Raw genomic sequence first — 144,179 nt, 5'->3', positions numbered from 1 at the left:
CAATCTTGTGTTCCCCATACACTTTTCAAGACAATAGTGCTCTTCCAGTATTCGTAACATTCAACTGCGAGCCGGGAAACACAGGGATCTGAATAAATCAGTTTAGAGTTGTAGGAAGTTGGCTCTGTATGTACTATTTCAAAGTGAGAAATAGCATGCACAGAGTCCAAGGGTTCCCCTTAGAGGCAAGATAGTGGCAAAAAGAGATAATTCTAATGCTCTATTTTGTGGTAGTGTGGTCGAGCAGTAGGCTTATCAGAGGGTAGTGTTAAGCATTTGTTGTACATACAAAGGCAATAAATGAGGAACACACACTAAAAGACAATTCCAGGCCAATAGGTTTTTGTATAGAAAAATATATTTTCTTAATTTGTTTTAAGAACCACAGGTTCAAGATTTACAAACAATACTTCAAATGAAAGGTATTTCACTCAGGTATCTTAGGAACTTTGAACAACACAATATCATGTACAATTTTAGCAAAAATGGCAATAAGCTATTTTAAAACTAGACAGTGCAATTTTCAACAGCTCCTGGGGGAGGTAAATTTTGGTTAGTTTGCAGGTAAGTAAAACACCTACAGGGTTCAAAGTTGGGTCCAAGGTAGCCCACCGTTGGGGGTTCAGGGCAACCCCAAAGTTACCACACAGCAGCTCAGGGCCGGTCAGGTGCAGAGGTCAAAGTGGTGCCAAAAACGCATAGGCTTCAATGGAGAAGGGGGTGCCCCGGTTCCAGTCTGCCAGCAGGAAAGTACCTGCAACTTCAGAGGGCAGACTACCGGGGTTTTGTAGGGCACCGGGGGGGGACACAAGTCAGCACAAAAAGTACACCCTCAGCGGCACAGGGGCGTTGGGTGCAGTTTGCAAACAGGCGTTGGGTTTGCAATTGGTTTCAATGGGAGACCCAGGGGTCTCTTCAGCGAAGCAGGCAGGCAAGGGGGGGGGGGGCTCCTCGGGGTCACCACCACCTGAGCAAGGGAGAGGGCCACCTGGGGGTCGCTTCTGCACTGGAGGTCGGATCCTACAGGTCCTGGGGGCTGCAGGTGCAGTGTCTTTACCAGGCGTCGGGTTCTAGGAAGCTGGCAGTCGCGGTCAGGGGGAGCCCCTGGATTCCCTCTGCAGGCGTCGCTGGTGGGGCTCAGTGGGGTCAACTCTGGCTACTCACAGGGTCGCAGTCGCCGGGGAGTCCTGCCTGTAGTGTTGTTTCTCCGCAGGTCGAGCCGGGGGCGTCGGGTGCAGAGTGGAAAGTCTCACGCTTCCGGCGGGAAACGTGCAATCCTTTAAAAGTTGTTTCTTTGTTGCAAGTTTCAGTCTTTGTGGAACAGGGCCGCTGTCCTCTGGAGTTCTTGGTCCTTTTAGATGTAGGGTAGTCCTCTGAGGCTTCAGAGGTCGCTGGACCCTGGGGGATGGGTCGCTGTTGCAGTTTTTCTCGAAGTGGGGAGACAGGCCGGTAGGGCTGGGGCCAAAGCAGTTGGTGTCTCTGTCTTCTCTGCAGGGCTTCAGGTCAGCAGTCCTTCTTCATCTTCAGGTTGCAGGAATCTGTTTTCCTAGGTTCTGGGGGCCCCTAAATACTCAATTTAGGGGTGTGTTTAGGTCTGGGGGTTAGTAGCCAATGGCTACTAGCCCTGAGGGTGGCTACACCCTCTTTGTGCCTCCTCCCTGAGGGGAGGGGGGCACATCCCTAATCCTACTGGGGAATCCTCCATGGAGGATTTCTAAAAGTCAGAGTCACCTCAGCTCAGGACACCTTAGGGGTTGTCTTGACTGTCCAGTGACTCCTCCTTGTTTTTTTCATTATCTCCTCCGGCCTTGCCGCCAAAAGTGGGGCCGTGGCCGGAGGGGGCGGGCATATCCACTAGCTGGGATGCCCTGTGGCGCTGTAACAAAGGGGGTGAGCCTTTGAGGCTCACCGCCAGGTATTACAGTTCCTGCAGGGGGAGGTGAGAAGCACCTCCACCCAGTACAGGCTTTGTTACTAGCCACAGAGTGACAAAGGCACTCTCTCCATGTGGCCAGCAACATGTCTGGTGTGTGGCAGGCTGGCACAACTAGTCAGCCCACACTGGAAGTTGGGTATGTTTTCAGGGGGCATCTCTAAGATGCCCTCTGGGGTGTATTTCTCAATAAAATGTACACTGGCATCAGTGTGCATTTATTTTGCTGAGAAGTTTGATACCAAACTTCCCAGTTTTCAGTGTAGCCATTATGGTGCTGTGGAGTTCGTGTATGACAGACTCCCAGACCATATACTCTTATGGCTACCCTGCACTTACAATGTCTAAGGTTTTGCTTAGACACTGTAGGGGTACAGTGCTCATGCACCTATGCCCTCACCTATGGTATAGTGCACCCTGCCTTAGGGCTGTAAGGCCTGCTAGAGGGGTGACTTACCTATGCCATGGGCAGTGTGAGGTTGGCATGGCACCCTGAGGGGAGTGCCATGTCGACTTAGTCATTTTCTCCCCACCAACACACACAAGCTGGCAAGCACTGTGTCTATGCTGAGTGAGGGGTCCCCATGGTGGCATAAGACAGGCTGCAGCCCTTAGAGGCCTTCCCTGGCATCAGGGCCCTTGGTACCAGGGGTACCAGTTACAAGGGACTTACCTGGATGCCAGGGTGTGCCAATTGTGGAGACAAAGGTACAGGTTAGGGAAAGAACACTGGTGCTGGGGCCTGGTTAGCAGGCCTCAGCACTCTTTCAAATCATAACTTGGCATCAGCAAAGGCAAAAAGTCAGGGGGTAACCATGCCAAGGAGGCATTTCCTTACATGTGCCAGTTATCAAAATGTTCCTAATTTGTGCTGGAGGTATTTTAAAATAATACGACTCTGCTTTTTTTGTGTCGGCCCAGAAAAATATGTAAATTTATCACTATAGTATTTTGGGCTCCCCATCGGTGGAGTAGAACAGTGTTTCCACTGTGTGTAGTTTACTATTGGCCTGTATCTAGTGGCACGTGTAGGTAGTAATGTCCCCATATATATCATCAAATTCAAATACGGAATAGTCCTTCATTTCAGTTAGCATGAAATCAACTGTTTGGACATCCCAATCATCAGAGACAACATCAGGTGTAATTACATCTGTCATTGAAATTTTGAACATGTATGGTATTTGAATAATCTCTGTAGGCCTGTATATATCAAAGGGAACTTTTCCCCACACAATCCCATCAGAAATCGGTATTGCTGTAACATTTACAGGGGACAAGTCTCTTCGTACCTTATGTGAGGACTGATATGGAGTTAAAACTTTATCAACAGGCTCAACAGAGGAGCAATCAGGAATATAGTGACCACTTATGAGCAAAAAGAGAACAGTCACAAAACCAATCCATAAAAATAATGCTGAAAATGTCAGACAGAACCATAAATAGTTCCACGGGTATATCAAATAGTTCTTTTTAAGCCATTGATACAGCTTACTTCTTGTTGAAAAATTGTCAATCAGAGTAGTGGATGAGTCTGAAGAAAAGTCATCAATGTCAGTGAAATAGCCAGAGGCAGTCTCTGCAAACACGGGAGCCGGTGCATTATCTGTACGTTGGTCCACTTCATGTGGAGGCTCTTGGTAGACGGTGTCATTAGTCTGTGAGGTGTTTATGTAAAAAACAGCCAAATCTTGGACAGGAGTGGTCATCGAAGTGGTGACTGGAACTAGCAAAAGTTCATTTTCCGCCCTTCCCATGGTCGAGGAGGTGTCTGGAACAGCATTGGACATCGTTGCATGGTCTGTAGTAGTGTTGTTCATCCTACTATGTAGATGAATGTCCTGTTGGGTAGTGAGAGGGGATCGGGAACCACCCAAGGGACCTCTTGGTCTACTGCGAAGGATCAGCCACATGGTGTAATTTGATGTCATCAACGGAAATAAATCTGTTAGTTCGAGAACCAGACAGTGGTGGTAAGATGACAGTCCTGGTACCTTGAATTCCCAAGACTGGTACAGGTGCTCTGTACGATGGACCAAATTCCTTCTTCACTGCGATCTTCTCACAAACCAGATCCCCAACTTTAGGAATCCAGCCAGTCGAAGTTTTCGCTAAATCCCTTATTCCTAAAGTGGCAGCACTGGTAGATGATTTATCATCACAAAATTGCTGAAGCTCCTGTAAGACAGAGAGACATTCATTTATGTCAAATGCTGTTTCTGCTGTCACCATAGCAGAGGCATCAAGATTTGGGACATACATAGGTATCCCAAAGAGAACCTCATAAGGAGTGCTTCCCCCCAAGGACCTTCTTGGCAGATTATTCAGTGCTCTCTGGACCCCATATAGGTGACGTAACCAACTGCGGCCTGAACCTAATACTCGAGCTGTTAAGGACTGCTTTAGATGACGATTCCGCCTCGCCACGACTGAATTTCCCTCAGGATGGTATGGTGAGGAGTAATGGAGTTCAACACCCATCGTCCCCAGGGTGTCCCTGAATGCCTCAGAGGCAAATGCAGGGCCCTGGTCTGAATGGAATGCTGCAACCGCATATGTACCGATAAAGATCAGCAAATCTTTTATAACAGTCCGGGCGTCAGCCGACGGCTGTGACCATACCCACAGGAATCTAGAACAGGAATCCACAGCCACTAGAATGTATTTGTATGCACCATCAGGTTGTAAGGGACCACAATGGTGTAGGTAAACACACTGAAGTGGCTTGTCTGACACTAAGAGGGATGTCTGCGGAGGGCGTTTATTAGAGCCCTTAATTTGCTGGCTAATGTCACAGCAAAGGACATACTGCTTAGTTCGTCTGCATAGACCAGGCCACCAGTATCGTTACTGTAGAATTGTTATTGTGGCCTGTATACCAGCATGTGCAGAATCGCACCCTCATATGCGGCTGTAATCAGCTCTAATCTCTGGTCTTCATTAGGGATCACTCGATCTCCAACCCCAGGAATCCTTGTATAAGCAACATTCTGTGCACTGATATGGTGAGTATAGTTTGTAGGGTATCCTTTCGGAAGGGTCTTGCCGGCAGCCGAAGCTTTAACGGCAATCAATATTTCATTATCCAATCTCGTCCAAGAACGATTCACTGCAGCCACAGAAGCCGTAGCTACTGATGCTTTGGCCGCTTCATCAGCCAACGTATTACCTGCAACGTGTATTCCTACACGTTGGTGTCCTAATGTATGAACTACATGGACACATGGTACTTTATCCTTAAGATCAGCCACCCTTCCCCACAATACTTTGTGTTTAATGGTGTTCCCTTTAGAATCCCTAAGCCCGTTCAGTTTCCAGTGATGGAGATATTCATTGTATGACTGGACGCAGTAATATGAATCACAGACTATCAAAGTCTGGCTTCCTGCCTCAGTATGTTCGAGCGCTAGAAGAAGAGCTTTAAGCTCAGCCAACTGGCCCGTGCAGTCCCCTAAGGTCTGCGTGTAGGTATTGTTAGGGTGGAAAACTCCATCTTCCATCACTCCGCACACAGCAGCACAAGCTGCCGAATATTGATGTTTAGTACCTACAGCCGGTTGTGCTGATCCGTCAGTATAAATGATAGTATTATAACTGTCTATTGCCAAGATATTTAGAGGAGCGGGGTACTCCTGTTCATACTGGAGAAATTCTTGTGTCTGAAGTCTTGGATCGAATACATAATCGACATCAGTGGCGGTCAGAGACGTTGCCCATTGAATCCAACGTGGATGTAATGCCTTAGCGTTCGGAACGCTCGCTTTAGTGACAGCCTCTAAGGCCGGCACCGGGTAGAGAACAATAATGTGTTTCCCCTGGGCAAGCGGCCTCTCATTTATGACGGCCATCTGAACTGCTGTCAGAATCTTTTCTGTAGGTGCAAAACGTTTTTCAGCATTTGAGTATAAATGTGATTTATATGCTATCAGCACTGTGTCACCCTCATTAAAGGTGACATAAGTAAACCCAAGGGCACCAGCAATTATTCTGATGACCAAATTTGTTTTATTGTCATGTGTGTGTAAGTGTTTTGCTTCTAGCATGTCCCGTTGTCTCTAAGGATGTGTGTGTGCTCAATCGTCCATCGCCTGCTAGAAAAATTGGGCTGAATTAAGTCATAAAGTGGCTTAATGCGCTCTGCATAATCCGGAATGTATGTTCTGCCAAAATTGAAGAAACCCAGTAATGACTGTAATTTCTTAAGTGTGTTGGGAGGCTGTAGTTGAGCACACACTTTTCTAGAAAGTGCGGGGCCAGGCTTTTCCCTTCGTTTGATAGCTCATATCCCAGGAACAACACACTAAGGCTATTTTGCTTTTCTTAAAATTAAATTTATAACCAATGTCCGCAAATCCCAAAATTATCCGATCAACCCTTGCAAGATGAATGTCGAGGGTGTCGTCAGTGAGATAGATATCATCCACATAGGACAATGCATCGGAATCAATCTCGTTCAAAATTGATGTTACACGGGCTGAAAACAGGCCTGGGCTATTTTTATAGCCTTGAGGTAAACGACAAAAGCGTTTCTGAGAGCCAAATGAAAATGCACTTAGGTCCCTACTTTCATGTGCTAAATTCTGGCAGAAAAATCCATTAGATATATCCAATGTAGTTTTATATTTTTTACACACTATGGGCCTCATTCTGAGGCTGGCGGGCGGCGGTAACCGCCATATGGCCGCTCTGCGGTCGAAAGACCGCGGAGGCCATTCTGGCTTTCCCGCTGGGCTGGCGGGCGACCGCCAGAAGGCCGCCCGCCAGCCCAGCGGGAAACCCCTTCCCACGAGGAAGCCGGATCCGAATGGAGCCGGCGGAGTGGGAAGGTGCGACGGGTGCAGTTGCACCCGTCGCGAATTTCAGTGTCTGCTAAGCAGACATTGAAATTCTTTGTGGGGCCCTCTTACGGGGGCCCCACGACACCGCATACCGCCATCCTGTTCCTGGCGGGCGAACCGCCAGGAACAGGATGGCGGTATGGGGTGTCGGAATCCCCATGGCGGCGCAGCAAGCTGCGCCGCCATGGAGGATTCCTGAGGGCAGCGGAAAACCGGCGGGAGACCGCCGGTTTTCCTGTTCTGACCGTGGCCAAACCGCCGCGGTCAGAATGCCCTGCGGGGCACCGCCAGCCTGTTGGCAGTGCTCCCGCCGACCCCGGCCCCGGCGGTCCTTGACCGCCGGGGTCGGAATGACCCCCTATATTGTTTATTAGTGCCGTGCTGTGTGTTTTGTATAGCATATGTGCGTGTATGACTATTTAAGTGTCTGTAATCAACTACTATTCTATATGAATGATCAGGCTTTGAAATGGGGAATAATGGGTTATTCATCGCAGATTTACAGGGCTCTATTACTCCCTGATACTCAAGTTGTGACAGGATCTCTTTCACCGGAGCTTTTGCTTCATGCTTAACAGGGTATTGTGGCTGCGGTTGGAGAGTTGACCTGACGGGAATAACATGACAAGGAGACTCCTTGTCCCAACCTACATGATTGCGGTATAGCGCAGGTGCCTGCGCTAAAGCCCATTTAACAGCATAGGCTTTTTTTGCTGCTTCTGGAACAAGATCGGAGAAAGAAGGCAAAATTACATCTTCCCCATGCGGGAGCTTGCGGACGTGATCAGGTGGCCAGTCTCTCTCGGCCAATAGGATATCACTAGTAAGTTCATCCCAAAATATCACACTAATAGTGCGTTTCACGTCTCCCTCTATCTGAATCGTTAAATCATAAACCTTATCGGGGGGAAGAATGCGGCATCCGCTGTTTCAACTGCGATGTAATCGCTAGTTGCTGTCGCGTCCAGATGATCTTTCAGACTCTGGCGACATATCGTGACCTCTGCCGCGCTGTCTAACAGAGTCACTGCCCATGTCTTGTTCCTCAACAGCGTTCTCAATACTACTGGCATTTTTAACTGTCAGTGCTGCCACCTTCTTTTTAAACTGTGGCTTTTGCTGAGGAGTCTTTTCTTCTTTTTTAATGGTAGACTGTGGTGAGTCTTTTTTTTCTTTCACGTATTCCGGACGTCGATCTTGACGGCCCCCTCTCTCGCTACGTCTATCCGGTGCGTCCTGAAAGGAATGAGAGGGATGTGAATCAGTATATCTGTCTGGAGTTCTAATGTTCTCCCTATTTCTGAGATTATACCTCCTTTCGGAGTACTCCGGGTGTGGAGAATCAGCTCTCTTATTTCTCTTTTCTTTGAAATCTTTTTTTTTTTTTGTCCCAGCGCTTTTTAGAGCCCTCTTGTGCCTGCTTCGTACCCTCCTTATGGGAAGTACCTTGTAACTCCAATTTTTTAGGTTTGGCTCCTCAAACTATCCCGTCCTATACTAGTATAAGTATCGGAAATTATTTTCTGTAGCTGTCTCTCTTGTTCCAAATTTGGAGTTTCCCGGAGACGCTGGCATATTGCCAGTGCTACAGCTTTACCTTTAATATTACTCAGTATAATTGAGGAGACGGCGTCAAAGTTACGGATTAATTTCATCCCCAGATCCAGGGCTGGTGCAGCCCCATGCTCATTTTGTATTTGTTTTAACACTTCCGGTAAATTGGCAAGTGTCGGCGTACCATGTGTGGTAGTATTTATGGCAGCGAAGACTGTACCCCATGTGGCACAGTCATCCACCGAGGGAACCATCCCAAATGGCAAGCACATCGTGAGCAGTCTATGTTTTTCCTGTGGTCCCGTATGGGGAAACACAGCTTCCAGCTGATTAGTTTTCTGGGCTATCCAGAACAGTATTTTTTCCCGTTCCGTGGGCACTTTACCCATAATAGTATGCACTGTTTGTGGATTAATACCAGTAGCCAATTGATAACCACCAGCTACTGGCGGTGCTGGACGCGCTGGTGTTGTGTTCAATGTTCGCATTACGAACTGAACCAATCGTCTATATAATGCCACTAATTCATTATATAAAACTCGTAAATCTGCTATCGGCATATTCTGAATGCCAGGGTGAGGTGTATATGTGGCGAACATAGGCCGTGTAGGACCCTCATTACTTAATGGACCTAACCTCACTCTTCGTAGTACATGTGGTACGGCGCCTTCAAACCAGTTCTGATGCTCTTGATATGTGAGCGAAATTTCATGATACTGGTATGCTTCGTACCGTACAGGCACGTTCGCAACTTCATATGTGTGAAATTTGTGTGCTCTCTGGTCAACCTCAGGAAATGTGACCCAACAGTAAAACGTTTGTTTGGTGTGCTTCAATTGCTTCTATAATCAGAGTAACATCCCCGCCCTCGTCTGGAAGGCCATGCGCTAATAAATGTTGTGTAAGTGCATGTCTAGCATTTGCAGGAATATCTATGGTATTAGCCATAGTTGTTTAGGGAAACGGAACACCAGATGGGGGAAGTATTTTCCTTTTTATGAGTTCGAGCTCGAACAACCTACAGCTTAATTAGGTGTTACCTTTTCAGCCGAGGAGGATTCTCCCCAAGACCACGGACGTCTCCGTATAATGGTACTTAGGGTACCTGTTGTCTATGAGACAGTGATAGTCAGGGTATCCGTAAATTAGTGCCTAAACACCATCGTTGGTGGCGCCATGTCTTAGCTTGGACTCTTGCTCTGACCAAGACTGCTGGTTTAAGGATGACAGTACTTCTGTTTGTAGGCGACTGAGTCTTTCCTACAACAAGTCGCAACTGCTGTCCCAACCTTACCGGCTCACTAGCAGCACCTCACCAGAAACACTATAGTAAAAAGGTGATTTATGGCAGTCGTTTACGCATGGACTCAAAATAAGATATCTCAGGGAATGTCGTGGTTAAACGGAGATTACCCTTTTCTCACAGATATATTATGTCTCATACAAACAAAGGCAATAACACAGATGCAGTGAAGTTATAATAGTTTTTATTTAACATAACTGCAATTTGCGATAAGTTGCGTGAACTGCAATGATTAGGATAATTAATATAGCAAGTAACAGTATTGTGAAGAAGAGAGTCATTGTTATGAAGACCCCAACCATTTTGCAATACATGAAAGAGATATATAAGATGGAATATGCCCTAATACCCTAATGTGAATAGGTCTAACCTCCTACCTAAAGGAGAGCTGGGTTTGCTAAACCTAATCTGCCAAAGCCGTGTCCATGAGAGGAGCCCCCAACCCTCGTTACCTTGGAATGAGGTCTCTATCTCAGACTCCGCAGGGACACGAAGACTGGGTCAGCGTCAAGATGACTGCAGCATCGGTATCAGCGATGGTGGCGATGCCCTCTGATTGGAATCCCTCTGATTATCTGTCTAAAGTGTGATGTATTTATACAGATCTACAAGGTCCCCTGAAGTAAGTGTATTCCTAAACAATAGATAACAGGCATGCTTGGGACGGCAAGTAATATCAACAATCCCTCAAAAGTATAGAGAGGGAAAATCCCTAAGTGTGAACACCTACTGTTTGTTTGTCTTTGGTGCTTGATCTGGACGCCTTGGCGAGGTGACACTGATAATGAAACTCATAACAAGTGGCCTAACTATAAACAAGGCAGCCATCTTAGAAGAAATAAATAATTAAATGGGCTAAGACAGAGCAAGCTAAGTAGGTTAAAAGTCACTAGGTGACGGGGGCACGAGTCTACAAGCCAGCGGCTAAGCTAACTCCTGCTATCCCATTAAAACGAACTAGGATTCACTACAAGGGTGGCATTGACCTTGCTACCCTACCTGCTTGTCCTCTTAATATGGATAAGTACAGGCAGATGTTGGAGCTGAGTGTAGGATGCTGACCTGGCTTGTAGGAGTACTTATACCAGGTCCGGTTATCCCTTATTAGTGAAATGTAGTTAGTGTCTAGAAGCCAGGCTGTCTAGGGGCAGTGTGGATGAGCAGCCAAGGCCTAACTAGGAGACATGCAAAGCTCATGCAATACCACTGTAGTCACACACATGAAAGGAAATACTCAGTGTTACAAAAATAAAGGTACTTGATTTTGGAGACGCAATTGGATAACATACCTTAGAGACTATACTCCCTTAGGAGGTAAATAATATACACAGTATATACACTAGAATGCAGAAATAGCTGTAGAAAACAGTGCAAATAGTGAAAATCACAATAGTTAGAAATGGGCCCGGGGGAACACAAACCATATACGAAAATAGTGGAATGTGAAAGTTGGTTTCCCACCTAGGCAAGTGTAGTTTGTAGAGGGGCACTGTGAGTGTTAGAAAACACCAAAGTTAAGTAATAGAACCCACCCCATAGCCCAGGAAAGCAGGAGTAAATCACAGTAACTTTCCCAGAACACATGAGAAAGAATATTATGCACAGCACTACACAAAGGGATCCCACGCCGCCGGAAAACCTCACAGGAGGCTTTGCGTCGCAGGATAGAGTTGGGGGGGGGGGGGGGCTGGAGCTGCATGGTGCACGAAGAACTTTGTGAAAGGATGCCAACAAGCTCTGGCAACTGCAAAACACGCGGTGCACGGGGGTACTGTCTTGCGTGGTGAGGCAAGCTCTTACTTCCACCAAAGTTGGACAGTTGGACGTCTGGACCACTTCAGTCCAGCACCCATGTTGCTGGATCCATGCACATCTTCAGGAAAGGGGACCAAATCCACTGGTCGTCAAGGCAGAGGGGTGTCTGCTGAAGCAGGGAAGTGACTCCTTCACTTTCAGGGAGATTCCTTCGTTCTTCTGGTGCAGGCTGAAGACAGGCATGCCTCAGAGGATGCACAACCTGGAAACAGTTGCAGTTGCTGGCAGGAGCTGAAAATACAATGTTGCAGAAGTCACCTTTGCTTCTTTGTTGCAGTTTGTAGAGTTCCTGGAGGGTCCAGATGCAGTTCTGTTGGTAAGAAGGTGAAGTAAAGGATGCAGAGGATTCCTGCTGGAGTCTTGCAATCCGAATCGGAAGAACCACCCAAGAGAGAGACCCTAATTAGCCCTGAAAGGGGGACTGGTCAGCTACAGAGGTATGCACCTATCCGGGGAGGGCTCTGACGTCACCTGCTGGCATTGGCCACTCAGATGCTCCCAGAGTGCCCTGCCAACTTGGAATCCAAGATGGCAAAACCCAGGGACACTCTGAGCACCGCCCCTGGCGTAGTGATGGACAGGAGAGTGGTAACTCCTCTTTTCTTTGTCCAGTTTCATGCCAGAGCAGGGACTGGGAGTCCCTGAAATGGTGTAGACTGGATTATGCAAGGAGGGCACCATCTGTACCCTTCAAAGCATTTGCAGAGGCTCTGGGAGGCTACCCCTCCCATGCCTGTAGTACCTATTTCCAAAGGGAGAGGGTGCAACATCCCTTTCCCAAAGGAAATGCTTTGCTGTGCCTGCCTGAGCTCGAGCTGTTTGAGCAACAGGAGGGCAGCAACCTGTCTGTGAGGTGGCAGTAGCTGGGGCTGCCTGGAAAACCTCTGAAGGCTGTAATGGCAGTACTGGGGGTCCTCTAAGGAGCCCCCAGAGTGCATGGAATCGTACAACCAATGCTTGCAAAAGCCTTGGGGTATCATTCCAACATGTTTGATACCAAACATGGCCATATTCGGAGTTACCATTGTGAAGCTGTACATAGGTAGTGACCTATGTACAGTGCACGCATAAAATGGCATCCCGCACTCACGAAGTCCAGGATAATGGTCCTGGACGATGTGGGGGCACCTCTGCTAGTGCAGGGGTGCCCTCACACACAGGTACTCTGCACCTAGCCTTCAGGGTTGGAAAGCCTGACATATAGGTGACTTATAAGTGACCTAGTGCACTGTGAATGGCAGTGAAAGGGTGCATGCACCATTTCACACGGGCTGCAATGGCAGTCCTGTAGAAGCCTTTGCATGGGCTCCCTATGGGTGGCAAAAGAAATGCTGCAGCCTATAGGAATCCCCTGGAACTCCAATGCCCTGGGTACCTAGGTACCATATACTAGGGGCTTATAAGAGGGCACCAGTATGCCAATTATGAGTGGAATACTGTGTTAGCAGTATCCAACAACCAAATTTAAAGTGGAGAGAGCATAAGCACTGGGGTCCTGGTTAGCAGGATCCCAGTGACACAGTCAAACACACTGACAAACAGGCCAAAAATGGGGGTAACCATGCTAGAAAGAGGCTACTTTCTCACACTGAGGCCTACAGGGACACAGGTGCCAGTGTCACAATGGTGACTGAAAAACTGGTGTCACCTGAACAACACCTACTTGGTCACATGTACCTAGTGACTGATGCTCATAACACTCAGTGCCACCCCATGGCAGTTTTTGGCTTTAGCTGGGGGTGGGGGTTTCTGGCCCAAAGAAAGTTGTACTGTCGACTGATCTACCTGTAGAGTGTCTGTTAGGTAATGATTTGGAGACTTCAGCTTGGGCTGAAGTGGATTTAGGGGCTCGAGCAGTAGTGCTGGGCATCGCTGGGTATATCTTTGCTTTAACCAGAGAACAGGCTAAAAAGCAAAAGGGGCAAGGAGCACTGGATCCTGGAACAATGGCCCAGGAAGCTGCTAAAAAGAGTCAGGATAAAAAGTTGTCCCCTGCTCAGACATCCACAGGGGATTCCACTCCTGGGGGAGAGAACCCCACTTCTTCGGTGGAATCTACACCAGAGGAGCTTAAGGCTGACACAGCTGAGCTCCTAGGTGCAGGGGGACCCACCAAGGAAGAACTTAGTCTAGAGCAGCAGACCTGTCCTACTCTAGAAAGTCTGAGGCAGCAAGCTGCAGCTCAGGAAGCAGATGTCAGTGGGACCCATGGGGTCTACTGGGACAACAGCCTCCTTTATTCTGAGGCAAGGGACCACCTAACCTGGTGCCACCAGGAAGTTGGTGATCCCTAAGAAGTTTAGGGAATTCTAGTTAACTTTAGCCCATGACATTCGTCTTGCAGGCCATCTGGGGGAAAGCAAAACTTTAGACAGACTTGTCCCTCATTTTCACTAGCCCCACAAATCTGAAGACAAAGGAGTTTTGTCGCTCCTCTGCTACATGTCAAGCCAGAGGCAAGACAGGTGGCACTCCAAAGGCCCCCTTAATTCAACTAACAGTGGTTGGGGTACCCTTTGAGATAATAGGGGTGGATATTGTTGACCCCCTGGATCCTCCAACTGCATCAGGAAACAGGTGTATACTGGTGGTGGTGGACTATGCCACCAGGTACCCAGAGGCAATTCCTCTTATGACCACTGCAGCCTCTGCAGTGGCCAAAGCTCTCTTGGGAATCTTTTCCAGGTGGGTTTTCCTAAAGAGGTGGTATCAGACAGAGATGCAAACTTCATGTTCGCATACTTTAAAGGCATGTGGAAGGAGTGTGGTGTAACATACAAATTCACCACCCACAAACAAATGGATTAGTTGTGAGATTCAACAAACCCTCAAAGGCATGATCATGGGACTCTCAGAAAAACTCAGAAGAAGGTGGGATGTCCTATTACCTTACCTCCTCTTCTCCTACAGGGAGGTTCCTTAAATGGGAGTGGGCTACAGCCCATTTGAGCTTTTGTTTGGACATCCTGTTAGGGGTCCACTTGCCCTTGTGAAGGAAGGCTGGGAGCAACCTCTCAAGCCTCCCAAACAAGACACAGTGGATTATGTATTAGGCATAAGATCCAGAATGGCTGAATACATGAAGAGGGCATCTAAAACTCTTCAGGTCAGCCAGGAACTACAGAAGCTTTGGCGTGACTGGAAGGCTGTACTGACTGTTTACCAGCCAGGAGAGAAAGTGTGGGTCCTGGAGCCTGTGGCTCCTAGGGCACCCCAAGATAAGCGGAGTGCCCCACACACTATTGTGGAGAGAAAAGGTGAGGTAACCTACCTGGTTGACCTAGGTACTTCCAGAAGCCCATAGAGGGTGCTTCATGTGAATCACCTAAAGCCTTACAATTACAGGGCTCACATGACTCTACTCATGGCCACTGATGAAGTTCAGGAAAAAGAGTGACCCCTCTCCCTGTCCTCGTCTCCCACAACACAGTAGATGGTTCAGTAGAGGGAGTTATTCTTGCTGACTGCCTCTCTGACCAACAGAAAGATGATTGCAGAAATCTCCTGGGTCTGTTCTCTCAACTGTTCTGTTTGATCCATGGTCAAACCACGTGGTGTGAACACACCATCAACACAGGTGACAGCCTGCCTGTCAAAAGCAAAATATTCAGACAGCCTGATAATGTCAGGGAATGCATCAAAGCTGAAGTGCAAAAGGTGCTTGACCTAGGAGTTATTGAGCCTTCAGACAGCCCTTGGGCTAGTACTGTACTCTTAGTACCAAAACCCCACTATCAGAATGGCAAAAACAGAGATTAGGTTCTGTGTGGACAACAGAGGCCTCAATACAGTCACAAAGACTGATGCTCATCCAACAATAGGGCAGATGAGCTGATAAATACTCTGACTACTGCCAAGTATCTTAGCACCTTTGATTTGACTGCCGGATACTGGCAGATCCAGTTACCAGAGGATGCCCAACCTAAAACAGCATTCTCAACACCTAGTGGGCATTATCACTTCACAGTCATGCATATTGGTTTGAAGAATGCCCCTGCAACATTTCAAAGGTTGGTGAACAAAGTTCTCCAAGGCCTGGAAAGCTTTAGTGCAGCTTATCTTGATGACATAGTTGTCTTTAGCTCCACCTGGGAGGATCACCTGATCCACCTTGGAAATGTACTAGGAGCTCAGCAAAAGGCAGGTCTCATTATCAAGGCATCAAAATGCCAGATAAGGAAGGGTAAAGTGGTTTATCTGGGCCACCTGGTAGGTGCAGACCAGATCCAGCCACTCCAGGGCAATATCCAGACAATCTTGGACTGGGTTACACCTACTACTCAGACCCAAGTCAGAGCCTTCCTAGGCCTGACTGGGTACTATTGGAGGTTTATTAAGAACTATGGCTCCTTTGTAAGACCCTTAAATGACCTTACATCCAAAAGGATGCCCAAGAACGTTTTATCGACAGCTAGCTGCCAAAAAGCTTTTGATGGCCTGAAACAGGACATGTGCTCTGGTCCCATTTTAAGGAGCCTTGATTACTCCAAGGAGTTCATTGTACAAACAGATGCTTCTGAGGTACGGGTAGGGGCAGTATTCTCAACTAAATGATGAGGGCCAGGATCGACCTGTAGCCTTTATAAGCAGAAGGTTGACCCCCAGGGAAAAGCGTTGGTCAGCCATTGAGAGGGAGGCCTTTGCTGTGGTCTGGGCCTTAAAGCTGAAGCCATACTTATTTGGCACTCACTTCCTTGTTCAGACAGACCACAAGTCCCTCCTATGGCTTAAGCAAATGAAAGGCGAAAATCCCAGATTCCCGATGTGGTCCATTTCACTACAGGGAATGAACTGTACATTGGAACAAAGACCTTGGAGGAACCACTCCAATGCAGATGGACTCTGCAGATATGTCCACTTAGACAACGAAGACTCAACTGGGCAAGGTTAGTCTAATTGTCCTTTGTTTGGATGGGGGTTGTGTAGGAGAGTATGCTCTTTTGGGCATGGGTACCCACACTGTTTGCCTGCTATCTGTGTGCTTAGACTGTTTTCACAGGGATCCTGCTAACCAGGACCCCAGTGATTGTGATCTCCCTCCAAATTTTGTTACTTTGTACCTTTGGGTACTCCACAATTGGCATTCTAGTGTACCCTTACAAGTCCCTGGGAGCATCTGAATGGCCAGGCCAGGCAAGTGACGTCAGTGACCCCCTCTGATAAGTGGTCACCATGCAGAGTGACCAAACCCCTTCTAGGGCTATTTAGGGACTCCCTTGTGGGTGGGTCCCCAGATTTGGTGTGCAAGACTCCAGCAGGACTCCTCTGCATCGTCTACTCTGCCCCTGGCCACTACAACCGCAACTGGGCACTTCAGGAACCGACAAGACTGCAACTCCCAAGATGACCTCGCCTTACAACACTGTTTCCCCGGCTCCTTCCAGCAACTGCAACATTTCCACAGCTGTGCATCCCCTGGGGTCGGCAAGACTTCAGCTGTACCAAGAAGCAAGAAGGAAGCGCTCTTGGAGTCAATGAGTCACTCACCTACATCTGCAGGCAACTAAAGCAACAACGGCTGGCTGTGTAAATCTGTTCTCCTCTGGAACTGCATGGATCCTGCAACACAGGTGGTGGCCTGAGTGGTCCCCTTGATCCTCTCAGCCTTCTGTCCATGTTGGGAGACGGTGAGCCCATTCCTCTCCTCGCAGTACAGTACACCTGTGCACTGCGACTCTTCCAGCAACCAAGGCTTGTTTTCTCCTGCTCCAAGGGATCTTCAGGTTCCGAGTAACCCTTGCAAGGACAGTCTCTCCTCTGCTGCTCCAGCGACGTGGGACTCCTCTCCAGGAATGCTGATTGGGGCTCACTGCAACTTACTGTGCCTGCTGCCAGTGGGTTGCCTGTGGGGGCTGCGACTGCTTCTGCTGGCTCTTCCAACTGCTGAGGGATGGCCGGGACTCCCCTCCAAGGGTCGAGGCCCCTGGACCTTCCTGGTCCTCTTCAGCCTTGCAACTCTTCTTTTGCCACATCTTCCATTTGCCAAGGCTTGTTGGGGGTTCTCCTAACCACTGACCATCTGCGACCGACGTGGACATCATCTGCACTGCTTCATGGACTTCTCTGCAGCTACTGGGCTCCCCAGCAGATCTCCTTTCCCCATCAACTCAGATCTTCATCCACAGAAGGGTGGGTAGTGGCTCCTGCCCCGTCTGGACACTCCATCGTGGACTGGACTGTCCCCTTCTTTTGCAGGTTTTATTCTTCCAGGATCCACCTTTGGGTTCCTTGGTCCTGTTCTTGCACAATCCATTTTCTAAGTCCTCTTGTTAGTCCTTGGGAAGACCAGGTACTTACCTCTGGTCACTAGGCGGTCACTAAGGTAACTCACCTCTTGGGATCCCACGTTCTTCCCGCTTCCCTCTAAATACTCCATATCCTTGGGTGAGGGACTTCACTTTTCATTTCACTATTTTAGCATATGTTTTGGCCCTCCCTGGGGGCCCCAACTATTTTCCATAATTCTTGCTAATGCTTTTTGTTTCCTATGCTAATTCCTAATTGTTAAATATATAGGCCCTCATTTTAACCCTGGCGGTCTTTTGACTGCCAGGGTTAATGTGGTGGTATCACCGCCAACAGGCTGGCGGTGTATACCGCCACATTATGAGTGTGGGGGGTTCTCCGCAACCAATCTGCCACATCACCACTCATACCGCCATGGCGCCCTTGGTATCGGCGGTTTCCTGAGGAAACTGGGGATGCCATAATGAGGGCCACATTGTACTTACCTCCAGTTGGAGGACTGCACAAATAGTCTAGTTCAGTGTTACTGTGGGAGGCTGGCCCTCTGTGTAGTGTGCAAAACTGGGCACACTGTGCTGGGGGTCTATGGCAACCACACGTTGGTTTCCAGAAGTAAAAATTAGACCACCTAATGCTCCAATTTTTAAGCTAGCTGGTCGAGCAATTAGGCTAATCCAGGAGATTTGCTAAGTATTTGCTGTACTCACAAATCCAATCGTGCACCACACACACTCAATGAATAACAAGACCAGAATTTATAAAAATATTTCAGACATAAATTTTAAGACCCAGATCTATGAGATACGTTAAGTACTTTTTGAGGTATGACTTTTCAAAGTTTTAATAAAGTCTTTCTGTACGTAATTACGTACCATAGAAATCAATAGGCAGTCACCTTTAAAAATGCATTAAAAATCGTACACTTGAGTTACCAGTCTCTTCTTTTGCAGGGTGGCCAAAGTAGTCGTTGGGCACACTGTGCCAGCTGGAGAGTCTCTGACGGCTCACAGTTCTGGCGGGAGCAGCGTTGGAAAACCTCTTGACACAGGCACAGGGCCACCTGGAGGGGCCACTTGGAAAAAGAGCTGGTTTGCAGACTTAAAGATGGTGCTTTGGGGTTCCCTTGGGCTGTTGAGGTCACAAGGAGTTGGGGACCCAGGGCAACCAGCAGATCCCATGATGCAAGGTTCAGGGCAGCTGGGGGCAGGGCGATTTGAAGAACATGAATGATGTGCATAAAGGGACCCTTTGGAACTGGAGATAAGTCTTCTTCCGTGGGCCTTGCAGGATGTTGTGGGTGCTCTGGTGGGAGGTCCGGGGTGTCACTGAAGTCCCTCGACTGGGGCGTCCTCCTGGTCCAGTTGCAGCTTTGGGTGAGCTGTTTTTGGGGTTGTCAGACGTGCACTAACCAGTACCTGGGATGGCACAACTCAGCCACAGAAGGTGCTGTGCCACCTAAGTTGGCACACTTGCTGGTCTCATCTAGGCTGTCGTCGGTGTGTCGTCGGGTCTGGCTCAGACTTCCGGTTGCAGAGATATCGTCTGGTCGGTGAAGTGACCCTCATCGGTTTGCTGGTTCCTTGCAGGTTTCTTTGGTTTCTTGAGTGGTGCCTCCACTCAGGAGGGAGTTTTCGGGCTATTTGCAAAGCCTGGAGGTCCTCGGGGTCTTTTGAGGTCGGTCCAGTGGTGAGCTCCGATTGTCGGGACTCTAGTGTAGCAAACAGGGGTCTTGGAGCCTCTTTTGGTGCAGCAGGTCCTCTGTTCTCTTCCTGTCGGTTTCTTTGGTACTGTCTTCTTTTCTTCCAGATCAATGTAATCTCTTGGTGTAGTGGAGCCCACTAAATACTGAATTTAGTAGGTGTTTTAGGGGGGAACCTGGTAGTGTCCAATGGGACATTTACCTTTGGGTGGCTACACCCACTACAGTGACCACTTCCCTAAACTTTACTGGATATTTTTCTGCCATTCAACATGGAGGAAAATGAAATGGGGGGTTCCACTTCGCCTGCAAGCCCTTAGGGGTGGTGCATGCTCAGTGAGACCCCTCCTCATACCCTTTGCGTGGTTTCCCACCTTTGCTCCCGACAAAAGTGGGGGGCTGGTGAAAGGGGGAAGCCATCTGCTGCTCGCAGCAGACCTGGGGGCTCGAGTTTCAAGGGCAGTAGCTCTTTGAAGTTCACTGCCAGGAGAGTGCACATTCCTGAGGGAGTGGATGTTAGCTCCTCCACCCAGGAAGGGCATTGTTTTACAAACCAGAGAGCCATCGCTGTCCCCCAGGTTTATATATTGGCTGTCTGGAAGTGGCAGGCTGGATGGAACCAGTCAACAACTATGCAAGTTAGGTTAGCTTTTGCAGAGGGGCAACTCTAGGGTGACCCCTGGGTACTTTTGGGGTTAAATCCAATACTGATACCAGTTTGGATTTATCACCCTGAGCTGTTTGATACCAAACAACCTACGGTGCAGAGTGGCCATCATGTAGCTGGGGAACTCATGTTTGACCAGTGTCCAGTACATGCATGTAAATGGCTGCTCTGTTCACTCACTATGTCAAAAGTTTGGCAAGGACACAGTGGGGGGGGGGGCATATTGCTCATGCAACTAGGCTCTAACATATAGTATGGTGCACCGTGCCTTATGGATGTAAGGCATACCAGAGGGATAACTTACCCATATCATATGCAGTGCAGGGTGGACAAGGCACACAGGGAGTGTGCCATGTCCAGTTTGCCTTTTTAGGTTTGCCCCAGTATGCTTAACCTGCACTGGCAGTGCTGGGTGCAGGGCCCTAGAGGGTGGCACAATCAGTGCTGCTGCCCCCAGGGGCTTACTCGTACTATCTCATGCCCTGGGTACTGGGGAATTAAGGTCTCTCAGTGATATGTAAGAGTGTATACAATTGTGCCAAGCATCACAACAGATTTAGGGAAAGAGCTCTGGCCCAGGGAACCTGGTTAGCAGGGGCCCTGGCCACTACACCTTCTAGGACACATCAACATCAGGCAAAAAGTGGGGGCTAACTATGCAAAAAGAGGCCTCCTCTCACACTGCTCCCCAAATTAAAGAGGATGAAACTACCCTTTCCCTAATGAGTCTTCATCTTCTAAGTGGAAGAACGTGGAGAGGCCATCTGCATTGGCATGAGCAGTCCTAGGTCTGTGTTCCACTTTAAAGTCCATCCCCTGTAGGGAAATAGACTACCTAAGCAGTTTGGGGTTTTCAGCTTTTATTTGTTGTAGCCGTCTGAGAGGCCTGTGGTCAGTCTGAACAGTGAAGTGAGAGCCAAACAAGTATGGCCTCAACCTTTTCAGAGCTCAAACCACAGCAAAGACTTCCCTCTCTATGGCACTCCATTTTTCTTCCCTTGGGAGTAGCTTTTTGATCATAAAAGCAACTGACTGGTCCTATCCATCATCATTCCTTTGGGAGAGGACTGCTCCTATTCCCATCTCTGAAGCATCTGTCTGGACTATGAATTCCTTAGAGTAGTCTGATGCTTGTAGGACTGGAGCAGAGCACATAGCTTTCTTCAGAGTGTCAAAGGCCTCTTTACAACTCACTGTCGAGTTGACCTTTCGGGACAGCTTTTTGGAGGTGAGTTCTGTGAGGGGGGCAACTACTGTGCCATAATCCTTCACATACCTCTTGTAATATTCAGTTAAGCAAAGTAATGCCCTGACTTGTATCTGGGTTGTGGGAGCTTCACAAGCCAGAACAGTCTGAATCTTGGGTTGTACTTGGCATACACCAACCAGGTGGCCCAGGTACACAACTTTTCCCTGCCCTAAGGTAGAGAAGGTGATCCTGTCGGGTGGAACTATAGACAGCTATATCATCTAAGTAAGCTGCACTAAAATGTTCCAATCCAGCAAGGACTTGGTTCACCAACCTTTGGAAGGTGTCAGGTGCATTTTTGAGTCCAAAGGGCATAACAGTGAACTCATAATGCCCACTGGGAGAAGAAAATGCTGACCTCTCTTTTGCTCCTGGGGTCAGGCCAACCAATCTGCCAGTACCCTGATGTTAAATCAAAAGTACTCAGATACTTAGCTGCCCCTAGTCGGTCAATGAGCTCATCAGCGCTTGGGACTGGGTGTGCATCTGTTTGGTCACTGAGTTGAGGCCTCTGTAGTCCACACAAAACCTAATTTCTTTCTTGTCACCCTTGGAGTGAGGTTTGGGGACTAACACTACTGGGCTAGACCAGGGGTTCTCTGAGGTTTCAATGACACCCAAATCCAACATTTTCTTGACTTCAGCTTCTATGCTTTCTCTGACATGGTAAGAATGTCTGTAAATTTTGGTCTTGACAACCAGGCTGTCACCAGTGTCCACATCATGGGTACACCAGTTTGTCTCCCCAGGGGTCAGAGAAAAGAGCCCAGCATACTGGTTGAGGACTTTCCTGCAATCAGTCTGCTGTTGTCCTGAGAGGTTGTCTGACAAGACCACTCCATCTACAGAACCATCTTGGGTAATGCTGGAGAGATCATCAGGGAGAGGTTCACTCATCTTCCTGTCCCTCATCTGTAACCATGAGTATGGTCACATCAGCTCTGTCATAAAAGGGTTTTAGGCAGTTGACATATATGATTCTCTTGGGGTTCTTGCAACTGCCTAGGTCCACTAGATAAGTGACCTCCACTTTTTCTTCAAAAATGGGATAGGGCCCAGACCATTTGTCCTGGAGGGCCCTTGGAGCAATAGGCTCCAACACCCAAACTTTCTGCCCTGGTTGGAACTCCACCATAGCAGCTTGTACCGTGTGACTGTAGTGGTATTGCATGAGCTTTGCATGTCTCCTAGATAAGCCCTGGCTGCTCATCCACAGCTAAATCTAGAGAGCCTGGCTTCTAGGCACTGCCCACACTTCACTGAGAGAGGATACCTCGACCTGGTATAAGGTGTAAGTACCATAGGTGTCCACCACACACCAGACCAACTTCTTACACTCAGCCATTCTAGAATGTAGGCCAAGCACATAGTCCACAATATCCTTTTTGGGCTCTTTGAGAGGTCTCTCCCAGCCTTCCCTTACAAGACTTAGTGGTCCCCTAACAGAGGGCCCAAACAAAAGTTTAAAAGGAGAAAAACGTACTCCCTTTGTGGCACTTTCCTGTAGGCAAACAGCAGGCAAGGAAGTAGGACATCCCATCTCCTGAGTTTTTCAGGGAGCCCTTCAATCATGCCTTTTAGGATCTGGTTGAATCTTTCTACCAGCCCATTGGTTTGTGGATGGTATGGGATAGTGAGTTTATGTGTCACTCCACATTCCTGCCACGTGTTTTAAGTATGCAGACAATGTTTGACCCTCTGTCTGATACTACCTTCTTAGGGAACCTGTTAGACCTGACAGCCTTAGGGTGGTCACCCCTAACTTTTTGCCTGCCTCCCTCTACTTTTTGGACACAGTTTTTTGCTTGTTTTAGGACTCTGCTAAAGTGCATACACTCTCTCCCTTTAAACATGACATTGGTTCATACCCAATTGGATTATTTTATCTACTTGTAAATCCCTAAATAAAGTGCACTATATGTGCCCAGGGCCTGTAGATTAAATGCTACTAGTGTGCCTACAGCACTGATTGTGCCATCCACTTAAGTAGCCCTTTAACCATGTCTCAGGCCTGCCATTGCAAGGCCTGTGTGTACAGTTTCACTGCCAATTCAACTTGGCATTTAAAAGTACTTGCCAAGCCTAAAACTCCCCCTTTTCTCCATACAGGTCACCCCTAAGGTAGACCTTAGGTAACCCCTAAGGCAGAGTGCTGTGTAGACAAAAGACAGGACATGTACCTGTGTAGTTTACATGTCTTGGTGGTGGAAAACTCCTAAATTTGTTTTTCACTGCTGTGAGGCCTGCTCCTTTTATAGGCTAACATTAGGGCTGCCTTCATATACTGATTGCGTGGTAGCTGCTGATATAAAAGGAGTAGGAAGGTCATATTTAGTATGGCCAGAATTGTAATACAAAATCCTGCTGACTCGTGGAGTTGGATTTAATATTACTATTTTAGAAATGCCACTTTTAGAAAGTGTGGATTTCTCTGCCCTTAAATCCTTCTGTGCCTTACAATCCACGTCTGGCTAGGTTCAGTTGATAGCTCCCTTGTGAATTCACTCAGACAAACCCCAAACACAGGATGCTCAGCCTCACTTGCATACATCTGCATATTGAATAGGTCTTCCTGAGCTGGGAGGGTGGAGGGCCTGACACTTACATGTCAAAGGACAGTAGCCTGCCCTCACACAAAGGACTACCACACCCCCTACTGGGACCCTGGCAGACAGGATTGAACTGAAAGTGGACCTTGTGCACTTCTAAGCCACTCTTTGAAGTCTCCCCCACTTCAAAGGCACATTTGGGTATTTAAACAGGGTCTCTGCCCCTACCAACTCAGACATTTCCTGGAGAGGAGAAACTGAACCAGAACCTGCAACCTGCCAAGACGAACTGCCTGGCTGCTCAAAGGACTCAGCGGATGCTTTCTGAGAAGAACTGCTGCCTTGCTGTTGCCCTGCTGCCTTGCTGCCCTCTGGCTTTACTGAGAAGTGCTCTCCAAGGGCTTGGATAGAGCTTGCCTCCTGTTTCCTGAAGTCTCAGGACCAAAAAGACTTAATTCCGGCTATAAGAAATCCCTGTGCGGTGAAAAACGACGCACAGCCTGCATCGCAGTGAAAAAATCACCACACGCCGAACCGGAACAATGCAGCCTGACTTGGCAAGGAGAAGATAGACGCAGCACCAGCATAGCGACCGGAAATTCGACACACGGCCCACTAGATCAACGCACAGCCGAGCCGGAACAACGCAGCCCGACTTCCTGAGAGCAATCGACGCAGAGCCGGCCATGCAGTAGAATTTTCCACGCAAAGCCCACCATATCGACGCAGCCCCTGTGACTTCGTCCTGCTAGTGCCGGATTTCAACGCACCATCCCCAGGGCGTAAAAAAAAACCTCAACCCGAAGAGGACCCAAGTCCGAGCACCAGAAATCGACACAAAGCCTTCCCTACGTGAAAAACAAACAACGCATCGCTGTGTGTGGCCTGAGAAATCGATGCACACCTTCCTGTTTTCCATGCATCTCCTCCTCTGAGGTTCTCTGCAGAGATTTTGAATGCAAACCAGGTACTTTGTGCTTGCAAGAGACATTTTATTGCTTTTAAGAGACTTAAGACACTTTATATGTCATTTTTACAGTGATATCTCAACATATACTTATTGCATCTTAATCGTTTTGACCTTCATCTTATCAAATAAATATTATATATTTTTCTAAACACTGTGTGGTGTATTTTTGTGGTGTTCTACTGTGTTACTGCATGATTTATTGCACAAATACCTTACACATTGCCTTCTAAGTTAAGCCTGACTGCTCATTGCCAAGCTACCAGAGGTTGGGCACAGGATAATTTGGATTGTGTGCGACTTACCCTGACTAGAGTGAGGATCCTTGCTTGGACAGGGGGGTAACCTGACTGACAACCAAAGACCCCACTTCTAACACTGGTGATCAGCGTTGGGAATAGGACTTGTATTTGTGCAGTGACATACAATAGCTAACTGTTCACTACCTACCCACATTTAAAGGTCAACTTGATATTTTATCTTTTTCTGCAATTTCATTTTCTACCTGACATTTTTTAACTAAAATCCTCATTCAACATATCTCTCGCTGGGCCTCAAGCAAGAGATGAAGATTTTGACGTAGCCATCCAGGAGACATATACTGTCAAACAGCTGAAGGGAGTTTTGCAGGAATATGGGAGTACCTACCCAAAAGGCCTCCAGAAAGGAGGAATTCCAAAAGGCGCTGAGGGCCTGGGCAGAAGCCCATTCTGATGAGAATGTTGAACTGGAGGGTCCAGAGTATGCCCCTCAGAGGACTTTTTGCCATTAGTGGAGGATGTTACCACTGTGATTGTGCCCCCTGCCAAACCAGGGAGCAGTGTCTCTGATCATGGCCTGACTGCAGAGGAAAGGAGAGAGGAGATAGAATTCCACTTACAAATGGCAAGGTTAAAAATTGAAACTGAATAGGAGGAGAGGAGGGCAGAAAGAGAAGCCAAACAGGCTGAAGCTGAGAGAGAAGCCAAGCAAATTGAGGCTGAGAGAGCTGAAGCTGCAGCTGAGAGGGCCTTGGCTGAAAATAAATGTTTTCTGGTTCATGAACTGAGTCTCAAGGAGCAGGATATTAAGGCAAAACAGTCTGAGTCCAGCAGTGATGGTGGCAGCATACATAGAGGACCTGTTGGGGGAGAAAAAGGTTTGTATACCCAAAAGTGTGTGCCAAGTAATGGGTGGGAGATGACATTGATAAGTGGTTGGCTGCCTATGAAGTTGCACTAAGGGCTCATTGGATCCCTGAGGAGCAATGGGGGGCAGCCTTGTGGTTTTATGTACCAGTAGTGGGGATCAACACACTTCTTACACTAGATCCACAAGATCAAAATGTATATGCACCCATGAAAGCCGCGTCACTGGCCAAGTTTGGGCTGACGCCTGAAAAATACCGTCAGATGTTCAGGGACAGCACCAAACTTTCCACACAGACTTGGGTATACTGTTTTGATTTCTCCAGTAAGGCACTGAATGGATGGGTGTGGGGCAGCAAAGTAAATTATTACAGAGGATTATATGATTTGATTCTGAGAGAGCATATGCTCAGTATTTGTTTTACAGAATTGCGCCAGCACTTAGTAGATAGTAAGCTGACTGATCTAAGGAAGCTTGCTGAGGAGACAGACTTCTGGGTTACCACCAGAGTGTCCAGAAAGGTACCTGGGGACACACACTCACAAAGGTGGTCAGGGTTCCCAACAGAAGAAAGAGGGAGGAGAAAAACTTAAAGATAAAGAACTCTCAAAAGGCCCCTAAAACAATTCCCAAGGGGGGGTGGTAACCAGTCCCTGCCAAAATTTGTGAAGAAGCCAGGGTTCTTTGATAAAAAGTTAGGGAAGTTTATCCCCAAATGCTTAGAGTGCTACCAGCATGGACACTCTAAGGGTGACTCCCAGTATCCCAAGACGGAATAGCCCACCACTGGAGGGCAGACACCTTGGTTGGCTAGTGTAGCGCTCGGGGGGGACAGTCCCAGTTAGTTTTGGGGAGCAGATAGAGGTGTTCTGAGTATCCCTGGGAGATAAGGAAATGATGCCAAAAGCCCACATGCCTGCCAATACTTCCAAGTATAGGCAGTGGGTCACCATTGATGGGCAAAGGGTGGAGGCTCTGCGTGACACAGGAGCCAGTATGACTACTGTCAAGAGTCAGCTGGAGTCAGCAGAGCAGATAATCCCTAATACATTCCATCAGGTCATAGTCGCTGACTATCGCAAGAGTCGCCTACCAGTGGTGGCTCTGGTTCCCTTTGAGTGGGGGGGGTTGGGTTGGATCTCTGGTACTCTAAAAGTAGCTGCGAGTCCTGCCATGCCTGTAGATTGTCTGTTAGGTAATGACAGTGAGCATCTCCCCGACTTCCTCTCTGCCAAAGAAAGTGATGGGTCAGTGGAGGGGGTTGCTCTCCCTGACTCCAGAACAGAGAGGATACTGCTATGAGTTATTGGAGCAGCTCTCTTCCCTATTTTCCCTCAATCCTGGACTCACACACTTGTGTGTCCATGATATTGACACGGAGACAGTCCCCATGTAAAGAACAAAGGGGGTCATTCTGACCTTGGCGGTCTTTTCGCAAGACCGCCGAGTTACCGCCGCGGTGAAGACCGCGGCGGTATGCCGCTGTGCGCATTCTGACCGCAGGGAGCGTTCCGCCGGAAAACCGCCAGCAGCCACACTGGCGGTCGGCGGGAAAGTGGAGACTGGTCAACCTCCACCGCCACGCCAGCAGAACACCGCCCACAGAATTACGACCCACATTACTGTGTGGCGGTCTTCTGTTGGCGGTCACCTCCCCATGGCTCCTGTCACCTCCCGGAGGACCAACGCACAAGGCAAGTTGATCGTCCGTGAGGGGAGGGGGTGGGGGGGGGTGTTGTGTGATGTGTGCGTGCATGGGGGTGTGAGTGTGTAGAGGGGGTGTGTGAGTGCGTGCATGCGGGCGGGGAGTGCTGCTGTGCCTATGGGCAATGTGTGTAGTTCGGCGGGTGCGCATGTCGGCATGTATGTGTGCGGGTATGTGTCCCCGTTGTGTATGTGTGTGTGTAGGGGGTGTGTATATGTGCATGTTGGGGGTGTGTGCATGTCGGGGTGCGTGTATGTGCATGTCGGGGTGGGGAGGGGGTTCGTACCACCTCTGGGGGGTGGCAGGGGGGTGGGGGAGACCCCTATCAGTGCCAGGGAAGGAATTCCCTGGCCCCGATAGTGCCTACCGCCATGGTTCGCATGGCGGTTCCCGACCGCCAGAAACCGCGGCGGTAAGCAGGGTCATGATACCGTTGGCGGTCTTGGGTCGACCGCCGGACCGGAGTGCGCAGACTCCAGCCCGTCGGTCATGACCGCCGTGGCTGTCGGAGTGGGGAAGTGGCGGTCGGTCGCGGCGGTGACCGCCGCGGTCAGAATGCCATTTTTAATACCGCCGGTCTGTTCGCGGTCCGACCACCGCCTCTCCGCCGACCGCCAAGGTCAGAATGAGGGCCTAAATGTACAGGTTGTCAGACAAGGTGAAGGCCAGCATCAAGGAGGAAGTCGCCAAGATGCTGGTCCTATGGGTTATTGAGAAGTCTAGTAGTCCCTGGGCCAGCCCTGTGGTGCTGGTACCCAAGGCTGTTGTACCCGATGCCAAGCCAAAACTCCAGTTCTGCGTGTACTACCGGGTCTCAAGTCAGTCACACAGACTGACGCTCATCCCATCCCCCGAGCTGATGAGCTTGTAGACAGACTAGGCGGTGCCAAATTTCTCAGTACTTTTGATCTCACATCAAGGGTACTGGCAGATTGCCTTGGCTGAGGGGCCTAAAGAGAGATCTACATTTTCCACACCTCAGAGCCATTACCAATTCTGGGTGATGCCCTTTGGGTTCAAAAATGCCAAAATTACCTTCCAACGGTTGGTTAACGGGGTCCTAGCTGGCAAGGGTGCCTTCTGCGCAGCCTACCTAGACAACATAGCTGTCCATAGTTCCAGCTGGGAGGAACACCTGCTTCACCTCAAGGAGGTACTTCAGGCTCTGCAACAGGCAGGCCTGACCATCAAGGCCAGTAAGTGCCAGATTGGGCAGGGTTCCGTGTTGTACTTGGGACACCTAGTAGGTGGTGGCAAGGTGCAGCCACTCCAGCCCAAGATTGAACTATCAAGCCCTGGCAACCACCTAGAACACAGACAGAGGTGAGAGCCTTCTTTGGGCTCACCGGATACTACCGTAGATTTGTCAAGGGCTATGGATCCATTGTGTCACCCTTGACAGAACTTACTTCCAAAAAGCAACCTAAGTTGGTGAATTGGACAGGGGCTTGTCAGAAAGCCTTTGATTCCCTGAAGGAAGCCATGTGCACGGCCCCCATTCTCAAGGCCCCTGACTACTCCCAGGAATTTATTGTGCAGACAGACGTTTCAGAGCATGGCATAGCAGCTGTTCTAGCACCGCTAAATGAGGAGGGCCTAGACCAACCAGTAGTCTTTATTAGCAGAAGAGTATTACCACTGGAACAGATGTGGAATGCTATTGAGAGAGAAGCATTTGCTGTGGTCTAGGCACAGAAGAAGCTAAGACCATACATGTTTGGGACTCACTTCCGGGTTCAGGCAGACCACAAGCCCCTCCAATGGCTCATGCAGATAAGGGGCGAGAATCCTAAACTCTTGAGGTGGTCCATTTCCCTACAGGGGATGGACTTTACGGTGGAGCATCGCCCGGGGATTGACCACGCCAGCACTGATGGTCTCTCCAGAGACTTCCGCCTTAGCGATGAGAGCTCCCAGGAGGTTGGGTAGCTCTCCCCACTTTCAGCTTGGGGGGACATGTTAAACCTGACAGCCTTAGGGTGGTCACCCCTAACTCCTTGCCTGCTTCCCTCCCCTTCTTGGTCACTGTTTTTGTTGGTTTTAGGACAATGCACACTTTACCACCACTAACCAGTGCTAAAGTGCATATGCTCTCTCCCTTTGAACATGATGGCCTTGGATCATACACAATTGGATTATTTAATCTACCTGTAAAACCCTAATAAAGTACACTATATGTACCCAGGGCCAGTAGATTAAATGCTACTAGTGGGCCTGCAGCACTGACTGTGCAATCCACTTAAGCAGCCCCTTAACCATGTCTCAGGCCTGCCATTGCAAGGCCTGTGTGTGCAGTTTCACTGCCAATTTGACTTGGCATTTAAAAGTACTTGCCAAGCCTAAAACTCCCCTTTTTCTACATAGGTCACCCCTAAGGTAGGCCCTACGTCCCCAGGGCGTCCGAAAACCCCACAACCCGAAGAGAACCCAAGTCCGAGCACCAGAAATCGATGCAAAGCCTTCCCTGCGTGAAAAACAAACAACGCATTGCTGTGTGCGGCCTGAGAAATCGACGCACACCTCCCTGTTTTCCACACATCTCCTCCTCTGCGGTTCCCTGCGGAGATTTTGAACGCAAACCAGGTACTTTGTGCTTGCAAGAGACATTTTGTTGCTTTGAATAGACTAAAGACACTTTATATATCAATTTACAGTGATATCTCAACATATACTTATTGCATCTTAATCGTTTTGACCTGCGTCTTATCAAATAAATAGATATTTTTCTAAACACTGTGTGATGTATGTTTGTGGTGTTCTACTGTGTTACTGCATGATTTATTGCACAAATACCTTACACATTGCCTTCTAAGTTAAGCCTGACTGCTCAGTGCCAAGATAACAGATGGTGGGCACAGGATAATTCGGATTGTGTGCGACTTACCCTGACTAGAGTGAGGGTCCTTGCTTGGACATGGGGTAACCTGACTGACAACCAAAGACCCTACTTCTAACACTGGTGATAAGCGTTGAGGATAGGACTTGTATTTGTGAAGTGACATACAATAGCTAAGTGTTCACTACCTACCCACAGTTGAAGGTCAACTTGATTTTTTATCTTTTTCTGCAATTTCATTTTCTACCTGACATTGTTTTAACTAAAACCCTCATTCAACATATCTCTGGCTGGGCCTCAAGCAAGAGATGAAGATTTTGACCTAGCCATCCAGGAGACATATACTGTCAAACAGCTGAAGGCGTTCTGCAGGGATATGGGAGTACCTACCCAAAAGGCCTCCAGAGAGGAGGAATTCCAAAAGGCGCTGAGGCCTGGGCATAAGCCCATTCTGATGAGAATGTTGAAGAGGAGGGACCAGAGTATGGCCCCTCAGAGGATTTTTTGCCATTAGTGGAGGATGTTACCACTGTGATTGTGTCCCCTGCCAAACCAGGGAGCAGTGTCTCTGATCATGGCCTGACTGCATGGGAAAGGAGAGAGGAGATATCATTCCAATTACAAATGGCAAGGTTAAAATTGAAACTGAACAGTAGGAGAGAAGGGCAGAAAGAGAAGCCAAACAGGCTGAAGTTGAGAGAGCAGCCAAGCAAATTGAGGCTGAGAGAGCTGAGCTGCAGCTAAGAGGGCCTTGGCTGAAAATAAACGTTTTCTGGCTCATGAACTGAGTCTCAAGGAGCTGGATTTCAAGGCAAGACAGTCTGAGTCTAGCAGTGATGGTGGCACCATACATGCAGGGCCTTTTGGGGAGAAAAAGGTTTGTATACCCAAAAGTGTGGTGCCAAGTTATGTGGTGGGAGAAGACATTGATAAGTGGTTGGCTGCCCATGAAGTTGCACTAAGGGCTCATGGGATCTCTGAGGAGCAATGGGCGGGCGGCCTTGTGGTTTTATGTACCAGTAGTGAGGATCAACACACTTCTTACACTAAATCCACAAGATCAAAATGTATATGCACCCATGAAAGCCGTGTTACTGGCCAAGTTTGGGCTGACTCCTGAAAAATACCGTCAGAGGTTCAGGGACAGCACCAAACTTTCCACACAGACTTGGGTATACTGTTTTGATTTCTCCAGTAAGGCACTGAATGGATGGGTGCGGGGCAGCAAAGTAAATTATTACAGTGGATTATATGATTTGATTCTGAAAGAGCATATGCTTAGTATTTGTTTTACAGAATTGCACCAGCACTTAGTAGATAGTAAGCTGACTGATCTAAGGAAGCTTGCTGAGGAGACAGACTTCTGGGTTACCACCAGAGTGTCCAGAAAGGTACCTGGGTGGACACACTCACAAAGGTGGTCAGGGTTCCCAACAGAAGAAAGAGGGAGGAGAAAAACTTAAAGATAAGGAACTCTCAAAAGCCCCCCAAAACAATTCCCAAGGGGGGGGGGGGGTGGTAACCAGTCCCTGCCAAAATTTGTGAAGAAGCCAGGGTTCTTTGATAAAAAGTTAGGGAAGTTTATCCCCAAATGCTTAGAGTGCTACCAGCATGGACACTCTAAGGGTGACTCCCAGTGTCCCAAGACGGAATAGCCCACCACTGGAGGGCAGACACCTTGGTTGGCTAGTGTAGCGCTTGGGGGTGGAAGGGGGGACAGTCCCAGTTAGTTTTGGGGAGCAGATAGAGGTGTCCTGAGTATCCCTGGGAGATAAGGAAATTATGCCAAAAGCCCACATGCCTGCCAATACTTCCAAGTATAGGCAGTGGGTCACCATTGATGGGCAAAGGGTGGAGGCTCTGCGTGACACAGGAGCCAGTATGACTACTGTCAAGAGTCAGCTGGAGTCAGCAGAGCAGATAATCCCTAATACGTTCCATCAGGTCATAGTCGCTGACTATCGCAAGAGTCACCTACCAGTGGCTCTGGTTCCCTTTGAGTGGGGGGAGGGGTCGGGTTGGATCTCTGGTACTCTAAAAGTAGCTGAGAGTCCTGCCATGCCTGTAGATTCTCTGTTAGGCAATGACAGTGAGCATCTCCCCGACTTTCTCTCTGCCAAAGAAAGTGATGGGTCAGTGGAGGGGGTTGCTCTCCCTGACTCCAGAACAGAGAGGAGACTGCTATGAGTTATTAGAGCAGTTCTCTTCCCTATTTTCCCTCACTCCTGGACTCACACACTTGTGTGTCCATGATATTGACACGGAGACAGTCCCCATGTAAAGAACAAAATTTACAGGTTGTCAGACAAGGTGAAGGCCAGCATCAAGGATGAAGTCGCCACGATGCTGGCCCTAGGCGTTATTGAGAAGTCTAGTAGTCCCTGGGCCAGCCCTGTGGTGCTGGTACCCATGGCTGCTGCACCCGGTGCCAAGCCAGAACTCCGGTTCTGCGTGGACTACCGGGGTCTCAAGTCAGTCACACGGACTGATGCTCACCCCATCCCCGAGCTGATGAGCTTGTAGACAGACTAGGCGGTGCCAAATTTCTCAGTACTTTTGATCTCACATCAGGGTACTGGCAGATTGCCTTGGCTGAGGGGGCTAAAGAGAGATCTGCATTTTCCACACCTCAGAGCCATTACCAATTCTGGGTGATGCACTTTGGGTTAAAAAATGCACCCGTTACCTTCCAACGGTTGGTTAACGGGGTCCTAGCTGGCAAGGGTGCCTTCTGCGCAGCCTACCTAAACAACAAACCCATCCATAGTTCCAGCTGGGAGGAACACCTGCTTCACCTTAAGGAGGTGCTTCAGGCTCTGCAACAGGCAGGCCTGACCATCAAGGCCAGTAAGTGCCAGATTGGGCAGGGTTCCGTGTTGTACTTGGGACACCTAGTAGGTGGTGGCAAGGTGCAGCCACTCCAGGCCAAGATTGAACTATCAAGGCCTGGCAACCACCTAGAACACAGACAGAGGTGAGAGCCTTCTCTGGCCTCACCGGATACTACCATAGATTTGTCAAGGGCTATGGATCCATTGTGTCACCCTTGACAGAACTTACTTCCAAAAAGCAACCTAGGTTGGTGAATTGGACAGAGACTTGTCAGAAAGCCTTTGGCTCCCTGAAGGAAGCCATGTGCACGGCCCCCGTTCTCAAGGCCCCTGACTACTTCCCAGGAATTTATTGTGCAGACGGACGCTTCAGAGCATGGCATAGCGGCTGTTCTAGCACAGCTAAATGAGGAGAGCCTAGACCAACCAGTAGTCAGTAGTCTTTATTAGCAGAAGACTATTACCACGGGAACAGAGGTGGAATGCAATTGAGAGAAAAGCATTTGCTGTGGTCTAGGCACTGAAGAAGCTAAGACCATACCTGTTTGGGACTCACTTCCAGGTTCAGACAGACCACAAGCCCCTCCAATGGCTCATGCAGATGAGGGGCGAGAATCCTAAACTTTTGAGGTGGTCGATTTCCCTACAGGGGATGGACTTTACGGTAGAGCATCACCCGGGGATTGACCACGCCAGCGCTGATGGTCTCTCCAGATACTTCCGCCTTACTGATGAGAGCTCCCAGGAGGTTGGGTAGCTCTCCCCACTTTCAGCAGGGACACGTTAGACCTGACAGCCTTAGGGTGGTCACCCCTAACTGCTTGTCTGCTTTGTTCCACTTCTTGGTCACTGTTTTTGCTGGTTTTAGCACAATGCGCACTTTACCACTGCTAACCAGTGCTAAAGTGCATATGCTCTCTCCCTTTGAACATGATGACATTGGATCGTACCCAATTGGATTATTTAATCTACTTGTAAATCCCTAATAAAGTACACTATATGTACCCAGGGCCAGTAGATTAAATGCTACTAGTGGGCATGCAGCACTGACTGTGCAATCCACTTAAGTAGCACCTTGACCATGTCTCAGGCTTGTCATTGCAAGGCCTGTGTCTGCAGTTTCACTGCCAATTCGACTTGGCATTTAAAAGTACTTGCCAAGCCTAAAACTCCCCTTTTTCTATATAAGTCACCCCTAAGGTAGGCCCTAGGTGTCAACATCAGGGCAGTGCGAGCGTTGTTTAACCTTTTGCATTGCAGAGTTTAATCCTTAAGACTTATGTTCAGCATGCATATAAATACTGTTCACATGCAATGTACTGCTGCAGGCTTTCATACTGTGTCAGGGTGTGGTCCCCTCCCAGGGCCTTCTAGAAGCTTTCCCTGCAGCATGCCTGGGTGTGGTTGGTGGGCTCGGCTAAGACTCTATAAAAGGGAGCCAGCCCAGCTCCACGTGCTCACTATTCAGAGGTCCCGGTGCAGAGCAGCAGCAACTTCCTGAGCTCCTGTTCTGGAGGCCTACTTTGATCTTCCAGGCCTTTGCCCTTCATTTACATTGGTGATCCTTGATCAGGGCGGTAAGACGGAGGTCGGGCTGGGCCCCCGATCCCATTTTCGAAGGCATCAGAGTTCTTGGGCCTAATTTTCATGTTGAGAGATTTTACCTTGTGTGTGTGAATGTGCTCTGGGTTTTTCTGGCATTTACATGTTAATATTCAAATCGGCAAGACGCACAATTCGTTCCTCGTGCTTTAACCCTTGATATTCATTGTGCGCTACCATTTCTTGGCAGTTACATGGTGGCATTCGAATCTGCAAGACGCGCGATTCGTTCCTCGTGCTTTAACCCTTGATATTCATTGTGTGTTACCATTTCTTGGCAGTTACATGGTGACATTCGAATCAGCAAGACGTGCGATTCATTTCTTGTGTATAATTCATGTTATTCATTGTACGCTACCATTTCCTGACATTCATGTGTTGACATTCGAAACGGCAAGAGGCGTGATTCTTCTTCGGTGCCTAGATTCATGTTATTCCTTGTACGCTACCATTTCTTGTCATTCATAAGGTAGTGTTCGAATCGGCAAGTCGCGCAATTCCTTTTCTTGTGTTTAATTCATGATATTCAGTGTGCGCCACCATTCCTTGGCATTCACATGGTGGGCTTCGAATCGGCAAGACGCGCAATTAATTTCTTGTGTCTAATTCATGATATTCATTGTGTGTTACCATTTCATGACATTTATTGGCTGACATTCGAATCGGCAGAGCGTGCGATTCATTACTTGTGTTGAACTCATGCTATTCAGCAAGCTTTACCATTTCATGGCATTTACTTGGGGGTGCTCGAATCGGCAATACGCGCGATTCATATCTTGTTTAAAATCACAGTGTTCATTATGTGCTACCACTTCATGGCATTTACTTGGTGGCTTTTGAGTCGGCAAGACGCGCAATTTATTTCTCAAGTCTAACTTATGTTATTCATGGTGCACATTTGTGAGAAAGTAGCCTCTTTCTTGCCTTGTTACCCCCACTTTTGGCCTGTTTGTGAGTATATGTCAGGGTGTTTTCCCTGTCTCACTGGGATCCTGCTAGCCAGGGCCCACTGCTCATAGTGAAGACCCTATGTTGTCAGTATGTTTGTTATGTGTCACTGGGACCCTGCTAGCCAGGACCCCAGTGCTCATAAGTTTGTAGCCTATATATGTTCCCTGTGTGATGCCTAACTGTCTTACTGAGGCTCTGCTAACCAGAGCCCCAGTGGTTATGCTCTCTCTGCTTTCCAAATTTGTCACTAACAGGCTAGTGACTAAATTTACCAATTCACATTGGCATACTGGTACACCCATATAATTCCCTAGTATATGGTACTGAAGTACCCAGGGTATTGGGGTTCCAGGAGATCCCTATGGGCGGCAGCATTTCTTTTGCCACCCATAGGGAGCACTGACAATTCTTACACAGGCCTGCCAGTGCAGCTTGAGTGAAATAACGTCCACGTTATTTCACAGCCATTTACCACTGCACTTAAGTAACTTATAAGTCACCTATATGTCTAACCTTCACCTGGTGAAGGTTGGGTGCAAAGTTACTTAGTGTGTGGGCACCATGGCACTAGCCAAGGTGCCCCCACATCGTTCAGGGCAAATTCCCCGGACTTTGTGAGTGCGGGGACACCATTACACGTGTGCACTGTACATAGGTCACTACCTATGTACAGCTTCACAATGGTAACTCCAAACATGGCCATGCAACATGTCTAAGATCATGGAATTGTCTCCCCAATGCCCTTCTGGCATTGGGGGGACAATTCCATGATCCCCCGGGTCTCTAGCACAGAACCTGGGTACCGCCAAACTGCCTTTCCGGGGTCTCCACTGCTGCTGCTGCTGCCAACCCCTCAGACAGGTTTCTGCCCTCCTGGGGTCCAGGCAGCCCTGGCCCAGGAAGGCAGAACAAAGGATTTCCTCAGAGAGGCTGTAACACCCTCTCCCTTTGGAAATAGGTGTGAAGGCTGGGGAGGTGTAGCCTCCCCCAGCCTCTGGAAATGCTTTGATGGGCACAGATGGTGCCCATCTCTGCATAAGCCAGTCTACACCAGTTTAGGGATCCCCCAAGCGCTGCTCTGGCGCAAAACTGGACAAAGGAAAGGGGAGTGACCACTCCCCTGACCTGCACCTCCCAGGGTAGGTGCCCAGAGCTCCTCCAGTGTGTCCCAGACCTCAGCCATCTTGGAAACAGAGGTGTCTGTGGCACACTGGACTGCTCTGAGTGGCCAGGGCCAGCAGGTGACGTCAGAGGCTCCTTCTGATAGGCTCTTACCTCTCTTGGTAGCCAATCCTCCTTCCTAGGTAGCCAAACCACCTTTTCTGGCTATTTAGGGTCTCTGCTTTGGGGAATTCTTCAGATAACGAATGCAAGAGCTCACCAGAGTTCCTCTGCATCTCCCTCTTCACCTTCTGCCAAAGGATCAACGCAGACTGCTCAGGACGCCTGCAAAACCGCAACAAAGTAGCAAGACGACTACTAGCAACCTTGTATCGCTTCATCCTGCCGGCTTTCTCGACTGTTTCCAGGTGGTGCATGCTCTGGGGGTAGCCTGCCTCCTTTCTGCACCAGGAGCTCTGAAGAAATCTGTGGGTCGACGGAATCTTCCCCCTGCAACCGCAGGCAACAAAAGACTGCATCACCGGTCCTCTCGGTCCCCTCTCAGCACAAGTGTGGTCCCTGGAACTCAGGAATTCTGTCCAAGTGACTCCCACAGTCCAGTGACTCTTCAGTCCAAGTTTGGTGGAGGTAAGTCCTTGCCTCCCCACGCTAGACTGCATTGCTGGGTACCGCATGATTTGCAGCTGTGCACTCTTCCAGGATTTCCTTTGTGCACAGCCAAGCCTGGGTCCCCGACACTCTAACCTGCAGTGCACAACCTTCTGAGTTGTCATCCAGCGTCGTTGGACTCCCTTTTGTGACTTCGGGTGGACTCCGGTTCACTTTTCTTCTAAGTGCCTGTTCAGGTACTTCTGCAGGTGCTGCCTGCTTCTGTGAGGGCTCCCTACGTTGCTGGGTGCCCCCTCTGTCTCCTCATTCAAGTGGCAACATCCTGGTCCCTCTTGGGCCACAGCAGCATCCAAAAACCCTAACCGCGACCCTTGCAGCTAGCAAGGCTTGTTTGCGGTCTTTCTGCGTCGGAACACATCTGCAAGCTTCTTCATGACGTGGGACATCCATCCTCCAAAGGGGAAGTTCCTAGTCCTCTTCTTTCTTGCAGAACTCCAAGCTTCTTCCAACAGGTGGCAGCTTCCTTGCACCCTCAGCTGGCATTTCCTGGGCTCCTGCCCACTCTCGACACTGTTGCGACTCTTGGACTTGGTCCCCTTGTCTTACAGGTACTCAGGTCTGGAAATCCACTGTTGTTGCATTGCTGGTGTTTGTTCTTCCTGCAGAACCCCCCTATCACGACTTCTGTGCTCTCTGGGGGTAGTAGGTGCACTTTACACCTACCTTTCAGGGTCTTGGGGTGGGCTATTTTTCTAACCCTCACTGTTTTCTTACAGTCCCAGCGACCCTCTACAAGCTCACATAGGTTTGGAGTCCATTCGGGGTTCGCATTCCACTTTTGGAGTATATGGGTTGTGTGCTCCTATTGCAATCTATTGTAACTTTACACTGCTTGCATTACTTTTCTTGCTATTACCTGCATAATTTTGGTTTGTGTACATATATCTTGTGTATATAACGTATCCTCCTACTGAGGGTACTCACTGATATACTTTTGGCATATTGTCATAAAAAAAAAGTACCTTTATTTTTAGTACTTCTGTGTATTGTGTTTTCTTATGATATTGTGCATGACACCAGTGGTATAGTATGAGCTTTACATGTCATAGCTACCTTCTATCAGCCTAAGCTGCTAGAAACACATCTTCTACACTAATAAGGGATAACTGGACCTGGCACAAGGTGTAAGTACCTCTGGTACCCACTACAAGCCAGGCCAGCCTCCTACAACAATCATTCCATGGTATTTACAACCTTTTGTGAAAATCTGCAAAGTGCGCAATTCATGTTCCAGCAATTTTGAGAAAACAAAAATGCTAGATTTCTAGATGTGATGTTGTATGTACATAATAAGTTCCTAAAACACGATTCATATGATGGTTTAGAAATCATTCAGATTATTTCCTGATCCTCATGCAAAATATAATACTTGAACTTGAAAGTTGCATGTAACCTTTCTTGATTCCCTCACAGCTATCCAGTCATCTTGAAGCATAGTTATTTAAGTCTATGCTTAGGTTGTCCATGTTTTCAGAATGACAATGCCTAGAGTCATAGCCTAGTACTGATTAATATGATATAATCTTGATATTGTGTGTTTTAACCTTTTTGCTTCCTACAGGTCTCCTTCCCAGCTGTTCCCTTCCTAATTCCCTGTTCCCCACTTGGACTCTCTTAGACACTGTGACAATTCTAATCAGAGCATTGGAGCTGTCTTGTGGTGGAAGTGTTGGGAACGTGCACAGACCCAGAGGATCTGGTGACTCTGACACTAGGTAACCCCCTAGGGCAGGGTGCTGTGTAGTCAAAAGGCAGGACATGTACACCTGTGTAGTTTACATGCCTTGGTAGTGTAAAACTCCTAAATTCGTTTTGCACTGCTGTGAGACCTGCTCCTTTCATAGGCTAATATTAGGGCTGCCCTCATACACTGTTTGAGTGGTAGCTGCTGATCTGAAAGGAGTAGGAAGGTCATATTTAGTATGGCAAGAATGGTAATACAAAATCCAGCTGACTGGTGAAGTTGGATTTAATATTACTATTTTAGAAATGCCACTTTTAGAAAGTGAGCATTTCTCTGCATTAAAATCCTTCTGTGCCTTACAATCCACGTATGCCGAGGTTCAGTTGACAGCTCCCTTGTGCATTCACTCAAACCCCAAACACAGGATGCTCAGCCTCACTTGCATACATCTGCATATTGAATGGGTCTTCCTGGGCTGGGAGGGTGGAGGGCCTGACACCTACTTGTCAAAGGACAGTAGCATGCCCTCACACAAAGGACTGCCACACCCCCTACTGGGACCCTTTTGCAGACCGGATTGAACTGAAAGTGGACCTTGTGCACTTCTAAGCCACTCTTTGAAGTCTCCCCCACTTCAAAGGCACATTTGGGTATTTAAACAGGTCCTCTGCCCCTACCAACTTAGAAACTTCCTGGAGAAGAGAACCTGAACCCGAACCCGAATCTGCAACCTGCCAAGAAGAACTGCCTGGCTGCCCAAAGGACTCACCTGACTGCTTTCTGAGAAGGACTGCTGCCTTGCTGTTGCCCTGCTGCTCTCTGGCTCTCCTGAGAAGTTCTCTCCAAGGGCCTGGATAGAGCTTGCCTCCTGTTCCCTAAAGTCTCAGGACCAAAAAGACTTCATTCCTGCAAGAAGAAATCCCTGTGCAGCGACAATCGATGCAGACTGCAAAATTCACCGCACCTGAACGATGCAGCCCGACTTCACAAGAAGATAGACACAGCGACAGCATAGCGACTGGAAATCCGACGCACAGCCCACTGGATCGACGCACAGCTAAGCCGGAACGACGCAGCTCGACTTCCTGAGAGGAATCGGATCGACGCAGCGTGTGTATGACTTAACCTGACTAGAGTGAGGGTCCTCGCTTGGACAGGGGGTAACCTGACTGCCAACCAATGACCCCATTTCTAACAGAACCCAACCCTGGTAAAGATACCCAGGAGGGGTTTGGCAACTGCGGGTGCAGTGATGCCTTAAGGGGAATAGCCTCAGGATACCTAGTGGCATGACCCACTACCACTAAGATATATTTATGTCCTGATGCTGTTGGAGGGTCGAGGGGACAACAATGTCAACACCTACTCTTTCAAAGGGAACCCCAACCACAGGTAGTGGAATTAATGGGACCTGTAAGTGCCCACTTGCCTTGCCACTGGCTCGGCAAGAGGGACAGGACTGTCAAAAGTCCTTCACTTTTTGTGACATACCTGGCAAGTAGAAGTGGTTAACCAAACTACACCATGTCTTATTCTGGCCCAGATGCCCTACCAGGTGGATGGCATGGGCTAAAGTGAGAAGAAAGTCCCTGAACTTCTGTGGTACTAACACCCTCCTGGTTGCACCAGGCTTGAGGTCTCTGGCCTCAGTGAATAGGAGCCCCTCTGTAGGAAGTTGGCTCTGTATGCACTATTTCAAAGTAAGGAATAGTATGCACAGAGTCCAAGGGTTCCCCTTAGAGGTAAGATAGTGGTAAAAAGAGATAATTCTAACGCTCTATTTTGTGGTAGTGTTGTCGAGCAGTAGGCTTATCAGAGGGTAGTGTTAAGCATTTATTGTACACACACAGGCAATAAATGAGGAACACACACTCAGATACAATTCCAGGCCAATAGGTTTTTGTATAGAAAAATATAGGGGCATATTTATACTCTGTTTGCGCCAGATTTGCGTCGTTTTTTTAATGCAAATCCGACGCAAAGCTAACTCCATATTAATACTTTGGCGTTAGACCCGTCTAGCGCCAAAGATCTTGGAGTTTGCGTCGTTTTTTAGCGTGGACACCTACCTTGCGTTAATGATATGCAAGGTAGGCGTTCCCTTCTAAAAAATGACTCCAAGGCATGTGCGCCTTATTTAAACTCCCGTGCAAAAATGACGCACAGGAGTGGGCGGGCCTTAAAAAATGACGCCCAGCCGCTTTTGCGTCATTTTTTTAAAGCCTGGTCAGGGCAGGCGTTAAGGGACCTGTGGGCTCGGAAGGAGCCCAGAGGTGCCCTCCCATGCCCCCAGGGACACCCCCTGCCACCCTTGCCCACCCCAGGAGGACGCCCAAGGATGGAGGGACCCATCCCAGGGAACTTAAGGTAAGTTCAGGTAAGTATTTTTTTTGTTTTTTTGTGGCATGGGGGGGCCTGATTTGTGCCCCCCTACTTGCCACTATGCACAATGACCACGCCCAGGGGACATAAGTCCCCTGGGCATGGCCATTGGGCAAGGGGGCATGACTCCTGTCTGTGCTAAGACAGGAGTCATTTCAATGGGGGTTGGGAGTAAAAAAAAAATGGCGCAAATCGGGTTGAGGCCAAAATTTTGCCTCAGACCTGACTTGCCCCATTTTTTCATGCCCAAGCTCCATTTTCCCCTACGCCGGCGCTGCCTGGTGTGAGTCATTTTTTTTGACGCACACCAGTCAGCTGCGCCGGCTAACGTCATTCAATAAATAAGGCGCCCGCATGGCGCTTTGGAATGGCGTTAAAATTTTTGACGCACAACTGCGTTGGCGCAGTTGTGCATCATAAAGTATAAATATGGCCCATATTTTCTTAGTTTATTTTAAGAACCACAGGTTCAAGATTTACAAGTAATGCTTTAAATGAAAGGTACTTCACTTAGGAACTTTGAATTAGCAAAATAGGATATACAGTTTTCACATAAATGACATATAGCTATTTTAAAACTAGACAGTGCAATTTTCAACAGTTCCTGGGGGAGGTAGGTGTTTGTTAGTTTTTGCAGGTAAGTAAACCACCTAAGGGGTTCAAGTTTGGGTCCAAGGTAGCCCACTGTTGGGGGTTCAGAGCAACCCCAAAGTTACCACACCAGCAGCTCAGGGCCGGTCAGGTGCAGAGGTCAAAGTGGTGCCCAAAACGCATAGGCTTCAATGGAGAAGGGGGTGCCCCGGTTCCAGTCTGCCAGCAGGTAAGTACCCGCGCCTTCGGAGGGCAGACCAGGGGGGTTTTGTAGGGCACCGGGGCGGGGGGACACAAGTCCACACGAAAAGTACACCCTCAGCGGCACGGGGGCGGCCGGGTGCAGTGTGCAAACAAGCGTCGGGTTCGCAATAGGATTCAATGGGAGACCAAGGGGTCTCTTCAGCGATGCAGGAAAGGGGGGGGGAGGGCTCCTCTGGGTAGCCACCACCTGGGCAAGGGAGAGGGCCACCTGGGGGTCGCTCCTGCACTGGAGGTGGGATCCTTCAGGTCCCGGGGGCTGCGGGTGCAGAGTCTTTACCAGGCGTCGGGTCTTTGAAGCAGGCAGTCGCGGTCAGGGGGAGCCTCGGGATTCCCTCTGCAGGCGTCGCTGTGGAGGCACAGGGGGGTCAACTCTGGCTAATCACGGTCTCGTAGTTGCCAGGGAGTCCTTCCTGTGGTGTTTGTTCTCCACAAGTCGAGCCAGGGGCGTCAGGTGCAGAGTGCAAAGTCTCACGCTTCCGGCGGGAAACGTGTGTGTTTCAAAGTTGCTTCTTTGTTGCAAGGTTTCAGTCTATGGGGAACAGAGCCGCTGTCCTCGGGAGTTCTTGGTCCTTCTAGATGCAGGGTAGTCATCTGAGGCTTCAGAGGTTGCCGGACCCTGGGAACACGTCGCTGGAGCAGTGTCTTTAGAAGTGGGGAGACAGGCCGGTAGAGCTGGGGCCAAAGCAGTTGGTGTCTCCGTCTTCTCTGCAGGTTTTTCAGTTCAGCAGTCCTCTTATTAGGTTGCAGGAATCTAGTTTCCTAGGTTCTGGGGAGCCCCTAAATACTGACTTTAGGGGTGTGTTTAGGTCTGGGGGGTTAGTAGCCAATGGCTACTAGCCCTGAGGGTGGCTACACCCTCTTTGTGCCTCCACCCTGAGGGGAGGGGGGCACATCCCTAATCCTATTGGGGGAATCCTCCATCTGCAAGATGGAGGATTTCTAAAAGTCAGTCACCTCAGCTCAGGACACCTTAGGGGCTGTCCTGACTGGCCAGTGACGACTCCTTGTTTTTCTCATTATCTCCCCTGGACTGGCCGCCAAAAGTAAGGGCTGTGTCCAGGGGGCGGGCATCTCCACTAGCTGGAGTGCCCTGGGGCATTGTAACACGAAGCCTGAGCCTTTGAGGCTCAATGCTAGGTGTTACAGTTCCTGCAGGGGGGAGGTGTGAAGCACCTCCACCCAGAGCAGGCTTTTGTTTCTGTCCTCAGAGAGCACAAAGGCCCTCACCACATGGGGTCAGAAACTCGTCTCTCAGTAGCAGGCTGGCACAGACCAGTCAGTCCTGCACTGAAAAATTGGGTAAAATACAGGGGGCATCTCTAAGATGCCCTCTGTGTGCATTTTTTAATAAATCCAACACTGGCATCAGTGTGGGTTTATTATTCTGAGAAGTTTGATACCAAACTTCCCAGTATTCAGTGTAGCCATTATGGAGCTGTGGAGTTCGTTTTTGAGAGACTCCCAGACCATATACTCTTATGGCTACCCTGCACTTACAATGTCTAAGGTTTTGCTTAGACACAGTAGGGGCATAGTGCTCATGCACCTATGCCCTCACCTGTGGTATAGTGCACCCTGCCTTAGGGCTGTAAGGCCTGCTAGAGGGGTGACTTACCTATGCCATAGGCAGTGTGAGGTTGGCATGGCACCCTGAGGGGAGTGCCATGTCGACTTAGTCATTTTCTCCCCACCAGCACACACAAGCTGGCAAGCAGTGTGTCTGTGCTGAGTGAGGGGTCCCTAGGGTGACATAAGACATGCTGCAGCCCTTCAAAACCTTCCCTGGCATCAGAGCCCTTGGTACCAGGGGTACCAGTTACAAGGGACTTATCTGGGTGCCAGGGGTGTGCCAATTGTGGAGACAATGGTACATTTTAGGTGAAAGAACACTGGTGCTGGGGCCTGGTTAGCAGGGTCCCAGCACACTTCTCAGTCAAGTCAGCATCAGTATCAGGCAAAAAGTGGGGGGTAATTGCAACAGGGAGCCATTTCCTCACACCCTCCTCCCAGTAGACCGTGTGGATACCACTGACATTTCCTAGCTCCTCCTGAGCAGCTTGCTGTCTCAGGCCTTCAAGAGAGGGACACTCCATTTGTCCCTGGCACAGATCTTCCCTAGAGGGTCCCCCTGGGCCCAAGAGCTCTGGGTGGTAAGGACCAAGCTTTTCAGGCTCAGTTCAGTCTTAGGATCTGTTTTGAAGCTGGTCCCCCAGTCTTCTTGCCTTTTCTCTTTGGAGGCTGGTCCACTATTTCAGGATCCTTTTTCTCTCTGAAGCTTGCTCTGTGCCCTAGTCTTGACACAAGCCCATTCAGGGATCCCAAGCATTGCTCCATGGGGTCTTTAGCTCTACCTCAGCCCAGGGGGGATGCTCCAGGTCATTACCAAGTAGGCAATCTACAGGGATGGATGAGGATACAACATTTCTTTGTCCTACTACTCCTCCCCATTCAAAGTTTACCATAGCCATGGGGTGGAACTCGGTCTCATTGTCACCAATGCTGACAGGATAAGACCTCCCTACTAGGAACTGAGTTGAGGGAAGCAGGTGCTGAGACACCATGGTGATACTAGCCCCTGCATCCGTCAAGGCTTCTGTTTTTCCCCATTAATCACAGGGTGCTGCCTGTGTTTGTCATGTTACTTGGCCATGCAGCACAGGATAAATCTACCACACCCTCAGTGACTAATGTTGCCTCTGTGGCGACACAGACATGGTCAGGCCACACGTCTGACACCATCTGGATGTTAGCAACTGCATTTACTGCAGGTGGACTAGGGGCATTTTTTATGTTTTTACAGCCAGAGTCTCCAGTTTGGTGCCCTTTGGTTCTACAATCTTGGCACCAAGCCTTGCTGGGGTCAAAGTGTTTCCCCTTGTACCCACCTCTGGACTGCTAGTAGTCTCTGGGCCTACCCTCCTGTGCAGATTTTTGGTGGCCTTGAGAAGACTGTTTTTACCCTGGCTCTTTCTTTTGGGGTGGGGGGGGGGGGCTTTTTGGCCTCTTTCTTTTGGTCTCCCCCACCAGTGGTAGTTTTGGTCACCCTTGTTTTGACTCAATGGTCTGCCTTCCTCCCCAACTCTTGAGGGGAAGTGGATCTAGGTCTACCAGATGTTGATGTAGTCTGTCATTGGAACAATTACTCAACAGATGCTCCTTCACAAAGAAATTGTACAGCCCATCATAATATTGTACCTTGTTCCCAGCTAACTGATCACCCAGCATTTTTATTCAATATTCCACATAGTCAAACCTGGCTCTGAGATTTTCAAGAACTTTATCCTGTACTCTTCAGTTGTAAATCCAAAGCCTTTAATCAGGGTACACTTCATGAGGTCATAGGATTTAGAAGCTGTCTCATTCAATGTCAGGAGCCTATCTCTGCACTTTCCTGAGAATAACTCCCACATTCTTGTGCCCCAGTGTTTTTCAATTTCCCACCCAGTACAGGCTCTTTCAAAGGCAGAAAGCCATTTCACTATATCATCCCCTTCAGTGAACGGAGGGACAACTGAACACCCTGAGGGCAACAACTGGGGTTATAAGGGGCTGCCCGGACCAAAGCAGACACAAGAGACCAGGCAGCCAAGGAACAGAAGACAGGACCCAGGAGGACCGAAGACATCTCCCACCTACTGAGGACCGCTGCGAGGGGACCACTCACCTAAGCAACGCGACCCTACAACAACTGCGGCCCACCAACCCCGGCTTACAGGTCAGCAGAGCAGGTCCATCAGATCATCCCCGGACCACCTGACCGGCTCCAGAGACACACAGCGAAGCAGCAAGAAGCCGCGGACCAGCACGCTTGTTCTTGCGCTGCCACAGCCCCCCACCCACTCCCGCGTTCCACTGGGTCCTTGGAACAAACATGGGCACGCACATTGCGGTGACCGTCTTTGGACCCCACCCAGCGCTGATGACAAACCAAATATAAATAGTACAGCAAGACGCCCCCCCGCAAGAACTGGACCCAAGAACTAGACCAAACGTTTAAAAAAAAAAAAAAAGAAAGAAAAAAAAAAGGAGTGAAAAACCCAGCAGGGCATCACAAACTGGTTCCAAACACCAGCACAAGACAGCCAATAACAAGCCAGGAGAACGAGCAGCCAGGGACAGCCTGCAAGGCGACACAACCTGGCTGCAAGCACAACCACAGTCCTAACCGGGGACAGCCCTCTGGGCGACGCCACCCGAGTTGAGGACCAGGTGACGTCAGGGGACAGCCCAGTCAGGATGACACGACCCTGTGCGCTGCCTTTGGAACAAGGCAACATGGAGAACACAGAGGCCAACGTGGAGCTCGACAGAAGAAATCATCAAAGCAGCAAGAGAGGCAACAACCCGCAGTAAGGACTGGATCCTGAAACAAATAAGAGGTGCAGGATCGGATGAAAAGAAAACACGGGACGAGCGCGACGACATCAGAACAACCGGCCCGGCACAAGAAAACGAAGAACCACCTAACAAGGCAAAAAAGCGACAGAGAAAAACAAGCAGAGGCGCCAAAAAAGGGGACAAAAGAGGCAGGCGAGCTCACGGAAGCTGCAACCCCAGGACCAAGCAAGAAAGCGAAGACGACGAATGGTGAGCAAATCAGCATGATTGTCCAAGAATGTCTGAAATCTATAGCACTTCTATTGTTTCTAAAAGAGGGGGGGGGGGGGGGCAAAAGGGCCTGGGGACACAAGGCAGGGAGGACCCACCCCCCAGCGGGTCAAAGGGGAAAACGTCACAGGCAACTAGGGCAGAAGCAACACATGAGCGAAGCCTATCACCTGACAGCGGGGGGGAGGAGACAGCCCCCCACACGCACCGCAGTACGGCCAACCCAGTTATGGGACATAGAGCCAGTTAAGAACGCACACAGGCGGCACCACCCATCAGCAGGCGGGCAGGCCCAGAGTCTTACAAAAGAGGGATCCTGGGGAGACCATACATAGTGGCAAGGGCGCCGGGGCTAGCAAGTCTTATCCCACTAGCAGTAGAAGGCCTAGACTTAACCACAGTGGACAAAAAGGAAGAGGAGAGAATGCACCGCAGAGTGAGGAAGGAGAGGAATTTTGCCAACTGGCTGGATGCTTTTAGAATCATGGCCTGTATAATAGTTGAGAAATTCCCACATTGCGCAAAGGATCTGTGGTTCTATGAATCAAAGATTCACGAGGCACAGAGGCAATTCTCGGGGGAAGCATGGCTAGACTATAAGGGTTTTAGGTTAAAAATGCAAGCGCACCCGGACATGGAATGGGACGAAGAGGACGTAGCAGGGTATTTGCAAAAAATGATGGTAGCAAGAGAAGCCAGGAATTGGGCCCACTAAAGCGAGCAGCCCTTTCGGGGGGGGGGGGTCTCCAAAAAAGCAGGCACGATAAGGGAAAGCCCTACCAGAAGAGGCAGCAGTACACAGTGGAAAGGGCCCCTGACAGGGAGAACAGCTGCGGCAATATGCTACAAGTTTGAAAAGGACGAGTGCACGTGGGGGGCAGCCTGCAAATTCAGACATGTATGCTCGGCATGCGGGGGGCACCCTGCATCAGAGTGCAAAAGACAGGGAGGGGGCAGCCTCAAACGTGAAAAAGATCAGAAGAAATAGGAACGCCAACGCTGTAGCCTGGCTAGGGGAAGAGGTGGAATTGGCAGCATCCCCCATTAACACAGTCAGGTTAAGGCAGCTGGCAAACGAATACAGCAACCAACAAGATGCAAAACTAATATGTGAAGTATTTGAACAAGGTTTTAAAATACCATCCATGCTAGAATCACTACTCAAAACTAAAGAACCTACGCTCCGCAAGCGAGTACCCAGAGGTAGTAAAAGAAAAATGAAAAAAGAGATAGAGCTGGGGAGAGTAGAGGGCCCGCTTCCCACCCCTATCCCACAGGAACTGATAATATCTCCACTAGGAGTGGTCCCCAAAAAGGAGGCAGGGAAATTTAGGCTCATTCACCACCTGTCCTACCCAGAAGGCAAGTCAGTGAACGATGGCATCGACCCGGTACACTGCGCGGTAGGTTACGCATCAGTATACGATTCAGTGGATTTATTGCGCACAAAAGGGCGGGCGCACTAATGGCGAAAGCAGACATCGAGGCAGCTTTTAGGCTGTTACCGGTGCACCCTGAGAGATCACCTACTGGGTTTCAATTTCGAGGGTAAAACTTACTTTGACAAAGCACTGCCAATGGGATGCTCCGTTTCTTGTGCATACTTTGATAAATTCTGCACCTTCCTCGAATGGGCATTACACAAACAACCAAGGGGCGGCAGCCTGCACTACCTGGACGATTTCCTATTTATAGACAAGCCTAGCGGGCCGGAATGTCAAGAGCTACTAGACGCGTTTCAATCGCTATCTGCGTCACTAGGCGTGCCTCTGGCAGAGGACCAGAGGACAAAACCACAGGCCCAACCACTAAACTAGTGTACCTGGGAATAGAACTGTATTACAAAGCAGGCACATCCAGCATGCCACTAGACAAAGTCAAAGACCTACAGAACAACATCAAGGGGTTGCTGGGGAAGCAGAAGGCCACCCTCAGGGAACTACAGGAGTTAATAGGGAAATTGAATTTTGCTACAAGAGTGATTCCCGCAGGGAAGGTATTTTCCAGGCGGCTCACCCAGCTGACCAAGGGGTTGGAGAGAAACCACCACCACGTAAGGTTGACATCAGGGGTGAAAAAGGATCTACAAACATGGCAGACATTTTTAGCAGATTTCAATGGTACATTGATTTGGAGAGAAGGCTGGGTGTCAGCCAGGCACATTGAACTGTACACTGATGCAGGCAGCATAGGTTTCGGGGCACTATTGAAGGATAAGTGGTGCGCCATGAAGTGGCCTGAGTCATGGTCAACACGCGGCCTCACAAAGAACATCACACTATTAGAGTTATTCCCCATCACAGTGTCCCTGAATCTGGAGGGAACAACTGAAAAACATGAAGTTCACACTATGGTCTGACAACTAGGCTGTGGTTCACGCCATCAGAGGGGCATCTCAGTGCACAGTTGTTTTTAAACTATTGAGATACATGGTGTTTATGCAGCTGGAGAGCAACTTAGACATAAGAGCAAGACACGTGCAGGGTGCAGTGAACTCTAAAGCAGATGCCCTCTCTCGTTTCCAGATGCAGAAATTCAGGAGCTTGGCCCCGGAAGCAGAGAAGGAGATGACACCATTCCCCCCCCCCCCCCCCCCAACCTGTGGGGACTGGTAGAGGGGACCTAACCGTCCTGATTGCACACACCCTGGCGCCCAAAACATCTAGGCGTTATGCGACATACAGAGTGCTAGCAGTGACAGGTTTACAGTCCTTTCAAGACCACGAGGAGTCACAAAAACCAGTCGAGCGTTTCATACAATGGGCATTCACGCAAAAGAAAACTAAGTCCTGGGCGCAAGCACACCTGACAGAAATAGCTCACTTCAGCAAACTGGCAACAGGCAGGGATCCCTCGAACTCTCATTACATAAAAGCAGCAATGAAAGGGTGGCGCAGGTTGGAGGGCCCAGCGGTGGACCGAAGGCACCCAATAGAATTTAGCACCCTGAAGCAACTGGTGGGAGCACTCTGGGGCATATGCCGCGACAATTTCGAGCGCACCCTTTTCAAAGCAGCTTTCATTCTGGCGTTCTTTGGGGCCTTCAGAATAAGCAAACTTGTGGCCCCGGCAAAGACTGGGCACACAAATGCAGGAATACAGAGGCAGGACGTACGGATAGGCCCAGGAAACATGCTAATTATACTAAGAAAATCTAAAACTGACCAACTGGGAAAAGGGGCAAAAATAGAGCTGAAATATCTGGACGACCGCAAAGTGTGCCCAGTCTGCAACACACAGGAGCTCTTACAGCTCAGTCCCGAAACACAGGGGGCGCTCCTAAAACACGAGAATGGGGATTGCTTGAGTTTATTTCAATTCAAATCAGTACTCAGGAGGGCACTGACCAGGGTGGGGCTACACGCCAGCAAATTCGGTACCCACTCCTTCAGGATAGGGGCGGCAACAACGGCAGCACGCCACAGCATGCCAGAGCCAGGCATAAAAGCAATCGGGAGATGGAGCTCCAACGCCTACAAAGGCTACATTAGGAAGCAACATAGAGGAGACCTGCCCTAAACCCCCAACAGTCATGCCCTCATTGTCTTTTTCCACCCACAGGTGAACATAGAACAGTATGGGTAGTCGGACATTCTTTCATCCATAGAGCCCAGTCTTGGTGGGAATCGGTAGCCACCACAAACATGCAACACCCCCGGCCGGCACATAAAATGGTTCGGCTTCCCAGGCATAAGATGGGAGCATTTTATGGACAGACTCAAGGAGCTCTTGGCCTCTCAGCATCCCGACCCCGACGTGCTGGTAATTCACCTGGGGGGAAACGTGCTGGCACAGCTGGGCAGAAGAGTTCTGATGGAAAACATGAGGGCAAATCTCACATCAGCAGCTAGACGATTGGGCAAGGCTGCATTGATCTGGTCAGAATTCATTCACAGGCGGAATTGGAGGGGGGCCATATCAGCAGGTGCATTGGACAGGTCACAGAAAAAAATGAACGTAGCAGCCAAAAAAATTCTGCATCCAATACAGCTGGGAGAGCGTTAGACATGGGCTGATCAACCTGTAGAGGCCGGAATACTTTGCATCAGACGGGGTACACATGTTCCGCCAGGGGACAGAGGGTTTTTGGAGTAACCTGTGGGCCGCCTTACGGCTTGCCGGCTGCGAGTAACTGACCGGGGGAGCCGCCCTTGAGTGGTAACCCAAAGGGCGGCGTGGCGGAAAGGAAGGATAAAAAACTACAAAGGCCACACCCAACGCAGCGGGGTGGCAGGGCTACTTACCTTGGGATGCCTCACGGCGCGGTAAGGCAGTCAGGGGAGGTACTCTGAAACACGGCACTCGCAGCCCGGGTCCGCCAGAGAGCGGGACACAAGGATTAAAACAAGGTAGCGAGCTAAGCCTAAAGGGAAAAAGAGTACCCTCCTACTTAAAAAGGAATAACGGCAGAAGAACATAGGAGATTGATTGAAAACAAAGAGCAAACGGCATGTAACAAGATAATTATCGTCAAGTATAAAGTTGTTAAATGCAAAGCAATTATGACACAAATGTATCAAAGCTAAGCAAATTTATTGCCCTTAACAACAACACGTATTAATGATTTATGGCCCTCATAAAATAAGGGCGGACATGCTGTAAACAATCCCTCAATAAACTGGGGCGAAAAGTTTTTCCAACAATTTACAAAAAATGTTGTGTATTTTTGCAGGAATGGGCAGTCCGGAGGGGTTTGGGGCGAAGGTCCGCGACCACCGGGAGCTCGAGTAGGCCGGAGCAGAAACCACACCGCGGCCCCGAGCAAGAAACCGCACCGGGTTTGGCACGCAAGAGACAATGGGTCAAGGGGGCAGGAGTGCCCCCAGACAAGCAAACACCACCCCGCCCTTTCCGGCCGCATCATAAGTTAAACATTAAGCAGAAAGGAAGGGGGCAGCAACAGGGCAAAGGGCCCAATGGGGGGAATCACTTTTTTTTTTTTTTAAACTGGAAACACCCTGGGGGAAACAACTGGGGTTATAAGGAGCTGCCTGGACCAAAGCAGACACTAGAGACCGGGCAGCCAAGGAGCAGAAGACAGGACCCAGGAGGACCGAAGACATCTCCCACCTACTGAGGACCGCTGCGAGGGGACCGCTCACCGGAGCAATGAGACCCTACAACTACTGCGGCCCACCAACCCCGGCTTCCAGGTCAGCAGAGCAGGTCCTTCAAATCATCCCACCATACCACCTGACCAGCCCCAGAGAGACGCAGCAAGAAGCCGCAGACCGGCACGCTTGTTCTAGTGCTGCCACAGCCCCCCCCCCCCCCCACAAAGGACTCGCCTGCTCCGGGCCACGGCCAACATGCTTCACCCATGGCGCAGCAGGCTCCCCTCTGTACCCACTGCACAGCAGGCACTCGACTGTGCCCCTGCCAGCAAGAAACTGCGGACTGGCACGCCTTTTCACCTGCGGCCGCAAACCCCCTTCCCCCCCACAACTTCTAGGACAGATCAGGAAAAAAGGGGGTCTAAAAAGAGGCTTCCTCCCACAGTTACTATAATAAAGTACCTTTATTTTTGCAACTGGGTGGGGTTCCTTTCAGGTGCGATAAGCTACTGTGTGACTGCTGTGGTATTGCAAGTGCTTTACACTCCTAACAAGTCTTGGCTGCTCATCCACAGCTACCCCTGGCTTCCTAGACAGTATTTACTAACAAGTGAACGGTGACCCAATTTATTGGGGTGGCCACTAGGCAGTACATCCTGAAAACCCCACTCTGGTTTACTGGGGCTGATTACCTGTCCACTGGCACAAGTGAAAATCATTCATAGACCTGCTTGGCCTGAAGTCCCTTTGGTGACCTAGCCTCGTGTGTGGAGGGGGTAGCCATCCACAAGGAAGCACAGTCAATTTGACAGTATCAACAAGCGTGGGACAGAATACTACAGGATTTTCAAACTCCGGTGTCTAGAAAGTGTCCTCTTGGCATAGCTACACCTACTTTTTGCCTGCTATCAGTGTTTTGAATGGTATCCTGCTAACCAGGACCCGTGCCTACTCTCCCTCAAAATGGTTGTTTTGGGACATCACACAACCCACATTTGGCATACTGGTGCCCCCATATAAAGTCCCTATTATGCGATACCTAGGGTATGGGGCACCAGGGGTTCCCCATGGTCTGCAGCATATATACCACCCTTGGGAGCCCATGTAAAATCGTCTGCATGCATGCCATTGCAGCCTGCATGAAAAGGTGCATGCACTGTTGCACTTTAGGTCACTATAATTCACCCCTATGGTAGGTGTTCTAGCCGAGAGGGCAGGGTGCGAGGGCACCCCTGCATGAACGGATGTGCCCCTATGAACTCCAGCTCCATTTTCCTCAACTTCATTAAGTGCAGGGAAGCCATCTTTAGCCCTATACTGGACCCAGGACTCCAAACCTGGGCATGTTTGGTTCCAGTACTGGTTGTATGATTCCATGCACTCCGGGCCTTAGAGGACCCCCAGCTTTGCTCCTACTAGTTTGCAGGGTTTTCCTGGGCGGCTCATTCTGCTGCCATCCTACAGCCCCCTCGCTAAGAGACCAATCCCCCATCCTGGACTATTTAGGGTCTCTTGGGTGGGTCATCAGATTCAACATGCAAGATTCCAGCAGGACTCCTCTGCATCATTTTTGACCTGCCCACAGGAACAGCAACTTGATCCCCCAGGAACCAACAATCTGCATCCATAGTGATGACTACTTGCATCATTGTTTCTACGGTTCCTTCGAGCAACTACATTTCCCCAGCTGTGCATCCTAAGCTGTCAGCCTGCACAAGAAGGAAGAAGGAAACTCCCTTGGAGTGAAGGAGTCAGCTCCCTGCATCCATAGGCATCCACCAGCAGGTTGAAACTCCCATCTCTTGCAGCTACCAAGGCTTGTTGGCATCTCCAAGTTCCATGTATCCCCAGCTCTCTTCCCTCTAACAGTCTTCTGTGCGCTTCTCCAGCAATGTGGGACTCTTCTAGGTTTGCCTCACTGCAGCAACTGTGCTTGCTATCTGAGGGCCACCTGTGGGGGGCTGCCTCTTCCTGTGACTTGCCAAGAGTCACACAGGAATCACTTCCATGGGTTGAGTCCTCCTGGACCTGGCAGCTCCACATTTTTCTTTACCAAGGCTTGTTGGTTTTTCCACACTGACCAACTGCAATCCTCCTTCCAGCGGGGACATCACTTCAGGAACTCAGTAGCTGCACTGCTGACTTCGTTCACCATCAACCTGGTCCTGCACCCAGAGATGGTTGTGTAGCAGCTCCTGCCACAACTGGACAACGTGAACTGCACTTAGTCTTTATTCAGAATCCACCTTTGGTTTCTTGCAGTTTTAATATCCTGCTCTGAAATCCTTTTGGTGGGTTTGAGAAGAACCAGTTACCTCTTTCGCCTGGTCGCTTGGGGGAACCCTGGTACTTACCTTGTGGGTTTAGTTCCTCCAGCTCTCTACGAACTCCACTTCCTTGCTTTGGGGGGCAGCATTTCACATTCCACTTAGTACATAGTTTGGTCCCCCCAAAGCCTTCAGTATTGTCTATTGTTTTCTATTGCATTCTATGCAAATCCCTGACTGCTACTGTACACAGTAGTTATGTACCTCCAGGTGGAGTATTGCCTTGACAGTATTTTAGTATTTGTATTACCATAAAGTACCTTTGTGTAAATGTGTGGTTCTTTCATGTGTATGTGCTGTGACTAGTGGTATTGCCTAAGCTTTGCTGCTCTCCTAGATAAATCTTGGCTGCTCATCCACCGCTACCTCTAGAGCCATTCTTCCGCGACACAAACTAAGAACCCACCTCCAGACAAGGTTTCCAAAATGGAATCCCTCCAAGATATATAGCCAAATGTCAAGCATTAGTACTATCAATACCAGTGATTTAAATTTGTTCTAATTTAAAATTGTGTTAGTTACCATACATATTTTATGTAATAGCGATCATACTCCCACAAATGACTCGTACTAATAACTCACTAATAAAACTAAACGAGCATTAGCTGGACAATTCTACTTAAGTGTCGTCGTCCCCCCTCCCCCCCCCCCGGACTAATCTCACTAATTTTTAGAGCTGCACCAGTCTGCCTTCAGATCTGGTAGTCTTGTTTAGTCACACCAAAGTTATGCTGTCAATATTTCTTGTACAGAGAGGCATCTAATCTGTGACGGGGCATTTTGCGCGAATGGAGTCCAACAGGCTATTGGAACATGGGGATAGTGTGCCCACTTCAAAAGATATGTTCTATTATCAAGAGTTCCCGATTTTCAGGAGTGACAATATTCTGTGTAAAAAAAAAAAGTATATTTATCAAGTTTATGTGTGTGGGGGCAATTTGAGTAGAATTGTCCAGCTAGTGTTTTATAGTTTTATTACATGATGCAAGTAATTTGTAAGGAGTAGGCTTTTTAGGTCCTACTGTTTAATGGAATGACTGAAACAATTTTGAATATGAATAAATAAAATGAAAATGTCACTTACCCAGTGTACATCTGTTCGTGGCATCAGTCGCTGAAGATTCACATGTGAATAGCCCACCATCTGGTGTTGGGTCGGAGTGTTACAAGTTGTTTTTCTTCGAAGAAGTCTTTCGAGTCACGGGACCGAGGGACTCCTCCTCTTTGTCTCCATTGCACATGGGCGTCGACTCCATCTTCGATTGTTTTCCCCGCAGAGGGTGAGGTAGGAGTTGTTTGTTAGTAATAGTGCCCATGCAATGGAGTGAATAAGTATGTACCTATTTAAGATTTAATAGATTTACAAATGTACAAAGTTGAAGCCAACTTCAACGGCTACAGGCTCCCGGGGAGGTGGGTGGGCACATGTGAATCTTCAGCGACTGATGCGACGAACAGATGTACACTGGGTAAGTGACATTTTCAGTTCGATGGCATCTGTCGCTGTAGATACACATGTTGTGCATAGACTAGTAAGCAGTTATCTCCCCAAAAGCGGTGGCTCAGCCTGTAGGAGTGGAAGTAGTCTGAAATAAGGTTCTTAGTACGGCTTGACCTACTGTGGCTTGTTGTGCGGATAGCACGTCTACACAGTAGTGCTTGGTAAATGTGTGAGGCGTAGACCATGTGGCTGCCTTACATATTTCGTGCATTGGAATATTCCCTAGGAAGGCCATGGTAGCGCCTTTCTTTCTGGTTGAGTGTGCCCTTGGTGTAATGGGCAGTTGTCTTTTTGCTTTAAGGTAGCAGATTTGGATGCACTTAACTATCCATCTGGCTATACCCTGTTTCGATATTGGGTTTCCTACGTGAGGTTTTTGAAATGCAATAAACAGTTGTTTCGTTTTTCGGATGTTTTTAGTTCTGTCGATGTAGTACATTAGTGCTCTTTTGACGTCTAATGTATGTAGTGCCCTTTCAGCTATGGAATCTGGCTGTGGGAAGAACACTGGTAGCTCTACCGTTTGATTTAGGTGGAACGGTGAAAGGACCTTTGGCAAAAATTTAGGATTGGTCCTTAGGACTACTTTATTTTTGTGTAGTTGGATAAAAGGTTCTTGTATTGTAAACGCCTGAATTTCACTTACTCTTCTTAGAGATGTGATGGCGATTAGAAATGCAACTTTCCAGGTTAGGAATTGTATTTCGCAAGAATGCATAGGTTCAAAGGGTGGACCCATGAGTCTTGTTAAGACGATGTTGAGGTTCCATGAAGGAACGGGTGGTGTCCTTGGTGGTATAATTCTTTTGAGGCCTTCCATAAACGCTTTAATGACAGGTATCCTAAATAGTGAAGTTGAATGGGTGATCTGCAGGTATGCAGATATTGCTGCGAGGTGTTACCTCCCTCCGTTTCGCTCAGAACCCACTGAGATCATCTGCGGCGTACCCCAAGGCTCATCACTCAGCCCGACACTCTTCAATGTCTACATGAGCCCCCTCGCCAACATCGTACGCAAGCACGACATCATCATCACCTCCTACACCGACGACACCCAACTTATACTCTCCCTCACCAAGGACCCCGCCAGCGCCAAGACCAACCTACAAGAGGGTATGAAGGACGTCGCAGATTGGATGAGGCTCAGCCGCCTAAAGCTGAACTCTGAAAAAACGGAAGTCCTCATCCTCGGCAACACCCCGTCCGCCTGGGACGACTCCTGGTGGCCCACGGCCCTCGGCACCGCACCGACCCCCACAGGCCACGCCCGCAACCTCGGCCTCATCTTGGACCCTCTTCTCACCATGACCAAGCAAGTCAACGCCGTGTCCTCCGCCTGCTTCCTCACCCTCCGCATGATCTTCCGCTGGATCCCTGCCGACACCAGAAAAACCGTGACCCACGCCCTCGTCACGAGCCGCCTGGACTACGGCAACACCCTCTACGCCGGGACCACAACCAAACTCCAAAATCGCCTGCAACGCATTCAAAACGCCTCAGCCCGCCTCATCCTCGACATACCCCGCAGCAACCACATCTCCGCACACCTGAGACACCTGCATTGGCTCCCAGTCAGCAAAAGGATCACCTTCCGACTTCTCACCCACGCACACAAAGCCCTCCACGACAAGGGACCGGAATACCTCAGACGACTCAGCTTCTACGTCCCGCCTCCTCCGCTCCTCTGGCCTCGCACTCGCTGCTGTCCCTCGCATCCGCCGCTCCACGGCGGGTGGGAGATCTTTCTCCTTCCTGGCAGCCAAGACCTGGAACTCCCTCCCCACCAGCCTCAGGACCACTCCGCTTTCCGGAGACTCCTAAAGACCTGGCTGTTCGAGCAGCGATAACCCCCTTTTTCCCCTAGCGCCTTGAGACCCGCACGCTTTATAAATGTTAATGATTTGATTTGAAGAGAAGGCCAGGTTCGATTTTTGTAAGTGTAGTAAGTAACCCACTACATCCTTTGGAGATGCGTGTAATGGTTGAATTTGATTATGAGGGCAGTAGCAAACCAACCTTTTCCATTTGCTTGCATAGCAGTGTCTAGTGGATGGTCTTCTAGCTTGCTTTATGACTTCCATACATTCTTGAGTGAGGTTTAAGTGTCCGAATTCTAGGATTTCAGGAGCCAGATTGCTAGATTCAGCGATGCTGGGTCTGGATGCCTAATCTGCTGTTTGTGTTAACAAATCTGGCCTGTTGGGCAACTTGACGTGGGGTACTACTGATAGGTCTAGCAGTGTTGTGTACCATGGTTGCCTTGCCCATGTTGGTGCTATCAGTATGAGTTTGTTTTGACTCAATTGGTTTACTAGATATGGAAGGAGGGGGGAAGCGTACGCAAATATCCCTAACCAGTTCATCCATAGGGCATTGCCTTGAGACTGCCTGTGTGGGTATCTGGATGCGAAGTTTTGGCATTTTGCATTCTCCTTTGTTGCAAATAAGTCTATTTGAGGTGTTCCCCAACTTTTGAAGTAAATGTTTAGAATTTGGGGGTGAATTTCCCATTCGTGGACCTGTTGGTGATCGAGAGATTGTCTGCAAGTTGATTCTGGATACCCAGAATAAACTGGGCTATTAGGCAAATGTGGTTGTGAATTGCCCATTGCCATATTTGTTGTGCCAGAAGACACAGCTGTGTCGTGTGTCCCCCCCCGTTTTAGATAATACATTGTTATGTTGTACGTTTTGACAAGAATGTATTTGCGAGTTATGATTGGTTGAAATGCTTTTAATGCTTTGAAAACTGCTAGTTGTCCTTGTAGGCTGTGTTGAGGTGTGCTCCCCACCCTGTCATGGAAGCATCTGTTAGCACGTATTGTGGCACTGGGTCTTGGAAAGGCCGCCCTTTGTTTAAATTTACATTGTTCCACCATAGAAGCGAGAGGTATGTTAGGCAGTCTATTAACACCAGATCTAGAAGGCGACCCTGTGCTTGTGACCATTGTGATGCTAGGCACTGTTGTAAGGGCCTCATGTGTAGTCTTGCGTTCAGGACAATGGCTATGCATGCCTAGGAGTTGTAATATCATCTTCGCCTGTATTTTTTGTGTTGGATACATGCGTTGTATAATCTTTTTGAAATTCTGAACCCTTTGTGGACTTGGAGTGGCTATTCCCCTCGTTGTGTCTATTGTCGCTCCTAGGTATTGTTGTACTTTGCACGGCAGAATGTGATTTCGCATAGTTGATGGTGAAACAGAGTTTGTAGAGGGTTTGTATGACCTGATCTGTGTGGTGTGAGCACCTTGTCAGTGAGTCGGTCTTGATTAGCCAGTCGTCTAGATATGGGAATACGTGTATTTGCTGCCTTCTGATGTGTGCAGCCACTACTGCTAGGCATTTTGTGAAGACTCTTGGTGCAGTTGTTAAACCGAACGGCAATACTTTGAATTGGTAATGTATTCCTTTGAATACAAACCTTAGGTATTTTCTGTGCGACGGATGTATTGGTATGTGGAAATACGCGTCTGAGATCTAAGGTTGCCATGTAATCTTGTTGCTTTAGCAATGGTAGCACTTCCTGTAGCGTGACCATGTGAAAGTGTTCTGATTTGATGTATGTGTTTAGTGTTCTGAGGTCTAGGATTGGTCTCAGTGTTTTGTCCTTTGGTATTAGAAAGTACAGTGAGTAAACCCCTGTATTTGTTTGTGTATCTGGTACCAGTTCTATTGCGTTCTTTTGCAGTAATGCTTGAACTTCTATTTCTAGGAGGTCCGAATGTTGTTTTGATATATTCTGTGATTTTGGTGGTATGTTTGGAGGGATTTGTAGAAATTCTATGCAATAACCATGTTGGATAATTGCTAAGACCCAAGTGTCTGTTATTTTCTCCCACGCTTGGTAATACTGACTTATTCTTCCCCCCACTGGTGTTGTGTGGAGGGGATGAGTGACGTGCGAGTCACTGTTTGGTTGTAGGTGTTTTGGGGCTTTGAAATTTTCCCCTGCTTCTAGGGAATTGTCCTCCTCTGTATTGGCCCCGAAAGCCTCCCCTTTGGTACTGTCCCTGGTAGGTGGACGGTGTTGAATGTGAGGTACTGGCTTGTGTGGCTTGACACCGAAACCCCCCCTCTAAAGGTGGACTTGCGGAAGGTGTTGAAAGTGCCTCTGCGGGGAGTAGAGCGCGCCCATGGCTTTTGCAGTGTCAGTGTCCTTTTTTAGCTTCTCAATTGCCGTGTCCACTTCAGGTCCGAACAATTGTTGCTCATTGAATGGCATATTGAGCACCGCCTGCTGTAGCTCTGGTTTAAAACTAGATGTTCGTAGCCACGCGTGCCTTCGTATGGTTACTGCCGTGTTAATTGTTCTTGCCGCTGTGTCCGCAGCGTCCATAGAGGAGCGTATCTGGTTATTGGAGATGTTTTGGCCCTCCTCAACCACTTGTTTCGCCCTCTTGTAGTTCTGTGGGTAGATGCTCAATGAGGTGTTGCATCTCGTCCCAGTGGGCTCTGTCACATCGCGCTAGGAGTGCTTGAGAGTTAGCGATGCGCCACTGGTTTGCAGCCTGTACTGCGACCCTTTTACCGGCTGCATCGAACTTGCGGCTCTCCTTATCTGGGGGTGGTACATCGCCCGATGAGAGAGTTTGCTCTCTTGCGAGCTGCCCCTACCACAACCGAATCTGGTGGCAGTTGTGAGGTGATGAAAGCTGGGTCTGTGGGAGGTGGTTTATATTTCTTTTCCACCCTCTGTGTTATTGCCCTACTCTTGACAGGCTCTTTGAATATGTCCTTTGCGTGCCTTAGCATTCCTGGGAGCATAGGCAGGCTTTGGTAGGTGCTATGTGTGGAAGAGAGGGTGTTGAAGAGGAAGTCATCCTCGACAGGCTCCGAGTGTAGAGACACGTTGTGGCACTCTGCTGCTCTAGCCACCACTTGAGAATATGCTGTGCTGTCTTCAGGTGGTGAGGGCATTGTAGGATACGCCTCTGGACTGTTGTCAGACACTGGGGCGTCGTATAAGTCCCATGCATCTTGGTCCTGGTCACCTTGGCTTAAGGTGGTGTGAGCTGGTGAATGTGACTGAGTCTGCGCCGGTGAAATGTGAGCTACAGGTGGAGGAGAGGGTGGCGGAGTTACCGTCACCAGTTTTGTTTGTGGTTCTTGTTGGAATTCAAGTCTCCTCTTCCTCCTAATAGGGGGAAGGGTGCTTATTTTCCCTGTTCCACTCTGTATAAAAATCCTTTTTTGAGTGTGGTCCACCTCGGTGGATAGTAATTCCTCCTCGAATCTATGCTTTCGCATTTGAGAGGACAGTGATTGTTCCTCTGAATAGGAACTGGTAGTTGGCTCTGTTGCGGGTCGTTTTGGCACCAAAACTATGTCCACGCTCTTTTTCGGCTCCGAGGCGATTTCTTTTTTTCTGAGTCGAACCCTCTCGGCGTCGATCCTCCTCGGTGCCGCTGTCTCTGCGTCGAGCAGCTTCAGCTCCGCTATCTCGGCGATCTTTGCCGGCAGCACTCTCTCGGTCCCGAGATGGCTGGGTGCCTGTGTCTCAACCCGAATCGGACTATCTCAGCACTATTTCCGCCTTCTTCGGTGCCGATGGTCGGTCACCGATTTTATGGGTTGAGCAGTGGCGTCCCCTGGGCCTTGTCAGTTTTCTTATGTGCTATCTTCGACGTCTTACTCACTGTTTCGTGGTCGAATTCGTCAGAGTCCGATTCATGGATCGAGAAGGCTTCTTGTTCCTCGAAATCTCGGTGTCCTGTCGGCGTGGACGCCATCTGCAGTCTTCTGGCTCGGTGGTCATGGAGCGTTTTTCGGGACCGGAACGCACGACAGGCCTCACAAGTTTCTTCCCTGTGCTCGGGCGACAGGTACAGGTTACAGACTGAATGTTGGTCTGTATACGGGTATTTGTTGTGGCATTTGGGACAGAATCGGAACGGGGTCCGTTCCATCAGCGTCAATGTCACATGTGGTCGGGCCGACCAGGCCCCGATGGGGGATCGAAAACTACCCCGAAGGGCAACGGAGATGTTACCGTATCGATTCGGGGTCGATGATATCTAACCCGATCCCGAACGCAACCATACCAACGTAATTTTCCGATTTTAGAGCTAACTTTCCGTTCCGAAACCCGGAGCGAAAGGAACACGTCCGAACCCGATGGCGGAAAGAAAACAATCGAAGATGGAGTCGACGCCCATGCGCAATGGAGACAAAGGAACGGAGTCCCTCGGTCCCGTGACTCGAAAGACTTCTTCGAAGAAAAACAACTTGTAACACTCCGACCCAACACCAGATGGCAGGCTATGCACAACATGTGTATCTACAGCGACAGATGCCATCGAACACAATGTTATTGTTCTGGCATGGATACCACGGTTTAACGTGTGGTATTATATCTTGATGATTTCTATTTTGGGACCCTTGGGTCATCTTTAGTTCGATTGCTGTTCCTGCCTTTGATTTTTCAGAGCACCTTTTTGTTTGGTATTCTTAGACACCGACTACCTCAATAATAGGGTCATACCTTAAGACTGCTCCCGTGACTGATTTTACACCCTTCATCACAATATCAAGCCACCTTCCCACCCCCAAAAAAGTGTCATGTATGTATCGGTCATTATCCCATGTATGAGGAAAACTCTATAGCACGTTAGGAGAAAACCCCATAAAGCAGGTAACAAAAACCACACTAAACTAAGCTATCCAGGACTGTGCTTAAGCTGCCTTTTCCTTCCAGTGATCCGCCCCACCCAAAAACACAAAGCAGTGCCTCCCCTTATCTGACAGACTAATGTCCCTTATAGGCTAGTGCACAGTGGGACACTGGAGTGAGTACGTCGGAATGTGCATCAACATTTGTGGTTGATACTTTTCACACCCAGAAAAGGTCAAAAGTTGTTAATTTACTTATCAGAGCAAATATTGCTGCTTGCTATAAATGAGGACCATGAAATAATGTAGTTGACAAAACACTTTATTCATGCTTTTTTCAAGGCACAGACAACTAGAGTGCCGGTTGTGTCTGGTCTTCGAGCACCAGCTGTGTGGTACACAGTAGCCACACCTTAATGAAAGCACCACGTCTTACAATTAAGTACACTAAACATGCAGTGTGGCCCCCGAAATACAGGCGCTAGCATGTTGCAGCGGCGAGGGGGCGGACATACCACTAACGTGGCCACATGATACTCCTCCGCTCCACATGGTGGCAGGCTAAGCCTTCGAAGCTTAGAGATCACATCCTTCTCAATGGGCCATCCTCAGCCCAGGGGTCCAAGATACTTTAGAATAGGTAACAAATGAAACACTGCAGTGAAATAAAATGTCAGTTAAGCGCCCATCTTAGTTTTGGACAGACTAACGTGGATTGCTCTTCTGCAGACTTAACAATGGCTATCTCACTGTCCCACCTTCCTGGTGCCTGGGGAGCAAAAATAAACACATTATCGTCACATGAATAGTTTGGGGCTAAAACCACAAAACAGCCTCCCTGCACGAAACAGGACAGAAAAGCCTACTGCGCTCAGAATAGGGACTGGAGTGCAGCTGCGCAACGAGACCAAACAAGGTTAAGCAACAAGTGGCGTAGATATGCCAGCAGCACACCAGCAAGATGGCCACATGGTACAAGAGTGACTACACGTGCCTGAAATGTTACAAATCAAAATTTCACAACTATCGGTTGGTATAAGACTAGTACCACGCTCTAAAGCGCTACAAGACCTAACTGCATTGTAAGCGCCAATTACTCAGCAAGTCGACCCCGGTTACCAACTCTGCAAGAAGCGATCCAAATTCCAAACCTTTAAATTACACTGCAGACCATTACGCAGCGCCGCGTGACCAGACTTAAGCAGCACTGCTTCACAGGAGTGCAGGTCTCAGATGGTAGTGCATGTACACGCATCTCATGGTCGCGAGACTCGAATTACACGTTTGCCACATCACTGACCTTCAAATGGAGTAGTATGTTGAGAAACAGAGGGGATTCCTTATAAAACCTAAGCTTTATTCAGTTAACCAACCTAACGCAGCACACCCCGTCAGCTCCTCCAACTGCCAAGGAATCCACCCCCCCCATCAAACTCTGGGACCTCGGTGACAGAGGCTCCAGGCTCTCTATGCTGGAACACCAGTGTAGACCAGGTTCCAGGCTCCTAGACGTTCCCAGCACAACACAGTATAGTAGTAAGGAGTGGGTGCTTACCACAGACAGCCTCCAAAATGTTAAGGCACCATGGGGCAGGGCGTTAGCAGCGTCCAGAATAAGCTGCAAGGAAGGGAAACAGGGTTACGAGTAACTAACGGATCACACAAAACATTTACAGCAGACCACTGTAACATGCACAGCAGGAGTACTGGATGAACAGGCATCAGCAAAGCCATATGGCACTATCGTCAGAGCTCCTTTAGGAACTAGGAAGACCATCGTGAGATAAAACATCACCTGCCTAATTGTAATTCATCCCACTGCCACACAGGGTTAAGGGTTAATTAGGTTCTCCAATGGCATTTGCAAGGGACAGTACGGCTTATGAAGTCTTACCTTTAAGAGCAGCTAAATCCCATATGGTCCAGGATGGCTTCCTTCTTCGGTAAACACCTAGACCTGAAAACCATCAAGAATATTTAGTCTTCCACAACAGAGAATGACCGACGTACATTTGATATGCTTCGGCTACAAAGAACACCACAGCTTCAATGGAAACTCAATTGAGATCCATTGGTGTGAAATGACCTTTCGTTGTGAGCGTTCCCACAGCAGCAATTACTTCAGTTGCAGTGAACCATTTTAACTATGGTTTCTGGCGCCTACACCCTTCCCTATAGTTCCTCCCCCGCCCCCCAAAAAAATGCCAGCATCACATCAGGCAGTTTAGTGGCTACACCGAGGTTTCATTCACCCAAGCTATGAGGCACATCAGACACTAAAAACACAAGAAGCTTCTTGGCAGCATTCCCCAGTTTCGCTCTTGTAAGTAAACCCGGGCATTGGCTACCCAGTTATTCTACAGAATGGCACGGCTAATGAGCAATCAATAGCTCAAGCTATGGCAGAGTAGGATGTGCGGGCGTCAAAGCTTCCTTAGACCACATCAACATTCTTAGAGGGCAGACCTCAGCAGTCAGATCCATAGAGGTTGTCATCATTAGTATCTGGTTCGGGATAGACTCATCACTGGTCTGCTTGCAGTAGGGACAGATGAAAAGCAATGAGGAAATAATTCGTACCTGGCGTGAGCTGCAGATCAGCTCTGGACCACCGTGAACCGAGAGTACTGCAAGTAAAAGAAAATATAAAGCATAGCATCAGCTGGGCACTTCCACAGGAATGTCAGTTACTGAACTCTTGGATGCCTCTCACTCCAAATAAACGTTTTGCATAACTTAGATGAAACTGGAATTACACATAAGTTACACATAAATTGTGAGCAAGTTACTACAAATAGAGACTTCGGGTCATGGCTTAATAGGTTATCAAATGCACATTCATTATATTTTGGGTACTATACCCTAGTGCCTCGAGTAGGGTCTTCTACGGTCGAAGTTAAGTCTTACATTGTAGAATTGGGTTTTAGAGCCAGTCACACAAGGCTTCATACCATTGCCTCCCAATGCTGCCCCACAAAAAGCATGACCTCTTAGAAGCACTTTATAGCTGAAGCGGTGGCCGAGTACAAGGAGTTGGGGTGTCAAAACTTGGCCTACACCCCAGCCTACTCCTGAGCAAGGGGCACAGACCTCAGCAGTCAGATCCATAGAGGTTGTCGTCACTAGTCTCTGGTTCGGGATAGACTCATCACTGGTCTGCTTGCAGTAGGGACAGATGAAAAGCAATGAGGAAATAGTTCGTACCTGGTGTGAGCTACAGATCAGGACACCTCGGAGACATCATGGACCTGCACAGCTGTAGGAAAAAAAAGACCGCATAATCAGCTGGACTTGCACAAGAATGTCAGTCACATGTCATTGGATCTCAGACGTGGGCAAATCAAATGCATGCACAAGGAGGGATCTCATTCAGAATTATGCAAAAATCGCATTTATTGCTGTTAAAGCTAGATGATACTGAAATTACACAGAAGTTACAAGAGCAACTCCCGTTCCCCCGGGTTAATACCTCAGAGAATATGGAGGTTTTCTGTAGTCATGACTTCTCAAATACCCGTAATTGAGAATGAAAATGTCACTTACCCAGTGTACATCTGTTCGTGGCATCAGTCGCTGTAGATTCGCATGTTTTGCAATAGCTCGCCATCTGGTGTTGGGCCGGAGTGTTACAAGTTGTTTTTCTTCGAAAAAGTCTTTCGAGTCACGGGACCGAGTGACTCCTCCTTTTGTCTCCATCACGCATGGGCGTCGACTATCCTCGATTGTTTTTCCCCGCAGAGGGTGAGGTAGGAGTTGTATTGTAGTAATAGTGCCCATGCAATGGAGTGACTAAGTATGTACCTATATAAGGTTGAAATGATATATATACACAAATAGTTGAAGGTAACTTCCGAACTGCTACAGGCTCCCGGGGAGGCGGGTGGGCACATGCGAATCTACAGCGACTGATGCCACGAACAGATGTACACTGGGTAATTGACATTTTCAGTTTGATGGCATCTGTTGCTGTAGATACGCATGTTTTGCATAGACTAGTAAGCAGTTATCTCCCCAAAAGCGGTGGCTCAGCCTGTAGGAGTGGAAGTAGTCTGAAACAATGTTCTTAATACGGCTTGCCCTACTGTGGCTTGTTGTGCGGATAACATGTCTACACAGTAGTGCTTGGTGAATGTGTGAGGCGTAGACCATGTGGCTGCCTTACATATTTCTTGCATTGGGATGTTTCCTAGAAAGGCCATGGTAGCACCTTTCTTTCAGGTTGAGTGTGCCCTTGGTGTAATGGGCAGCTGTCGTTTAGCTTTAAGGTAGCAGATTTGGATGCATTTAACTATCCATCTGGCTATACCTTGTTTTGATATTAGGTTTCCTGCATGAGGTTTTTGGAATGCAATAAATAGTTGTTTAGTCTTTCTGATGTTTTTAGTTCTGTCAATGTAATACATTAATGCTCTTTTGACATCTAATGTATGTAGTGCCCTCTCAGCTACGGAATCTGGCTGTGGGAAGAACACTGGAAGTTCCACTGTTTGATTTAGATGGAACGGTGAAATAACCTTTGGTAAAAATTTAGGATTAGTCCTCAGGACGACCTTATTCTTGTGTAGTTGTATAAAAGGTTCTTGTATTGTAAACGCCTGAATCTCGCTTACTCTTCTTAGAGAGGTAATGGCGATGAGGAATGCAACCTTCCAGGTTAGGAACTGTATTTCGCAGGAGTGCATGGGTTCGAAAGGTGGACCCATAAGTCTAGTTAGGACAACATTTAGGTTCCATGAAGGAACAGGTGGTGTTCTTGGTGGAATAATTCTTTTAAGGCCCTCCATGAATGCTTTAATGACTGGTATCCTATAAAGGGAAGTTGAATAGGTAGTCTGCAGGTATGCAGATATTGCTGCAAGGTGTATTTTAATGGAAGAGAAAGCTAGGTTAGATTTTTGTAAGTGAAGCAAGTAACCCACTACATCTTTTGGAGTTGCATGTAATGGTTGGATTTGATTAATATGGCAGTAGCAAACAAACCTCTTCCATTTACTTGCATAGCAGTGCCTGGTGGATGGCCTTCTGGCTTGCTTTATGACTTCCATACACTCGTGTAAGTTGTAAGTGTCCGAATTCTAGGATTTCAGGAGCCAGATTGCTAGATTCAGCGATGCTGGATCTGGGTGCCTGATCTGTTGGTTGTGTTGAGTTAACAGATCCGGTCTGTTGGGCAGTTTGATGTGTGGTACTACTGATAGGTCTAGCAGCGTTGTGTACCAGGGTTGCCTTGCCCAAGTTGGTGCTATTAATATGAGTTTGAGTTTGATTTGACTGAGTTGGTTTACCAGATAAGGAAGGAGAGGGAGAGGAGGAAAAGCGTAGGCAAATATCCCTGACCAGTTCATCCATAGGGCATTGCCCTGGGACTGCCTGTGTGGGTATCTGGATGCGAAGTTTTGGCATTTTGCGTTCTCTTTTGTCGCAAACAAGTCTGAGGTGTTCCCCAGATCTTGAAGTAAGTGTTCAGAGTTTGGGGGTGAATTTCCCATTCGTGGACCTGTTGGTGATCGAGAGAGATTGTCTGCGCGTTGATTCTGAATCCCTGGGATAAACTGTGCTATTAGGCGAATTTGGTTGTGAATTGCCCAATGCCATATCTTTTGTGCCAACCGGCTCAACTGTGTTGAGTGTCCCCCCCCTTGCTTGTTTAGATAATACATTGTTGTCATGTTGTCTGTTTTGACGAGAATGTATTTGTGAACTATTATTGGTTGGAAAGCCTTTAGTGCTTGAAAAACTGCTAGCAGTTCTAGGTGATTTATATGCAGTTTTGTTTGATGTACGTTCCATGTATGCTGTGTTGATCGAGGTGTGCTCCCCACCCTGTCATGGAAGCATCTGTTATTACGTATTGTATTTGTTTAAATTTATATTGTCCCACCATAGAAGCGAGAGGTAAGTTTGGCGGTCTATTAACACCAGATCTAGAAGGTGACCCTGTGCTTGTGACCATTGTGATGCTAGGCACTGTTGTAAGGGCCTCATGTGCAGTCTTGCGTTTGGGACAATGGCTATGCATGAAGACATCATGCCTAGAAGTTGTAATATCTTTGCTTGTATCTTTTGTGTTGGATACATGCGTTGTATGATGTTGTTGAAGTTTTGAATTCTTTGTGGACTTGGAGTGGCTACTCCTTTTGTTGTGTTTATTATGGCTCCTAGGTACTGTTGTACTTTGCACGGCAGGATGTTGGATTTTGCGAAGTTGACGGTGAACCCCAGTTTGTAGAGGGTTTGTATGATTTGATTTGTGTGGTGTGAGCACTTTGATAACGAATGGGTCTTGATTAGCCAGTTGTCTAGATACGGGAATACATGTATTTGCTGCCTTCTGATGTGTGCAGCGACTACTGCTAGACATTTTGTAAAGACTCTTGGTGCTGTTAAACCGAAAGGCAATACTTTGAATTGGTAATGTATTCCTTTAAATACAAACCTAAAGGTATTTCCTGTGCGATGGATGTATTGGTATATGGAAATACGCGTCTTTGAGGTCTAAGGTTGTCATGTAGTCGTGTAGTTTGAGCAATGGTAGCACTTCTTGTAGTGTGACCATGTGAAAGTGGTCTGATTTGATGTATGTGTTTACTATCCTGAGGTCTAGGATTGGTCTTAGCGTTTTGTCCTTCTTTGGTATTAAGAAGTACAGTGAATAAACTCGTGTTTATTTGTGTGTTTGGTACCAATTCGATTGCATTCTTTTGCAATAGTGCTTGAACTTCTGTCTCCAGGAGCTCGGAATGATGTTGTGATAAATTGTGCTCTTGGTGGTATGTTAGTAGGGAATTGTAGAAATTCTATGCAATAACCATGTTGGATAATTGCTAGAACCCAAGTGTCTGTAGTGAATTCCTGCCATGCTTTGTAATAAGGACCTATTCTTCCCCCCCACTGGTGTTGTGTGGAGGGGATGAGTGACATGTGAGTCACTGCTTAGTTGCAGGGGTTTTGGGGCTTTGAAATTTTCCCCTATTCCTAGGGAATTGCCCTCCTCTGTATTGGCCCCGAAAGCCTCCCCTGTACTGTCCCTGGTAACTGGACGGTGTTGCCTGTGAGGTGCTGGCTTGTGGCCTGACCCCAAAACCCCCCTCTAAAGGGTGTCTTGCGGAAGGTGCCGTAGTTTCCTCTGCTCGGAGTAGTGCGCCCATTGCTTTAGCAGTGTCCGTGTCCTTTTTAAGTTTTTCTATCGCTGTGTCCACTTCTGGACCGAACAGTTCTTTTTCATTGAAAGGCATATTGAGAACTGCCTGCTGTATCTCTGGTTGAAACCCAGACGTTCGTAGCCATGCATGCCTTCTGATGGTCACGGATGTATTAATTGTCCTTGCAGCTGTGTCTGCTGCGTCCATGGAGGAGCGTATCTAGTTGTTTGAAATGTTTTGACCTTCCTCAACCACTTGCTTTGCCCTTTTTTTGTAGGTCTTTGGGTAGATGTTCAATGAGGTGTTGCATCTCATCCCAATGGGCTCTGTCATAGCGCGCAAGTAGTGCTTGAGAGTTGGCGATGCGCCACTGGTTTGCAGCTTGTGCTGCGACTCTTTCCAGCTGCATCGAACTTGCGGCTTTCTTTATCCAGGGGTGGTGCATCCCCAGATGTGTGGGAGTTGGCCTTTTTCCTAGCTGCTCCTACAACGACTGAATCTGGTGGCAGCTGTGCAGTGATGAAAACAGGGTCTGTAGGGAGCGCCTTATACTTTTTTTCCACTCTTGGTGTGATTGCCCTACTTTTGACCGGCTCCTTAAAAATTTATTTTGCGTGCCGGAGCATACCAGGGAGCATAGGCAGGCTTTGGTAGGAGATGTGGGTGGAGGAGAGGGTGTTGAATAAAAAGGTCATCCTCGACCTGTTCTGAGTGGAGGCTTACATTGTGAAATTGTGCTGCTCTAGCCACCACTTGAGAATACGCAGTGCTGTCTTCTGGTGGAGATGGCTTTGTAGGGTATGCCTCCGGGCTGTTATCTGACACTGGGGCGTCGTATAAGTCCCATGCGTCCTGATCCTTGTCACCCTGGCTCATGGTGGTGTGAGCTGGGGAATGTGATGGAGTTTGTGCTGGTGAGACGTGAATTACAGGTGGAGGAGAGGGTGGTGGAGTAACCTTTCACCACCTTCGTTTGTGCTTTTTGTTCAGTTTGGAACTCCAGTCTTCTCTTTCTTCTAATAGGGGGGGAAGGGTGCTTATTTTCCCTGTTCCCTCCTGTATGAAGATACGCTTTTGCGTATGGTCTACATCGGTAGATTGCAGCTCTTCCTCGAACCTATGCTTTCGCATTTGGGAGGTTAGTGAATGCTCCTCTGTATAAGAGCCTGAAACTGGGTCGGTTGCAGGTTGTTTTGGCGCCGAAACCCTGTCTGCATCTTTTTTCAGCTCAGAGCCGACTTCTTTTTTTCGGGGCCGAAACCTCTCGGCATCGATCTTAGTCGGTGCCGCTGTCTCGGCGTTGAGCCGTGTCTACACCGCTATCTCGGTGTCGATGCTTGTCTCCAGCACCTTCTCGGTCCCGAGAAGGCTGCGTACCGGTGTCTCGACCGGAGTCGGACTGTCTGGGCCTTTTTCGGTGCCGACGGTCGGTCACCGAATTTATGGGTCGAGCCATGGCCTGGTGGCAGTGGCGTCCCCTGGGCCTTGTCAATCTTCATGTGTTGTTTGACGTCTTACTCATGGTTTGTGGGTCATCGAATTCCTCGGAGTCCGATTCGTGGATCGAGAAGGTACCTTCCTCTTGTTCCTCGAACTCTCGGTGGGCTGTTGGCGCGGATGCCATTTGAAGTCTTCTGGCTCGACGGTCTCGGAGTGTTTTTCGGGACCGGAATGCACGACAGGCCTCGCAGGTGTCTTCACTGTGCTCAGGTGACAGGCACAGGTTACAGACCAAGTGTTGGTCTGTATAGGGGTACTTGTTGTGGCATTTGGGACAGAAACGGAACAGGGTCTGTTCCATCAGCGTTCTTCAGCACGCGGTCGGGCCGACCAGGCCCCGACGGGGGATCGAAAAACTACCCCGAAGGGCACCGGAGCTCTTCGATGCGGTGTTGAATCTAACTACGCCGATCCCGAACGCAACAATACAGACGAAAATCTTCAGAATTTAGCTATCTTTCCGTTCCGAAACTCGGAGTGACAGGAACACATCCGAACCCGATGGCGGAAAAAAAAAAAAACAATCGAGGATAGAGTCGACGCCCATGCGCAATGGACACAAAAGGAGGAGTCCCTCGGTCCCGTGACTCGAAAGGCTTCTTCGAAGAAAAACAACTTGTAACACTCCGGCCCAACACCAGATGGCGAGCTATTGCAAAACATGCGTATCTACAGCGACAGATGCCATCGAACAGATTATATCTTTTTGGTACAGTAACCTCATGTCTCGAGTAGGGTTTTAATCTACGGTCGATCATAAGTTTCAGTATTACATAATTTAGGACTGCAGGTTTAGAACGTGATGCTCCAAGTGGTTTGGGGAATTGGGTTATAGAGCCCGTCACAAGGCGTCAAACCATGGTCTTCCAACGACGCTCCACTAAAGGGACGACCAAGAAAGCATTCAATAGCTGGAGCGGTGGCCGAGTACAAGTTGTGGGTGTAAAGACTTGGTCGCTCAGGGGCACAGACCTCAGCAGTCAGATCCATAGAGGTTGTCATCACTACTAGTCTCTGGTTCGGGATAGACTCATCACTGGTCTGCTTGCTGTAGGGAACTAGATCAAAATAAATGAGGAAGTAGTTCGTACCTGGTGTGACCCGCATATCTGGGCACCTCCGGACCATCGCGGACCTGCACAGCTGCAAGAACAAAAACGCATTAGCCTAAGCTGCTTCCACAGTAATGTCAGTTACTCAGCACTTTCATGAGAATCAAACAATGTAGGTAAAAGCAGTATCATTGACATGGTTAGGTAAATAGCTCAAGACTAGATGGTGACGTACCTTACAGAGGACAACAGCGAAGATATCGAGACTCGGTCGGGTCAGCAGCAGCTCAGTTTTCCTATAAAGAGATTTTGAATGAGTGGCACAGTAAATGTATACAAGGGACAAACTGTATAGAGTGGAATGCAAATTGAAGCAGGGAAGAGCACTAAGTCAAGGTAGTTGTAGTTCGGTTACACCTATTCGAGGAGACTTCACAGTACAAACTCTGGAAGCACATTGCAAAAACTGAGATGAAGAAAGGTCTTCCAGCAAACAATGCTCAGTCTTGCTAGCCACAGACTTCATGCAAACCACTGGCCTTCCTTTACACCCAAGGTCACGGTAAAGCGACACTAGCTTTGATCAAGTAAAGCTGCTAAAAGAATCCAATACCGAATAGTGTCAAGATAAGGTGAAAGGTAACTAATTCGTACGTTTTTCAAGTTAACTCAATGAATATGTAGTTACAAGCAAACAGTTCAAGGTTAGGCCGCTTTCCTAAATTTGTTCAGGTGTTGCCATGCATGCCGAATGTCTGCAAAGTCCTAAAAGCCATAATGTAGATAGCTGGTGCACATGTGCCACGTCCGTCAGCGGGGTAAGACCAATTACTTATATTATATTCTAGATTTGATCTAATCAGACTAACAGGTTATCGTTCAACGAGCAAGATCCTTTATCACAATAGACGCTGGTCTACTGCTTTCCAGTAGGAAGTGTGGCACAAACGTTGGCTAGGCTGCTCTGGTGCAGTCGGAAAACAAAAGCGGGCCGATAAAGCTTTTACGATAAAGCCAACTCTTAGCCAAGAGTAAAACAACAAAGAATGATTTCACCATCTACAATACAGAGTGCAACACAATGCTCATCCACATTGATCTATCCCCGCCCCACTCCTCGTCTGAAGGAGTATTAAACTTAATACTAAAAAAACAATGCCAACTCCCCCCGATGCTAATGGGAGAAGCAAGGCGCACCAAAGTTCATGTAGAGTGCATGTCCAGGCACCTCATGGTCGCAAGACTTGAAAGTGACAATGTGCCACATCGTAGACCAGTGCAGGAGCCAGGCACGAGGACTACCAAGTAGTCAACTTATCAATATGACAGTGTTTGTTGGCTAATGCAGTTGCTTACAGCCCTGCAATCTAAAGTGGAGATGGCAAGTAACAGGCCACACGTATACTAAAGTGTAGAAGACTGACGCTTTATAAAAGGAAAGCGGGTAGATGTTACACCAGGCCTTCCATTTTCCAGGTTATGAGCTGACCGAAAGGAAAAAGCCTCCTAAATTGACACGACGGGCAAGCTCCACAGAAGCGCTGCTGCAGAGTAGCACCCGAAATAACTGGGTTTTCTATCAAGTGCCCCATCATGTCGACCTACCAAGAAGAACTGCCTGGCTGCCCAAAGGAGTCACCTGACTGCTTTCTGAGAAAGACTGCTGCCTTGCTGTTGCCCTGCTCTCTCATTTACGAAAAAGTAGGGGAGTACCCCATCACCCCAACCTGCTTAGGGTACTATCAAAGCATATCCACAAAATATATCAGGCAGGGACAAATCTATTCATTAATTAAACTAACCAGTAAACTCACTTCTGGTTAATAGGGTCAATTAATTTCCCAAATATATTTATTTACAGATAGCAGTGCATACCTCATCATAAGAACATATAAAAAAATCACATAACAAATCAATACCTATAACATAAATTACACTACACAATTAAACACAAACAATACATCAAAATGGAAAATGCCCAACGAAATGGTTCATAAAGGTCACTCTAGCTCAATTCTCATTGTGATCCTGCCTTATAAAGATGACCAAGGGGTTAGCACCCAGCTGAAAACACCTAACAATCTTTTAAGGTATTTATGTAGTGCTTTTGAATTATTTAAACTCTCAATTCATTAATTACACGCCCTTGATCCCGTAAGATAGTGTCGACGCGTTTCGGCCTCTGAACTTGTGGCCTCTCCAGGACAGTCGAAGGACACTGGCATCTCTTCCTCTAATCAACAAAGTCGCATATTAAATGCAACCATCAGGCCGAATTGTCTGACTGTTATTATTATCCTGACGTTTCTAGTTTAACTAGCCAATAATATCACCATGCAGTCAAATGTCCGAATCAATTGTCATCGGTTCGGTTGTTCCTTTCATCACACCGCATCCTGATCTAAAGCACTAGCTTGCTCGTAACTACTCGTGCGGTGCAGTAACTGGCTGTCCTGAGAAGTGCTCTCCAAGGGCCTGGATAGAGCTTGCCTCCTGTTCCCTTAAGTCTCAGGACCAAAAAGGTTTCATTCCTGCAAGATGAAATCCCTGTGCAGAAAAAAAAAAAAAGAAAAAAAAACACAAACCCGAAGGACTGCATCGTGGTGAAAAATTCACTGCACCCGAACAATGCAGCCCAACTTCACAAGATCAACAGCGCCAACGTAGTGACCGGAAATTTGACGCACAGCCCCACTGGATCAACGCACAGCAGAGCTGGAACGACAGCTCGACTTCCTGAGGAGAATTGACAGCGCCTGCCGTGCAGTAAAGTTTTCCACTTCAATGCAACGCCCATTGGGCGTTGAGGCAGCCCCTGTGACTTAGTCCTGCCAGCGCTGGATTTTAACACCATCCCCGGGGCGTCTGAAAACCCAGCAACCCGAAGAGGACCCAAGTCAGACTGCCGTAAATCGAAGCAAAGCCTTTCCTGTGTGAAAAACAAAACTCCTTGCGGGCGGGGGGGGGGGGGGGGGGAGAACTACACACCTCCCTGTTTTGCACACATCTCCTCTGGGGTTCCTTGCAGAGATTTTGAACGCAAACCAGGTACTTTGTGCTTTCAAGAGAAATTTTGTTGCTTTTAAGAGACTAAAGGCACTATATTGTAACCGTATTTATATAACGCTTACTACCCCATACGAGGTGTCAAAGCGATTTTCGGTGAGTAGCACGCTACTCTGGAACCCAACAAGAATTAGTGATCTCAACATATACTTATTGCATCTTAATTGTTTTGACCTGCATCTTGTCAGATAAATTGCATATTTTTCTTAACTGTGGTGTAATTGTGTTACTGCATGATTTATTGCACAAATACTTTACAACTTGCCTTCTAAGTTAAGCATGACTGCTCAGTGCCAAGCTACCAGAAAGTGGGCACAGGATAATTTGGATTGTGTATGACTTACCCTGACTAGAGTGAGGGTCCTTGCTTGGACAGGGGGTAACCTGACTGCCAACCAATGAGCCCATTTCTAACAGAATCCAACCCTGTTACAGATACCCAGGAGGGATTTGGCAACTGCAGGTGCAGTGATTGTCTTAAGGGGAATAGCCTCAGGATACCTAGTGGCATGACCCACTACCACTAAGATAAATTTAGGTCCTGATGCTGTTGGAGGGTCGAGGGGACAACAATGTCAACACCTACTCTTTCAAAGGGAACCCCAACCACAGGTAGTGGAATTAATGGGACCTGTAAGTGCCTACCTGCCTTGCCACTGGCTCAGCCAGAGGGACAGGACTGTCAAAAGTCCTTCACTTTGGGACATACCTGGCAAGTAGAAGTGGTTAACTAAACTACTCCATGTCTTGTTCTGGCCCAGATGCCCTGCTAGGGGGATGGCATGGGCCAAAGTGAGAAGGAAGTCCCTGACCTTCTGTGGTACTAACACCCGCCTGGTTGCACAAGGCTTAAGGTCTCTGGCCACAGTGAATGGGAGCCCCTCCTCCCAGTAGACCCTGTGGATACCACGGACCTTTCCTAGCTCCTCTTGAGCAGCTTGCTGTCTCAGGCCTTTAAGAGGGACACTCCCTTTGTCCCTGGCACAGATCATCCCTAGAGGGTCCCCCTGGGCCCAAGACCTGTGTGGTAAGGCCTAAGCTTTTCAGGCTCAGTTCGGTCTTGGGATCTGTTTTGAAGCTGGTCCCCCAGTCTTCTTGCATTCTCTTTGGAGGCTGGTCCACTATTTCAGGATCCTTTTTCTCTCTGAAGCTTGCTCTGTGCCCAAGTAGGCAATCGACAGGGATGGATGAGGATACAACCATTTCTTTCTGCCCTACTACTCCTCCCCATTCAAAGTTTACCGTAGCCATGGAGTGAAACTTGGTCTCATTGTCACCAATGCTGACCGGATAGGACCTCCCTACAAGGAACTGACTTGAGGGAAGCAGGGGCCGAGACACCATTCCTCAAGGCTTCTGTTTTTCCCCATTAATCACAGGGTGCTGCCTGTATTTGTTCATATTACTTGGCCAGGCAGCACAGGATAAATCTACCCCACCCTCAGTGACTAATGTTGCCTCTGTGGGGACATACATGGTCAGGCCACACCACTGACACCATCGGGATGTTAGCAACTGCATTTACTGCGGGTGGACTAGGGGCATTCTTTGTTTTTACAGCCAGAGTCTCCAGTTTGGTGCCCTTTGGTTCTACAATCTTGGCACCTTGCTGGGGTCAAAGTGTTTCCCCTTGTACCCACCTCTGGACTGCCAGTAGTCTCTGGGCCTACCCCCCTGTGCAGATTTTTGGTGGCCTTAAGACGGTTTTTACCCTGGCTCCCATCTTTCCCTTGGGGTGGGGAGGGCTTTTTGGCCCCTTTCTTTTGGTCTCCCCCACCAGTGGTAGTTTGTCACCCTTGTTTTGACTCTATGGTCTGCCTTCCTCCCCAACTCTTTCTAGGTCTACCAGATGATGTAGGCTGTCATTGGAACAATTACTCAACAGATGCTCTTTCACAAAGAAATTGTACAGCCCATCATAATATTGTACCTTGTTCCAGCTAACCAATCACCCAGCATTTTTACTAAATACTCCACAAAGTCAAACCAGGTCTGCTCTGGTATTTTTTTATCCTGTACTCTTCAGTTGTAAATCCAAAGCCCTGAATCAGGGTACCCTTCATGAGGTCATAGGATTTAGAATCTGCCTCATTGTGTCCGGAGCCCATCCCAGCACTTCCCTGAGAATAACTCCCACATTAGTGTGCCCCAGTGTTTTTCGATTTCCCCACCCAGTACAGGCTCTTTCAAAGGCAAAAAGCCATTTCATAATATCCCCTCCAGTGAAGGGAGGGACAACTCCTTTTGAGATTGATGTTGAAAGCTTCAACACTTGTAAGATGCCACTGGAGATGGGTGCCAAGCAAAACTCTTTTCTTTGGTTTTCTAGCTCTAAAAGCTAACTTGCTAAAGCCAGTCTCTTGGTCAGCCTGGCAATATCCAGAACTGTGTGGGTGCTCCAGAGCTGGTGTGAGAAGAGTAGCTACCATCATCCCCATTGTCCATAAGATCTTTATCCACCTCAGATGCATCATCAGCTAGGGATGATCTATCATACTGGGCCATCAGAAAAGTTGGTTTTGGGGCTTTTTCCAGTTTGATGTTTGTACAGTCTGCAGAGTTTCCTTAATTGTTCATAGCTATATGCCTAAGATTCCAGCTTGAGCTCCTGGTTTCTGGACTCTAAATCAGACATATCTTACTAAAGTTTGGACCTTCTTAAAATTTAGAATTCTCCTCGTCTGATAACCAACTAAAGAAAAAAAAAAAAAAAATTCTAAAGTTGTAGGGACTTATCAAGGACCCTATCCCTTACTTTTAGAAATTTGTAAAAAAAAATGGTAGTCAATTAGAAAAATCAAAAACAATTATCTAAAGAATTGAGTTTAAGTGTTCACACAATTGAAAGTGGTATCAGCAAAGTCTTTATCCCACTGCTGATCCACCAAATGTAGGAGGCTGGACGTATAGTGTGCAAAACCTAATGCTCCAATTTTTAAAGGTAACTGGTTGAGCAGTTAGGCTAATTCATGAGATTTGCTAAGACCAACGAACAACAAGACCAGAATTTATATTAAAAAACTTGGTTTTATGAACATTAAGACCAAGATCTTTAAGACAAGTTAAGTACTTTGAGATATGACTTTTCAGAGTTTTAATAAAGTTAGTCTGTGTGTAATTACGCATCATAGGAATCAATAGGCAGTCACCTTTAAAAATGCATTAAAAATTGTACAGTTGAGTTACTAATCTTTTGCAGGGTGGTCAAAGTAGTCAGTGGGCACAATATGCCAGCTGGAGAGCCTTGGACAGCTCCCAGTTCCAGTGTGAGCAGAGTTGGAAAACCTCTTGGCACAGGGCCACCTGGAGGGGCCAATTGGAAAAGGTGATGGTTTGCATATTTAAAAATGGTGCCTTGGGGTCCCCTTGGGCTGTTGAGGTTGCAAGGGGTTGGGGTACCCAAGACAACCAGCAGATCCTGCAATGCAAGGCCCAGGGCGGCTGGATGTGGGTCATTTGAAGTGGTGCCTTCACTCTGGAGGAAGTTCTCGGGCTATTTGTAAAGCCCGGAGGTCCTCTGGGTCTTTTCAGGTCGATCCAGTGGTCAGCTCCTCCGTAGCAGCGACTGGACTCTAGTGCAACAAGCAGGGGTCTTTGAGCCTCTTTTGGTGGACAAAGGTCCTTTGTCCCGTCAGGTTCTTTGGTGCTATCTTTTCTTGGTCTAGGAGAGCCCACTAAATACTGAATTTAGTGGGAGTTTTAGGGGAACCTGGTAGTGTCCAGTGGGACACTTACCCCTGGGTGGCTACACCCACTAGTGACTCCTTCCAGTGGGAAGTGTCACTTCCCTAAACCTCATTGGATATTTTCCTTCCATCCAACATGGAAGAAAATTAAATGGGGGAAGAAGGGTCCACTTTCCCTGCAAGCCCCTAGGAGTGGTGCATGCTCAGTGAGACCTCCTTTGTGTGGTTTCCTGAATTTGCTCCCATCAAAAGTGGGGGGGGCGACAAGGGGGAACCATCTGCTGCTGAGGGGCTAGAGTTTCAAAGGCAGTAGCCCTTTTAAGCTCCGACAGGGGTGTGCACATTCCTGAGGGAGGGGGTGTTAGCTCCTCCTCCCAGGAAGGGCATCATTTTACAAACCAGAGAGCCACGATTCTCCCCCAGGTGTGTATTGGCTGTCTGGAAGTGGCAGGCTGGAAGCAGTCAGCAACTATGCCATCTAGGCAGCAAGCCTTTGCAGGGGGCACCTCTAAGGTGACCCCCTGGGTACTATGGGGATAAATCTAATACTGGTAACAGTTTGGCTTTATCATCCTGAGCTGTTTGATAACAACCCAGGGTAGAGAGGCCATCATGTAACTGGGGAACTCCTGTTTGACCACTGACCAGTACATGCACTTACAATGGCTGGTCTGTTCACTCACTTTGTCCCAGGTTTGGCAAGAACACAGTGGTCTTCAAACTGGGGGGCAGGCCCCCCTAGGGGGGCCTCAAGTGATCACAGGGGGGCGCCAAACTCTGTCCAGAAGAAATATTAAAGATAACATGCCTTTGTTTTAAGCAGAAGCATGTTATTGCAGTTTTAAGATAATACCCAACTGCAATGTTTAAATAGGTATAGACATATTTAAACATTGCCATCTTTCTAAAATAATTGTGAAAAATTCTGAGGGGGCCAAAGATTTTTATTTTTCCAACTGGGGGGGCGCTGCATTAAGTTTGAAGACCACTGCAGTAAGGGTATATTGCTCATGCAACTATGCCCTCACATGGTGCACCCTGCCTTAGGGCTGTAAGCCCTACCAGAGGGGTGACTTACCAATATGTGCAGGGCAGACAAGGCACACAGGCGAGCATACCACGTCCAGTTTGCCTTTTTAGGTTTGCCTCAGTACACTCAGCCTGCACTGGCAGAGCTGGGTATAGGGCACTAGAGGGTGGCACAATCTGTGATTGTGCCTTCAGGGGCTTACTCATTCTATCCCATGCCCAGGATACTGGGGTACCCATTTACTAGGGTTTTACAGTGATACAAGTGTATCCAAGTGTGCCAACCACCACAGCAGATTTAGGGAAAGCTTTGACCCAGTGAACCCGGTTAGCAACGGCCCTGGGCACTACACCTTCTAGGACATATCAGGAAAAAAGGGGGGCTAACCATGCAAAAAGAGGCTTCCCCACAGTTACTATAATAAAGTACCTTTATTTTTGCAACTGTGGTTCCTTTCAGGTGATAAGCTACTGTGTGACTGCTGTGGAATTGCAAGTGCTTTACACTCCTAACAAGTCTTTGCTGCTCATCCACAGCTACCCCTAGAGCGCCCTGGCTTCCTAGACCGTATATTTACTAACAAGTGAACAGTGACCCAATTTACTGGGGTGGCCACTAGGCAGTACATCCTGAAAACCCCACTGGTTTACTGGGGCTGATCACCTGTCCACTGGAACAAGTGAAAATCATTCATAGACCTGCTGTTGGCCTGAAGTCCCTTTGGTGACCTAGCCTCGTGTGGAGGGGTAGCCATCCACAAGGAAGCAGTTGTAAGGAAATGCCTCCTTGGCATGGTTGCCCCCTGACTTTTTGCCTTTGCTGATGCTATGTTTACAATTGAAAGTGTGCTGAGGCCTGCTAACCAGGCCCCAGCACCAGTGTTCTTTCCCTAACCTGTACTTTTGTATCCACAATTGGCAGACCCTGGCATCCAGATAAATCCCTTGTAACTGGTACTTCTAGTACCAAGGGCCCTGATGCCAAGGAAGGTCTCTAAGGGCTGCAGCATGTCTTATGCCACCCTGGAGACCTCTCACTCAGCACAGACACCCTGCTTGCCAGCTTGTGTGTGCTAGTGAAGACAAAACAAGTAAGTCGACATGGCACTCCCCTCAGGGTGCCATGCCAGCCTCTCACTGTCTATGCAGTATAGGTAAGACACCCCTCTAGCAGGCCTTACAGCCCTAAGGCAGGGTGCACTATACCATAGGTGAGGGTACCAGTGCATGAGCATGGTACCCCTACAGTGTCTAAACAAAACCTTAGACATTGTAAGTGCAGGGTAGCCATAAGAGTATATGGTCTGGGAGTCTGTCAAACACGAACTCCACAGCACCATAATGGCTACACTGAAAACTGGGAAGTTGGGTATCAAACTTCTCAGCACAATAAATGCACACTGATGCCAGTGTACATTTTATTGTAAAATACACCACAGAGGGCACCTTAGAGGTGCCCCCTGAAACTTAACCGACTATCTGTGTAGGCTGACTAGTTTTAGCAGCCTGCCACAAACCGAGACATGTTGCTGGCCCCATGGGGAGAGTGCCTTTGTCACTCTGAGGCCAGTAACAAAGCCTGCACTGGGTGGAGATGCTAACACCTCCCCCAGGCAGGAATTGTCACACCTGGCGGTGAGCCTCAAAGGCTCACCTCCTTTGTGCCAACCCAGCAGGACACTCCAGCTAGTGGAGTTGCCCGCCCCCTCCGGCCAGGCCCCACTTTTGGCGGCAAGGCCGGAGAAAATAATGAGAAAAACAAGGAGGAGTCACTGGCCAGTCAGGACAGCCCCTAAGGTGTCCTGAGCTGAGGTGACTGACTTTTAGAAATCCTCCATCTTGCAGATGGAGGATTCCCCCAATAGGGTTAGGATTGTGACCCCCTCCCCTTGGGAGGAGGCACAAAGAGGGTGTACCCACCCTCAGGGCTAGTAGCCATTGGCTACTAACCCCCCAGACCTAAACACGCCCTTAAATTTAGTATTTAAGGGCTACCCTGAACCCTAGAAGATTAGATTCCTGCAACAAGAAGGACTGCCCAGCTGAAAACCCCTGCAGCGGAAGACCAGAAGACGACAACTGCCTTGGCTCCAGAAACTCACCGGCCTGTCTCCTGCCTTCCAAAGATCCTGCTCCAGCGACGCCTTCCGAAGGGACCAGCGACCTCGACATCCTCTGAGGACTGCCCCTGCTTCGAAAAGACAAGAAACTCCCGAGGACAGCGGACCTGCTCCAAGAAAAGCTGCAACTTTGTTTCCAGCAGCTTTAAAGAACCCTGCAAGCTCCCCGCAAGAAGCGTGAGACTTGCAACACTGCACCCGGCGACCCCGACTCGGCTGGTGGAGATCCGACGCCTCAGGAGGGACCCCAGGACTACTCTGATACTGTGAGTACCAAAACCTGTCCCCCCTGAGCCCCCACAGCGCCGCCTGCAGAGGGAATCCCGAGGCTTCCCCTGACCGCGACTCTTTGAACCTAAAGTCCCGACGCCTGGGAGAGACCCTGCACCCGCAGCCCCCAGGACCTGAAGGACCGGACTTTCACTGGAGAAGCGACCCCCAGGAGTCCCTCTCCCTCGCCCAAGTGGAGGTTTCCCCGAGGAATCCCCCCCTTGCCTGCCTGCAGCGCTGAAGAGATCCCGAGATCTCTCATAGACTAACATTGCGAACCCGACGCTTGTTTCTACACTGCACCCGGCCGCCCCCGCGCTGCTGAGGGTGAAATTTCTGTGTGGACTTGTGTCCCCCCCGGTGCCCTACAAAACCCCCCTGGTCTGTCCTCCGAAGACGCGGGTACTTACCTGCAAGCAGACTGGAACCGGGGCACCCCCTTCTCTCCATTCTAGCCTATGTGTTTTGGGCACCACTTTGAACTCTGCACCTGACCGGCCCTGAGCTGCTGGTGTGGTGACTTTGGGGTTGCTCCGAACCCCCAACGGTGGGCTACCTTGGACCAAGAACTGAACCCTGTAAGTGTCTTACTTACCTGGTAAAACTAACAAATACTTACCTCCCCTAGGAACTGTGAAAATTGCACTAAGTGTCCACTTTTAAAACAGCTATTTGTGAATAACTTGAAAAGTATACATGCAATTTTGATGATTTGAAGTTCCTAAAGTACTTACCTGCAATACCTTTCGAATGAGCTATTACATGTAGAATTTGAACCTGTGGTTCTTAAAATAAACTAAGAAAAGATATTTTTCTATATAAAAACCTATTGGCTGGATTTGTCTCTGAGTGTGTGTACCTCATTTATTGTCTATGTGTATGTACAACAAATGCTTAACACTACTCCTTGGATAAGCCTACTGCTCGACCACACTACCACAAAATAGAGCATTAGTATTATCTCTTTTTACCACTATTTTACCTCTAAGGGGAACCCTTGGACTCTGTGCATGCTATTCCTTACTTTGAAATAGCACATACAGAGCCAACTTCCTACATTGGTGGATCAGCGGTGGGGTACAAGACTTTGCATTTGCTGGACTACTCAGCCAATACCTGATCACACGACAAATTCCAAAATTGTCATTAGAAATTGATTTTTGCAATTTGAAAAGTTTTCTAAATTCTTAAAAGACCTACTAGGGCCTTGTGTTAGATCCTGTTTAGCATTTCTTTTAGAGTTTAAAAGTTTGTTAAAAGTTTGAATTAGATTCTAGAACCAGTTTTAGTTTCTTAAAAAGTATTCCAACTTTTAGAAGCATAATGTCTAGCACAGATGTGAATGTGGTGGAACTCGACACCACACCTTACCTCCATCTACAGATGAGAGAGCTAAGGTCACTCTGTAAACTAAAGAAAATAGCAATGGGCCCCAAACCTACCAAAATACAGCTCCAGGAGCTTTTGGCAGAGTTTGAAAAGGCCAACCCCTCTGAGGATGGCAACTCAGAGGATGAAGATAGTGACTTGGAGGGAAATTCCCCCCCTCCAGTCCTACTTAGGGAGAGCAGGGCTTCTCAAGCCCTGACTCCACAAATAATAGTCAGAGATGCTGGTTCCCTCACAGGAGGGACCAACAACTCTGAAATCACTGAGGATAACTCCAGTGAAGAGGACATCCAGTTAGCCAGGATGGCCAAAAGATTGGCTTTGGAAAGGCAGATCCTAGCCATAGAGAGGGAAAGACAAGAGATGGGCCTAGGACCCATCAATGGTGGCAGCAACATAAATAGGGTCAGAGATTCTCCTGACATGTTGAAAATCCCCAAAGGGATTGTAACTAAATATGAAGATGGTGATGACATCACCAAATGGTTCACAGCTTTTGAGAGGGCTTGTGTAACCAGAAAAGTGAACAGATCTCACTGGGGTGCTCTCCTTTGGGAAATGTTCACAGGAAAGTGTAGGGATAGACTCCTCACACTCTCTGGACAAGATGCAGAATCTTATGACCTCATGAAGGGTACCCTGATTGAGGGCTTTGGATTCTCCACTGAGGAGTACAGGATTAGGTTCAGGGGGGCTCAAAAATCCTCGAGCCAGACCTGGGTTGACTTTGTTGACTACTCAGTGAAAACACTAGATGGTTGGATTCAAGGCAGTGGTGTAAGTAATTATGATGGGCTGTACAATTTATTTGTGAAAGAACACCTGTTAAGTAATTGTTTCAATGATAAACTGCATCAGCATCTGGTAGACCTAGGACCAATTTCTCCCCAAGAATTGGGAAAGAAGGCGGACCATTGGGTCAAGACAAGGGTGTCCAAGACTTCAACAGGGGGTGACCAAAAGAAAGGGGTCACAAAGACTCCCCAGGGGAAGAGTGATGAGACAACCAAAACTAAAAATAGTAAAGAGTCTTCTACAGGCCCCCAAAAACCTGCACAGGAGGGTGGGCCCAGAGCCTCTTCACAAAACAATGGGTACAAGGGTAAAAACTTTGATCCCAAAAAGGCCTGGTGTCATAGCTGTAAACAGCATGGACACCAAACTGGAGACAAGGCCTGTCCCAAGAAAGGTTCCACTCCAAACTCCCATCCAGGTAACACTGGTATGGCTAGTCTCCAAGTGGGATCAACAGTGTGCCCAGAGCAAATCAGGGTCCACACTGAAGCTACTCTAGTTTCTGAGGGTGGGGTGGATTTAGCCACACTAGCTGTCTGGCCGCCTAACATGCAAAAATACAGACAGCAACTCTTAATTAATGGGACTAGAATAGAGGGCCTGAGGGATACAGGTGCCAGTGTCACCATGGTGACAGAGAAACTGGTTTCCCCTGGCCAATACCTGACTGGAAAAACTTACACAGTCACCAACGCTGACAATCAGAGAAAAGTACATCCCATGGCAATGGTTACTTTAGAATGGGGAGGGGTCAATGGCCTGAAACAGGTGGTGGTCTCCTCAAATATCCCAGTGGACTGTCTGCTTGGAAATGACCTGGAGTCCTCAGCATGGGCTGAGGTAGAACTAAAAACCCATGCAGCAATGCTGGGTATCCCTGAACTGGTGTGTGTGAAAACAAGAGCACAGTGCAAGGCACAGGGTGAACAAGTAGAGCTGGAGTCTGGAAGAATGGCCCAGCCTACCAAGAGGAAAGGAAAGTCAGTTGGGAAACCAACTGCAACACAGCAAAAGAAAGGGAACCTCTCTTCTCAGGAAGAAGTTCTGCCCTCTGAGGGAACTGAGCCTTTGGAGCTTGAACCTTATCAGGTTGAGCTCTTGGGCCCAGGGGGACCCTCAAGGGAGGAGCTGTGTAAGGGACAAGAAACCTGTCCCTCTCTTGAAGGCCTTAGGCAGCAAGCTGCTGAAGAGTCCAAAGGCAAGAAAAATGGAACACATAGGGTCTATTGGGAAGATGGGCTCCTGTACACTGAGGCCAGAGACCCCAAACCTGGTGCCACTAGGAGAGTGGTAGTGCCTCAGCTGTTCAGAGAGTTCATCCTAACATTGGCCCATGACATTCCCCTTGCTGGACATTTGGGACAAACCAAGACGTGGGAGAGGTTAGTCAACCACTTCTACTGGCCCAATATGTCCAACATGGTTAAGGAGTTTTGCCTCTCCTGCCCCACCTGTCAAGCCAGTGGTAAGACAGGTGGGCATCCAAAGGCCCCCCTCATTCCACTTCCAGTGGTGGGGGTGCCCTTTGAAAGAGTGGGTGTGGACATAGTTGGTCCACTGGAACCTCCCACAGCCTCAGGAAATATGTATATCCTGGTAGTAGTGGATCATGCTACCAGGTATCCTGAAGCTATTCCCCTTAGGTCGACTACTGCCCCTGCAGTAGCCAAGGCCCTCATTGGTATCTTTACCAGAGTGGGTTTCCCTAAGGAGGTGGTGTCTGACAGAGGTACCAACTTCATGTCAGCATACCTAAAGCACATGTGGAATGAGTGTGGAGTGACTTATAAATTCACTACACCATACCATCCACAAACTAATGGCTTGGTTGAGAGATTCAACAAGACATTAAAGGGCATGATCATGGGGCTCCCAGAAAAACTCAAAAGGAGATGGGATGTCCTCCTGCCATGTCTGCTTTTCGCTTACAGGGAGGTACCACAGAAGGGAGTAGGGTTCTCACCCTTTGAACTTCTGTTTGGTCATCCTGTAAGGGGACCACTTGCCCTTGTTAAAGAAGGCTGGGAGAGACCTCTCCATGAGCCTAAACAGGACATAGTGGACTATGTACTTGGCCTTCGCTCTAGAATGGCAGAGTACATGGAAAAGGCAACCAAAAACCTTGAGGCCAGCCAACAGCTCCAGGAGTTTTGGTATGACCAAAAGGCTGCACTGGTTGAGTTCCAACCAGGGCAGAAAGTCTGGGTTCTGGAGCCTGTGGCTCCCAGGGCACTCCAGGACAAATGGAGTGGCCCTTACCCAGTACTAGAGAGGAAGAGTCAGGTCACCTACTTGGTGGACCTGGGCACAAGCAGGAGCCCCAAGAGGGTGATCCATGTGAACCGCCTTAAGCTCTTCCATGACAGGGCTGATGTGAATCTGTTGATGGTAACAGATGAGGATCAGGAAGCAGAGAGTGAACCTCTCCCTGATCTTCTGTCATCAGACCCAAAAGATGGCACAGTAGATGGAGTGATCTACTCAGACACCCTCTCTGGCCAACAGCAAGCTGATTGTAGGAGAGTCCTACAACAGTTTCCTGAACTCTTCTCCTTAACCCCTGGTCAGACACACCTGTGTACCCATGATGTGGACACAGGAGACAGCATGCCTGTCAAAAACAAAATCTTTAGACAGTCTGACCATGTTAAGGAAAGCATCAAGGTGGAAGTCCACAAGATGCTGGAATTGGGAGTAATTGAGCGCTCTGACAGCCCCTGGGCTAGCCCAGTGGTCTTAGTCCCCAAGCCTCACACCAAAGATGGAAAGAAAGAGATGAGGTTTTGTGTGGACTACAGAGGGCTCAATTCTGTCACCAAGACAGATGCCCATCCAATTCCAAGAGCTGATGAGCTCATTGATAAATTAGGTGCTGCCAAATTTCTAAGTACCTTTGACTTGACAGCAGGGTACTGGCAAATAAAAATGGCACCTGGAGCAAAAGAAAAGACAACATTCTCCACACCTGATGGGCATTATCAGTTTACTGTTATGCCCTTTGGTTTAAAGAATGCCCCTGCCACCTTCCAAAGGTTGGTGAATCAAGTCCTTGCTGGCTTGGAGTCCTTTAGCACAGCTTATCTTGATGATATTGCTGTCTTTAGCTCCACCTGGCAGGATCACCTGGTCCACCTGAGGAAGGTTTTGCAGGCTCTGCAATCTGCAGGCCTCTCTATCAAGGCATCCAAATGCCAGATAGGGCAGGGAACTGTGGTTTACTTGGGACACCTTGTAGGTGGAGGCCAAGTCCAGCCACTCCAACCCAAGATCCAGACTATTCTGGACTGGGTAGCTCCAAAAACCCAGACTCAAGTCAGGGCATTCCTTGGCTTGACTGGGTACTACAGGAGGTTTGTGAAGGGATATGGATCCATTGTGACCGCCCTCACTGAACTCACCTCCAAGAAAATGCCCAAGAAAGTAAACTGGACTGTGGAATGCCAACAGGCCTTTGACACCCTGAAACAGGCAATGTGCTCAGCACCAGTTCTCAAAGCTCCAGATTATTCAAAGCAGTTCATTGTGCAGACTGATGCCTCTGAACATGGGATAGGGGCAGTTTTGTCCCAAACAAATGATGATGGCCTTGACCAGCCTGTTGCTTTCATTAGCAGGAGGTTACTCCCCAGGGAGCAGCGTTGGAGTGCCATTGAGAGGGAGGCCTTTGCTGTGGTTTGGTCCCTGAAGAAGCTGAGACCATACCTCTTTGGGACTCACTTCCTAGTTCAAACTGACCACAGACCTCTCAAATGGCTGATGCAAATGAAAGGTGAAAATCCTAAACTGTTGAGGTGGTCCATCTCCCTACAGGGAATGGACTTTATAGTGGAACACAGACCTGGGACTGCCCATGCCAATGCAGATGGCCTTTCCAGGTTCTTCCACTTAGAAAATGAAGACTCTCTTGGGAAAGGTTAGTCTCATCCTCTTTCGTTTGGGGGGGGGGGGTTGTGTAAGGAAATGCCTCCTTGGCATGGTTGCCCCCTGACTTTTTGCCTTTGCTGATGCTATGTTTACAATTGAAAGTGTGCTGAGGCCTGCTAACCAGGCCCCAGCACCAGTGTTCTTTCCCTAACCTGTACTTTTGTATCCACAATTGGCAGACCCTGGCATCCAGATAAATCCCTTGTAACTGGTACTTCTAGTACCAAGGGCCCTGATGCCAAGGAAGGTCTCTAAGGGCTGCAGCATGTCTTATGCCACCCTGGAGACCTCTCACTCAGCAGACACCCTGCTTGCCAGCTTGTGTGTGCTAGTGAAGACAAAACAAGTAAGTCGACATGGCACTCCCCTCAGGGTGCCATGCCAGCCTCTCACTGTCTATGCAGTATAGGTAAGACACCCCTCTAGCAGGCCTTACAGCCCTAAGGCAGGGTGCACTATACCATAGGTGAGGGTACCAGTGCATGAGCATGGTACCCCTACAGTGTCTAAACAAAACCTTAGACATTGTAAGTGCAGGGTAGCCATAAGAGTATATGGTCTGGGAGTCTGTCAAACACGAACTCCACAGCACCATAATGGCTACACTGAAAACTGGGAAGTTTGGTATCAAACTTCTCAGCACAATAAATGCACACTGATGCCAGTGTACATTTTATTGTAAAATACACCACAGAGGGCACCTTAGAGGTGCCCCCTGAAACTTAACCGACTATCTGTGTAGGCTGACTAGTTTTAGCAGCCTGCCACAAACCGAGACATGTTGCTGGCCCCATGGGGAGAGTGCCTTTGTCACTCTGAGGCCAGTAACAAAGCCTGCACTGGGTGGAGATGCTAACACCTCCCCCAGGCAGGAATTGTCACACCTGGCGGTGAGCCTCAAAGGCTCACCTCCTTTGTGCCAACCCAGCAGGACACTCCAGCTAGTGGAGTTGCCCGCCCCCTCCGGCCAGGCCCCACTTTTGGCGGCAAGGCCGGAGAAAATAATGAGAAAAACAAGGAGGAGTCACTGGCCAGTCAGGACAGCCCCTAAGGTGTCCTGAGCTGAGGTGACTCTGACTTTTAGAAATCCTCCATCTTGCAGATGGAGGATTCCCCCAATAGGGTTAGGATTGTGACCCCCTCCCCTTGGGAGGAGGCACAAAGAGGGTGTACCCACCCTCAGGGCTAGTAGCCATTGGCTACTAACCCCCCAGACCTAAACACGCCCTTAAATTTAGTATTTAAGGGCTACCCTGAACCCTAGAAGATTAGATTCCTGCAACAAGAAGAAGGACTGCCCAGCTGAAAACCCCTGCAGCGGAAGACCAGAAGACGACAACTGCCTTGGCTCCAGAAACTCACCGGCCTGTCTCCTGCCTTCCAAAGATCCTGCTCCAGCGACGCCTTCCGAAGGGACCAGCGACCTCGACATCCTCTGAGGACTGCCCCTGCTTCGAAAAGACAAGAAACTCCCGAGGACAGCGGACCTGCTCCAAGAAAAGCTGCAACTTTGTTTCCAGCAGCTTTAAAGAACCCTGCAAGCTCCCCGCAAGAAGCGTGAGACTTGCAACACTGCACCCGGCGACCCCGACTCGGCTGGTGGAGATCCGACGCCTCAGGAGGGACCCCAGGACTACTCTGATACTGTGAGTACCAAAACCTGTCCCCCCTGAGCCCCCACAGCGCCGCCTGCAGAGGGAATCCCGAGGCTTCCCCTGACCGCGACTCTTTGAACCTAAAGTCCCGACGCCTGGGAGAGACCCTGCACCCGCAGCCCCCAGGACCTGAAGGACCGGACTTTCACTGGAGAAGCGACCCCCAGGAGTCCCTCTCCCTCGCCCAAGTGGAGGTTTCCCCGAGGAATCCCCCCCTTGCCTGCCTGCAGCGCTGAAGAGATCCCGAGATCTCTCATAGACTAACATTGCGAACCCGACGCTTGTTTCTACACTGCACCCGGCCGCCCCCGCGCTGCTGAGGGTGAAATTTCTGTGTGGACTTGTGTCCCCCCCGGTGCCCTACAAAACCCCCCTGGTCTGTCCTCCGAAGACGCGGGTACTTACCTGCAAGCAGACCGGAACCGGGGCACCCCCTTCTCTCCATTCTAGCCTATGTGTTTTGGGCACCACTTTGAACTCTGCACCTGACCGGCCCTGAGCTGCTGGTGTGGTGACTTTGGGGTTGCTCCGAACCCCCAACGGTGGGCTACCTTGGACCAAGAACTGAACCCTGTAAGTGTCTTACTTACCTGGTAAAACTAACAAATACTTACCTCCCCTAGGAACTGTGAAAATTGCACTAAGTGTCCACTTTTAAAACAGCTATTTGTGAATAACTTGAAAAGTATACATGCAATTTTGATGATTTGAAGTTCCTAAAGTACTTACCTGCAATACCTTTCGAATGAGCTATTACATGTAGAATTTGAACCTGTGGTTCTTAAAATAAACTAAGAAAAGATATTTTTCTATATAAAAACCTATTGGCTGGATTTGTCTCTGAGTGTGTGTACCTCATTTATTGTCTATGTGTATGTACAACAAATGCTTAACACTACTCCTTGGATAAGCCTACTGCTCGACCACACTACCACAAAATAGAGCATTAGTATTATCTCTTTTTACCACTATTTTACCTCTAAGGGGAACCCTTGGACTCTGTGCATGCTATTCCTTACTTTGAAATAGCACATACAGAGCCAACTTCCTACAGCAGTCAATTTGACAAACAAGCATGGGACAGAATACTACAGGATTGTCCAACTCCGGTGTCCAGGAAAGTGCCCTCTTAGCATAGTTACCACTACTTTGCCTGCCATCAGTGTTTTGACTGAGATCCTGCTAACCAGAAAACCAGTAACTACTCTCCCTCAAAATGGTTGTTTTAGGACATCACACAACCCACATTTGGCATACTGGTGTCCCCATATAAAGTCCACATTATGGTACCCAGGGTATGGGGCACCAGGGGTTCCCCATGGTCTGCAGCATATTTTTATACCACCCTTGGGAGCCCAAGTAAAATGGGTCTGAATGCATGCCATTGCAGCCTGCATGAAAAAGGTGCATGCACCGTTGCACTTCAGGTCACTATAATTCACCCCTTTGGTAGGTGTTCTAGCCCAGGATGCGAGAGCACCCCTGCATGAACAGAGGTGCCCCTATGAACTCCAGCTCCACTTTCCTCGACTTTATTAAGTGCAGGGAAGCAATTTTTAGCCATGTACTGGACCCAGGACTCCGAACCTGGGCATGTTTGGTTCCAATATTGGTAGTATGATTCCATGCACTCCTGTGGCCTTAGGACCCCCAGCTGTGCTCCTACTAGTTTGCAGGGTTTTCCTGGGCGGCTCATTCTGCCGCCATCCTACAGCCCAGCCCCCTCGCTAAGAGACCAGTCCCCCTTCCTGGGCTATTTAGGGTGTGTCAGATTAAACATGCAAGATTCTAGCAGGACTCCGCTGCATTGTTTTTCACTTTCTGCCCACTGGAACACCAACTTGATCCTCCAGGAACCAACAATCTACATCCATAGTGATGACTGCTTGCATCGTTTCCACGGTTCCTTCCAGCAACTGCAACATTTCCCCAGCTGTGCATCCTGAGCTTTCAGCCTGCATGAGAAGCAAGAAGGAATCTCCCTTGGAGTGAAGGAGTCCGCTCCCTGCATCTGTAGGCAACAACCGGCAACTTGAAACTTTCAACTTGGGAGATAGTAAACTGCATCACTTCAGGCACTCTGCTGACTTCATTCACCATCAACCTGGTCCTGCATCCAGAGATGGGTGAATAGTGGCTCCTGCCACAACTGGACACTCCAACGTGAACTGTACTTAGTCTTTATTCAGAATTCACCTTTGGTTTCTTGCACTTTTAATATCCTGCTCTGAAATCCTTTGTGGGTTTGGGAAGAACCAGTTACTTTTTTCCTCTCCTGGTCGCTTGGGGAACCCTGGTATTTTGTGGGTTTACTAGTTCCTCCAGCTCCCTTTACGAAATCCACTTCCTTGGGTGGTGGGGCCAGCATTTTGGTGGCCACTTAGTATATGGTTTGGTTCCCCCAAGGCCTTCAGTGTTGTCTATAGTTTTCTATTGCATTCTATGCAAATTCCTCTGACTGCTACTGTACATATAGTGTTTATGTACCTCTAGTTGGGGGTATTGCCTAGACAGTATTTTAGTATTTGTATTACCATAAAGTGCCTTTGTTTAAAAGTGTGGTTCTTTCATGTGTAAGTGCTGTGACTAGTGGTATTGCATAAGCATTGCCGCTCTTAGCAGAAACTTGGCTGCTCATCCGCTACCTCTAGGGAGCCTGGCTCTAGACATTGTTCCCAAAATGGAATCCCTCCAAGATATGCATCCAAATATCAAGCATTAGTACTATTAATACCAGAGTGATTTCAATTTGTTCTTATTGAAAATTGTGTTACCATACATATTTTATCAAATAGCGATCATACTCCCACAAATGACTCGTACTAATCACTCACTAATAAAACTAAACGAGCATTAGCTGGATAATTCTACTTAAGTTGGCCCCCGGACTAATCTCACTAATGTTTAGAGCTGCACCAGTCTGCCTTCAAACCTGGTAGTCTTGTTCAGTCACACCAAAATTATGCTGTGAATATTTCTTGTACGGAGAGGCATCTAATCTGACGGGGAATTTTGCTCGAATTGAGTCGAACAGGCTATTGGAACATAGTGATAGTGTGCCCCGTGCCCCCTTCAAAGATATGTTCTATCATCAAGAGTTCCCGATGTTCAGGAGTGAGACAAGATTGTGTAAAAAAGAATGTATTTATCAAGTTTCTTTATGTGGGGGGGGGGGGGGGCCATTTGAGTAGAATTGTCCAGCTAGTGTTTTATAGTTTTATTAGTGAGTCTGATGTGAGTAATTTGTAAGGAGTAGGCTTTTTAGGTCCTACTGTTTAATGGAATGACAATTTTGAATATTAAATAAAAACAATGTTATTGTTCTGGTATGTATCACTGTTTGACGTGTGGTATTATATCTTTTGATTAATTCCATTTTGGGACCCTTGGTTCTCTTTAGTTCGATTGCTGCTCCTGTCCTGCCTTTGATTTTTCAGCACCCTTTTGTTTGGTATTCTTAGACACCGACTACCTCAATAATAGTAACAACTGCTTTTACACCCTTCACCACAATATCAGGCCACCTCCCTCCCCCAATTTAATTACTCAGCAAGTCGACCCCGGTTACCAACTCTGCAAGAAGCGATCCAAATTCCAAACCTTTAAATTACACTGCAGACCATTACGCTGCGCCGCGTGACCAGACTTAAGCAGCACTGCTTCACAGGAGTGCAGGTCTCAGATGGTAGTGCATGTACACGCATCTCATGGTCGCGAGACTCGAATTACACGTTTGCCACATCACTGACCTTCAAATGGAGTAGTATGTTGAGAAGCAGAGGGGATACCTTATAAAACCTAAGCTTTATTCGTCAGCTCCTCCAACCGCCATAGAATCCACCCCCACCCCCCCCCCATCAAACTCTGGGACCTCAGTGACATCGAGGCTCCAGATGCTGGAACACCAGTGTAGACCAGGTTCCAGGCTCCTAGACGTTCCCAGCACAACATATAGTAGTAAGGAGTGGGTGCTTACCACAGACAGCCTCCAAAAAGTTAAGGCACCATGGGGCAGGGCGTTAGCAGCGTCCAGAATAAGCTGCAAGGAAGGGAAACAGGGTTACGAGTAACCAACGGATCACACTAAAAACATTTACAGCAGACCACTGTAACATGCACAGCAGGAGTACTGGATGAACAGGCATCAGCAAAGCCATATGGCACTATCGTCAGAGCTCCTTTAGGAACTAGGAAGACCATCGTGAGATAAAACATCACCTGCCTAATTGTAATTCATCCCACTGCCACACAGGGTTAAGGGTTAATAATGTTCTCCAATGGCATTGCAAGGGAAAGTACGGCTTATGAAGTCTTACCTTTAAGAGCAGCTAAGTCCCATATGGTCCAGGACGGCTTCCTTCTTCGGTAAACACCTAGACCTGAAAATCATCAAGAATATTTAGTCTTCCACAACAGAGAATGACCGACGTACATTTGATATGCTTCGGCTACAAAGACCAACACCACAGCTTCAATGGAAACACTCAATTGAGATCCATTGGTGTGAAATGACCTTTCGTCGTGAGCGTTCCCACAGCAGCAATTACTTCAGTTGCAGAGAACCATTTTAACTATGGTTTTTGGCGCCTAAACCCTTCCCTATAGTTCCTCCCCCCGCCCCCCAAATAAATGCCAGCATCACATCGGGCAGTTTAGTGGCTACACCGAGGTTTTTCATTTACCCAAGCTGAGGCACATCAGACACTAAAAACACAAGAAGCTTCTTGGCAGCATTCCCCAGTTTCGCTCTTGTAAGTAAACCCGGGCATTGGCTACCCAGTTATTCTACAGAATGGCACGGCTAATGAGCAATCAATAGCGCAAGCTATGGCAGAGTAGGATGTGCGGGCGTCAAAGCTTCCTTAGACCGCAGCAACATTCTTAGAGGGCAGACCTCAGCAGTCAGATCCATAGAGGTTGTCATCATTAGTATCTGGTTCGGGATAGACTCATCACTGGTCTGCTTGCAGTAGGGACAGATGAAAAGCAATGAGGAAATAATTCGTACCTGGTGTGAGCTGCAGATCAGGACCCCTCGGAGACATCATGGACCTGCACAGCTGTAGGAACACAGACAGCATGATAAGCTGGACTTCCACAAGAAAGTCAGTCACATCTCATTGGTTCAGACATGGGCAAATCAAATGCATGCACAAGGAGGCATCTCACTATAACAGCAATAAATGCAATTTTTGCATAATAAAGGTAGTAGATGGAACTGAAATTACACAGAAGTTACAAGAGCAACTCCCGTTCCCCCGGGTTAATACCTCAGACCACAATATGGAGGTTTTCTATGGTCATGACTTCTCAAATACCCGTAATTGAGTAAGATAATATATATTTTGGGTACTGTAACCTCGTGTAGGGTTTTAATCTACGGTCGATCACAAGTTTCAGTATTACATAATGTACTACTGCAGGTTTAGAACGTGATGCACTCAGCTGATTAAAGTGAGCGAGTACAAGGAGTTGTGGGTGTCAAGACTTTGCCTACACCCCAGCCTACTCCTGAGCAAGGGACAGACCTCAGCAGTCAGATCCATAAAGGTTGTCGTCACTAGTCTCTGGTTCGGGATACTCATCACTGGTCTGCTTGCAGTACGGAAATCACTCAAAAGCAATGAGGAAATAGTTCGTACCTGGTGTGAGCGGCAGATCAGGGCACCTCCGAGCCACCGTGGGCTTGAAGTACTGAAAGTAAGAAAAAAGCATTATCAGCTGGACATTTGCACAGGAAGATCAGTTATGCAACGCTTTTATTAGGGAATCAGACACGGGCCAATCGAATGTATGCACAAAGAGGATTGTCACTCCAAATACCAGATTTTGGAAATTCTGCATAACGTAGATAAAACTGGAATTACATAAGTTAAGCGAGTAACCTCCCCACCCCAAGTTACTACAGAGCATGGCTAGATGTTATCAACTAAGTAAGATTATATTTTGGGTACTGTAGCCCAGTGTCTCGAGTAGGGTCTACATCTACGATCGAAGGTAGGTTTTATATCATAGTTTACATAATTTAGGACTACAGGTGATGTGACGTGATGCTCCAGGTGGTTTGGGGAATTGGGTTATAGAGCCCGTCACAAGGCGTCAAACCATTGTCTTCCAACGACGCTCCACTAAAGGGACGACCTCCAAGAAAGCATTCAATAGCTGGAGCGGTGGCTGAGTACAAGTTGTGGGTGTAAAGACTTTGCCTACTCCCCAGCCTCCTCCTGAGCAAGGGGCAGACCTCAGCAGTCAGATCCATAGAGGTTGTCATCACTACTAGTCTCTGGTTCGGGATAGACTCATCACTGGTCTGCTTGCTGTAAAGAACTAGATCAAAATAAATGAGGAAGTAGTTCGTACCTGGTGTGACCCGCATATCTGGGCACCTCCGGACCATCGCGGACCTGCACAGCTGCAAGAACAAAAACGCATTAGCCTAAGCTGCTTCCACAGTCAGCTGGTCACTTGCACAGTAATGTCTCAGTTATTCAGCACTTTCATGAGAATCAAACAATGTAGGTAAAAGCAGCATCATTGACATGGTTAGGTAAATAGCTCCAGACTAGATGGTGACGTACCTTAGAGGACAACGGCGAAGATATCGTGACTCGGTCGGGTCAGCAGCAGCTCAGTTTTCCTATAAAGAGATTTTGAATGAGTGGCACGGTAAATGTATACAAGGAACAAACTTTGTATAGAGTGGTATGCAAATTGAAGCAGGGAAGAGCACGAAGTCAAGGTAGTTGTAGTTCGGTTACACCTATTCGAGGAGACTTCACAGTACAAACTCTGGAAGCACATTGCAAAAACTGAGATGAAGAAAGGTCTTCCAGGAAACAATGCTCAGTCTTGCTAGCCACAGACTTCATGCAAACCACTGGCCTTCCTTTACACCCAAGGTCACGGTAAAGCGACACTAGCTTTGATCAAGTAATCTAGTAAAGCTGCTAAAAATCCAATACCGAATACTGTCAAGATAGGGTGAAAGGTAACTAATTCGTGCGTTTTTCAAGTTAACTCAATGAATATGTAGTTACAAGCAAACAGTTAAAGGTTAGGCCGCTTTCCTAAATTTGTTCAGGTGTTGCCATGCATGCCGAATGTCTGCAAAGTCCTAAAAGCCATAATGTAGATAGCTGGTGCACATGTGCCACGTCCGTCAGCGGGGTAAGACCAATTACTTATATTCTAGATTTGATCTAATCAGACTAACAGGTTATCGTTCAACGAGCAAGATCCTTTATCACAATAGACGCTTGTCTACTGCTTTCCAGTAGGAAGTGTGGCACAAACGTTGGCTAGGCTGCTTTGGTGCAGTCGGAAAACAAAAGCGGGCCGATAAAAAAGCTTTACGATAAAGCCAACTCTTAGCCAAGAGTAAAATAACTAAGTCAGGAGGTAGTGTGCATCTGGCTTTGTAAACTATTACAAAGAATGATTTCACCATCTGCAATACAGAGTGCAACACAATGCTCATCCACATTGATCTATCCCCCGCCCCACTCCTCGTCTGAAGGAGGGTAGCATGAAAGTAAACGAAATACTAAAAAACAATGCCAACTCCCCCACCGATGCTAATGGGAGAGGCAAGGCGCACCAAAGTTCATGTAGAGTGCATGTCCAGGCACCTCATGGTCGCAAGACTCGAAAGTGACAATGTGCCACTCGTAGACCAGTGCAGGAGCCAGGCACGAGGACTACCAAGTAGTCAACTTATCAATATGACAGTGTTTGTTGGCTAATGCAGTTGCTTACAGCCCTGCAATCTAAAGTGGAGATGGCAAGTAACCGGCCACACGTATACTAAAGTGTAGAAGACTGACGCTTTATAAAAGGAAAGCGGGTAGATGTTACACCAGGCCTTCCATTTTCCATGTTCATGAGCTGACCGAAAGAAAAAGCCTCCTAAATTGACACGACGGGCAAGCTCCACAGAATAGCGCTGCTGCAGAGTAGCACCCGAAATAACTGGGTTTTCTATCAAGTGCCCCATCATGTCGTAACCTACTCAACAGTAGGTCACTGAAGACCGTACCCTTATTTAGGACGAACATTTCAGTGGACGCATTATCCACAACTTGTAAAGAGCCGCCTATAAACAGGCATTGGTACCGAAAGCTACCAGGCCCAAATTGTGCTTTTTAAGCCCTTGAAAATGATTAGATCTTACGTCAAGATTCTGGAACGTTCAAGCAAAATAAAACACCCAGTTACTAGACTTACAGGCATCAGTCAAGCCATGCGGCTTTCTCGTCATAACCCGTGGAGAGCTCGGAAGACCATCGTGAGAATGAACATCATTTGCCTGACGACGCCCTGACCAGATAAGCATTCAACTTCCGAGCAGAGCAAGCACTAATATGTTGCACTAGGTGGCGGCTATGGAGCAAGTTACAGAAATATAGAATTATACCTCCAGCTGCTCTCTCCAGACAACGTCTTTATATCCATCTTGTTCCAGTGATAGACGCTGCTCCTAGTGAACCTGGGAGGATAAAACATGCACGTTAAAAAATAAAGCGAAAGCACACAAAGCGCATAAGTCTGGTCCAAGCAGCTATGACTAAAGCCAGCACAAGTAGGCACACACCACTTTTCTGTAAAGTATAATAGAGTCCCTCAGTCTCTGCGTGTCAAGTCGCAGAGATGCACTTGTATCAACATAGAATTTAGAGCCCAGTGCTGACATCATCGGGACAGACCACTGGCCAGTCTGCACTCATGGAACAGGAGTGCACTTTCCAAGCAGAAATAGGAGATTTATCACGTAAACACAAGCACGCGTTCACAGCCTGACGCATTAACCTATGGACAATAACCACCATGACCAGCACGCACTCTACAGCAAACAAGTAGATCATTGACAGTTTTTGTACTTAGTTACCACACAAAAAGGAAATAGTAAGTTGCGTACCAGAGAAAGGTCTTCACCGTGGGCTTGTACGATATTTAGCGCGCTGCAGCGTGGCTCCCAAACCTAAAAGCAAGAGAAATGTTAGGAACCACGGGATTCAGACACTCAGTATCCCATACCACAGTATACAACAGTGTCAGAACGCTTATGGCCAACGTGCAAAAAAGTGTAGCAGCACGAAATAGTGTTCGTATTTCGTACCCTGGCTCAGATTAAATAATGGGTGCGCTGCCTTGGTCCGCACCTCGAAAGGCACAGCTGGTGCAGACCAAGACTACCATAAGGAATGTGGTGCCGCGGGGAAGAGTATTCAGTTGGAGCAGCAGCTTCCAAGCTGCCTTGATCGACGGTGCACGCAGCAGCGATCTATGCAACAGCTTGCAAGGTGGGGAGGTCTGGCAGTTGGCAGGCCTAATGCCACATTTTGCTTTCTCCATGGGCCTGCCCTCCGTCAGCCCAATAAATTCTCTGCAGCATGAGCACATGGTGCCAGCCATACATACAGACTACGCGCAGTCCCTCAGTATCTCTGCATGTCAAGACAGAGAGGCACTTTATCAACACGGCATGTTTTAGAGCCCAGTGCTAACATCATGGGGACTGGCTGTTTTCAGCAGTAAAAGCTGAACCATACCAGAGCTTTCGGTGGTGCAAACAAAATTCCACCTACACCGCGTTCAAGTCTACAAAGACAATTCACATACAACACCAAAGGCTGGATTGTGGTGTATTCGGCAAAGGCCTAATCACCGTAGCGGGGTAATGAGCTGGGAACCAATCCATCAAGACCGCTTGATATTTACCCAGGATTTAGGCTTTGTAGTTTTTTTTTAACCTTCCTACAGAACTATCACTTTTAAACCTTTATGCACTGTTAATGTTCAATCCAGTCACTAGATGGTATTAATTTGTCTTTCCTTACGTTTTTTCTGTAGTTTATATAGCGCTAACTTGATTTGAACGTTAGTGGAACGATTCATATGAAAGCATTGGTTGCACAAAATAACATTCATTGTCTATATGTAGAGATTTAAGTGATTTGCCCGAAACAAAGGATGTTGAGCCCGCGCAGTCTCAAACCTGTTCGGCAGCTCTAGCCGTAACGTCACATCCTGGGTAGCGAGGCAGGCAGATGCCACATGAAAACTCGGCGTATTATGGGCTCGAGTTTCCAACAAGACACGAACTGAGTCAGAGACAGGCTTCTGGACAAGTTCAGTGGCTCACCCACCTCTACACAATGCAACTCTGGGGTCACTACCCACGTGAACACACCATTAAAGTGATAGACACCTCTGAACGCTAGAAATTATTAAGGAAAACCCGTTTTAAAGTATGCACATGGTATGATTAGCCGAAGATTACGGTTAAAGTTAGTAACACTGCAGCACACTCATTACAAAGGGTGTACAATAAGACTATCAAATGTTGGTGATTACACAGTAAAACTACTTTAACACCAAGTATAATTGTATGTAGCCACAACTAGCAGCTTTCGCAGCTATTCTCAATACTAAAGGTGCCCCCTCCTCCCAGCAAGTCGCCAAATTAAGGAGAGAGTTAAAAAAAAACGTGTCCCTCAAGGATACATTTTCAACGAGTCCACTAGCTAATTCCCGCCCCATCTAAGGAATCTTGTAGGCTTATGAAATAAACTCAAACATTCGTACACAACACGTCAGCATGCACACGTGCAGCGTCCTGCTAAGCTATTAGGTACGCTTAAGTGTCGTTGACTAGCCCCTACCCTTTAGCGCGGTTTCAAGATGCTAAAGATGGCGCCCACCTCCTACGGCCACGTGTTGCTCTGATTTGGTTTTATCACCGCTGATGAAGCCAGGAGGAAAGCGCTGTAAACTACGTCTATGTCTATGTTCTGCGCCCGTGACGGAACACGCTCGCTACACGATTGGACAAACGAGGGACTAAACTAGCCCGCTAAAAGCCTGCGGCGCGCCTGTCTTAACGGTAGATAAGACTAGAGGCAGGAAGAGTGCGAGCTAAAATGGTGGAGGAATTAAACCCCCGCCCCTTGCATATGTCCTACCGATTGTACCCTTTAATATTCCTTCTCACATACAAGTTTTTAACAAAAAAAAATAGTGGGTGCGGACATACGCTCCTGGCGGAGGTGAATAAGTCAAGACAGCAGGTCACTTTAGGGAAGTGGAAGTCATTAATAGCGACAACGATGGGTGAACGCTAGAGATCAACCCACTGCACAAGACTTACCAAACAGCCCGCCGATTAGCTACTAGAAGCGGACTCAAAGATATCGAGATGGGGGCACCACACCTGCAGACCACAAGTTCGACCCGAGCAGAGAAAAGGAGAAAACTGAAGGCACCGAATCGTCTTAAACTGGGGATCGAGACCCTGGATCACCTTCAGCTCACCTTGCCACAAGCGCGTGAACGGACAACGGTCCCGACACGCTATTATCTGCAGCTGCATTTCCCTCCGGATACTAAACACGAAAGAGACTCGAGTGCGTCTGCAGATTCCTTTTAAAGAAATCCGTGGCCCGAACACGCCCTCTCGTGACGCCATGTGTTATTAAGCAGAGGTGGGGTTTTCTGTAAACTACGGTGTCCTCTTTGGGACAGAATGCCCACCCTACTTTTTAGAGGCGCGATACTAGCTTATGAACATTCTCTTTTGCGTTTCTAGTTCTATGGTAGTATGTGTGACTTCCTGTTGCTCACCTCCCGCTGTTTGAGTGTCGGCGTCAGCTCAACATCATGCATTTTGGGCAAAAGAACTTAATCTTCATTTTCGTGCCTACAAAAAAAGCAAGCATTGGCAAAGCCAGTAGGACTCTCCTTTTGGATTTGATAATGCAGACCTATTGGCTTTATTGATGCTGTTCAGAAAAATAAACGAGCAAAAACAAAACACTAGTGCAAAATGAGGAAAGAAGACTTGGCAAATTAAAAGAAAAGAGTTAACTATCGAAAATAAATCTTTCCAATTTTGTTTGTTCTGCTGGGCACGTGTCTGCCAGTCACACATCTTCTGTTTGCAGGGCCCTAGAAGTTAAAAATAAGTACCACTGTCACATCAGGAGTGGTGGAAGTTGAATCAATCAGTGCTTGGTCCCTGCTCCACAGACTGGAACAGAAAGGATGTTAGGCCTGCAGTGACCAATTATGAGGCTGTAAAGAAGAGTGCCAGGCAAGCAAACAAATTGTAAACAATGGGTGGTCTCCAAGCCCCTTTTAGTTAACAGAGTCTCGCAAGCAAGACACGTGCTGGCTAACGCTCTTGCAGGCTCGACCCTAAAACAAAAAGGCAAATGCTGATCAGCATCGGCAACCCCCACCCCAAAAAAACACAATGATGTATATGCGCATGTGTACACTTATACACTATGATGCTACAGTGGGACATCGTCATGATATATATATGTCTACATGCAAACATTTTAGAAGATGACAGTGGGAAACTTAAAAAAAAAAAAACAATCAGGAGAATGTATTTTCCCATTGATGTCTATTGAGGCCTGAATTGGGTCTGTTGGCATTGATGGGACTTGCAAGTGTGCTTCTGCAGGATTGGATATCAATAATACAAATAATTGTTTTTCCTTACCTGTCAGGAGCACGGAGAAAGTTCTATGGAAAGCAGAGGGAGCTCGACAAACATGTTGTGCACTGGCCTGCAAAGTCACACAAAACCAGTACCTGTCGGCTGAAGCCCATTGAGGAATCAGGTTTTTGCTTGCAGGAATCAGGAGGTGAGAAACTAGCCTTGAAATGGGTAGTCTCCCACCTGAATCAGGAGGGTTGGCATGTATGATATGTGTGTATGCATGGTGCTGCATGTGCACCTACGCATCATTAGGCTGGGGCACTCTAGTGTCATAATGCATACGTGAGCTTACACTACTTGGTCCAGGATGGATCTTATACAGTAATTGCACTGATGATCCCTTTAAAGACCCTGGTTGGGTGCTGCCCATTAGGTGCAAAGGGATACTGTCTTGAGGAATTCTGGAAATTCCTCTTTGGGGAAAAAAAAACAGCACACATACTCTTTCTGAATTAAGCAACAGTGTATATTTCAGCAACCAGATACAAGTTCATGTCAAGTAATCCAATGGCCTACCCTTCAGTGGGATTAGCACCTCAGGCCATTAGTGCCTAGACACAAGTACTAGTAGATGTAGTAGCGCATAACAACCTCTAGGGTACAAAATATATTCAATTTACCACAGATGTTACAGCGATTTAATAATGAAGCAGGCTTTAGCCATCCCTTCACTTTCAAACTCATCCAGGCTTTCTGGCTCCCCATCCCCCAATGCGACTATTTATATCAGTTTGTATTTTTACAAGGAATGGCGGCCATCAGATTGGCAAAGAAACCACATAAAAACAAGGCAGTAGTACGTTCAAAATGTAGGTGCCTCTACAGATAGAAATGCATACAATTGTTACAATAAACTTTGCTACAATGACCAACTGGTCAATCCCCCTCGTTCCCCTCCCACTGAAACTCAGAGCCAGAAGACTTCAGGGCTGTATACCTGCCCCTTAGCATTAGGACCCCTATGTTCTCAAACCTGGAGAGAGGAAGTTTTAAACAAAATCATCTAAATGAGCTGCAGTGGCACACCAACAGATTGACAGGTAGGAACAGGCAGCTGAATTGTAAACACAACATATATACTAAAGTGCTCGGCTAGGGTATAACACATATATCACTTCAAACTGTATACGCATGTGTTCACATCTGACAGAAAATGGCAATAGCACCACACTGAAATCACATGAGGGACTCGGGGTCGGTGGGAGAGTTGATATATTATATGTAATATAATATGTACTTTGTGAATCTCTTTAGAAACATTTGAATTTAAATTGTTAAAATAAGGAGTGACAACAAAAGACTTGTAAAACAAAACCGGAATTTGGAATCAATTTAAATAAGGACAAAGTCCAAGTCATTTAATAACATGCACGGACAATATGGATGACCATGGGCCTCTTCACGGTAGGTGCATTGACTAAAAGGCATTTTCTCATGTCACATGTGGTAAATGCAACTTCTTACATCAGTTACAAAAACAGAATGTCCAAATGTTATAACACTTCATAGAATTTAAGAGTTTAACAGTTCAGAAAATAAAGTCACAATATGTAGTTTCTTTCTGTTGGATGACTAAATGACATTTTTTTTCAGTCAGTCAATACATTTTTGCCATTAGTCTGATGTAATAAACACAATGTACCTACCAGTAACAATGACAAAAAGGCAGGGGGAGTCAGAGAGGCAAGAAATAGTACTTCAATCACATCAGGAATACCAGGCGGGCACTGATTACCTTAAATATACTTGTGCCTGGTCCTTGCTCCACCGAAAGGGTCAGATGTGACGTTTGACCAGCCCTAACATATTAAGGAGGCTGAAAGAAGAGTGGCAATGGATCCAACAAATGGTAAGCAAGGGGTGGGCTCCAAGCCCTTGTAAACAATAGTGTCTTGAAAGCGACACACATGTGCTAGTACATGCTCTCTTAGCTCAACCCTAAAAATGAGTGTGTTGTGTAATGTAACTGGTGCCCAGGTAAATTGCTCTAATACCTTTGGTTCGAGTTTGCCTATATAAAATTGCAAAAAAAATAATACTCTTCCTTCTTTACTGCTTTATTGCTGAGGTTGGTTCAATAAGACCATAATTCGTACTTGAAATGTTATGCTTCTCTCTTGGTGTGACATTGACTCCTATGCAGAATATACCATTTTAAAATGCTCAGACTGTTATACGGTTCCTACTAAAATCATAGGACTGTGTATTAGGATGACAGAACTTCAGATTGTGCGGGAATAAGTCCATCCACACTGTCAGAAACTACCCTCCGAACCCCTGGCTAGCTCATAGAGCCTCACCTGAACCCCTGACCTGACCAGGTGGAAGATGATTATGGCAACCTAAACATGACACTCTGTTTCCCCAGGGAAGGCATGGAAACATATCTCACCCTTTCGTTGTATTACTCATGTAATTCAGGAAAGGTTATGGATAAATGGAGATGCAGAGTTAAATGATATTTTAGCAATTGTTAGAAAAGCTGAGTAGAGCAGTCGTAGTGCGAAAGCCATCAAAACAGAATCTAAAGAGTTTGGGGAGGATACCATTAATAAAATTAAACATAAGGAAACGAGTAAAGTTAAAAAGGAAAATGTGAAAGGTCAACAGACCTTTATGAGTGATGGTCAAAGGTGCTACCGCTGTGACATTAGTTCGCATTTTGCTTCCTTCAAATATTGTCCTGCGTTAAAGCAGAAGTGTGCAGCTTGTGGGGCCTTAGGACATTTTGCGAGAGTGTGTAAAAAAAAAAAGAGAGGCAGTAATGTAAAGTATGTAGAAGATACAAATGACAGTTCAAGCGAAGATGACAATAAAGTCAATAAGTTCATGCATTGTGGCAAACAAAAGGAAAAAACTTTTGTTTTCAATGTGCATGAAGGTTCATTTTGTAATAAGAAAAAAACTATGGGGGTCATTACGACCTTGGCGGTCTTTTTGCAAGACCGCAGAGGGACCGCCGTGCGGAAGACCGCCTGTGCAGGCGGTTTGCCGCTCGGCATATTATGACTGTTGGCTGCTCTCCGTCTTTATTCCGACGGAGAGCCGCCAACAGCCATACTTGGGGGTGGCCGGAAGTTGAGGTTGATCCACCTCCACTGCCACGCCAACAGAACACCGCCCAGCGAATCACGTCGTGTGATTCGCCGTGGCGGTGTTCTGTTGGAGTGGAGGTGTCGGCGGAGCTGCCCCCATGGCTCCCGTCCCCTCCCCTCCCCGAGGATCGACGGAACAGGTAATTCGATCGTCCGTTAGGGGAGGGGGTGTTGTGTGCGTGCATGGGGGTGTGCGTGTGTGTATGTAGAGGGGGTGTGTGAGTGCGTGTATGCTTGCGGGGGTGTTGTGTGTATGGGAATGAGTGCGTGTATGGCTGTGGGTATGTCTGTGTGGATGTGTGCGTGTATGTTTGAATGTGGGTGTGCGTGCCTGACTGTGTGTGTGGCTGTGGGCATGTATGTCGGGGTGTGTGCGTGTGTGTGTTGGTGGTGCCTGCATGCGTGTTAGGTGTGTGTGAGTAATGTTATGTTGGGGGTCGGGGTGGGGAGGGGGGCCCTGCCACCTTTGGGGGGTGGCAGGGGTTGTGGGGGGTGTAGGGGAGGGAGTCAGGGTGGTGGTGGGGGTGGGGGAGACCCCTATCAGTGCCAGGGAAGGAATTCCCTGGCACTGATAGTGCTTACCGCCATGGTTTTCATGGCGGTTCAAACCGCTGGAAATCCATGGCGGTAAGCCGGGTCCAAATACCGCTGGCGGTATACTGACGGCCGCAGGGCTGGAGACCCAGGTCTCCAGCCCGGCGGTCGTTTCCGCCCTGGTGGACGGGACGGAGAGCCGGCGGATGACCATGGCGGTAACCGCCATGGTCATAATTCACCAAGGTAAGACCGCCAGCCTGTTGGCGGTCTTACTGCCGGTTTTCCGCCATCCGCCAGGGTTGTAATGACCCCCTATATGTTCTATGTGTATTGGTGGAGTTGACATACAAATGTATATTGACTCTGGTTCTTCTTTTACTATTATCAACAAGGAAGTATGGAAGTCAAAATTTGCAGGAAACTTGGGTAGCAGTTTGCAAGAACCCGATATTTGCCCGGAAGGTTTTCAGGAAAAAAAATTGATTTGCTGGGGTATAGAGAACTTAAGTTTGCTTTTAAGAACAGGAAATCTATTGGGAAGTAATATGTGGCAAAGAAGGGGCCATCAGTTTTAGGCTGGAAAGATCAAGGAGAGTTACACATCACCCTTGATCCGAACAGTCCTGAACCGGTTATGGTAGTGGATGAGGAGGAAAACATAGCGAAAGACATGTTAAAGAAATTCCCTAAAGTTTTTAGTGGGGAAATTGGAATGTAAGAGGTTTTTGAACATAACATTGTTTTGAAGTCTGATGCTTGTCCAAAAATACATCGTGTGAGGAACATTCCCATAATCGTCAGAGATGAAGTTGAAAAAGAATTTGACAAATTGGTTAGAGCGGACATCATTGAACCGATTGAATCCTCTGAGTGGATTTCTCCGGTTGTGGTAGCAAAACGTGCGAATGGGAAAATTTGTTTGTGTGTGGATTTACGCCACCTGAATAACAACATAATAGTGGATAAGTTTCCATTACCGAAAATTTCGGAGATGCTTACGCTTTTAAAGGGGGTAAAATGGTTTTCCACCATAGATTTGTCGGCTGCATACCATCAGATCAAATTGAGTGAAGAGAGCAAAAAATACACAGCATTTATCACTCCATTTGGTTGTTTCCAATATAAAAGATTGCCATTTGGTCTGGCACCGGCTGCAGCAATATTTCAGAGGTTAATGTACCAATTATTTGGAAGACTTACCAATGTGAGATGTTTCAGGATGACATTTTGCTTTTTTGGCAAAGATAAGGCAGACCATGAAAAAATGTTGGAGGAGGTTCTAGGTACATTAGATAACAAGGGTTTGACTGTGGAACACTCTAAGTGTACATTTGGTGTGCAGTCAGTAACATACCTTGGACATGTTTTGTGTGGTGAGGGGGTAGCTACGAAACCAAAGTTAGTGGAAGCCATTTTGAATGCTCCACCTCCTACGTGTAAGGATGATGTCAGGTAATTTCTGGGAATGATAGAATTTTATGCAAAATTTGTGAAAGGTTTTTCTGGCAGAGTGTACAACATTAGACAACTACTTAAAAATCACATTAAATTTTGTTGGTCGCAGGAGTGTGCAACAGAATTTAAGGATGTTAAGAATGCGATTGTACAGGCTCCGATATTAAGTAGTTTTGATACAGGGTTGGTGAATGTTGTGACTGTGGATGCTAGCAATAAAGGATTGGGTGGTGTGTTAACACAAATTGATGATTCTGGGAAGGAAGCTATTATTGCTTTTGCTTCTCGTGCCTTATCACCGAATGAAGACAATTTTTCGGTAATAGAGAAAGAAACACTTGCGTGCGTCTGGACACTAGAACATTACAGGCCATTTGTATGGGGGAAGAGATGTATTTTGCGTACAGATCACAAGCCATTAGTAAAACTGCTGACTACTGAAGGAATGTTTAAAGCTTCAGCTAGGATTGCTAGAAGGTCTATGCATTTACAGGATTTTTTGTATGAGATTGAGTATGTTCCAGGAAGGAGTAATGTGGTGGCAGATTTTTTGTCTCGCATGCCTACTGGGATGTTAGAATGGGGTGCTGAAGAAGGGCAGGAATTACAAGTTGCATTAATTCATGATGATGGTGCTTTGACTATAAAAGAGGAGACGTGGAAAGAAAGGTATTCCTTAGATAAGGATTTACAAATGTTGATGAAATGGGCGATGAATGGTTGGCCTAACAAATCCCAAATTCCAAAAGATCTAAGACAATTTTGGGAGGTGAGAAGGGAGTTGTCAGTTGTTCAAGAAACAGTGTTTAGAGGTGATAGAGCTATTCCACCTAAGACACTTAGGAGTAATATTTTGAGGTTGTGTCATGAAACTCATTGTGGGATTGTGAAAACTAAACAGAGAGTGAAAACATGGTAGTGGTGGCCAGGGATGGACATTCAAGTGGAAAGAATCGTCAGGGATTGTGTCATATGTGTGAATTCGGATAAGACTTTGAGGACACTTAAACCTAATATGTGTGAAACAATCATACCAAAGAAACCATGGCATACGGTAGCAGTAGATATTATGGGTCCCATTGGTATTTCTGAGAAGTATATAATTGCAATGATTGATGTTTTTTCAAGGTGGCCTGTGGTGACAATTGTGGATAAGGTAGATTCCATAAGGGTTTTGACATTTATGGATAATACTTTTGTGGAGGAGGGTTTACCTGTACAGGTTATCAGTGACAACGGGGTGTAGTTTGTATCTAATTTGACTAAGAAGTATTTTGAAAGGATTGGCGTTAAACATAGGACTACATACTTGTACAATCCCAGTGGTAATGGTATGATTGAGAGGTTTAATAGAGTTATGAAGGATGCAATTCAAATTGCATGTAAAAATGGTGATGACTAGGAGGCTCAAGTTTTCAAAACATTGTGGCCTTCATGATGCTCATGGGTTATCTCTGTTTGAACCAATGAGGGGAAGAATACACAGGACTAAATGTAACCCAGAATGGTTGTTAGGGACATCTGATTGTAAGGTGTCTTTTGAGAAGGTCAGGGAAAGAATTATGAAGAGGCATCAGAAATATAAGCAATATTTTGATAGCAAGGGGGGCTCGCAGAGGAATATTGAAATTTGCAAAGGAAGTTGGGTAAAGGTGAAGTAACCATGGAAGGAAAAAAAAGGGGAGAGCCAATTCACAAAGCCAATTCAAGTGAGCAAGGTGCTGCGTAATGCAGTTCTTCTGAGTGATGGAAAGGTGTGGAATCTTAAAAGAATATCTGTGTTCAAAGGATAGAGTGATTCAAAATGGCATAGTTTGAATGATTCCATAGAAGATTGTTCTCAAGAAAGGAATGCTGTGAGTGGAGCTGGTCTGGTGTGTAGTGGTGATAGTTTGGAGATTGGAGAGAATGGTAGTAGAAATGATGGTATGGAGTATGACGAGGAGGATTCTTCAGAGACTGCGGGTGGTGAGGAAGGAGGAAATGAAGAACAGTTAGTTTTATCACCAAATGTAGAACAGATAGTTCTAGAAGACATGGATAATATTCCAGATAATGTTCCGGAGGTAAAAAGAGGTCTTTACATGGAAGGTACAAGTTACAAAAGGAACAGAGTGTGTTCCAAACCTAAGTGGCTGGAAGACTTTATGTGATTAAGACCATATATGTTATTTTAGCTTTAATGCATTGTGGGATTTATGTTGGTTAAGGGGAAAAGATAAGTTAAAATGTGATCTTATTTCATAATGTATTTAGGGGATTTGTGTTTTTATTAAAGGGAAAGATGTGTTGTGTTCTAGTTGCTAGGAGATAAGAATGTTATTCTCTGTTAGTTTCTTTCGTTCCTGCCCTCGCAGCCGAAATTCCAAGTTCGTTACGAGGAATGCGGTGCAGCAAGAGCAGGAAGGGAGACATACAGAGGAGACGCTTGGCAAGCCTTTGTTATTATCAACTTGAATAAAGACGTTTCTTATAAAACGACGACTCCGAGTCAACAATCACTATTCAGAAATGCGGCTCCATTCGCACCTACTGGAACCCCAAAAATTGATTGTACACATGAAGTGCACACATACCCTAGGGCCATGTGTGCTACATGGCACTTTAAAAAATGCATTTTTAATGCATTTTTAAAAATTTCCCATGTTTACCATCAGCTTGGAGTTTATGGTAATAGCATTTCCTAAATGCCCATTTCACATTTAGGAAATGTATGATACATGTGCTTATGGTATCACAAATAGGTAATCCCTATTTGTGATTTCATATTTACGGAATCGCAAATTGGGATTCCCTATTTGGAGTCGCAAATGTAGGGAATCACAGAAAATTGTGATTCCCTAAAATGGGACTGCAATGCCTTTCATTCATTTGGAAAGGCTATTTGGCATTCGGAAACTGTGGAAATTTGCGATTCGCACTGTTTGTGAATGCAAAATACTTTGATATATCCGGCCCTATGAGTGCAATTGTGTTGTAGTGAAAGGGAAGGTGATGAACCAGCAGTATTGTAAATGATGGTAACTGAGTGCTGTTTAGTGAGGGACAATATAATGGCTGTGGCGAGTTGATAGTAGATGGAAATGGGTTTTGAGAAATCCAAGAAGTGAGCTGTAAGAAGTCGACAAGGACAGAGGGCATGGGGATTGCGCAGTTGTTATGAAAAGACAGTGGTGTGCTCTGTGTGAATAAGGGTCATGAGCAAATAAAGAGCATGAAGCACAGATGATAGTTACAGGTTTATGTGATGACTGCCACAGTGGCACACATTTTCAGTCCTTGGATTTTATTTAATAAAACTGTGCATTTTGCAAGTTGTAGTTTTGGTTTGATTACCTTGAACGATTTGGAGTAGGACACCTGAAAACATTGATTTGCAAAAGCAAAGTTTGAACTTGGTCCTCTCTGCAAGGTCATCCCCAAATGTTTTCCCTTTTTCCCTTCATGTTTTGCTGAATTTCTTTTTGTTGGACTTAGGACTCTGTGCTCCTTACTACTACTAACCAGTGCTAACGTGCAATTAGCTTAGACCCTATTGGCATATTTAATTTACTTGTAAGTCCCTTGTAGAGTGGTGTTCTTTATACATAGGGCCTGTAAATCACATGCGACTAGTGGGCCTGCAGCGCTTATTGTGCCACCCGCTTAAGTAGCACCTTAAAACATGTCCCTGGCCTGCTATTGCAGCCTGCATGCAGTGTTAAATTACCATGTTGACTTGGCACTTAAACCCCCTTGCCAAGCCTTACATTCCCCTTGTATTATATATGTCACCCCTAGGAAGGCCCTCGGCAGCCCATAGGGCAGGGTGTTGTGTAATTAAAGGTTGAATGTAGGAGGCTGGCCCTCTATATAGTGTGCAAAACTAAGCACACTTTGCAGGGGGTCCAGGCAACCTCACTTTGGTTTCCAGAGGCAACAACTAGATCACCCAATGCTCTAATTTTGGAGGTAGCTTGGTCGAGCAGTAAGGCTAATCTTGTAGAAGTGCAAAGCATTTGTTGATTATATTCAGAGTATCAATCATGCACCACACACATTCAAAGGAATAACTTGAGACCAATTTACAAAAATGCTCTTATCATTTTTAAGACCAAGATCATTAAGGTTGGTTAAGTACTTTTGAAGATATTCATTTTTGAAGTTCTAATAAATGCAGTTTTTCTGTGCATTATTACGCACCATAGGAATCAATAAGCAGTCACTTTTAAAAATGCATATAAAATTGAACATTTATGTTACCAGGTTCCGTTTTTCCAGGTTGGTCGAGGCCATCGGTAGGCACACTGTGCAAGCAGGAGAGGCTTGGGAGGCTCCTGGTTTTGGCGGGAGCAGCGTTGGAAAGTCTCTTGGAGCAGGTAAAGGTCCACTTAGGGGAACCACTTGGAAAAGGGTGGTTCTTGCAGATTTTAAGGTGTTGCCTTGGGGTCCCCTTGGGGTGTCAAGGTCACAAGGGGTGTGGGACTCTGTGGGCGCAGCTGGTTTCTTGCTGCAGGGCGCTGCGCAGCCAGGTACAGGTGAGCTGTCGATCCAGGAGCTGTGAGCAATGGAGTGGGAGGTCCAGGGTGGTCCAGAAGCCCCTCGACTGCGGCTTCCTCCTGGTCTTTTTTCAGCTCTGCAGGAGCTGGTTTTCTTGGTGTCCGACGTCTACTGACTAGTACCTGGGGTATTGGCATGACTTGGCCACTGGAGGGTGCAGTGCCACCAAACTTGGCACACTTGCGGGGCTTGAGGTCAGTCCAGTGTCCAGCTCCTCCATAGCGGTGATTGTCGGGTCCTGGGTGCAGCAGGCAGGGTTTGGAGCGTTTTCGTGATGCAGAAGGTCCACAGCTCTCTTGCTTTGTCTCTTAGTTGGTGCTGGGCTTCTTTGTCTTTTTGAATCTAAAATCTTGGTCTAGAGGTGCCCACTACATACTGAATTTAGTGGGTGTTTTAGGGGGAACCTGGTAGTGTCCAATGGAACACTTACATTTGGGTGGCTACACCCACTATAGTGACCACTTCCTGTGGGAAGGGTCACTTCCCTAAACCTTATTGGCTATTTTCCCTCCATGCAAGATGGAGGAAAATGAAAAAGAGGGTTCACCTCGCAGGCAACACCTTAGGGGTGACATAGATATTGACTGCACCATTGAGTCGCATTTGATGTCCCTTTTAATTTGAAACCTTACATGTTAGTTAGCTTCTGTCAGAAGTTAGACACATTGGAGTGTCAACCGTTACCTCTGCAATTACCTTATAAAGCTACCTAACCATCCTCAGCAAACACCAATACTTTAGGGCTTTGCTGCATAGACATATCAGAAATATATGTCTGTCTTAAGAACACACAGCTCATTCCCATAGGGCTTAATAGGCCTGCCTTAGAAGAGACTTACCGTATTTTCCGGCGTATAAGACGACTGGACGTATAAGACGACCCCCTGCTTTTCCTATTAAAATATATGGTTTGGGCTATACTCGCCGTTTAAGACTACCCCTCTTCCAACGCACACCAAATAAAAATTAAAAAACATCAGATTTGATTTTAATATGGTAATTTTAATTCAAATGCTTATGACATGCAGGTACTTAGTAGGAAAACTGTCACTTATAAACATAAGGCTGTTTGTCATCAAACATGTAAACATAAAAGTGGAATAGCCTGGGGCACGCGCAGGAACACGCGCCTGTCCAGACAACTGCCAGCGAGGATTGCGGCACACGGTAAGAACAGCTCAACTCACGCATGACCAATCAGCTCCGTGTCCACAAGTAACTGAATCTTGTGGGATGCGGAACCCATCGTACGCTTGGAATCGATTTCCAAATGCAGCGCACGGTGGCTCAGCTACAGGGCGCCTGTCCCCGAAGTTTCAGCAAGCCGTATACCGGCGTATAAGACGACCCCCGACTTTTGAGGAGATTTTCAGGGGTTAAAAAGTCATCTTATACGCCGGAAAATACGGTACATATATAGTTGAGTGACTAGTAGACTTTGATATTCGTGGTAATGGAAAAGTCATGCACAGCCTCTTCAGTCTGCAATGGCAGCTGAAAGTCGTGTTTTCACTTTGTCACACACAAAGTGGAACAATCAGTGCTGGAGCTCTTGTGTGGACAGCCAGCCTTATATGCCCTTGGTTACTGGGTAACATATACTAGGGCTTATAAGTAAGTAAGCACATGCCAAATGGTGGTATCCAATTCAACTTAACAGTTTAAAAAGGCAAGGAACACTGGCACTGAGGTCTGGTCAGCATGCAAGGTTTCAAAGTCGAAAACCAGCAGCTACAGTCCAAAAATGGGGGGGGGAAATTGGGGAAAACGTGCAAAAATCCTGTTTTCCTACATACCTGCGCTGGTACATTACATGGAGGAACCCTAACTTCCATCTTGGGAAATCCAAGCCTACCTGGTGAAGACATCAGGAGTAGAAGAATCCCCCCAAACACATTTGTGTATGCTGCATTTCTGTGAGGTGGGTGGGACACACACTGGAGAAAGGGAGGAAGGGACTCTCTCTTTACCCTTCAAAAAGTTGCTGTTTGATTACGTGATAGATCACAAATAAGGGGCCTGGACACATTTCAGAAAAGGAGATGGGGCTCATAAGGGAATCATAAAGAATAGGGCTGTGAGCCCGGGTTTAACCTTTTGATGTACATATCACTGGGCTGATATACAGATGTGAACATTGGTCACTCCCATGAATTGTGCTGTGGATCAATCAGCTTTGGAGTCTTATCTGCTGTGACAGACACTCTTCAAAAGAAGCAGAACCCCATCATAAAATTCTAAAGAACTCAGACCCTAAATCTAATTTGTTTCCAGAAATGGACTATAAGAAGGGGAGGTTGAGACCCTAAACTTTGTTATCTGCTAAGCAGCCAGATGGGCTGTGTGAGGAGGGAAGCTCTGCAATACTTCTGCCTATGACCAAGAGTGGGGGCCAAGGCCTGCCAGTCTTCCTGTTGGGTGAGAAGACATCACCCAGGGAAACTAAGTTCACCTGTCCTAAAGCCTGGAACACCAGTGCCTGCCTGTTTGCTAAGATCAATATGTTTGCTGTGAGGAGGGAGTGAAGTCCTATGGGGAGCTCTACTGTGAGGTCTCCCTGTGCGAGGTGTGAGGATTCGGCTGTGCACTGATAAGGTCGTAGCCTGTGTGCGCACTGTACTCACTCCCCTAAATTTGGTGTATCCACAATTGGCATATTTAATCTACTTATAAATCTGTATAAAAGTGCATTATTTGTGCCCATGACCTGGAAATTAAATGCTACTAGTGGGCCTGCAGCATTGAATGTGCCACCGACTTAAGTAGCCCTTTAAACATGTCTCAGGGCTGCCACCGGAGAGTCTATGGCCCTCATTACAACCCTGGTGGTCAAAGTACACTAGGGCTGTTTTGTAGTTTGTACCACCAACAGGCTGGCGGTACCAACTTGGGCATTACGACCGCGGCGGAAACGCCACAAAGGCAGTTCAAAGTGGACAAGGTGACAGGGTGGGACACAAGGGGGACAATCAGGAGAGTCTAATTTCCTGGCGGTGGTCTTGGCAAGTGTCTCTGGCTTCTGTCTGGGTTGCAGGGAACCGTTGCGGGGTGGTTCACTTTCTACAGCGGGAGGGGTGCTGGTGGCTTGTGGGTCCTGTGGCAAGGCCTCCTGCCCACTCGCTGCAGCAGAAGTGGGGGGCTGGTCAATGGACTGGCTAGCGGTAGGGGACCGCTGGTGTGCTGTTGCCTCCCTCATGATGTTAGCCATGTCTGTCTGCACCCCTACTATGGAGATCAGGGTGGTGTTAATGGCCTGCAAGTCCTCCTTGATCCCCTGATACTGTCCCTCCTGCAGCCTCCTATTCTCCTGCACATTGTCAAGGATCTGGCCAATCATGTCCTGGGAATGTTGGTAGGCTCCCAGGATCTCGGAGAGTGCCTCCTGGAGAGTCGGTTCCCTGGTCCTGTCCTCCCCCTGGTGCACAGCAGTCCTCCCAGTGTCCCTGTTGGCCTGTGCCTCTGTCCCCTGAACGGTGTGCCCACTGCCACTGACCCCAGGTCCCTGATTGTTTTGGGTATGAGGTGTGGACAAGGGCCCCTGTACAGTTGGCACACTGCTGATTAACGTGTCCTGGGGACAGAGGTGGGTGCTGTGGTGTTGGATACTGGGGGGGGGGGGTGCTCTGTGGTGGACTGTGAGTGGGCTTGGGTGACCGGCTGTCCAGTGGTCCCTGATGGGCCAGGTTGTTGGTCCAGATCCTGAAGTCCAGAGTTACTGTCATCACTGGGGGCATCTTTTGTTGGGGGACTGGAAAGTCGTGGCACCTCCTCTCCACTGGGATTGGCTGGGGCACCTGTGGGGATGTAAGTGGTGTATTATGCTTCATGTCTGTGACATATTATACATCCCTGGCTTCCCCTCTATAGTTGGTGTTGCCCTGCCACCTTTTGCTTGTGTATGGTGATGTATTGTGTGATTGTTAGGTTCCCTATACTGTGCATGCTTTAGTGATGGGTGTCCATGCAGGGCTGGGAGGGCTGTCCATGCATTGGTATAGCATGCAGGGCTCGGCATTGTGGTTAGTCATATGTGTAGGTGCAGTGTGTGGGATGTAGTAGACTGATGGGAGTGAGGGTGAGGGTGTGTGTTGGCATGCAGGTATTGGGGATGATTAGAAGTAAATATTGACTCACCAGTGTTCAGTCCTCCGGCTAGTCCAGCGAGTCCCTCAGGATGCAGTATTGCCAAGACTTGCTCCTCCCATGCTGTGAGCTGTGGGGGAGGAGGCGGGGGTCCACCGCCAGTCCTCTGTATAGCGAGGTGGTGCCTTGCTGCAATGGAACGTACCTTCCCCCGTAGGTCGTTCCATCTCTTCCTGATGTCATCCCTTGTTCTTGGGTACTGTCCCACCAGGTTTACCCTGTCCACATTTCTCATAGCTCCATCTTCCTTGGAATGGATATGTACCTGTGTTCCAAACAGCTGTGACATTTCCTCCACCATGACCCCTAACTCCTCATCAGTGAAACGGGGGTGCCTTTGTGGGGACATGGGTGTTGTGTGGTGTGTGTTGGTGAGAGCGTGTTGAGTAATATGGTGTGGTGTGTGTTGTGGGGTGTATGAGGGATGTATGGGTGTAAGTGGTGTGTGCGTCTAGTTGCCTCTTTTAATGTTTGTGTCAATCTCCTGGCAGTAATTGTTGTTTGTAAAAGGTTGTGGGTAATGTGGGTGTGTGTTTTATAGTGCTGTGGGAGTGTGGGTGGGGTGTGTGTATGAGTGCCAGGTGTGTGTTTTTAGTAATGGGCAATGTAGTGTTGTTTTGAATGTGGGTGTCCATTCTGAGCGCGGCAGTATGTACCACCAATGGTTTAATGCCGTTGAATGTAAAGCAAAATATGAACGCTGTGGGATAGCGTAACTGGATGGACGGAATGCGGAACCAATCAAACATTCACCCCCAGTCACAGATCTGGGTTTAATCCATCCATTATTTTGCTCACCATGCCACCCCAGTTTGAACCCAGCCATATGCAAATCAGTCTTGACCCTGTTCCTCATGGGAACAGTCCAGCCCGAACTGCCTGGCCAGGTTCTCCCTGGACCGGAAACAAGCATCCTGGGACCGGTTTCGGGGTTTCACCCCTCATCAGCCAGGCTAGCTTGAATCCAGTGGCACAGTGAGCCCGGTACCCACGTCTGGGCATACCCGGCACACTTAGGGCGGCAAAAGCAAAGCAAAATATAAACGCTGTGGGATAGCGTAACTGGATGGACGGAATGCGGAACCAATCAAACATTCACCCCCAGTCACAGATCTGGGTTTAATCCATCCATTATTTTGCTCACCATGCCACCCCAGTTTGAACCCAGCCATATACAAATCAATCATGACCCTGTTCCTCATGGGAACAGTCCAGCCCGAACTGCCAGGCCAGGTTCTCCCTGGACCGGAAACAAGCATCCTGGGACCGGTTTCGGGGTTTCACCCCTCATCAGCCAGGCTAGCTTGAATCCAGTGGCACAGAGACCCGGGACCCACGTCTGGGCATACCCGGCACACTTAGGGCGGCAAAAGCAAAGCAAAATATAAACGCTGTGGGATAGCGTAACTGCATGGACGGAATGCGGGACCAATCAAACATTCACCCCCAGTCACAGATCTGGGTTTAATCCATCCATTATTTTGCTCACCATGCCACCCCAGTTTGAACCCAGCCATATGCAAATCAGTCTTGACCCTGTTCCTCATGGGAACAGTCCAGCCTGAACTGCCAGGCCAGGTTCTCCCTGGACCGGAAACAAGCATCCTGGGACCGGTTTCGGGGTTTCACCCCTCATCAGCCAGGCTAGCTTGAATCCAGTGGCACAGTGAGCCCGGGACCCACGTCTGGGCATACCCGGCACACTTAAGGCGGCAAAAGCAAAGCAAAATATAAACGCTGTGGGATAGCGTAACTAGATGGTCGGAATGCGGAACCAATCAAACATTCACCCCCAGTCACAGATCTGGGTTTAATCCATCCATTATTTTGCTCACCATGCCACCCCAGTTTGAACCCAGCCATATGCAAATCAGTCTTGACCCTGTTCCTCATGGGAACAGTCCAGCCGAACTGCCAGGCCAGGTTCTCCCTGGACCGGAAACAAGCATCCTGGGACCGGTTTTGGGGTTTCACCCCTCATCAGCCAGGCTAGCTTGAATCCAGTGGCACAGTGAGCCAGGGACCCACGTCTGGGCATACCCGGCACACTTAGGGCGGCAAAAGCAAAGCAAAATTTAAACGCTGTGGGATAGCGTAACTGGATGGACGGAATGCGGAACCAATCAAACATTCACCCCCAGTCACAGATCTGGGTTTAATCCATCCATTATTTTGCTCACCATGCCACCCCAGTTTGAACCCAGCCATATGCAAATCAGTCTTGACCCTGTTCCTCATGGGAACAGTCCAGCCCGAACTGCCAGGCCAGGTTCTCCCTGGACCGGAAACAAGCATCCTGGGACCGGTTTCGGGGTTTCACCCCTCATCAGCCAGGCTAGCTTGAATCCAGTGGCACAGTGAGCCAGGGACCCACGTCTAGGCATACCCGGCACACTTAGGGCGGCAAAAGCAAAGCAAAATTTAAACGCTGTGGGATAGCGTAACTGGATGGACGGAATGCGGAACCAATCAAACATTCACCCCCAGTCACAGATCTGGGTTTAATCCATCCATTATTTTGCTCACCATGCCACCCCAGTTTGAACCCAGCCATATGCAAATCAGTCTTGACCCTGTTCCTCATGGGAACAGTCCAGCCCGAACTGCCAGGCCAGGTTCTCCCTGGACCGGAAACAAGCATCCTGGGACCGGTTTCGGGGTTTCACCCCTCATCAGCCAGGCTAGCTTGAATCCAGTGGCACAGTGAGCCCGGGACCCACGTCTGGGCATACCCGGCACACTTAGGGCGGCAAAAGCAAAGCAAAATATAAACGCTGTGGGATAGCGTAACTGGATGGACGGAATGCGGAACCAATCAAACATTCACCCCCAGTCACAGATCTGGGTTTAATCCATCCATTATTTTGCTCACCATGCCACCCCAGTTTGAACCCAGCCATATGCAAATCAGTCTTGACCCTGTTCCTCATGGGAACAGTCCAGCCTGAACTGCCAGGCCAGGTTCTCCCTGGACCGGAAATAAGCATCCTGGGAACGGTTTTGGGGTTTCACCCCTCATCAGCCAGGCTAGCTTGAATCCAGTGGCACAGTGAGCCCGGGACCCACGTCTGGGCATACCCGGCACACTTAGGGCGGCAAAAGCAAAGCAAAATATATACGCTGTGGGATAGCGTAACTGGATGGACGGAATGCGGAACCAATCAAACATTCACCCCCAGTCACAGATCTGGGTTTAATCCATCAATTATTTTGCTCACCATGCCACCCCAGTTTGAACCCAGCCATATGCAAATCAGTCTTGACCCTGTTCCTCATGGGAACAGTCCAGCCCGAACTGCCAGGCCAGGTTCTCCCTGGACAGGAAACAAGCATCCTGGGACCGGTTTCGGGGTTTCACCCCTCATCAGCCAGGCTAGCTTGAATCCAGTGGCACAGTGAGCCTGGGACCCACGTCTGGGCATACCCGGCACACTTAGGGCGGCAAAAGCAAAGCAAAATATAAACGCTGTGGGATAGCGTAACTGGATGGACGGAATGCGGAACCAATCAAACATTCACCCCCAGTCACAGATCTGGGTTTAATCCATCCATTATTTTGCTCACCATGCCACCCCAGTTTGAACCCAGCCATATGCCAATCAGTCTTGACCCTGTTCCTCATGGGAACAGTCCAGCCTGAACTGCCAGGCCAGGTTCTCCCTGGACCGGAAACAAGCATCCTGGGACCGGTTTTGGGGTTTCACCCCTCATCAGCCAGGCTAGCTTGAATCCAGTGGCACAGTGAGCCCAGGACCCACGTCTGGGCATACCCGGCACACTTAGGGCGGCAAAAGCAAAGCAAAATATAAACGCTGTGGGATAGCGTAACTAGATGGTCGGAATGCGGAACCAATCAAACATTCACCCCCAGTCACAGATCTGGGTTTAATCCATCCATTATTTTGCTCACCATGCCACCCCAGTTTGAACCCAGCCATATGCAAATCAGTCTTGACCCTGTTCCTCATGGGAACAGTCCAGCCCGAACTGCCAGGCCAGGTTCTCCCTGGACCGGAAACAAGCATCCTGGGACCGGTTTTGGGGTTTCACCCCTCATCAGCCAGGCTAGCTTGAATCCAGTGGCACAGTGAGCCAGGGACCCACGTCTGGGCATACCCGGCACACTTAGGGCGGCAAAAGCAAAGCAAAATTTAAACGCTGTGGGATAGCGTAACTGGATGGACGGAATGCGGAACCAATCAAACATTCACCCCCAGTCACAGATCTGGGTTTAATCCATCCATTATTTTGCTCACCATGCCACCCCAGTTTGAACCCAGCCATATGCAAATCAGTCTTGACCCTGTTCCTCATGGGAACAGTCCAGCCCGAACTGCCAGGCCAGGTTCTCCCTGGACCGGAAACAAGCATCCTGGGACCGGTTTCGGGGTTTCACCCCTCATCAGCCAGGCTAGCTTGAATCCAGTGGCACAGTGAGCCAGGGACCCACGTCTGGGCATACCCGGCACACTTAGGGCGGCAAAAGCAAAGCAAAATTTAAACGCTGTGGGATAGCGTAACTGGATGGACGGAATGCGGAACCAATCAAACATTCACCCCCAGTCACAGATCTGGGTTTAATCCATCCATTATTTTGCTCACCATGCCACCCCAGTTTGAACCCAGCCATATGCAAATCAGTCTTGACCCTGTTCCTCATGGGAACAGTCCAGCCCGAACTGCCAGGCCAGGTTCTCCCTGGACCGGAAACAAGCATCCTGGGACCAGTTTCGGGGTTTCACCCCTCATCAGCCAGGCTAGCTTGAATCCAGTGGCACAGTGAGCCCGGGACCCACGTCTGGGCATACCCGGCACAATTAGGGCGGCAAAAGCAAAGCAAAATATAAACGCTGTGGGATAGCGTAACTGGATGGACGGAATGCAAAACCAATCAAACATTCACCCCCAGTCACAGATCTGGGTTGAATCCATCCATTATTTTGCTCACCATGCCACCCCAGTTTGAACCCAGCCATATGCAAATCAGTCTTGACCCTGTTCCTCATGGGAACAGTCCAGCCTGAACTGCCAGGCCAGGTTCTCTCTGGACCGGAAATAAGCATACTGGGAACGGTTTTGGGGTTTCACCCCTCATCAGCCAGGCTAGCTTGAATCCAGTGGCACAGTGAGCCCGGGACCCACGTCTGGGCATACCCGGCACACTTAGGGCAGCAAAAGCAAAGCAAAATATAAACGCTGTGGGATAGCGTAACTGGATGGACGGAATGCGTAACCAATCAAACATTCACCCCCAGTCACAGATCTGGGTTTAATCCATCCATTATTTTGCTCACCATGCCACCCCAGTTTGTATGTCCGCCGTGGTGATTCGTAGGTCATAATGTGATGGGCGTTGTTTTGTTGGTGTAACGGTATGAGTGTTCGTACCACCACTTTATCACTGACCTTTGCGCTGGCGGATTTGTGTATGTAGCTGTAGTCTGTCGGACTGGTGTGTGTGTGTCATAATTTGGCGAACGAATATTCGCCACCACGGCGGTATGTTGGCGACCATCACCGCGGAGGTAAGCAGGATTTACCACCAATGTCATAATGGTGGCCATAGTGTCCTTTCTACACTGCTGCTTGGTAGGATTACAAAAAAAAGGTGCTGTCACAATTTAAATTTGACAACTTGTTTCTTACCACTCTGTTAAAAATACTCAGGGACTCTTGGGGGAATGAGAATACAGATATGAGTCCTGTGATAAGAGAATGCTGTCAAATAATGACTAGATGAAGAGGGATGCTGAAGAAAGCATTCTTCAGATCAATCATGGAAAAATACTTAGAATCCTGAGGAATATTTGTTATAATGATAGTTGGATCAGGAACAATTGGAGATTCCGATACCACTACCTTATTCAGGTGGCACAGGTCTTGAACAATGTTCCAAGTATTTGCCTAACACTTCTTAACGGTATAAATCGGGGTGTAGCAAGGAGACACTCCAGGGTAAATTGCTCCTTGCTCTAACAAGGTCTGTATATTGGGAGCAATGTCCTCGTCTGCTTCCTTAGAAAGAGGATACTGTCTTACACTGGGTAGGATAGCACCTTCCTTTAAAGTAATTCGGAATTGTGTATCAGTCAAATAAGGCCTACATCATGAGATCCTTAGTCCATAAAATGTCTGGTACTTGAGACAGATTGTCTTCGCTAACAGAATTGAAAGGTCTTCCTGGTGTGGGTGTCCTCACTTCCAACACTGTCCTAAATGGTATGTCACTTTGAAAAAACACAACTGTTTTCTTAGAATTGCCATCACAAAACAGCTGGCCATCCAATATGTCTCTAACCATTTTTCCTGGTTCTATAAAAATAATACATGCCCATAAGACATGATTATAGTCGCTGGCTATCAGACTGCTAAAGATTGGTGCTATATCTAAGGCCTTTATTTGCAATATTAGATCAGTATCAAGCACCCAAAAGTCTTGCTCTTGCCGCTGAGAAAGACATTCTTTATGCAATTGAACCTCCTTTCCCATTAACTCTGGTGTCTCTGCTTTGATTGTATTCACCACTGCTGTAAATGCCTCCATATCAACAGGTTGTGCTCTGATTTGGTCTCCAGTGGAGGAATCTACTGTTACTGCCATTACCCTGGAAGGTGAAACTCCAAGGTTAAACAAATCATGGTGACATCAGACTCAAAATGAATAGTCATATTTTATTTGGCCATAAGATCTCTTCCTCATAATTTAACTTGGGCATCTGGAGAAAATAATAAACAGCCATCAATGTATCTTCCTCCTTCTTCCATCTCTACTGGTTTAGTGAAAGGAACCCTCATTACTTCCCCATAGAATCCCTGTTAGAAATCGGTAGACTCTCCTCTTTAATACAGCATCTACTTGGTCCTGTTTTTATGAATGATGCATCCCTTTTGTCATTGATAGCTACCATTACAGTGGATTCCTCATCTGGCCTGTGTGTCACTGACAATACTGGACACATGGGGGTTATTACAACTTTGGAGGAGGTGTTAATCCGTCCCAAAAGTGACGGTAAAGTGACGGATATACCACCAGCCGTATTACGAGTCCATTATATCTTATGGAACTCGTAATACGGCTGGTGGTATATCCGTCACTTTACCGTCACTTTTGGGACGGATTAACACCTCCTCCAAAGTTGTAATAACCCCCATAGACATGCTCCGCGGGTACCTTCTTTGTGCATATCCTCCCCCATAATTCATCTGAAAAGGATTTCCTCCTCTCACAAATACACCTCCCTGTCTACTTTGAGGTGGAATCACTGTTGGGGTGTTTAATAATGTTGCTGAGATGGCACCTGTTGTGGTTGTGACATTACTAGTGGTTGCATAATTTGTGGTAGTGTCTGAGGTACATATTGGATTTGCAAAATTAGGTTGTGACTGTACCACTGCATTCCCTGGCTGATTATAAACTTCTACTCTTCCATTTTGCTTATCCCATCTCTTAGTTCTACAATCTCTAATAAAATGTCCATACCTCTGACAATAATGACATACCAGATCCAATCTTTGAGGACCCATCCTACCTCATTCTGTTCCTCATTGTCCTCCTCTACTAATTCTTTGTATCCTGACATTGTTCTGTTGCTGCGGGTATTGTTGTTTAGTGGTCCCTGGGACTGATCCCCCCGATATTGCAGTCATCTGAGTGGCAGCTGCTGCTACAGTTAATTCCGCTGCTCCTTTCTTTGCCAACTTCTGCTGGACTAATTTGGCTACTGCTTTGTCTATCACTTCCTCTTTGTTCCGCTCTTTTTGCTGTTTCTTTATACTTAAATGGATCGCTTCTATCTCTTTCCAGGGCTTGGCTTCTCATGTCACAATATTATCTAGGCTATCCTGTACATCATAGGGTAACCCTTTTTTTCACCACGTTATAAAATAGTACAGTGTTTCTTCATGTTACCTTCCAATCCTGGCCTACTTCTTGGATCCATTTATCTTTCATCCTTTTAGGGAACTGAGTAGGATCCTCATTTGGCTGCATTTACTCAGTCAAAAGAGATCCAATATCCGGCCTATCAGGATACTTCTTCCTCACTGATCCCAAATCGCTGTCCATACTAAATTAAATGGAGACCCATCATATGTAGTTTCAGTGAGGGTAACATTTCTCACCCCACACTTTTGAAAAACAATGTCTGTTTCATCTCCTATAAGAGAACTAAGCAGACTATTTATGTCCCCTACTGCTAAGCTAATACCTGCAGTTTGTTTTTCAAAAGCTCTAATCCACTTCCCTGCTCCCTCTGTATGCAGCAGCAACAATTTCCTAAGATTTTCCCTGCTCATTTGCGGGCATGGAACATAATGAGGTGTCTTACGTATCAGGGGCACCTGATGTAAGGGAGTGGTAGAATGCTGGGGATTATGCTGTCTAACATATTTCTGCATTACATGCAAACCCTTCCGCATGTAGGGAAAATCTTAGTCTGGATCTACCTCCCAATAAAGAATGCTATTTTCTGTATTCGCCATCTCGTGTGGATCAAAAGATCCTTCTTGTGGCCATGGACTCATCTGTGATGCTAGTTGTTCAGCCCAATCTACTTAATTCTCTACAACTTTCACAACACTGTACCAGCTATTCTCTCCTTTTGCAACTATCCCACTAGGGATGAGATCTGTACTGTGCAAAGTTCATTGAATACTCATTTGCTCAATTGATCTATCCTGTAGTGTCTGTCCTCTCCTAGCTTCACAACATCCTATCCCTGGTTGGCCATGCATTCCCTGAAATTGCAATCTCTCAAGCTCCTTTGCTCGAGCTTTCTTAACTCTGGACAACTTCTCCTGTTCTCCCTCTCAAATACCAACACAATCAGATAATCAATCCCCTTGCACCTTTTGTATGATCCAGATCAATACAGAGTCTTTCTTGAATATCAAAATCATAGATAGAGTGCCTAACTCTTGGGGGTCGAAGCAGCTCATCCATACTAACTGCACACTTATATATAGACTCCATTGAATTTGTTACTGTCCCAGAATCTCCCCTACTCTTGCTTTGCGCAAACCACTCTTGAACACTTTCTGGTGAAACTATTATGTTCCCCTTCTCCTTCTGCCAAGGTGGCAACCTACCTTTAGTCCTATCTTTTTCTTGGAATGCTGGCCATTATGCCATACTAGCAGTTCTGCCCCCATAGCCACTACATCCAACATCATCTGTGTTTCTTCACTGTGAGGTAGACATCTGTTCCCTAACTACCCTTTCTGTTGTGTCTCTCCGCTGCAACAAATGAGATGTTGCTGATGAATCACGTGACTCATCATCACTATCCCCGGAACTTTGTTCTTCACTTCTGTCCTCCTCGGGAGAGGCTGGGTCTTAACGTAGGGTGTATAGTGCTTCTAATTGATTTGAAAACTGAGACTCATTTATCTTGGCTTGATGCCTAGGTGTGCTCACATATTTTGGCTTTGGCATTTGAGAAGCAACATTAGCAATAGCTTTTGGGGATTGTGAAGGGGTCTCAGTTTTGGGGATCTCAAATCCCACTGCGGCTTCTTGTAGCTGCACCAGTAGGTAAATACTGGGTACCCTGGGAGAGGTTCTCATATAGGCCCTCATTATGACCTTGGCGCCGGGCTGCCGCCAATGCAGCCACACCCCCGCCGCGGTCATTTTGAGATCCCTGCTGGGCCGGCGGGCGGAAACCTGGTTTCCGCCCGCTGGCCCAGCAGGGATCTCGGCCGCAACACAGGAGCCGGCTCCAAATGGAGCCGGCGGTGTTGCGGCCATGCGACTGGTGCAGTTGCACCCGTCGCGCTTTTCACTGTCTGCATAGCAGACAGTGAAAAGCTGCATGGGGCCCTGTCAGGGGGCCCCTGCACTGCCCATGCCAATGGCATGGGCAGTGCAGGGGCCCCCAGGGGCCCCGCGACTCCCCGCTCAAACCGCCAGGAAAAGGCTGGCGGTTGGGGACTCGTAATCCCCTGGGCAGCGCTGCAAGCAGCACTGCCCAGGCGGATTATCACCGCTGGGGCAAATGTGGCAGGAAACCGCTGGCCCCGGTAATGACCTTGAAAACACCGCCAGCCTGTTGGCGGTACTTCCGTAACAACAGCCCTAGCAGTTTTGGACCGCCAGGGTTGTAATGACCGCCATAGTCTTGTGGGGTGAGAAAACTGATGAGGTACTGGGGTGCTAATATTTTTCACAAAATACTTGCCACAGGGCTAGAATAGTTTCTCTTTTTTATAATTTGGGTCTCTCATTCTTTCTCCTGAGGTATGTAACAATATGCACAGTTATTTTATCATTGAATGTCCCTTCTTTTGGCCAGGGATACGTACGTTTTTGGGTGGCTTTAAACCATGCTAAACAATATTGTTGTACTTTTCTCTGATTATGGGGAAAAACCTTCTGCATATGTGCTAGAGGAGTCTCCATAATTACTTATCTTCCCAATATGTCTAAATGTAACCATCAAATATTACACCTCTTTTAAAACTTGTGAGAGAACAGGGCTGATTGCAGAGGCCCCCTAACTTTTTGTCCCCATTTTCCACTTTTTGCTGGTGTTGTCCTGACTCTGATGGTGCCCTGGGTACTGCTAACCAGTCCCAGGGCCTGTGCTCTGTGTAAAATCAGTATGCAAATTAGGTTAATTATAATTGGCTAAGTCAACCTACCTATAAGTCCGTAGTATATGGTAGGGCATGTAGGTTTAGGGACCCCAGCATAGGTAGTGCACCCATAGGTGCACTGCTGAGGTGCCCAGTGTCATTTTAAAGGCAGGCCTGCCTTGCTGGCTGCTTTTAAATTAAAGTTACATGCAAATTCGACTTTGGAATTCAAAGTAGTTCCAAAGTCTTAAACTACCTTATTTTTACATATAAGTCACCCCTAAGGTGTGTGTCTATGTGCCCCTAGGGCTGGGTGCCATGTAACTATAAGCAGGGACCTTATAAAAATAGTTTTATACGCCCTGATGAGGTAAAACAGCCAATTTCGTTTTTCCCTCATTGTAGTGAATGGCCTCCATGGGCTAGAATGGGGAGACTTTATTTTGATTTTAAAATTCCCCTTAAGTAACAGATACCAGAAGTTTGGTATAAAATTAATTGTTATAATAAATACCACAACTTCCAGTTGTTGCATTTAATATAACTTGTTCAGGTAAAGAGTTTTAAACTTTACCTGAAAAGTTGCCAACTTCAGCCATGCAGTGTTTTTGCTGCTGTGCGCTGATTGGCCAGCCTCTGGTAGCCTGGCCAGGCTGCCTTGATGAGGTGTGAAGTGGCCTGGCTCCACACAAAGAGATGTGCCTGTGGGAGGAGATCTCATCTCAGCAGATGGTGAAGCAGGGAGGGGGACGGCTGTCAAACTGGTCTTCAAAGGCAGAGAAGGACATTTGGAGCAACCCAGCAACACCCTCACATCCTGCAAACCCAGACAATTAGGTGCCCCCTTAATTAGATTAGGAGAGGGCAGGATAGGGGTGTGTTTAGGATTTTTAGCCACACCAGTGTGTGGGCTCAGCCAGATGTAACCTTCAAAAATCACTTTCAGCGATTATGGATTTTTGAGGAATGTTGCTCCCTGGGATGGATTCTTGCCATACTTCCTAGGAAGTGGTCATCACAGGGGGAAGGACCCTGCACCTGATTGGAGAACCAGGACCCCCCTGTTTTTCACCCGGGGGCAGGGATAAAACTGGCAGGCCTGCACCCACACCTCAGAGCCCCATCTGATTCCAACATGGAAGAACTACAGGAGAAGAAGGACCGCCCTGCTGGATCCCTGGCCTGCACCTGGACCCTGCACTCTGAAGGACTGCACCAGCTGCACACTTGGGCTTCACCACAAGAAGGACTTTGCCTGGCTTCAACTAGTTCAAGGAGGGACTCCCTGTTTGCTACAGGTGAAAACTTGCTAACCAGAGTCCCCTGCACCAACTCCTGAAGAAATCAACCAGCTGGCCACTGTCCAGTGGCCAAAAAGACGTTTGCTCCAGGTGCATTCTGGGAGTTGTAGTCCACACCGCCAAGGAGCATCTCAGAGCTTCTGGAACCCTGGGGTGAGCTGTGGACCCCAAAAGAACCTTAAAAGAACATCTGGAAGAAGATCCAGAAGTTTGGAGAACTTTTGAAAAAAAGCTCCATAGAGGGACCGACCCGCTGCGGCAACTCTAGCCGGCTTGCCTCAACCGTGACCCGGCCTGACTTGCAGGTTCATCCCGGTGAAGAAAATCTCAAAAAAAGAGACTAAGGGGGTGATTCCAAGCTTGGAGGGCGGCGGGAGCCGCCCACCAAGCGGGAACCGCCAGAAGACCGTACCGCTGTCAAAAGACCGCGGCGGTCATTCTGGGTTTCCCACTGGGCTGGCGGGCGACCGCCAAAAGGCCGCCCGCCAGCCCAGTGGGAAACACCCTTCCACGAGGAAGCCGGCTACGAATGGAGCCGGCGGAGTGGAAGGGGTGCGACGGGTGCAGTAGCACCCGTCGCGAATTTCAGTGTCTGCTAAGCAGACACTGAAATTCTAAGTGGGGCCCTCTTACGGGGGCCCCTGCAGTGCCCATGCCATTGGCATGGGCACTGCAGGGGCCCCCAGGGGCCCCACGACACCCCATACCGCCATCCTGTTCCTGGCGGCCGAAACCGCCAGGAACAGGATGGCGGTATGGGGGTCGGAATCCCCATGGCGGCACAGCTTGGAGGATTCCCCTGGGCAGCAGAAAGCCGGCGGTACACCGCCGACTTTCCGTTTCTGGCCGCGGCTGTACCGCCGCGGTCAGAATGCCCAAAGGAGCACCGCCAGCCTGTTGGCGGTGCTCCCGCGGACCACGGCCGTGGCGGTTTTTACCGCCAGGGTCGGAATGACCGCCTAAGTCTGAACGTAGGAAGTTGACCAAGACCTCCCAGCCAGCGTATCCGAGGAGGGCTCCAAGGACATCGGATCAAGATCCAGGTTTGCCCCAGTCGAAGGTTTTTCACCTCGAAAAAATGACTAAGTCCAAAGGTAAAAATCTCCACTGAGGGCTCCCGCAACACGTATCCCAGGAAGAGTTCCAGGAGGTCGGATTGGACTGGCAGGTTCGTCCCACTGAAGAAAATCTTCAGAAAAATGACTAAATCCTAAGGTAAACTTTTGACCGAGGCCTCCCGCAGGCTGTAGCCGAACCGGGCTCCATCGCAGTCGGCCTTAAACTTTGACTTTGACCCGTTCGAGGTGCGACCAGATGACCAGATTGGCACTTTTTGCTTCTATGCGCTAGAAAGTAATAATTCTTTAAAAATTCATATCTCCAGTTCCCCTCATCCATTTTTATTCGTTTTGGTGTTATTGTAAAGATAAAAATAAAATCTATGTTTATAAATTGACTTTGGATTTTTAAACTGTTTCCTGTGTTTTATTTAATTACTGTTTTGTCTCCTAAGTTAAGCCTTGTTGCTCGTTGCCAAGCTACCAAGGGTTGAGCTAGGTTTAATTTACTGAGACCTAACTGGACCTAAGTGGAGGTTAGTGGCCTATTGCTAAGTGTAGGTACTTACCTGCCCTTACCAATAACCTATTTTCCAACAAAACTTACACAAATATTTTTAAAAGCAGGAAAATTTAGCCATTTTTGTCTTTGTCAATTATACACATATGCAAAATTACAAATCAATATCAAACAGTGGCCACTTCATTCATACACACATGCACTCACCTTCAAAAATATGAACACATCAAGTATTCTCTAAGCATGAATCACATTTTGTTTCTAAATCTAAACTGTAAATACAATCCCTAGTAACTTCCGTCTGCGCCTACAGAGGATAAGATCTTCAAACAATGCTTCTCTCAGACCATAGAGTGACTTCTGGATATTAGATCTAGGGTAGTAATTCAGATGTCCAGATTGTACTTAGAGGCATATTTCAACAACATCAGCCTTCCCGCCGTCGCTCTATGTCAAATCATTATACATGCATTGGTACCCCCCAATTTGGAATTACCCAAATTGACTACGCCTAACTCATAGCTAGGAATAACAAATGAAGCAGTTATGATGCACCCAATAAATAAAGAATATTCTATTCTAAAATGGTAAATGCAACTGGTCACCCATGATCACTTTTCTCCGCTCTCAGAGAAGATAACATTTCCAAACCGTGGGTCTCTCAGATCATGGAATGGCTTCCAGACATTAGGTCCAGGACAGTAATTTGAGTGTTTAGGTCTTATTTGGAGGTAAAATTTAGTGACATCAGCATTTCAGCTGTCCCTCTATGTCAACAAGAAACCGGTATTTGGCTCCCTCTGAATTTCAAACTACCCACATCTCGTCCGTCGATAGGAACAAGTCAACAAATTATGTAGCGCCTTTTCTGATATTGTGCAACACATGTACACAATCTTGCATGCGATCCACTTAAATCTCTTATAACCTTATATGTCTACATCTGTTTACCATTGTGAAGGAAAATAAGTCATATAGTTAATAAAGAGCAGGGAACGTCAGTCTGCATTTGCCCTCACCTCTAACAGACGGCAGTCCAAGTACTCTTTCCCTGCCCCTATGCACAGGTAGAAACCACTGCATCTGCTTACCCAGTCAAAGATGCATAATAATCTATGCAGCGGGGGTAGGTGGTCCTTCGTGTCAGTAGTCGGGTGATAAAAAGAATGAGACCTCCTATGCTGGCTACCCAAATTGTTGCAGGGTAAAAAAAATGAAAAAAAGACAAACTCTTCTTTGGCAATTAAAAGGCAGTCCTTTAGTGTTGAGACAGGGAGATCGACCCTCCTCACACAGGCATGCAGCTGGTCTCAAGTTACTGTGGCGCACACAGCCTCTTATATACACAATCACACAATGCTTTATTACAAGACAGTCACTAATGATTCACTGGTAAGTCATAGATTGAAACAGAAAAAATGTGAACACCTGTGATCCTGTAACCCCTTAGCTCTAATTTAATCTTCTACACATTATTAACTTGTGGCTTTAACAATGCTCAACAAACTAGCCATTCTTCACTCATGAATACATACATTTCTGCAGCAAATACCATTTTAATACCATGTGTGCCTTATCATTGTATCCCTAAGACCTCGTGTAGTCTGAGCTGGTTAGATTTCCTGCACTCATTGTCTAATCAGGTTTGCAGTCTATTTGGAAACACGAAGTACGTTCCAGTAAGCCTGTATGCCTAAAGTCGTAAATACCTGAATGTTTGCTAAACACGAGGTAATCTTTAACTGCAATCTTTTCAGGTTACTTATTTCAGTGTCCTCAAGTGAACTCTTCCCCTTATTCTGGTTAGCATTGGATTTGGGCTCGCAGTGTTCTTTTATTTCATACATCTGTGTAGAGATTTCTGCCAATGTCTGTTGCTGAGTGGGCATTTCATACATTTCCTGTAACACTGTGAACACACTACTCAAGATATCCATAATTGCTCCCTGCCATTACTCAGTCCCTCTTGTCATCCGTCTTGTCGTAACACCACCCTCATTACTGTGCTCCCACTTCTTTTTGCTCAGTAAGTTGAACGTTTGCAGCTGACACCTAGGGGGTCATTACAACATTGGTGGTAAAAGGTGCTTACCGCCGTGCAGAAGACCGCCAATACACCGCCGCCGCCGCGGCATTCCGCCACAGCTATTATGACACACATCTTGGAATCCGCCGAAATTCAGACACCCACACAAGTCCGCCACACCAAAGGTCAGTGGAAAAGTGGCGGAAACAAATCCTCCACCTCCACGCCAACAGAAACACGCCCATGCTATTACGACCCACGAATCCACGCGGCGGTCTTTCAACCGTGGTATTCCATTGGCGGTACACTCCGCCGCTCTCAAAATACACACAGCTCCAAAACACCGCCACATTGGACAAATCAAAATACACACACCTGATACGCATACAAACAACACTCCCACACACCCAATACAAAATAAAACACACACCCACATCACCCACAAACCCCTACGACCAAAAATTAGACACGAAGATGACAGACAGAGAGCACAGAATAGACAACCTCACTACACAGAGGCACACAACACCATCACTCACACAACATCCACGCACAAAACACCACACACCACTACACATCACCACACTCACCAACACATACACCACCCCACACATCACCCACACCACCCCATGGCACGCCAAAGACACCCCCGCTTCTCCGAGGAGGAGCTCAGGGTCATGGTGGAGGAAATCTTCCGGGTAGAGCCACAGCTATTTGGCTCACAGGTACAGCACACATCAATAGCCAGGAAGATGGAGTTATGGCGCAGAATAGTCGACAGGGTCAACGCCGTGGGACAGCACCCAAGAAATAGGGAGGACATCAGGAAGAGGTGGAACGACCTATGGGGGAAGGTGCGTTCAACGGTCTCCAGGCACAACATTGCAGTACAGCGGACTGGCGGCAGACCCCCACCTCCTCCCCCACAACTAACATCATGGGAGGAGCAAGTCTTGACCATCTTGCATCCTGAGGGTGATAGAGCGGAAACGTGGTAACAATTTACCTGCGTTCGGACGCTCTTTAGGTCGATGAATCTTTTGACTAAGTGGGAACTCTCTGTACTCCTAATCGATCAATCACATCAAATCGATAATCAATAACGAACATAAGCAACACCTTGAACAACATAACACTTAACAATTAATCCAGAATACATTTCGGCGAACCCTGACCTTTCAGCCAGGAATAACCACACCAGTTTATTGCAAAGTTAGTGAATTTATTTCCCTATATTAACAAAGCTAGCACAATATAAATGTGTCTCAACACCAAATGATAAACATAAATGAACATTAATAGCTGTCCATATCGTCGAAACAAGTGTAATCTATGCAGCATTTGAATCACAAGGCATTCGATAGTGGCAATGCAAAGCACTAATACGATAATCTGTAATGGGCTAATTGCGTACATTTAGTCAGCATAACAAGATCTCCAATTGCATCGTGTGACATATGGAATCCTCGTCTAACCTCAAATTAGCATCAGCATGTGGGACTTCATGCAAAAACGATTTGGCAACATCAATTTAGAAAACTCCTAGCTAGGGTCCTTATCAAAATCAGCAGTTGGTTACCTAAAAGAAACACAATGCAATTTTACAATTTCCTTTCATAATTACCAATTCCAATCAGCAATCAATGAAGTCTTCGTCTCACAGGTACCGTTTCTCGATCAGCATAGGACCGGGACGAAAGGGGCAAAGGTGAACGGGGCAATTGCCTCACGGCGGCAAGATAAGATTACTACTTCATGCAAAGGGGCAAATCAAAGTTAAAGTCTCTAGGGCAAGAATCATTCAAGTCTCTTTCTCTCGACTAGAGAAAGCATCAAAGTCTCTCAAAATGGCGTCGCAGCAAAATGGGTCATAGTAGCTACGAAGTCAAAATGGCGGGATGTCCGAAGAGAGAGAGAGCTTCCCTCTCGTGCACCTGGGTTTTATAGACAACAATTCAAGTCCTGTAGGGTCTCCATTGGAGGGTGCATAGGTTAGCTTCAAATTGACCAATCAAAAACGACAGTTCTCAAGCTTTTACTTAAGCATACATTATCCTTGGAGATGGGTACACAAGTTGCAACATTGTTTCTCGATTAGCTTACTCTCAGAGGCTCCATTGTCCGCACCTGCAAGCCGACCTTGAATTTAAGAGAAAATATGCCATGCTGGCACCAACTTTAAGATAAGCATGTGAGCAGTTTCTGTGGAAAAGTACAGCTTCAAGCAGAAATACACGTTTAATAGCACAGTGGAAAAATACGAACATCTAAACCGTGAGACCAGGCAACTAGGCCAAAGCCTCCGCTAAAGTAATGCTAAGCTAAGGCATTTCGAATGAGCAAATCGTAGCACACGTTTATGATTATGTCAGATCAGTGCAATTCTAATACACCACGTTATATGAAGCACGCATATAAATGTTGGCAAACTACTCTGAGGGCACATTTTGTCCCCGTACAATCTTTATTAATTCGGTTAATGACACACACGATTATATCAGCACTACGTTTATGCGTTAATAAATCAAAACCTTCATTTTCTGCTTCATCAATCCCTCCTCTGATGACTACTTGTCATCACACAAATTTAGCCCACAAATTTTATCCCATTAAAATTCTGTCAGCTCCCTTTTCCTTTTAGTTCCCCTAGTTTGCTCTTTGTATTCTTCTGCCATTCTTTTCATTATTTTCTCTTCCTTTCTTCTTTTAATCCTCTCCATAATCATTGTTATTCCCCTTTTTATTCCCCAAATTCCAAATACACAAATTATCACTATTAATATCCCTTCTATTATTTTCAATAATATTCCATTCCAAATTCCCCCAATCCAATGTCCCACTGAATCAAGTCCCTTTCCAACCTTCTCCCACACTCCTGGTTCTTTTAGTTCTTTCAAATCTGCACTTTCTTTTGTTAGATTAGCAAGCATAGTTTTAATCTTCACACTATTATCAGGTATATAGGTGCAGCAGTGACGTGCACCAATCATTTTGCAAACGCCTCCATCTTTTGCTAAAAGAATGTCTAAAGCAAGCCTATTTTGAAGAGTCATAGCTCTTTCCGCTGCAAGTTCAGCATCCATCAGGATTATAGCACCTGAAAATGTTGTCAACATGTTATCCACTATAGTAGACAACTTTCTTATTTTGATGGAATTCAGCACAACTCCCAATGAAGGAATCATGGCTCCAAATATATCACCTACCACAGCAGCTGCGGTCTCTCTTTTCTGGATACGATGGGATCCAGGTGTCTTTTCAATCATCGATATGTCATCCAGTTGATAAACCTTTGGAAACACTATACCCAAGTAACATCTTCCCCACCATCCCTTTGGAAGACGATAATAGGCATTATGCCCACAAATGTAATACACCCCTGGAATGACAGGGTCAAGTCCGTCCATCATGAATGTCCATTTGGCCTTAAAAATAAACGTATGTTTGCATTCACTCGCTCCTACAAAAATATTGTCATAGTAAGATTCACCTCGATATATACAAAACTTCCCTACATGCCAAGCATCTAAAGCTATTTTCCCTTGTGTCTTTATAGCAGCAAAATCATAATTATCTACTGAAGTCCTCTTATGCAGTTCTTTTTCTAATTTCGCCTTCATTTGAGCCCTTCTATCATCTGTGCGATCTAAAAAGCTTATTTCTACAGCAGAGACGGAGCAAGTAAGGTTCTCCCTATGAGCATGAGCCGTTTCAAAAGGTTGCATTGGCTCGAAAAAATCCCTCATAATTTTGTAATCCCAATATTTTGCAGTCTCGCTTAGCTGTGCTATTATAGGAACATATGCAAAGGTAACATCATAATTTGAGAAAAAATACTGTATATTAGATTGACCATAAAACCTAGACATTACTATACTACATGTAATCCCGTATGTAAGAGGCATGTGGTGATAAGTCACCCCTTCCTTTACTGATGTCGGTATCTGGGTACACACATAACAATCTTTTGCATCCATAGTCTCAACATACTCTGTTAGTAAGCGATAGAAAACGTTATACGAAAGCTCTTTCTTATCATGCAAGAGCCTCTCATCCATTGCTAGCCTTTTCAATGGTGTTAGTTCAGTGACAGTAACAGGAACAATAGTAGAAGCAGCAATAGTCTCATTCTCACCCTTTCCATGCATTCCAAACACAATTGCCATTATTATTAGTACACATGTTAGTACTAAGCCTATACACACGTATTTACAATACTTCTTTCTATTGTTTTGCATAGCGTACCCAGGCATGATCTGTATAGAATCAGAGAGCTAGAAGCACCTATAAATGAAACTACTTAGCAATTCAGTTACAAAGCTGAACGAGCACAATGTTCACACCGTCTTCTTCAAAAGGCCAGTCACTTATCGGTTAGCAGCATTTGTCTCAATTCGGTTTAGCAATGTCTCAACTGGTTGTTTGTCTCACGTTAGATTGCAGCAAGCAATGCCATTCACTACCTTTTCAGTCAACAGAGTCTATGAAACTTTTCTTTTCTATTGGTATCTCTTCTTCTTCTTCGTTCTCGATGCTTAGAGATACAAACTCATCAGTCCAATCATCATTCACCGCATATGCCCATTCAGGACCGGAATACCTCTTGTTTGGTATCCTTTTCCTCTTCAATTTTGCTTCTCTCTTTGATTCTGCTTCGCTGGCACTCTCCTCTTTCGCCAAGTCCTTTTCCTCACTTGACGATTGTTCCACGACAGTCACTTCCTTTCTTTTCTCTTTTACTTTCGGCCTTCCTCCTTCGTTCAAACCTTCTTTACCCTTTTCTTTTATCGGTGATATACTTAGTCTTCTTTTTGCACCATGTCCGTTTGATGGACCTGCGATCCTTTCTGTAGATGTTTGAGCTCTTTCGTTCTGCTCTTCTTTGTCCCCACCTTCAGGGGAATCAGTCACGTTTTCCTTCTCTTCTTCTGTATCGTCTGTTTCTGGGAAAGCCCCCTTCTGCTCAGGCTCTCCTGCTTTCTCACTCTCTTCGAGCCTTTCGTCACCGTTACTTTCTTCAGGCTCTGTATCACTTTCAGCTGCTTCAGGTTCCTTGTCACCTTCAGCTGCTTCAGGCTTTTTGCTACCCTCAGCGGCTTCAGGCTCTTTGTCACCTGCAGCTTCGTCGTCGCTGTCTGAACTTTCTCCTTGGTCTTCCCCAAGCGAGTCGGACTCTTCGTTCTCCAATAATATCTCCTTTTCTTCTGCTGTTGCTTGTCCGCTTTCAGTTCGCTTTTGTTCTGTCTCAGCACTCAGCACCGTTTTATCAGGCACTGGTAGTTTCAGCGCTTCAACTTCCTCATCTGTGGGACACAGCACCTTCTTTGTGTGACTGGCGTGAATCCAGTTGGGAACCCCCGCGCACTTCACAGCGGTAGTTGTCGTCAGGATCACTTGGAAAGGGCCTTTCCAACGGGGTTCCAGACACGACTTCCTCACGTGCTTCTTTATCACGACCCAGTCACCTGCTTTCAGGGCGTGTCCTGGACCTTGGATCGGTGGCAAGGTGGTCGCTTCCACCTGGTGAGAGAAAGAGCGAACCACGTCAGCCAGACCTTTGCAGTAGTCTAACACCATATCATCTGTAATATTCAAAAGCATGTTTGCGGGAACTGCAGGAAGTCTCATAGCCCTGCCCATGAGAATTTCGTGCGGAGACAGTCCAGTTTTTCCATCCGGAGTGTTTCTCATTGACATTAGCACTAAGGGCAATGCGTCAGGCCATTTCAAATTTGTTGATGCACATATTTTTGCCATTCTCGACTTCAGCGTACCATTCATCTGCTCCACCAGTCCTGATGCCTCAGGGCGATAGCTACAGTGCAGCTTTTGCTCAATGTTCAGTGCTTCACAGAGTAACTTCATCACCTCGTTGTTGAAGTGACTTCCCCTATCTGATTCTAAAGAGATCGGGAATCCAAAACGTGGTATTAACTCCCTCAATAATAGCTTGGCAACTGTAAGACTGTCATTTCTACGTGTGGGGTATGCCTCAATCCAATGACTAAAAATGCACACAATCACCAACACATATCTTAAACCTCCATGCACAGGCATCTCAATGAAGTCCATCTGCATTCGGCTAAAAGGACCGCTTGCCCTACCAATGTGGCTCGCGTTCACAACTGTTCCCTTTCCTGGGTTCATCTGTTGGCAAGTGACACATCGATGGCAAACTGCTTCCGCAGCTTGGCGAAATCTGGGGTTAAACCAATCAGTTTTGAACAATCTTATCATGGCATCTCTCCCTAGGTGAGCTTGCCCATGATAGAACCGCGCAAGCTGTGATAAGAGACTATTTGGCAAAACAAATTTTCCCTCATGTGAAACCCATAGCTCGTCTTGTCTTTTTATGCATTGTGATTTAATCCAGGAATCTCTTTCATCCTCCCTGACATTACTTTGTAGTGCTTTTAGTTCTTCTATTGTATCTACGACCTTCAAGGCAAATGCTTCAGCTGGTTCGAGTTCTGGTTCACTTATTGTATTCCAATCATCCCTTAACAATATACAGTTCAAGGCACAAAATCTTGCGACTTGATCTGCATAGGCGTTTCCCAGAGACACATAGTCCTGTCCTTTCGTGTGAGCACTGCACTTTACCACTGCAACTTCAGCTGGCACTTGAATGGCATGTAACAACTCCCTTATTCTCTCCCCATTTTTCACTGGGGATCCTGAAGAAGTCAGGAAACCTCTCTGTGACCACAGTTGTCCAAAGTCATGCACAATCCCAAACCCGTATTGGCTATCAGTGTAAATGGTGACTTTCATCAATGCAGACAATTGACATGCTCTAGTAAGGGCTACAAGTTCTGCTACTTGTGCAGAATAGACTCCTTGGAGCCATCCCGCTTCCAAGACCCCTGTCACAGTACATACAGCATATCCTGCTTTCAAAATTCCCACCCCATCTCTTAGACATGAACCATCAACAAAAAGAATTTGGTCATTTTCATCAAGTTTTGTATCCTTGATGTCCGGTCGGGGTTTTGTGCAAAATTCAGTCACCTGAAGGCAGTCATGCTCGACGTCTTCAGCGTTCTCAATTTCAGCATTTTCTCCAGGAAGCAAGGTAGCTGGATTCAACGTAGTGCACCTTTTCAGCTGCACATTCGGTGAGCCCAGAATAGTCGTTTCATACCTTGTGAGTCTTGCTCCAGTCATGTGCTGCGTTCGGGAGCGGGTCAAAAGTATCTCAACTGAGTGAGGGACCATGACTGTTACTGGGTGTCCCATCACTATTCCTTCACTCTGAGTGAGGCTGATACCAACTGCTGCTAAGGCGCGCAAACACCCTGGGAGTGCTGCTGCGACCGGATCCAGAGTAGCTGAAAAATACGCTACTGGTCTGTTTACGCCACCATGGGCTTGTGTCAAGACAGACAAAGAACATGCATCACGTTCATGACAAAACAATGTGAAAGGCTTCGTGTAGTCAGGCATACCTAAGGCTGGAGCCCTGCACATGCATTCTTTCAGTTCAACAAAGGCATCCATCTCGTCTCCTCTCAGCTCAATTTCATCCAAAGCATCCTTCTGGGTCAATTTCAGTAAAGGCTTTGCTAGAGACGAGAAGTTGGGAATCCACTGGCGACAGTATCCCACCATTCCCAAAAACTTCCTCACCTCCTTCCTTGTCTTTGGTGGACTCATTTGAAGTACACTGGTAATTCTTTCCTTCATTATTTTCCGTGACCCTTTCTCTATCTGGTGACCCAAGTATTTCACCTTCTTCTGACAGAACTGCAGTTTGGAAGGAGACACCTTGTGTCCATTCCCTCCCAAATGGTTCAACAGAGCAATGGTATCGGCTGTGCAGCCACTTTCTGTCTTTGATGCAACCAGTAAGTCATCAATGTACTGTACTAGGGTTGACTCGAATGGCAACTCTAACTCTTCCAAATCTTTCTTTAAGACTTGATTGAATATCGACGGTGACTCAGAGAACCCTTGAGGAATTCGACACCAACTGTATACTCTGTCTAGGAATTTGAAACAAAAGAGGAATTGGCTGTCCTCATGAAGAGGCACAGAAAAGAATGCTTGTGACAAATCGATGACCGAGAACCACTCAGCCTCGCAAGGGATCTGAAACATTATCACAGCCGGATTCGGTACGACAGGGCAGCACTTGATTATGATGTCATTTATTTTTCTCAAATCCTGTACAATTCGGACTTTCCCACTTGGCTTCATTAGTCCCATTATCGGTGAATTACATGGGCTGCTCAATACTTCTTTCAGTACTCCCTGCTTCACGAACTCGTCGATAAGTTGGGCAACTTTCATGAGGGTATTGTGAAGATGGCTTGGTACTTTATGTACTGTAGGAGAGCCTGTACTGGAATGTGATGAGGTGTGATGAGGGAGATGGGTTCTGAAATGGAATGTGTGAGGGGTTGAAGAGAAGGGAAGGAAAAAGGAGACGGAAGGAGCTGTGCTGGAGATGCTGTATATTACTTATGAAATAAAGAAATGAAATGAAACTAATTGAGAGATTCATCTTTACATTGGCGACGAGGATGGGATATAACTCACCAGGGCCATTTAGGACGAGGTGTAATGAAAAGGAAAATAAGACAATTGTTCTGGTGGCCTGGAGTAGATAAACAGGTGGAAGAGACAGTGAAGAATTGTGTGCCTTGTGGGAATAGTGATAAGACAAAAGTCCTAAGGCAAACTCCTTTAGCCCCTGTAAGATTTCCAGAAAGACCTTGGGAAAAGCTAGCTGTGGATTTCATTGGTCCTGTATCCAGGTTGGGTACTAGGAACAGGTTCATTATTGTGCTAGTAGACTACCACTCAAAATGGTTTGTGGTCAAAATTGTTGACCAAGTGAATACTGCTAGGGTCATAGAATTCTTTGAAGAAGTTTTCTTAGAGGAAGGGATACCAAAAACTATTGTATCTGACAATGGTGTACAATTGGTGTCACATGAAATGGTGGAGTATTTGAAGAAGATGAGTATAAATCATGAAAGAGTTGCCCTCTTTCGACCACAGGCCAACGGCTTGGTTGAGAGGGTGAATCGCGTGATAATGGACAATATTCAGTTGTCTTTAGCCAATCATCTCTCTTGGAGAAAAGAATTATGTAAGATGATGTGGACGTATCGCACAACTCCACATTCAGTTACTGGGGTGGCACCATTTGTAGCTCTTAAGGGGAGAATGCCTGGAGTGAAAGAATGCCCAGTGTGGTTAAAGACTGAAAGGAATGTAAGAGTAGACAGGGAGGCAATGAAAGAAAGAGTAGAGGAGATGCAGAGGAAAAATACCCAACAGTACAACAAAAGAATGGGTGTGAAGTATTTTCACATAAATAAAGGGGATTGGGTAGTGAGAAGGAGAGGTGGAACAATTGTGAAGGGAGACAGCAAGTACTCTGCTCCTCAATTGGTGAGGGAAGTCAAAAGAAATGTAATCATTTTAGAGGATGGTTCATCCTGGAGTATGGGAAGTGTGTGCAAAATTCAGCGTTAAAATATTGAATTTATGAATTAATTTGTTGAACTCGTATGTGATCTAGGACTAATAGTTTTGTCTGATCTTTCATGTTTTATCGTACCTACTCTTGTTCTTTGTTTTGTTATTTTGTTATATAATATATAAGGGGGAGAAGTGTGAAGATGGCTTGGTACTTTATGTACTGTAGGAGAGCCTGTACTGGAATGTGATGAGGTGTGATGAGGGAGATGGGTTCTGAAATGGAATGTGTGAGGGGTTGAAGAGAAGGGAAGGAAAAAGGAGACGGAAGGAGCTGTGCTGGAGATGCTGTATATTACTTATGAAATAAAGAAATGAAATGAAACTAATTGAGAGATTCATCTTTACAGGTATCTTGTGGCATGTGGTATTGTGGGGTCTGGGGAAAGATCGCATTGGGCTTTACCATCACTTTTACTGGTTCTACTCCTTTCATCAATCCCACCTCTTTCCCTGTCATGTCCCACACTTTCTCTCCGACTGTTTCCCGTAGTTCTGCTGGGATATCTTCTTCAGTTATCATTGGTAAAAGACAAATCAGAGGATACTCTTCGTCAACTGTTTCTATTTCATCGCCCTCTATACTGTCCTCTTCTTCCCCATCACTGCTCGTCTGTATTGTTATTCCCTCGTTCGAGCACATTATCGAACAACCCAACTTGCACAATAGGTCTCTTCCTAACAGTGCAATCGGGCTTGAGTCACATACTACAAACTGATGTACCCCTTGATAGTTACCAATGTTGACTGGTATCGGATCTGTTATTGGGTTCGTCAGATGCCTGTTTGCTACTCCCACCACTTGAACTGTCCTCCCTGAGAGTGGCAAATTTGGTACTTCACTGCTCTTAACAGTTGAACGTGTGGCTCCCGTGTCAACCAGAAATGAGACGCGATGACCCATTACTCTTCCCTCTACGTACGGACCCCTTTGATCAACTTCTAGAGATGCCGCAAGCACACAATCTCCTTCCTCTTCTGAGCTTTCACTCTCCCATACATTGTTTATTCCACTCTCACTGTGTAATGGGAACTGTTGTACTGTGCCGTTTGTACTCATTACCTGACCCGTTACCTGTGGAGGAACCATCATTTGCTGCTGACTCGTTGGTGCCAAAGGTATTTGCATTTGCTGATTAGGTACCATAGGTAACTGCTGTTGCATCGGCTGCATTTGCGTCATCTGCACACGGGGCATCTGCATCTGCTGCGGCTGCATAGGTTGTAATCCCTGCAATTGATTCATGGTCTGAAAATTTGGGTTTGGACCCCTCATTTTCGGTCCTCTCGTTGTCTGAAATGCATTGACATCATTGTTTTGCTGACCAACACCTACACCTGCACCTGCACCTTCCTGCACCACCATCGGACACTCGCGTTTCCAATGACCTACGTTTCCGCACGCGTGACACGGCATCACTTTCTTCATTGCCTGCACACCTGTCACAACAGTGTTCAAATCCGGACCATTATTCACAAAACCTCCTCTACCTCTGCCTCTGCCCTGTGGCTGAAACGCCATGTTTCCTTGCAACTGCGGCTGCTGTTGCTGAAACACCATGCCTCCCTGCAACTGCGGCTGCTGTTGCGGTACCTGCTGTTGGAACCCTTGCATCCCTGGCAACCCTTGCAGTCCCTGCAGACCTTGCAAGCCTGTCTGAGCCGCCTTAAGCTGCATCATCATCACCTTCTCTTTCAGCTTTTTCTGTTTCACCTCAATTTCGTCGCTACAGTATTTCGCATAAGTCAAGACTTCATCAATCGGTTTCGACTGCCAGCAGATCAAATGTGATTTTATCATCTGACTTATATCTGGTCTCAGCCCTTCCACAAATCTGAACACAAAATGAAGCATATCTTTCGCCTCGATTGCTTCCGTGCCACTGTAATTCTTGAACGCCTTCAACAACCTCTCATAGTAACTATGAATCGATTCTTTAGCCTCTTGGGCAGTTCGATCAATTTTCTGCCAATCCACATTTTTGGCGGCAACCTTCGTCTTCAAATGTTCAATCACCTTATAGTACAGACACATCACCATAGGTGATGGTGCACCCGTCTCTCTGTCTCTCTCTGGTTCACTTGTCGGCCAACCTACAGCTCTTTTGCAATCCTCCCACAAATCCGCCGGAACCACAATCTCGAATAGAGTGTTCAGGTCTTCCCAGAGACATTTTGCAAGCTTCACAAACCTATCAGTCTGTTGATACCACTCAATCGGCTTCTCTCTTAGTTTGGGAAAATCATTCGTAAAAGACTGAATATCGCTCCTGTGCCATGGTACATGTACTAATTTTCCCCCTGCTGTCTCCCTCATTGGTAACATAGTTACTGTATCACTACTCTGTGGTCTTTTCTCATTGTGCTCTGTGGCACTGTCCCTCCTCTTATCCTTCCTCTTTACCCATCTGCTTTCCCACTTGTCTAAACACCTCCACACTTGGGCACTCTGCAACAATTCTCTAAGGTGTGCCTTCATGCCTGCTGATCTCATGTGTTCAAAATCTGTGGTCCCAAAATCCAACCTATAGCTCCTGCTCAAGTGTTTCGTCTTGCCTATGTCAATCCCGTTCCTGTCTGCTACTTCCTGCAAACTTTTATGTACCTTGTTTACTTCTTTC

General features: G+C 47.5%; 1 long non-coding RNA gene and 14 other non-coding genes across 16 annotated transcripts; all 15 read right to left on the bottom strand.

Annotated features, from left to right (window-relative positions):
* Positions 1-62,993: 62,993 nt before the first annotated feature.
* LOC138246314 (uncharacterized) lies at positions 62,994-101,728 on the bottom strand. Of its 2 annotated transcripts, none has more exons than XR_011194262.1 (16): positions 101,626-101,728; positions 99,230-99,292; positions 98,729-98,800; positions 96,894-96,952; positions 96,676-96,727; positions 95,958-96,009; positions 95,324-95,375; positions 94,632-94,694; positions 94,292-94,354; positions 72,617-72,677; positions 72,421-72,472; positions 65,892-65,943; positions 65,268-65,314; positions 64,582-64,644; positions 64,243-64,305; positions 62,994-63,456 (listed from the first exon to the last, which is right to left on the bottom strand). It is a non-coding gene; the product is annotated as an uncharacterized lncRNA (long non-coding RNA). The 2 variants fall into 2 exon arrangements; XR_011194261.1 differs by having other exon boundaries at positions 101,462-101,711.
* On the bottom strand, positions 63,911-63,990 carry LOC138247506 (small nucleolar RNA Z195/SNORD33/SNORD32 family). Its single transcript, XR_011194538.1, has one exon. It is a non-coding gene; the product is annotated as a small nucleolar RNA Z195/SNORD33/SNORD32 family (small nucleolar RNA).
* Positions 64,400-64,487, bottom strand: LOC138247513 (small nucleolar RNA SNORD35). The gene has a single exon (XR_011194545.1). It is a non-coding gene; the product is annotated as a small nucleolar RNA SNORD35 (small nucleolar RNA).
* LOC138247530 (small nucleolar RNA SNORD50) lies at positions 65,152-65,220 on the bottom strand. The gene has a single exon (XR_011194559.1). It is a non-coding gene; the product is annotated as a small nucleolar RNA SNORD50 (small nucleolar RNA).
* On the bottom strand, positions 65,776-65,844 carry LOC138247531 (small nucleolar RNA SNORD50). Its single transcript, XR_011194560.1, has one exon. It is a non-coding gene; the product is annotated as a small nucleolar RNA SNORD50 (small nucleolar RNA).
* On the bottom strand, positions 72,300-72,371 carry LOC138247533 (small nucleolar RNA SNORD50). Its single transcript, XR_011194562.1, has one exon. It is a non-coding gene; the product is annotated as a small nucleolar RNA SNORD50 (small nucleolar RNA).
* LOC138247505 (small nucleolar RNA Z195/SNORD33/SNORD32 family) lies at positions 93,988-94,067 on the bottom strand. Its single transcript, XR_011194537.1, has one exon. It is a non-coding gene; the product is annotated as a small nucleolar RNA Z195/SNORD33/SNORD32 family (small nucleolar RNA).
* LOC138247512 (small nucleolar RNA SNORD35) lies at positions 94,451-94,538 on the bottom strand. The gene has a single exon (XR_011194544.1). It is a non-coding gene; the product is annotated as a small nucleolar RNA SNORD35 (small nucleolar RNA).
* Positions 95,208-95,276, bottom strand: LOC138247529 (small nucleolar RNA SNORD50). Its single transcript, XR_011194558.1, has one exon. It is a non-coding gene; the product is annotated as a small nucleolar RNA SNORD50 (small nucleolar RNA).
* LOC138247534 (small nucleolar RNA SNORD50) lies at positions 95,842-95,908 on the bottom strand. The gene has a single exon (XR_011194563.1). It is a non-coding gene; the product is annotated as a small nucleolar RNA SNORD50 (small nucleolar RNA).
* On the bottom strand, positions 96,555-96,626 carry LOC138247532 (small nucleolar RNA SNORD50). The gene has a single exon (XR_011194561.1). It is a non-coding gene; the product is annotated as a small nucleolar RNA SNORD50 (small nucleolar RNA).
* Positions 96,789-96,858, bottom strand: LOC138247507 (small nucleolar RNA SNORD34). The gene has a single exon (XR_011194539.1). It is a non-coding gene; the product is annotated as a small nucleolar RNA SNORD34 (small nucleolar RNA).
* On the bottom strand, positions 98,535-98,621 carry LOC138247514 (small nucleolar RNA SNORD35). Its single transcript, XR_011194546.1, has one exon. It is a non-coding gene; the product is annotated as a small nucleolar RNA SNORD35 (small nucleolar RNA).
* LOC138247550 (small nucleolar RNA SNORD88) lies at positions 98,928-99,015 on the bottom strand. Its single transcript, XR_011194571.1, has one exon. It is a non-coding gene; the product is annotated as a small nucleolar RNA SNORD88 (small nucleolar RNA).
* On the bottom strand, positions 99,743-99,832 carry LOC138247549 (small nucleolar RNA SNORD88). The gene has a single exon (XR_011194570.1). It is a non-coding gene; the product is annotated as a small nucleolar RNA SNORD88 (small nucleolar RNA).
* Positions 101,729-144,179: the final 42,451 nt, after the last annotated feature.

This window comes from Pleurodeles waltl, chromosome 7, assembly GCF_031143425.1.
Source record: "Pleurodeles waltl isolate 20211129_DDA chromosome 7, aPleWal1.hap1.20221129, whole genome shotgun sequence".
NCBI classification, from domain to species: domain Eukaryota; kingdom Metazoa; phylum Chordata; class Amphibia; order Caudata; family Salamandridae; genus Pleurodeles; species Pleurodeles waltl.
Note: the sequence above shows the minus strand (reverse complement) of the source record. Positions and strands in the feature narration are given on the sequence as shown.